At 38.3% G+C, this 144,179-nt stretch overlaps 1 long non-coding RNA gene across 1 annotated transcript; it reads right to left on the reverse strand.

The window, feature by feature from the left end:
- Positions 1–5,841: 5,841 nt before the first annotated feature.
- LOC125964436 (uncharacterized) lies at positions 5,842–85,168 on the reverse strand. The gene is made up of 2 exons (XR_007477420.1): positions 85,123–85,168; positions 5,842–6,164 (listed from the first exon to the last, which is right to left on the reverse strand). It is a non-coding gene; the product is annotated as an uncharacterized LOC125964436 (long non-coding RNA).
- Between the last annotated feature and the right edge of the window lie 59,011 nt (positions 85,169–144,179).

Consider the following 144,179-nt stretch of genomic DNA (forward strand, 5'->3'; position numbering starts at 1 on the left):
GACGCGCAGACTCAGCGGCCATGGCTCACGAGCCCAGCCACTCCGCGGCATGTGGGATCCTCCCGGACCGGGGCACGAACCCGTGTCCCCTGCATCGGCAGGCGGACTCCCAACCACTGCGCCACCAGGGAAGCCCTGGAGCCTCTTCTTGAGTCTATTTGTGTTGTATGTCCAGAGGGAACATTTTTGTGGTATAAACAAACAATGTTCTCTGCTCATTTTTATTCCATTGACAGCTATGTTTGCAACTTCATTGACTACTAGGGTAAGGAGCTGAACAAAACAAAGCAGGTTAAAAAAGTGGGATCAAAGGCAGGGGAAATGGAAGAAAAGAAGCTGGAAATAGGGTGCTAATGAAAAAGTTGTGTGCAGTCTGACATATATTTCCTCACTCTCCTCAAATCAGCTTACTTTCTTGATGAAGCCATTGGCAACACCTAGGATTATGGGGGTTTATTTGCAGAGTGATTTCCAAATAATTGGGTGGCCCTAATTAAATGTCTCTCTTGGCAACTTAAGTTAGGTGAGGGCTGGGCTATGACTTGTGGTAATTAATCTTCAGTAGAAGAGATCACTTTGTGCATTTGAGCAGTTGACTACCATCTTTGAAAGAACATGCTAAGGAATGTTTCACCTAAGCTTCCTGCACCAGGTGAAGTTTGGAGAAAAAACTACATACTGCTGGGTTTCCTTTCCTTTTTGTTTACCTGAACTTATTTTACTTTTTTTTTTTTTTTTAAAGAGAGCACATTGACTGAGACATTTGAAATACAAAATTGTAATTAAGAGTGTTTGAGGCAGCTCCAGCTGGCTTTGGAATAGCTCCCAATAGGTAGGCTGACATTTCCACCCTCTAAGAATCCCTGCTTGGAGGCAGTTTTAGAGCGGCCAACCTTGATTCCACCCACCATTTGATTAAACAACAGAGAAACTGCAAATAGTAAAAGTCACTTCTCTTGGGCCAGCTTAAACTGACAGCAAATGTAAGAAAAGAGAGTGATGGAAGAGGGCATTATGAATTAGTGTAAAAGCTACTTATCAAGTGGCATTCTTCAAAGTGAGCAGCTAGCTGGTCAATGAGCCTTCTAAATGTAGAAATGGCATTAGCGTCTCCGTAATGGAGTATCCTGAGGGCCATTTGAAACATAGCTTAATTTTCACTTAGAATCATCCCCAAGTAAAGATTGAGATAAACAGCCACCAGTCTGCAAAGCTTTAGGTGGGTAGAGTTTACATGGTGACTGCAAGCCCGAGGTGCTGATGGGACAAGATGACAAAATATTATGTAAGACATGGTTTCTGCCTCCTGGGAGTTTACAAAGTGACTGGAAGGCAAAAGTTGTTCACCTGGAACAACTAAGTAAAAATGACAGGTGGTGTATAAATGAATATGTATATATATGTGTGTGTGTATAAAATGAGTATATATATAATACATATTAAAAGAATGTGTGTGTGTGTGTGTGTATATATATATATATATATGTATATATACACACATACATATAAGCCTATCACATATCAACTTTGGGAATAAATGAGGGCAATTGGATAATGATCCAGGGGAGTAATATTGTGTTCAATTTACCCCAATCTAGTTAAGTGTAGGCAAATAGCAACTTCTGGGATCTCTGTTTTCTTTTCTGCATGATTGGTGGGGGACTTGTTCTCTGCGTCCCGTAAGGCCCTTAATACGTTACACAGGCATTTGAACCATTAAATTTGTGGTTGAGAGGATGTTATTGAATTTGAGAGCCTTCAGGAAGGTTATTGAGAATGTAGGGATATTGCATGGGGTTAAGGAGAGTGATCTCTACTGGATCTTGACTTTGGCTTAATGTCCAGATTCCTGGGGTTTAACTCCAGTTTTCCCACAATATAGCCTAATGACAATGGCAAGTCATTTTACTTTCTCTGGATTTCAGTTTTCCAGTTTGTAAAATGAGAGCTTTGGACAAGGCGATCTCTAACATGTGTTGCGTTTTCTATGATGCTTTGATGATGCATGTTAGTTCTCATTGATCTCACCTGCACCCTCCTCACAGCAGTGGAAGCCTCTAGCAGTGGCTACCCTTCTCCAGATACTATCAGGCTGAGACCAGTTTCAGGACTTTTATTGCACAGTAAGTTTTCCAGACATCAAGGGCTGGGTCTGTCTGTTTCTTATTACCTATTTACACATGTCCTCTGTTTCCCATTTCCAACAATCATCTTTCCTTCTTGTTACTTTACCTACTCTTCATTTCTCTACAATTATTCTCTTTTCTCCTTTAGATTTATCTTTCTTCCACACCACTTTATCCTCTAAAATCTTCTCAAAGGATTAAATGATACAATATTTAAAATATTTAAAAATATTAAGTAGAAAACACGATGATGTTAGTAACTCCTTTTCATCTTTTTCTATTTTGGTAAATATCTTAATGCACGTTGGTTAATACTGCACATTAGATGTGAACTGCAAGGAAGATATTCCTCCATGCCGCTGAATAGCCTTTCTAACAATACTAACCACAGGTTGGTATTTATAAATACTACAGAGTATTTGATTAACCTATTCATACTTCAAACTGGTACATTCTGTAAACAATTTGGCTGCATTAGTACAAGATGGTTAAGGAAGTTTGCACTAATTATATTGCACATCTATGAAGGGCTAAAGCAGCTGCAGTCTTTGCCTTTACATATAATATCCTTCCTTTACTGTATGATAGTTGTACCCTAATTATGTAGAAAATATAGTCTGGTCATATGGTTATCTCCATTGTGGAAGGAACTTTTTTCATCTTTTTAATATTTTAAATCATGTAGCATGTTCCTGGAGAGTCAGCACAGCATTTGCAGTTAGCATCCATAGAAAACCATGCTTTTGGATTTCCTTAAATCTGCCTTCTAGCCTTCTCATTGCCCTGATTTGCTCCCCTCACTAATGTTATCCTGGCCACACCCAGAGATTTTGTCTCTATTTCTAGACAACACAGCCTTTCCATTCATTAGATTCTTCTCCTTCTTGATTCTTTCTTTAGCCTGTAATCCCCTACTCTTTGTCATATTTTTATTAACATCTCCTTTTACTTCTTCTTTTGCCGACTTGCTTTCCTTCACCAGTAACTGGGAAATCTCCAAATCGCCTATTAATCTGTCAGTCTATCAGTCTATTAATTTATTGATCTATCTATCCAACATGCATTCACCTATCCATCAATCCATCTATCCATCTACATATCCAATGAACTTATCCATTCTAAGTTAAAACTACAATTTTTATGTTGGCAGTTCCCAAATCCTCCACTAATCCTATATCTTCCTTTCTCCATAATCACTGGGGAACTTCTCTATTTCTTAAATCTTACTGTGCCTAAAACCAAATTTCATTTTCATTTTGATAACTTAATCAGATATCAATGGCACATCATTTTTAAAAGAGGATTTGAAATTATTTTACAGAAGTACATGCAATACCATCATAGATGCTATTAGGAGCAGAAATTGGTCAATCTGAATGAGGAGCAATTTGGCAATAGTTATCAAAAGCACAAACGCATATATCTATCAGCCATAAATTCCACTTCAAAGAATCTGACCTAGGAATATACTTACATTCGTGCTCAATGATACAAATGTACTCATCGTGGTATTGTTTGTAATTGCCATTGTTTGTGATTACGTTCAAACAACTTAAGTATACAACGGTAGAAAGTTGGTTAAAAAATAATGGTCATTCATAGTGGGGTATCATTCAGGCACGGAAAATATTGAAGAGGCTGCATACTGATATGGAATGACCTTCAACATAAATTAAGTAAATAGAGAATCATGCATATAACACTTTGGGGAGAGAAGAGAATGGCTAGCTAGTTAGGTAGATATATCATAAATAATTTTATTGAGATATGTGAGTTTACATTTATTTTTCCTAAGATATTATATACCTATAGGAAGAGTCACAGGAAATTGATTATACTGTGATTATATTGGTTGATTTGACAGACTTGTATGGCTGCAGGACAGAGTTGAGAGGGAGACTTTTAACCATGTACCGTCTGAACCTCTTGGATTTGGAACCATGCAGCTATACCATCTCTTCAAAAACTAATAATGAAAGTAAATAAATAAATGATACCATGGAAATAAGAAAGGGGATTGGAACAATGGGAAATAAGTGCAGAAAAATATGATAAGGTGATAAGATAAAGACAGTGGTAAGGCCAATACACAAAATTTCTACCTTATCCTTATTTCTGCCTTATTTTCTATTAGGAAAGTTAGACATTTTGATTTTGATGCCTTAAATGATACATAATTTCCATTTTAAATACAGCACAAGTAAGGACTAGACATACAAGAGCTCTTGTAAATGAGGTGTTGTGTGAGATTTTGTACCAGACTCTCAAAAAATGCCTACAATGCATAAAATTCTAAGTTTCATGAGACTGATTCTTATTAAGCCTCTCAAAATAATCCAAAAGTATAATGCCTAAGCTCAGTTCAATAAAAGCAAATCTTTGTGATGCTACACAATGGGATATATATTCACAATTCAGTAATAATTTTGATTAACCCAAGGAGAAATTTAGAAATGTTTTTCACATTGTGGATTGACACTGTTTAGTGAGTCATAAAGTTAATTTAGTGAGTCACAACCAGTATCTTTAAAAAAAGAAAGAAATAGAAGAGAATGTAATATTAAAAAAAGAGTTTTTATAACATTCAGTGAGGGTATTTTCATGAAATGTGTGTGTGCATGCTTGCACATGTGAAGACTGTGTAAGGCTTTTTTTATTGTGAGCTACGAAAACATTTGAAAGTGACTGAATTTAGAGAGGGAAGAATGAATTGCGTATTTTCCCAGGTTTTTATATATAGAAAGGAAAAGACAATTTGAGGTGCATATGCCAATAATAGCAGCATTTATTGAACACATATTATGTTAATCGGACCTTATGTTATTCATTTTACAGGCAAGAGCTAATTTAATTTTTACAACACTACAATGGGACAGCAGATATTAATGGTAACAAGTATTTTGCTATTAGAAAACTCAGAATAAGAGAATCTTAGTAACTTGCTGTAGAGCTCAATGTTTACACTTGGAAGGGTCAACACAAGCCTAGGTAAGCTGACTTCTTAGCTGGTGATTTGAACTATTCTGCTATGAAGTTTTCAGTGTCAGCATATTCTGTATGTTAAGGGCCAGTATGATAAACTTCAGCTGTTGCTTATACTAGGGTTTAAGGCCTCTGTTGATTTTTGCCCTACAGTGTTCAGATCACCCCTTCCCAGCAACAGTTCACAATACTAACTTCATGTTTGAGCTACCAGAGGATTCTTTTCTGAAGCCCTTCTCTCTCCTCCAATCTAGCCCAAGTGTTAGCAACAGAGCATCTTTCTTTACAGTCATTATAATGTTGTCACTCTCTAGTAATAGCATTGAGTTTTTTTTTTTTTACATCTTTATTGGAGTATAATTGCTTTACAATGGTGTGTTAGTTTCTGCTTTATAACAAAGTGAATCAGTTATATATATATACATATGTTCCCATATCTCTTCCCTCTTGCGTCTCCCTCCCTCCCACCGTCCCTATCCCACCTGTCCAGGTGGTCACAAAGCATTGAGCTGATCTCCCTGTGCTATGCGGCTGCTTCCCACTAGCTATTTACCTTACGTTTGGTAGTGTATATATGTCCATGCCTCTCTCTCGCTGTGTCACAGCTTATCCTGCCCCCTACCCATATCCTCAAGTCCATTCTCTAGTAGTGTCTTTATTCCTGTCTTACCCCTAGGTTCTTCATGACATTTTTTTTTCCTTAACTTTTCTTAAATTCCATATATATGTGTTAGCATACGATATTTGTCTTTCTCTTTCTGACTTACTTCACTCTGTATGACAGACTCTAGGTCTATCCACCTCATTACAAATAGCTCAATTTCGTTTATTTTTATGGCTGAGTAATATTCCATTGTATATATGTGCCACATCTTCTTTATCCATTCATCCAATGATGGACACTTAGGTTGCTTCCATGTCCTGGCTATTGTAAATAGAGCTGCAATGAACATTTTGGTACATGACTCCTTTTGAATTATGGTTTTCTCAGGGTATATGCCCAGTAGTGGGATTGCTAGGTCGTATGGTAGTTCTATTTGTAGTTTTTTAAGGAACCTCCATACTGTTCTCCACAGTGGCTGTATCAATTTACATCCCCACCAACAGTGCAAGAGGGTTTCCTTTTCTCCACACCCTCTCCAGCATTTACTGTTTCTAGATTTTTTGATGATGGCCATTCTGACTGGTGTGAGATGATATCTCATTGTAGTTTTGATTTGCATTTCTCTAATGATTAATGATGTTGAGCATTCTTTCATCTGTTTGTTGACAGTCTGTATATCTTTGGAGAAATGTCTATTTAAGTCTTCTGCCCACTTTTGGATTGAGTTGTTTGTTTTTTTGATATTGAGCTGCATAAGCTGCTTGTATAATTTGGAGATTAATCCTTTGTCAGTTGCTTCATTTGCAATTATTTTCTCCCATTCTGAGGGTTGTCTTTCGGTCTTGTTTATGGTTTCCTTTGCTGTGCAAAAGCTTTGAAGTTTCATTAGGTCCCATTTGTTTATATTTGTTCTTCTTTCCATTGCTCTAGGAGGTGGGTCAAAAAGGATCTGGCTGTGATGTATGTCATAGAGTGTTCTGCCTATGTTTTCCTCTAAGATTTTGATAGTTTCTGGCCTTACATTTAGGTCTTTAATCCATTTTGAGCTTATTTTTGTGTATGGTGTTAGGGAGTGTTCTAATCTCATACTTTTACATGCACCTATCCAGATTTCCCAGCACCACTTATTGAAGAGGCTGTCCTTTCTCCACTGTACATTCCTCCCTCCTTTATCAAAGATAAGGTGACCATATGTGCATGGGTTCATCTCTGGGCTTTCTATCCTGTTCCATTAATCTATATTTCTGTTTTTGTGCCACTACCATACTGTCTCGATTACGGTAGCTTTGTAGTATAGTCTGAAGTCAGGGAGCCTGATTCCTCCAGCTCCATTTTTCGTTCTCAAGATTGCTTTGGCTATTCGGGATCTTTTGTGTTTCCATACAAATTGTGAAATTTTTTGTTCTAGTTCTGTGAAAAATGCCAGTGGTAGTTTCATAGGGATTGCATTAAATCTGTAGATTGCTTTGGGTAGTAGATTCATTTTCACAATGTTGATTCTTCCAACCCAAGAACATGGTATATCTCTCCATCTATATGTATCATCTTTAATTCCTTTTATCAGTGTCTTATAAGTTTCTGCATACAGGTCTTTTGTCTCCTTATGTAGGTTTATTCCTAGATATTTTATTCTTTTTGTTGCAGTGGTAAATGGGAGGGTTTTCTTGATTTCACTTTTAGATTTTTCATCATTAGTGTGTAGGAATGCCAGAGATTTCTGTGCATTAATTTTGTATCCTGCTACTTTACCAAATTCATTGATTAGCTCTAGTAGTTTTCTGGTAGAATCTTTAGGATTCTCTATGTATAGTATCATGTCATCTGCAAACAGTGACAGCCTTACTTCTTCTTTTCCAATTTGGATTCCTTTTATTTCCTTTTCTTCTCTGATTTCTGTGTCTAAAACTTCCAAAACTATGTTGAATAAGAGTGGTGCTAGTGGGCAACCTTGTCTTGTTCCTGATCTTAGTGGAAATGCTTTCAGTTTTTCACCATTGAGGATGATGTTGGCTGTGGATTTGTCATATATGGCCTTTATCATGTTGAGGAAAGTTCCCTCTATGCCTACTTTCTGCAGGGTTTTTATCATAAATGGGTGTTGAATTTTGTCAAAAGCTTTCTCTGCATCTATTGAGATGACCATATGTTTTTTCTCCTTCAATTTGTTGATATGCTGTATCACATTGCTTGATTTGCATATATTGAAGAATCCTTGCATTCCTGGAATAAACCCCACCTGATCATGGTGTATGATCCTCTTAATGTGCTGTTGGATTCTGTTTGCTAGTATTTTGTTGAGGACTTTTCATCTATGTTCATCAGTGATATTGGCCCGTAGTTTTCTTTCTTTGTGACATCCTTGTCTGGTTTTAGTATCAGGGTGATGGGGGCCTTGTAGAATGAGTTTCAGAGTGTTCTTCCCTCTGCTATATTTTGGAAGAGTTTGAGAAGGATAGGTGTTAGCTCTTCTCTAAATGTTTGATAGAATTCGCCTGTGAAGCCATCTGATCCTGGGCTCTTGTTTGTTGGAAGATTTTTAATCACAGTTTCAATTTCAGTTCTTGTGATTCGTCTGTTCATATTTTCTATTTCTTCCTGATTGACTCTTGGCAGGTTGTGCATTTCTAAGAATTTGTCCGTTTCTTCCAGGTTGTCCATTTTATTGGCATAGAGTTGCTTGTAGTAATCTCTCATGATCTTTTGTATTTCTGCAGTGTCAGTTGTTACTTCTCCTTTTTCATTTCTAATTCTATTGATTTGAGTCTTCTCCCTTTTTTTCTTGATGAGTCTGGCTAATGGTTTATCAATTTTGTTTATCTTCTCAAAGAACCAGCTTTTAGTTTTATTGATCTTTGCTATCATTTCCTTCATTTCTTTTTCATTTATTTCTGATCTGATCTTTATGATTTCTTTCCTTCTGCTAACTTTGGTTTTTTTTTCTTCTTTCTCTAATTGCATTAGGTGCAAGGTTAGGTTGTTTATTCGAGATGTTTCCTGTTTCTTAAGGTAGGATTGTATTGCTATAAACTTCCCTCTTAGAACTGCTTTTGCTGCATCCCATAGGTTTTGGGTCTTCGTGTCTCCATTGTCATTTGTTTCTAGATATTTTTTTTATTATTTGTTTTCTTCAGTGATCACTTCGTTATTAAGTAGTGTATTGTTTAGCCTCCATGTGTTTGTAATTTTTACAGATCTTTTCCTGTAATTGATATCTAGTCTCATAGCGTTGTGGTCGGAAAAGATAATTGATACAATTTCAATTTTCTTACATTTATCAAGGCTTGATTTGTGACCCAAGGTATGATCTATCCTGGAGAATGTTGCATGAGCACTTGAGAAAAATGTGTATTCTGTTGTTTTTGGATGGAATGTCCTATAAATATCAATTAAGTCTATCTAGTTTAATGTATCATTTAAAGCTTGTGTTTCCTTATTTATTTTCATTTTGGATGATCTGTCCATTGGTGAAAGTGGAGTGTTAACGTCCCCTACTATGAATGTGTTACTGTCGATTTCTCCTTTTATGGCTGTTCGTATTTGCCTTATGTACTGAGGTGCTCCTATGTTGGGTGCATAAATATTTACAATTGTTATATCTTCTTCTTGGATCGATCCCTTGATCATTATGTAGTGTCCTTCTTTGTCTCTTCTAATAGTCTTTATTTTAAAGTCTATTTTGTCTGATATGAGAATTGCTACCCCAGCTTTCTTTTGGTTTTCATTTGCATGGAATATTTTTTTCCATCCCCTTACTTTCAGTCTGTATGTGTCTCTAGGTCTGAAGTGGGTCTCTTGTAGATAGCACATATATGGGTCTTGTGTTTGTATCCATTCAGCCAGTCTGTGTCTTTTGGTGGGAGCCTTTATTCCTTTTACATTTAAGGTAATTATCGATATGTATGTTCCTATTCCCATTTTCTTAATTGTTTTGGGTTTGTTATTGTAGATCTTTCCTTCTCTTGTGTTTCTTGCCTAGAGAAGTTCCTTTAGCAGTTGTTGTAAAGCTGGTTTGGTGGTGCTGAACTGTCTCAGCTTTTGCTTGTCTGTAAAGGTTTTAATTTCTCCATCAAATCTGAATGAGATCCTTGCTGGGTAGAGTAATCTTGGTTGCAGGTTTTTCTCCTTCATCACTTTAAATATGTCCTGCCACTCCCTTCTGGCTTGCAGAGTTTCTGCTGAAAGATCAGCTGTTAACCTTATGGGGATTCCCTTGTGTGTTATTTGTTGTTTTCCCCTTGCTGCTTTTAATATGTTTTCTTTGTATTTAATTTTTGATAGTTTGATTAATATGTGACTTGGCGTGTTTCTCCTTGGACTCTCTGTATGGGACTCTCTGTGCTTCCTGGACTTGATTAACTATTTCCTTTCCCATATTAGGGAAGTTTTCAACTATAATGTCTTCAAATATTTTCTCAGTCCCTTTATTTTTCTCTTCTTCTTCTGGGATCCCTATGATTCGAATGTCAGTGCGTTAAATGTTGTCCCAGTGGTCTCTGAGACTGTCCCCAGTTCTTTTCATTCTTTTTTTCTTTATTCTGCTCTGCAGTAGTTATTTCCACTATTTTATCTTCCAGGTCACTTATCCGTTCTTCTGCCTCAGTTATTCTACTATTGATCCCTTCTAGAGTATTTTTAATTTCATTTATTGTGTTGTTCATCGTTGCTTGTTTCATCTTTAGTTCTTCTAGGTCCCTGTTAAATGTTTCTTGTATTTTATCTATTCTATTTCCAAGATTTTGGATCATCTTTACTATCATTATTCTGAATTCTTTTTCAGGTAGACTGCCTATTTCCTCTTCATTTGTTGGGTCTGGTGGGTTTTTATCTTGCTCCTTCATCTGCTGTGTGTTTTTCTGTCTTCTCATTTTGCTTATCTTACTGTGTTTGGGGTCTCCTTTTTGCAGGCTGCAAGTTTGTAGTTCCCGTTGTTTTTGGTTTCTGTCCCCAGTGGCTAAAGTTGGTTCAGTGGGCTGTGTAGGCTTCCTGGTGGAGGGGACTAGTGCCTGTGTTCTGGTGGATGAGGCTGTATCTTGTCTTTCTGCTGTGCAGGTCCACGTCTGGTGGAGTGTTTTGGGGTGTCTGTGGGCTTGTGATTTTAGGCAGCCTCTCTGTTAATGGTTGGGGTTGTGTTCCAGTCTGGCTAGTTGTTTGGCATAGGTTGTCCAGCACTGTAGCTTGCTGGTCGTTAAGTGAAGCTGGGTGTGTGGTGTTGAGATGGAGATCCCTGGGAGATTTTTGTCGTTTGATATTACGTGGAGCTGGGAGGTCTCTTGTGGACCAGTGTCCTGAAGTTGGCTCTCCCACCTCAGAGGCACAGCACTGACTCCTGGCTTTCATCCACACGGCTCAGAATAAAAAGGAGAAAAAGTAGAAAGAAAGAAAGAGGTTAAAATAAAATAAAATAAAATAAGATAAAATAAAGTTATTAAAATAAATATTAAGAAAAAAAAATTTTTAAGTAAAAAAAAAACAAAAAAATGGACGGATAGAACCCTAGGAGAAATGGTGAAAGCAAAGCTATACAGACAAAATGTCTCACGGAAGCATACACATACACACTCACAAAAAGAAGAAAAGGGGAAAAAATAATAAATCTTGCTCTCAAAGTCCACCTCCTCAATTTGGGATGATTCGTTGTCTATTCATGTATTCCACAGATGCAGGGTACATCAAGTTGATTGTGGAGATTTACTCTGCTTCTCCTGAGGCTGCTGGGAGACATTTCCCTTTCTCCTCTTTGTTTGCACAGCTCCAGGAGCTCAGCTTTGAATTTGGCCCCACCTCTGCGTGTAGGTCGCCGGAGGGCGTCTGTTCTTCGCTCAGACAGGAAGGGGTTAAAGGATCCGCTGATTCGGGGGCTCTGGCTCACTTAGGCTGGGGGTAGGGAGGGATACAGATGTGGGGCTAGCCTGTGGCGGCAGAGGCCAGCATGACGTTGCACCAGCCTGAGGCGTGCCGTGCGTTCTCCCAGGGGAGTTGTCTCTGGATCCCGGGACCCTGGCAGTGGCGGGCTGCACAGGCTCCCCGGAAGGGAGGTGGATAGTGTCCTGTGCTCACACACAGCCTTCTTGGTGGCGGCAGCAGCAGCCTTAGCGTCTCATGCCCATCTCTGGGGTCCGCACTGCTAGCCACGGCTCGTGCCTGTCTCTGGAGCTCCTTTAAGCAGCACTCTTAATCCCCTCTCCTCGCGCACCAGGAAACAAAGAGGCAAGAAAAAGTCTCTTGCATCTTCCGCAGGTCCAGACTTTTCCCCAGACTCCCTCCTGGCTAGCTGTGGTGCACTAACCCCCTGCAGGCTGTGTTCACGCCGCCAACCCCAGTCCTCTCCCTGCGCTCCTACCGAAGCCCAAGCCTCAGCTCCCAGCCTCCGCCTGCACCAGCGGGTGAGCAGACAAGCCTCTCGGGCTAGTGAGTGCAGGTTGGCACCGATCCTCTGTGCGGGAATCTCTCCGCTTTGCCCTCCGCACCCCTGTTACTGCGCTCTCCTCCTTGGCTCTGAAGCTCCCCATGTCCGCCACCTGCAGTCTCTGCCCGCGAAGGGGCTTCCTATTGTGTGGAAACGTTTCCTCCTTCACAGCTCCGTCCCACTGGTGCAGGTCCCATCCCTATCCTTTTGTCTCTGTTTATTCTTTTTTCTTTTGCCCTACGCAGGTACGTGGGGAGTTTCTTGCCTTTTGGGAGGTCTGAGGTCTTCTGCCAGCGTTCAGTAGGTGTTCTGTAGTTGTTCCACGTGTAGATGTATTTCTGATGTATCTGTGGAGAGGAAGGTGATCTCCGTGTCTTACTCTTCCGCCACCTTCCCCCTAAAACAGCATTGAGTTTCTTAATTGTCTCTTTTATCAAATCAAAATGCCATGGGAAAGTTGCTCAATTTCCTTGCCTGCAGTTTTGCTCATCTGTAAATAAGGATAATATTATTTCACAATGTTCAAAGGGTCAAAAAAGATAATGCATGTAAAACAATTAACACACTGCCTGGGAAATGGTAGGGACCCAGTAAATGGAAACCATTTTTACTAAGATAATAGAATATAATGTATAGTTAATATTAATTTATTTGACAAGTGTTTAAGTACCTATTCTTTGTGATTTGTTAGCCTAGTTGTGCTTCGAGGCAGGCCCTCTATTCATTTCTCCTTCTTCTTACCTCTTTTGGTTTTCATCTTCAAATCTATTAGCTGGCCTCCCAATCTAAATTTATCATTCTTGACTTTGACCTTTGAAATGTCTAGTCTGACATGTTTTCTTTGCTGTGGACCATGTTTCATTTCATTTAAAACTCTATCCAGAACTCAAGGCCTTCACAAAACTTCCCAGTTAATAACAATTTCTTCAGAAATTATAGCAATTTCACTGCATATGTCTGTGTGTAGTTGGGCTTAGCTCTAATTATATCTCCATATGCCAAAACCCATGAAAATATCCCATATGACATGTAGTTCACTGAAGTTTGTCCAGCTCTTACATTAGATTTAAAATTCCCAGAGAAGGGTCATGTTTATTAGTTATATATACCTTTTATGGGATTCTATCCAGTTTCTGAACAGCAGAGCCATCCTTCATAATTCTCAAGCCCTTTGGTGTTTTTGTGATGTTCCTTCTTGAGAAGGATATAAGTGGTATCATAAAAATCCCATTTCCCTTACTGACACCAACAAGGACCCTAATTTCATTTTCAGATGACATATTCTCACATCATTCCTTGAACTCTTTTACCACTTTATTCCACCCTAAGAGTTACACTTTTGTTCCCTTCTCCAGCAAGGGAATGGCATAAAAAATAATGTGATGTTTTTATTGATTGTATTGATATATAGCCTAATTTTCATTATTAGACCGTTTGTGATCACTTTAAGAAGCTGAGCCAAAAGGTTGTGTGGGCAGCAGGAATCTCAAGGGGCTTTAGTAATACTATCTTGGCTCAGAAAGAATATCATATTTATACGGGCTTCCCTGGTGGCGCAGTGGTTGAGAGTCCGCCTGCCGATGCAGGGGACACGGGTTCGTGCCCCGGTCCGGGAAGATCCCACATGCTGCGGAGCGGCTAGGCCCGTGAGCCATGCTGCTGAGCCTGGGCGTCCGGAGCCTGTGCTCCGCAATGGGAGAGGCCAAAACAGTGAGAGGCCCGCATACCGCAAAAAAATAAAAAAGAATATCATGTTTATTGACTAGTTCTCTAAGCAATAGAAAGTCTTTACTGAGTAATGACTACTTTCAGTGTTGCATTTCTTATTTGTAAGATTGAAAAGGTTATACGCAAAATAAATCTGGTGATATCAGCTTGTCCCTGTCCCATTCCATAAACCTCAGCTCATGGAAAGCTACAAAATTGATTTCTCAATATGCAGTTTCTCAGTGGAGCAAATAGTCAAGACATGCATTAGACTTTTTCTTTTTAAAAAAGGTATTAGCATTTGCCTCTTCATACATAATGATATTGGCTAGATCCTCAATTTACTTCGGATTTTCTCCATCTTTTCCATGCCCTGCATTATCTCCAAAGTCAATGACAGTTTAATGCATGGAAGAGTCACAGCAGTCTAGAATAGAACACAAATCTATTAAAAAAAAAAAAATAGTCCAAGGTACTTTATAAACGATGAGGCTTAATTTTACCACCTTCTCTCAGGCAACACTCCTGTTGAGATCAGTGGGAAGTTGGCTCAATTGGAGAGAGTAAAATCCAATCCAACCAGCATGTAGAATTAACTTTACCTGTTATCCCTGCATTAACACTGAAATCTAGATACTTCCGATCTGGATGAAGACACATACCAATACTGCACAACAGGTGAAGGAAAGAAACAATACTATTTTCAGTATTTTTTCTTACTTTGGGCTGTAAAGTGCCCAGTGAGGTTTGTTCCTTCTCAACACAATATAAAGTTGGAAGTAGATATGTTGGAATGCAATTTGTTAAAGGCAAAGTGTACTGTTAGAGCACATTATTCTAGCATTATCATTTATATGTAGTTTATATGTAATATCTTAGACCATTCTAGGTACAGTTTATTTGTACTTTTAAATTAAAAAGCAGTAATTGTTTTCTGTTAAAGACTAAGAAACTGTTTAGTAGCCACTGATGAGTTCACTATTTTTTGCATATTTGTAAATATATATATGTAAATGTTTATATGTTTAAAAGGGGCTGTAGCCTTACAGTGAGGGAACACCCCGGGCAGGAAAGAACCAGTGATCACAGCTGTCTTTTCTCTCCTCCAGGGGTTTCACCTCTCTGTCTGTTTCAGCCTCAGCCTCATTAGCTGCTAGGGAAGGAAAAGAAGGAGAGTGAATGTTCTCCAGCTGAGATGGCACCTCGCCTTCACCTCCAGCTTTCTAATCGCAAGGGGGAAAGTTTTCAAGGGGAAGTTTACTAGAAAAGTAGAAGGAAAACAAAACAAAGCCCCAAGTCAAGAAATAAATATAAAGAAACAGACACATTTCCAGAGAAGAGTTCTCTTAAGTCTTAACGTGTATCCACAGACTGGCATTTCTGGCAGAGACCTGGGCACCACAAACCATACCTCTGTCTACACTGAAGCTTCTGTGTGACTGAGCTACATAGACTTTAGCTCTAAGTTCACTTGTCTTGGTCACTGTTTGATCTGGAATGATTCTCAGGACCTTCTTGGTTCTATGCTTTTTCTCCCCCCTAATGTGGGAACCTTGAATATTCTTCATTAAATCAAAGAATCAATGCTACTTCCACTTGTTTTTACTTTCTACTTACACTTCCAGGAGCTCCTGTGGGTCTTGGCTGTGAAAGAGGAGAGAACAGCCCATTCTGGTCCACAGTGCTTGCTTTCTAGGCTTTAGACCATATGAAATTGAGTGTGGCCCCAGCCTTTATTTTTCAGATAATCTCAGAATGCTTAAAATTCCTGCTTTGTTTTTGATCCATTTAGGACTTCCTGTCCAGTTTTTCTGAAGCAAGTTGATAATGTTGCTCACCTTATTCCTTATTTTATTCTTTGTAAACTGGGTTTAATCCATAGCTTCAACTCAGTTTCCTCATCTGGACTTGTCAGTAGTCACCTGGATTTACTGTCAGGAATCACAATCCTAGCTTCTATAATAGCTGTTTCTATCAGACCTTGTACAAACTGTTGGATCATCCGTCAAGGTCTTTATTCTCTCCTGAGACTACTTCTGCATATTCTAACTGTGACCACTTCTGCAGATTCTCTCAGGTATCCCATTTAAGCCTCTCTGCGGATTTGACTCACTATAATTCAGAGCTTTAAAAAAAATAAATAATAAAGAATGTCACCCTATATTCATTTTTTTATTTTTAGATTACATTGTAACGTGGTGAAACATGAGATTTAGAAAGTGGAAAACTCAATTCAAGTATGAAATGTAAATTTTGTAAGGCAATTAATTACACTTATAGACAAATTTTGACACATGGGATAGAATCTTGCCCTAAGTACATGGGCCGTTGATGTATAAGATTGGACTCAGTGTTTTGCTTCTAGAAAGACTTCTTTTAACCTCCCTATTTTTGTCCACATATAAAGTTGGACAAATGTTAGGCCTAAGCTTGGGAATAGTATTTTAGTCAATCCAATCCTTCCTAATCTATGTCCAATCACTAAAAAAACACTATTATTATTATTAATCCTAAAGGCTTCTCTTCTTAAACTTTTTAACTTTAGTCCTTTTGCCATGACATTAGTCCCAGCTCTTCCTGAAGTCTTCTATACATTTTCCCTGGCCTCACTTTATTCCTTTTTTCATTCCTGCACTTATACTCTCCAGTTTAATCTTTAAAAATGTTGCTTTTATATGGTTCTTGTAGTTATCTCCATACCCCAAAGGATTATTTTTAAATTATTTCAACTGAAGTTCTCAATCCTTTGCCTTCATTATGTTTCTCAATATACATTATGATCTCAAGTCATAGCATTTGTGACTCTCCACAATCTGGAGCAAAATAACTTTCCAGTTTCATCTCCCAGGTTTCTTTCATTAGACACCTTTTATATTTTCATTTATATTCACTATTCCTCATCCCTACAGTGAATCTTTCTACCATTATTCTCTATCATAAATACTATCCCATTCTCAATATACAGAAGTCCCACCCCAGCTAAAAGTAAACTGTTCATCTTCACATGATAAGGATAAAGATCTTATATTCTCTGTGCTTAGCAGAGTTTAAATATGCAGTAGTTTATCAAAATGAGAATAAAATAATGCATGAACAAAAAAGTCAATATGAATGCTGTGTTGCCTCTTTAACTGCTCTCTGAAAATACTACTTTTGTTTCTCAGTCTTTTCTCAAGTTCTTATTTCACACCCTAAATATGACTTCCTTCCTCTGATAACCTTGGGCTAACTCAAGACCCAGCCCTTTATAAAGCCTTTTTTAATTGTGCTTCATCATATTCCTTCCCTGATTCCTCATAACTAGCTGAGCCATACCACACAATCTGGCCCTTGATTATGAACTGTATTTTATGGTTCTTTAATTGTTTCAAAGTATGTAAATCTCAGCTGGCCAAATTGACAGCTCTATACCTTCTCAAGGGCAAACACAACTGTATTGCAGTACTAGGTATACAGAAGGGAACAGTTGTTGAGATGGCCCTCCAGCTGAATGAAGTCAACCTTCACAACTTTTGAAAATAGAACGTTGAGCTTGCCAACTGAGAGTGTGGTAGCCAAAGCATATGGATCGTTCTTTCCTCAGCTACAGAGAACGGCGGCACTCCAGGCTCTAGGGAAAATGTGTCCTTGAACTGACTGCTATTTACATCCTTTCAAAACTCCAGTTAAGTGATAACATCTTCACAGGAAAAAGTCTAAGGAAACCGGTCCCAGTGTTCGGCTTTTCTCCAGTTACATTAGAACATTTGGAGACCATTTTAAAATGTAAAGTCCAAGTCCAATGCTAGAATAATGTGTTTTAACAGTACACTTTGCCTTTAACAAATTGCATTCCAACATATCTGGAAAGCTGGAGGTGAAGGCTCATGGGAAAGTTTCTTACCTTGACCTCGGTTTCCTCTAATCCAAACTTTTCTGAATTTCCTTATAAGGGTGCTGTCCCAGGCATAGGAGTGGTGGTGTTGTGTGCTGGTCAAGAGCATTATGTCTGGAATCTCATTGTTGGTTCAGCTTCTATCTCCTTTGTGAAATATCTGCTTACCCTTGTTCAAGTTATCCAACTTAAAAGCCTGTTTCTTCATTTCTATAAAGGGGATATTAAGTGCCTGCTTGTTGCACAGATACAATTTAGGAAAAACACTTAACACTGCCTGTCTTGTAATGGGAATTAAATAAAGGTTAGCTACTTTTTATTACTAAAATAGCCTTATGACAATTTATGCAATAAAATAGCTAATCTTTATTTAATATGAACATGCTTCTGCATATTCTATAGAAGGATTGCTGAAATTACTACATGATAATTTTTAAAAGAGAAGGAAGGATCTTCTTAATTTTTTATAAAAATAATAATGTTTCCATCTCCAGAAAATCTGGTATAGGTTATGATAATTGTAATAGAGTATTAAAAAAAAGATGGTAGGCTATGTTTTATCAGATGATAAAAATTATGTAACTTAATTAAAAAAATATTTCTTTGGTTGCCTGAAAGTTTGGAATTAAATGATGACTCACGTTATCCACATTAACTGGGGAGGTTGATATACTTAAATTCTCATTCACCTACATGGATTATGGTTTTATTATTTTTAATACAACAGTCTTTTTCTCATTTGTCTCAAAATTTTTTTTAAAGAAATAGGCTAACTTAAAAAATGTAAATAGTTGTTGAGTTGAATCTTCTCAGCTTGTCAGAAGGTGGCCATTTAGTTAATTTTTAAATTTATTTTTGAAAAGAGGATTAGAGATTAGAGGTTCATGTAACCAGAGAAAATTAAGGGTGTAACACAATAAAATAAATTCCTCTTCCTCCCTGGTCTCATCTGCCCCGTTTTCTCTACCCAGTCACAAAAAAACATTTTATTAGTATGTGTAAGTATACTTTCAAATATTCTTGATGTATATAAAAACAAATATGAATATATATCATTGGATACATTTTACATAAAAGGGCAAATATTCTGCTATTCTGTGCAGTGTTCTACATCTTACTGTTTTTTGATATGAAAAATTTTCTACAGATCTAGATCATGAAGCTCAGTGCATACAAAGTGACTGCATTCATCTTTGCAGCTACATATTCTCTCACTATATGGATTTCCATTATTTGTACAGTCAATTTATTTAGATTATTTACAATTTTTGAGTTATTATGAAAAACAGTGTAATGAATAATTTCATACATAATTTTTTTATATGCACTATATCTGCAGGGTAAATCCTCTGAATTAGGATTGATGTGTCAAAGAGTATGCTCATTTATAATTTTGATAAAAATTATCAAGTAGCCCTCAATGGAACTGCATATAAGAATATATGGCGGGGTTTCCCTGGTGGCTCAGTGGTTGAGAGTCCGCCTGCCGATGCAGGGGACACGGGTTCGTGCCCTGTTCTGGGAAGATCCCACATGCCGCGGAGTGGCTGGGCTCGTGAGCCATGGCCACTGGGCCTGCACGTCCAGAGCCTGTGCTCTGCAATGGGAGAGGCCACAGCAGTGAGAGGCCCATGTACCACAAAAAAAAAAAGAATATACGGAGGAGTTTTTCAAGATGTCAGAGGATTAGAACATGGAGTTCATCTCTCTCCACAAATGCATCAAGAATACATCTACAGATGGAACAATTCTCACAGAACAGTGGCTGAACACTAGCAGAAGACCTTGGACACCAGAAAGGGCAATAAAGACCTGTGAATAACCAGGTTTCAATGCATGCCAGTTGCACTTGCAAGAAGACCTATTCAACCTCCAGAAAAACTGAGTGGCAAAGCTATGTGGCTGACAGGGTCTTGGGGCTCTGGCCGGGTGTCAGGCCTAAGCCTCTGAGGTGGGAGAGCCGAGTTCAGGACATTAGACCACCAAAGACCTTCTGGCCCAATGTAATAGCAATTGACGAGAGCTCTCCAGACATCTCCATCTCAATGCTAAGACCCAGCTCCACTCAACAACCAGCAAGCTCCAGTGCTGGACACCCCATGCCAAACAAATAGAAAGACACGAACACAACTCTACCCATTAGCACAGAGGCTACCTAAAATCATAATAAGGTTACAGACACCCCAAAACACATCACTGGACATGGTACTGCCCATCAGAAAGAAAAGATCCAGCTTCATGCACCAGAACATAGGCACCAGTCCCCTCCACCAGGAAGCCTACACAACCCACTGAACCAAACTTACCCACTGGGGGCAGACACCAAAAACAATGAGAACTATGAACATGCAGCCTGCGAAAAGGAGACCCTAAACACAATAAGTTAAGCAAAAGGAGAAGACAGAGAAATACACAGCAGATAAAGGAGCAAGATAAAAACCCACCAGACAAAACAAATGAAGAGGAAATAGGCAGTCTACCTGAAAAAGAATTTAGAGTAATGAGAATTCAGAGTAAAGAAGATCCAAAATCTTGAAATAGAATGGAGAAAATACAAGAAACGTTTAACAAAGACCTAGAAGAACTAAAGAGCAAACAAACAATGATGAACAACACAATAAATGAAATTGGAAATTCTCTAGAAGGAACCAATAGCAGAATAACTGAGGCAGAATAATGGATAAATGACCTGGAAGATAAAATAGTGGAAATAACTACTGCAGAGCAGAATAAAGAAAAAAGAATGAAAAGAATTGAGAACAGTTTCAGAGACCTCTGGGAAAACATTAAACACACCAACATTCAAATTATAGGGATCCCAGAAGAAGAAGAGAAAAAGAAAGGAACTGAAAAATTATTTGAAGAGATTATAGTTGAAAATTTACTTAATATGGGAAAGGAAATAGTCTATCAAGTCCAGGAAGTGCAGAGAGTCCCATACAGGAAAAATCCAAGGAGAAATGTGCCAAAACACATATTAATCAAACTGTCAAAAATTAAATACAAACAAAATATATTAAAAGCAGAAAGACAAAAGCAACAAATAACATACAAGGGGATCCCCATAAGGTTAACAGCTGATCTTTCAGCAGAAACTCTGCAAGCCACAAGGGAGTGGCAGGACATATTTAAATTGATGAAAGGGAAAAAGCTACAACCAAGATGACTCTACCCAGCAGGATCTCATTCACATTCAATGAAGAAATTAAAACCTTTACAGACAAGCAAAAGCTAAGAAAATTCAGCACCACCAAACCAGCGTTACAACAAATGCTGAAGGAACTTCTCTAAGCAGAATCACAAGAGAAGGAAAAGACCTACAATAACAAACCCAAAACAATTAAGAAAATGGTAATAGGAACATACATATCAATAATTACCTTAAATGTAAATGGATTAAATGCTCCAACCAAAAGACATAGACTGGCTGAATGGATACAAAAACAAGACCCGTATATATGCTGTCTACAAGAAACACACTTCAGACCTAGGGACACATACAGATTGAAAGTGAGAGAATGGGAAAAGATATTCCATGCAAATGGAAATCAAAAGAAAGCTGGAGTAGCAATATTCATATCAGGCAAAATAGACTTTAAAATAAAGACTATTACAAGAGAAAAAGAAGGACACTACCTAATGATTAAGCGATCAATCCAAGAAGAAGATGGAACAATTGTAAATATTTATGCACCCAACATAGGAGCACCTCAGTACATAAGGCAAATGCTAACAGCCATGAAAGGGGAAATTGACAGTAACACAGTCATAGTAGGGGACTTTAACACCCCACTTTCACCGATGGACAGATCAACCAAAGTGAAAACAAATAAGGAAGTAAGCTTTAAATGACACATTGAACAAGATGGACTTAATTGATATTTTTAGGACATTTCATCCAAAAACAACAGAATACACTTTCTTCTCAAGTGCTCATGGAACATTCTCCAGGATAGATCATATCTTGGGTCACAAATCAAGCCTTGGCAAATTTAAGAAAATTGAAATCATATCAAGTGTCTTTTCCGACCTCAGCGCTATGAGACTAGATATCAATTACAGGAAAAGAACTGTGAAAAATACAAACACATGGAGGCCAAACAATACACAACTAAATAACCAAGATATCAATGAAGAAATCAAAGAGGAAATAAAAAAAATACCTAGAAACAAATGACAATCAAAACGCGACAACCCCAAACCTATGGAATGCATCAAAAGCAGTTCTAAGAGGGAAGTTTATAGCAATACAATCCTACCTCAAGAAACAAGAAACATCTCAAATAAACAACCTAACCTTTCACCTAAAGCAATTAGAGAAAAAAAAAAAAAAAACAAACCAAAGTTAGCAGAAGGAAAGAACACATAAAGATCAGATCAGAAATACATGAAAAAGAAATAAAGGAAACAATAGTAAAGATCAATAAAACTAAAACCTGGTTCTTTGAGAAGATAAACAAATTTGATAAACCATTAGCCAGACTCATTAAGAAAAAAAGGGAGAAGACTCAAATCAATAGATTTAGAAATGAAAAAGGAGAAGTAACAACTGACACTGGAGAAATACAAAGGATCATGAGAGATTACTACAAGCAACTGTATTGAAATAAAATGGACAAACTGGAAGAAATGGACAAATTCTTAGAAAAGCACAACCTTCCAAGACTGAACCAGGAAAAAATAGAAAATATAAACAGATCAATCACAGGCAATGAAATTGAGACTGTGAATAGAAATCTTCCCACAAACCAGAGCTCAGGACCAGAAGGATTCACAGGTGAATTCTATCAAACATTTAGAGAAGAGCTAACACCTATCGTTCTAAAACTCTTCCAAAATATAGCAGAGGGAGGAACACTCTGAAACTCATTCTACAAGGCCACCATCACCCTGATACCAAAACCAGACAAAGATGTTACAGAAAAAGAAAACTACAGGCCAATATCACTGATGAACATAGATGAAAAAATCCTCAACAAAATACTAGGAAACAGAATTCAGCAGCACATTAAAAGGATCATACACCATGATCAAGTGGGGTTTATCCCAGGAATGCAAGGATTCTTAAATATATGGATGTCTATCAATGTGATACACCATATTAACAAATTGAAGGATAGAAACCATATGATCATCTCAATAGATGCAGAAAAAGCTTTTTACATAATTCAACACCCATTTATGATAAAAACTCTCCAGAAAGCAGGCATAAAGAGAACTTACCTCAACATAATAAAGGCCATATATGACAAACCCACAGCCAACATCATTCTCAGTGGTGAAAAACTGAAACCATTTCCTCTAAGATCAGGAACAAGACAAGGTTGCCCACTCTCACCACTATTATTCAACGTACTTTTGGAAGTTTTATCCACAGCCATCAGAGAAGAAAAAAAAATAAAAGGAATCCAAATTGGAAAGAAGAAGTAAAGCTGTCACTCTTTGCAGATGGCATGATACTATACATAGAGAATCCTAAAGATGCCACCAGAAAACTAATAGAGCTAATCAATGAATTTGGTAAAGTAGCGGGATACAAAATTAATTCACAGAAATCTCTTTCATTTCTATACACTAATGATGAAAAATCTCAAAAAGAAATTAAGGAAACTCTCCCATTTACCATTGCAACAAAAAGAATAAAATATCTAGGAATAAACCTACCTAAGGAGACAAAAGACCTATATGCAGAAAACTATAAGACACTGAAGAAATAAATTAAAGATGATACAAATAGATGGAGAGATATACCATGTTCTTGGATTGGAAGAATCAGCATTGTGAAAATGACTATACTACCCAAAACAATCTACAGATTCAGTGCAATCCCTATCAAACTAGCAATGGCATTTTTCACAGAACTAGGACAAAATTTTCAGAATATGTATGGAAACACAAAAGGCCCCAAATAGCCAAAGCAATCTTGAGAAAGAATAACAGAGCTGGAGGAATCAGGCTCCCTGACTTCAGACTATACTACAAAGCTGCAGTAATCAAGACAGTATGGTAATGGCACAAAAACAGTAATATAGAGCAATTGAACAAGACAGAAAGCCCAGAGATAAATCCACGCATGTATGGTCACCTTATCTTTGATAAAGGAGGTAAGAATATACAATGGAGAAAAGACAGCCTCTTCAATAAGTGGTGCTGGGAAAACTGGACTACTACATGTAAAAGAATGAAATTAGAACACTCCCTAACACCATACACAAAAATAAACTCCAAATGGATTAAAGACCTATATGTAAGGCCACACACTGTTAAACTCTTAGAGGAAAACCTAGACAGAACACTCTATGACATAAATTACAGCAAGATCCTTATTGACCCACCTCCTAGAGAAATGGAAATAAAAACAAAACTAAACAAATGGGACCTAATGAAACCTCAAAGCTTTTGCACAGCAACGGAGACCATAACCAAGCTGAAAAGACAGCTCTCAGGATGCGAGAAAATATTTGCAAACAAAGCAGCTGACAAAGTGTTAATCTCCAAAATATACAAGCAGCTCATGCAGCTCAATATCAAAAAAACAAACAACCCAATCCAAAAATGGGTAGAAGACCTAAATAGATATTTCTCCAAAGAAGATATACAGATTGCCAACAAACACATGAAAGGATGCTCAACATCACTAATCATTAGAGAAATGCAAATCAAAGCTACAATGAGGTATCACCTCACACCGGTAAGAATGGCCATCATCACAAAATGTACAAACAATAAATGCTGGAGAGGGTGTGGAGAAAAGGGAACCCTCTTGCACTGTTGGTAGGACTGTAAATTGATACAGCCACTATGGAGAACAGTATGGATGTTCCTTAAAAAACTAAAAATAGAACTACCATATAACCCAGCAGTCTCTTTACTGGCCATATACCCTGAGAAATCCATAATTCAATAGAGTCATGTATCACAGTGTTCATTGCATTACCATTTACAATAGCCAGGACTTAGAAGCAACCTAAGTTTCCATCAAGAGATGAATGGGTAAAGAACATGTGGCACATATATACAACTGCATATTACTCAGCCATAAAACGAAACGAAACTGAGTTATTTGTAGTGAGGTGGATGGACCTAGAGTCTGTCATACAGAGTGAAGTAAGTCAGAAAGAGGAAAACAAATACCGTATGCTAACACATATATATGGAATCTAAAAAAAAAAAAAAAAAAAAAAAAATGGTTCTGAAGAACCTAGGGGCAAGACAGAAATAAAGCTGCAGATGTAGAGAATGGACTCTAGGACACAGGGAGGGGTAAGGGTAAGATGGAACGAAGTGAGAGAGTGTCAAGGACATGTATATACTACCAAATGTAAAATAGATAGCTAGTGGGAAGCAGCCACATAGCACAGGGAGATCAGCTTGGTGCTTTGTGACCATCTAGAGGGGTGCAATATGCAGGGTGGGAGGGAGACACAAGAAGGACGGGATATGGGGATATATGTATACGTATAGCTGATTCACTGTTATACAGCAGAAACTGACACAACATTGTAAAGTAATTATACTCCAATCAAGATGCTTAAAGAAAAAAAAAAAAAAAAAAAGAAAAAAGAAAAACTAAAATCCTCATCACCATCATAAAAAAAAAAAAAGAATATATGAAGTTGTCTATTTCATCAGACTCACCAAGGTACTACTATCAAACTTTTGGATTTTGCCAGCTAAATAGACATTTTAAAAAGTGAAGTTAGGCATCTTTTTATGTATTTAACGGTGATTTGTATTTCCTTTTTTTAAAAACTACCTATATATGTGTCCTTTGCCCATTTTTCTGTTGGATTGTGAGCCTTTTTCTTGTCAATGTCTTGGAGTCCTTTATTGTTAGAGAGATTAGCTTTTTGTGATGAGTGGTAAGTATTTTCCCCCTAGTTTGTCATTTTGAGACGTTTTTAATTTAAAAAGTTGCAGAAGTTTGTTGTTATTGGCTAACATACACTTAGACATGTTCTAATGCATTTAGCCAAAGTCAGTAATTCTGGAGCAGCAGATTTTTATCTCAGTTGTGTGAACACTCAGGGTTCCACAGGCGTGTCTATAGAATTTCTTGAAATACAGTATGATCATTGTTTAGACGTTAAAAATTCACGCAGTCCATCTTCATGAGGCCACACCAGAAGCTGTCCCAATGGCGGAATATCAAAACATGAAGAAATGTAGAAATGTACACATGTGGAATAACTACCAATCTCATAAATAAATCTCAAAACTGTGGGAAAAAGGATTTTAGATTTATTTCATTTCAAATCCTCCACTTTTGTGTCTGAATATTCTGCTAGACTAGTAGTTACCTATTTAAAAAAGCATTTGAGCTTTATTTTTAAAGGAAACTTTACGAGGAGCCCTAAAGTGGAGCTTCTGTGGTTGAGAGCAGGATGTAGGCAATGGTATGCCTCTCCTTTATCTCCGCTCTCTTCCCCTTCATCTTCCCATACCTTGCAGCAACTGACTCACTCAGGAGGACCCAAGGACCCCACTGATGCAGTTTCAAAGTCATAGCTCTCGTCTACCTCTTAACCTAAGAATAATGCAATGTCAACTCTTTTAAAAAAGTATTCAGAAACTTTCTTTGCTTGTGTATCCTCAAATCTTTCCACTCTTGCTTAATGGAAATTCTTCTTTGGGTGTAATCTAAATCACACATTCTGTATAATTGTCTTCTTAATTTATTTTTTATATTAATCAGATTCATAACATTTCTAGAGGTTTGGTGGTAGGGGGAATCTTTAAGACTACCACATAAAGCCTCCACCAATGGAGGAATTGCCTCCCCAGCATCTCTAGCTCATGGTCACACAGTCTAATCATACAGAATTAACTGCCTCACCAGCAGCTGCTTCCATTTTCCTCCAGGTCTTACTCTTGGAAAGTTTCCTTTCATATTGAACTTTCCTGTGCCTTCTATTCATTAATCTACCCTTGGCTCTCTAGAGCTACACAGAATAAGATTTGCTTTTCTTCAATAAGGACAAATATTTAAAGACCATTATCATATCCCCCTCCCACCCCATTCTCCAGTTTTCTGTTCAACAAAGTAAGTTTTGTTGCTCCTTGCACTATATTTCAAACTGGGAAGACCCCTCACATTCCTGATTACTGTCCTGTAGATTCACTTCAGTGTGTGGTTCACTCCTTTCAAAAGCCACTGGGCCACAGGGAACATAGTACTACATGTGGGGACTGGCCAGTGCACAGACCACAGGATGGGGTAATCCATGTGGTCTAGATAGTACCTTTTCTGTACTTTTCTTTTTTCACCCTTTCTGATTCTTTATATTTGCCTTGAAATTTGAATCATCCAAATTTGTCCAAGAAGAGTACATAAAGTTTAGTCCATATAGAAGGCATCCCAGCCTTTTAAACTGGAAGGATAGCTAGTCATCATTTAGTCCAACTGGTTCATTTTACAGATGGAAGAAAAGTTTAACAGAAAATACAGAGCAGGAGAGCTTTCTGGAATGTTCATGTCTTCCTTAATGGCTGTATGCAATGGACCATTCAGAAGACCTGCAGCCATATGTCTTTTAACAGTATCTATAATAGCTCACTCTCCCCATTACCATATGTGGTAGGTAGAATAATGACCCTCTAAATATGTCTGTGTCCTAAGCCCCATAATTAGTGAGTATTTTACCTTACATGGCATAAAAGACTTTGCAGATATGACTAAGGTTCAAAATCTTTAGCTGGAGTGATTAGCCTGGATCGTACAGGTGGGCCCAATCTAATCACAAGAATCCCTAAAAGAGGGAACATTTCCTGGTTGTAGTCAGAAGATGGAGAGAGACATAAGCATCAGAAATATGCAACATTGCTGGCTTTGTAGATGCAGCAAGGGAGCCAGGAGCCAAGGAATGAGGCTTACACCTAGAAGTTGGAAAACGCAAGGAAACAGGTTACCCCCTAGAGTTTCCCTAAAGGAATGCAGCCCTCCTAAGAACTTGATTTTAGCCCAGTGAGACCCATACTAGACTTGTAACTTATGGAGTTCCAGGAAAATAAATGTGTGTTGTTTTAAGGCACCAAGTTTGCGATAATTTGTTATAGCAGCAATAGAAAACTGATACACAAGAAAAGTCCCAATACTAAGCCAAATGCTTGCATTCCCAGCTCTTTAAGCCTCAAGCATTAAACATATGCAGAATGTACAAAGTATTATGGGGGCAAATTTGCTTTGTTTGATCACCATATCCTCATAACGAGCTAGGCTCTTTTAGAAATTGCATTAATAACTCAGGATACCATTTAGTTATTATTGCTTCAGTGTGTTAGCTGTTATCCTGCTGCTGCTGGCTTAAGTCTCCTAAGTCATTCCCAGGGAATTGCTCCTGTATTGAGAAAAGTATCAATTTACATTCATCTTTCATATTATCGTTTTTAGAAAGCATGTTTGTAGAGTATTTTGGAACCCTCTCTGTTTTACACCTGGGTTCACATGACGTTTGCTTCCAAAATAAAGGCCAATTTATACTGAGTAAGTATGTCTCTAAAGCAAGTTAGGGTTCTGTTAATTTAGTAAATGCTTGGAGACAGCACAATTTTCCCTGAGAAGTTGGGAGCAACAGAGACTGCTTTGGAGCTTTTTGCCAAAAACATGTTTTGCTAAGGCACTGCCACCTGGGTACTCCATCCATGAACTTACACAATCTGTGGCTTGTGGCCTTGAGCTGCCTTTCAAAGAAAAATAATTCTTCCTAGTTATTGGGTAATCATTTTGTACTACATAAGGGGCTAGTGTCTAAACATGTATTTGCACATTTAATCCGCATTGTACGAGGATGACATTAGGAAGCCTTGTTTCACAGGTGAGGAAACTGAAACTCAGTGAGAATAAGTTACTTACTCAAGTTCACACACTTTATAACTGTTGAAGTGGGACTCACACCATGGCTGGTCTGACCCCACAGCCTGTGCTCATTCTATTTCTGCGTGCTGATTCCATGTAAGTGTGAGCCCATCACACCTTTTTAGATTATCACAGGACTATTCATTTCACCATTCCACAGTCTCTGGAATATGGTTGAAATTTAGCAAGGTTTGTTGAATGGATGGATGAGTGAGTGAATGAATTCTTGAAGCATAGAGAGAGATAATGAAGAAGAACTTGTACTTGGATCTTCACAACAGCATCTGGGAAAGTTGACATTTAAAAGGAATGATAAGAAGTTTGAATTAAGCTAAAAGAAGATTAAAGCAAAAAATCCCCAGTTTCTAAAAGACATGTAATTATTTTACATGTAAGTTTTTTTTTTTTTACATCTTTATTGGAGTATAATTGCTTTACAATGCTGTGTTAGTTTCTGCTTTATAACAAAGTGAATCAGCTACACATATACATATGTTCCCATATCTCTTCCCTCTTGCGTCTCCCTCCCTATCCCACCCCTCCAGGCGGTCACAAAGCACCGAGCTGATCTCCCTGTGATATGCGGTTGCTTCCCACTAGCTATCTGCCTTACGTTTGGTAGTGTATATATATCCATGCCTCTCTCTCACTTTGTCCCAGCTCACCATTCCCCCTCCCCATATCCTCAAATCCGTTCTCTAGTAGGTCTGTGTATTTATTCCTGTCTTACCCCTAGGTTCTTCATGACATTTTTCCCCCTTAAATTCCATATATATGTGTTAGCATCGCTATTTGTCTTTCTCTTTCTGACTTACTTCACTCTGTATGACAGACTCTAGGTCCATCCACCTCATTACAAATAGCTCAATTTCGTTTCCTTTAATGGCTGAGTAATATTCCATTGTATATATGTGCCACATCTTCTTTATCCATTCATCTGTTGATGGACACTTAGGTTGCTTCCATGTCCTGGCTATTGTAAATAGAGCTGCAATGAATATTTTGGTGCATGACTCCTTTCGAATTATGGTTTTCTCAGGGTATATGCCCAGTAGTGGGATTGCTAGATCATATGGTAGTTCTATTTGTTGTTTTTTAAGGAACCTCCATACTGTTCTCCATAGTGGTTGTACCAATTCACGTTCCCACCAGCAGTGCAAGAGTGTTCCCTTTTCTCCACACCCTCTCCAGCATTCATTGTTTCTAGACTTTTTGATGATGGCCATTCTGACTGGTGTGAGATGATATCTCATTGTAGTTTTGATTTGCATTTCTCTAATGATTAATGATGTTGAGCATTCTTTCATCTGTTTCTTGGCAGTCTGTATATCTTCTTTGGAGAAATGTCTATTTAGGTCTTCTGCCCATTTTTGGATTGGGTTGTTAGTTTTTTTGTTATTGAGCTGCATGAGCTGCTTATAAATTTTGGAGATTAATCCTTTGTCAGTTGCTTCATTTGCAAATATTTTCTCCCATTCTGAGGGTTGTCTTTTGGTCTTGTATATGGTTTCCTTTGTTGTGCAAAAGCTTTGAAGTTTCATTAGGTCCCATTTGTTTATTTTTGTTTTTATTTCCATTTCTCTAGGAAGTGGGTCAAAAAGGATCTTGCTGTGATTTATGTCATAGAGTGTTCTGCCTATGTTTTCCTCTAAGAGTTTGATAGTTTCTGGCCTTACATTTAGTCATTTAAAGCATTTTGAGCTTATTTTTGTGTATGGTATTAGGGAATGACCTAATCTCATACTTTGACATGTACCTGTCCAGTTTTCTCAGCACCACTTAATGAAGAGGCTGTCCTTTCTCCACTGTACATTCCTCCCTCCTTTATCAAAGATAAGCTGACCATATGGGCGTGGGTTTATCTCTGGGGCTTCTATCCTGTTCCATGGATCTATTTTTCTGTTTTTGTGCCAGTACCATACTGTCTTGATTACTGTAGCTTTGTAGTATAATCTGAATTCAGGGAGCCTGATTCCTCCAGCTCTGTTTCTCGTTCTCAACATTGCTTTGGCTATTCGGGGTCTTTTGTGTTTCCATACAAATTGTGATTTTTTTGGTTCTAGTTCTGAGAAAAATGCCAGTGGTAGTTTGATAGGACTTGCATTGAATCTGTAGATTGCTTTGGGTAGTAGAGTCATTTTCACAATGTTGATTCTTCCAATCCAAGAACATGGTATGTCTCTCCATCTATTTGTATCATCTTTAATTTCTTTCATTAGTGTCTTATAATTTTCTGCATACAGGTCTTTTGTCTCCTTATGTAGGTTTATTCCTAGATATTTTATTCTTTTTGTTGCAATGGTAAATGGGAGTGTTTTCGTGACTTCACTTTCAGATTTTTCATCATTAGTGTATAGGAATGCAAGAGATTTCTGTGCATTCATTTTGTATCCTGCTACTTTACCAAATTCACTGATTAACTCTAGTAGATTTCTGGTAGCATCTATAGGATTCTCTACATATAGTATCATGTCATCTGCAAACAGTGACAGCTTTACTTCTTCTTTTCCAATTTGGATTCCTTTTATTTCCTTTTCTTCTCTGATTGCTGTGGCTAAAACTTCCAAAAGTACGTTGAGTAGTAGTGGTGAGAGTGGACAACCTTGTCTTCTTCCTGATCTTAGTGGAAATGCTTTCAGTTTTTCACCGTTGAGGACAATGTTGGCTGTGGATTTGTCATATATAGCCTTTATTATGTTGAGGAAAGTTCCCTCTATGCCTACTTTTTGCAGGGTTTTTTATCATAAATGGGTGTTGAATTTTGTCAAAAGCTTTCTCTGCATCTATCGAGATGATCATATGGTTTTTCACCTTCAATTTGTTAATATGGTGTATCACATTGATTGATTTCCGTATATTGAAGAATCCTTGCATTCCTGGAATAAACCCCACTTGATCATGGTGTATGATCCTTTTAATGTGCTGTTGGATTCTGTTTGCTAGTATTTTGTTGAGGATTTTTGCATCTATGTTCATCAGTGATATTGGCCTGTAGTTTTCTTTCTTTGTGACATCCTTGACTGGTTTTGGTGTCAAGGTGATGGTGGCCTCGTAGAATGAGTTTGGGAATGTTCCTCCCACTGCTATATTTTGGAAGAGTTTGAGAAGGATAGGTGTTAGCTCTTCTCTAAATGTTTGATAGAATTCGCCTGTGAAGCCATCTGGTCCTGGACTTTTGTTTGTTGGAAGATTTTTAATCACAGTTTCAATTTCAGTGCTTGTGATTGGTCTGTTCATATTTTCTATTTCTTCCTGATTCAGTCTTGGCAGGTTGTGCATTTCTAAGAAGTTGTCCATTTCTTCCAGGTTGTCCATTTTATTGGCATAGAGTTGCTTATAGTAATCTCTCATGATTTTTGTATTTCTGTAGTGTCAGTTGTTACTTCTCCTTTTTCATTTCTAATTCTATTGATTTGAGTCTTCTCCCTTTTTTCCTTGATGAGTCTGGCTAATGGTTTATCAATTTTGTTTATCTTCTCAAAGAACCAGCTTTTAGTTTTATTGATCTTTGCTATCATTTCCTTCATTTCTTTTTCATTTATTTCTGATCTGATTTTCATGATTTCTTTCCTTCTGCTAACTTTGGGTTTTTTTGTTCTTCTTTCTCTGATTGCTTTAGGTGCAAGGTTAGTTTGTTTATTCGAGATGATTCCTGTTTCTTAAGGTAGGATTGTATTGCTATAAACTTCCCTCTTAGAACTGCTTTTGCTGCATCCCATATGTTTTGGGTCATCGTGTCTCCATTGTCATTTGTTTCTATGTATTTTTTGATTTCCTCTTTGATTTCTTCAGTGATCGCTTCGTTATTAAGTAGTGTATTGTTTAGCCTCCATGTGTTTGTATTTTTTACAGATCTTTTCCTGTAATTGATATGTAGTCTCATAGCGTTGTGGTCAGACTTGATAAAATTTCAATTTTCTTAAATTTACCAGGCTTGATTTATGACCCAATATATGATCTATCCTGGAGAATGTTCCATGAACACTTGAGAAAAATGTGTATTCTGTTGTTTTTGGATGGAATGTCCTATAAATATCAATTAAGTCCATCTTGTTTAATGCATCATTTAAAGCTTGTGTTTCCTTATTTATTTTCATTTTGGATGATCTGTCCATTGGTTAAAGTGGGGTGTTAAAGTCCCCTACTATGAATGTGTTACTGTCGATTTCCCCTTTTATAGCTGTTCGTATTTGCCTTAGGTATTGAGGTGCTCCTATGTTGGGTGCCTAAATATTTACAATTGTTATATCTTCTTCTTGGATCGATCCCTTGATCATTATGTAGTGTCCTTCTTTGTCTCTTCTAATAGTCTTTATTTTAAAGTCTATTTTGTCTGATATGATAATTGCTACCCCAGCTTTCTTTTGGTTTTCATTTGCATGGAATATCTTTTTCCATCCCCTTACTTTCAGTCTGTATGTGTCTCTAGGTCTGAAGTGGGTCTCTTTTAGACAGCATATATATGGGTCTTCTTTTTGTATCCATTCAGCCAATCTGTGTCTTTTGGTGGGAGCATTTAGTCCATTTACATTTAAGGTAATTATCAATATGTATGTTCCTGTTCCCATTTTCTGAATTGTTTTGGGTTCGTTATTGTAGGTCTTTTCCTTCTCTTGTGTTCCTTGCCTAGAGAAGTTCCTTTAGCATTAGTTGTAAAGCTGGTTTGGTGGTGCTGAACTCTCCCAGCTTTTGATTGTCTGTAAATTTTTCATTTCTCCATCAAATCTGAATGAGATCCTTGCTGGGTAGAGTAATCTTGGTTGCAGGTTTTTCTCCTTCATCACTTTAAATATGTCCTGCCACTCCCTTCTGGCTTGCAGAGTTTCTGCTGCAAGTTCAGCGGTTTACCTTATGGGGATTCTCTTGTGTGTTATTTGTTGTTTTTCCCTTGCTGCTTTTAATATGTTTTCTTTGTATTTAAATTTTGACGGTTTGATTAGTATGTGTCTTGGCGTATTTCTCCTTGGATTTATCCTGTATGGGACTCTATGTGCTTCCTGGACTTGATTAACTATTTCCTTTCCCATATTAGGGAAGTTTTCAACTATAGTCTCTTCAAATATTTTCTCAGTCCCTTTCTTTTTCTCTTCTTCTTCTGGAACTCCTATAATTCGAATATTGGTGCATTTATTCTTGTCCCAGAGGTCTCTGAGACTGTCCTCAGTTCTTTTCATTCTTTTTTCTTTATTCTGCTCTGCAGTAGTTATTTCCACTATTTTTTCTTCCAGGTCCCTTATCCATTCTTCTGCCTCAGTTATTCTGCTATTGATCCCATCTAGAGTATTTTTGATTTCATTTATTGTGTTGTTCATCGTTGCTTGTTTCATCTTTAGTTCTTCTATGTCCTTGTTAAGTGTTTCTTGCATTTTGTCTATTCTATTTCCAAGATTTTGGATCATCTTTACTGTCATTATTCTGAATTCTTTTTCAGGTAGACTGCCTATTTCCTCTTCATTTGTTAGGTCCGGTGCGTTTTTATCTTGCTCCTAATACTGCTGTGTGTTTTTCTGTTTTCTCATTTTGCTTATCTTACTGTGTTTGGGGTCTCTTTTTTGCAGGCTGCAGGTTCGTAGTTCCCGTTGTTTTTGGTTTCTGTCCCCAGTGGCTAACGTTGTTTCAGTAGGTTGTGTAGGCTTCCTGGTGGAGGGGACTAATGCCTGTGTTCTGGTGGATGAGGCTGGATTTTGTCTTTCTGGTGGGCAAGTCCACGTCTGGTGGTGTGTTTTGGGGTGTCTGTGGACTTATTATGATTTTAGGCAGCCTCTCTGCTAATGGTTGGGGTTGTGTTCCTGTCTTGCCAGTTGTTTGGCATAGGGTGTCCAGCACTGTAGCTTGCTGGTCGTTGAGTGAAGCTGGCTGCTGGTGTTGAGATGGAGATCTCTGGGAGATTTTTGCCATTTGATATGTGGAGCTGGAAGGTCTCTTGTGGACCAGTGTCCTGAAGTTGGCTCTCCCACCTCAGAGGCACAGCACTGACTCCTGGATGCAGCACCAAGAGCCTTTCATCCACACAGCTCAGAATAAAAGGGAGAAAAAGTAGAAAGAAAGAATTAGTAGAAGTAGAAAGAAAGAAAGAAAGAGAAAGAAAGGAGGGAGGGAGAGAGGGAGGAAGGAAGGAAGAAAGGAGGGAAGGAAGGAATAAAGAAAGATAAAGCAAAATAAAATAAAGTAAGTTAAAACAAAATAAAGTTATTAAAATAAAAAATAATTATTACGAAAAAAATGTAAAAACAAACAAAAAACGGACGGATAGAACCCTAGGACAAATGGTGGAAGCAAAGCTATACAAACAAAATCTCACACAGAAGCATACACATACACACAAAAAGAGGAAAAGGGGATAAAAATCATAAATCTTGCTCTCAGGGTCCACCTCCTTAATTTGGGATGATTCGTTTCCTACTCATGTATTCCACAGATGCAGGGTACATCAAGTTGATTGTGGAGCTTTAATCCGCTGCTTCTGAGGCTGCTGGGAGAGATTTCCCTTTCTCTTCTTTGTTCTCACAGCTCCCGGGGCTCAGCTTTGGATTTGGCCCCGCCTCTGCATGTAGGTCGCCGGAGGGCGTCTGTTCTTCGCTCAGACAGGACGGGGTTAAAGGAGCCGCTGATTCGGGGCCGCCGGCTCACTCAGGCCGGGGGGGAGGGAGGGGCACGGAGTGCAGGGCGGGCCTGCGGCGGCAGAGGCCGGCGTGACGTTGCAGCAGCCTGAGGCGTGCTGTGCGTTCTTCCTGGGGAGTTGTCCCTGGATCCCGGGACCCTGGCAGTGGCGGGCTGCACAGGCTGCCCGGAAGGGAGGTATGCAGAGTGACCTGGGGTCCGCGCTTTTAGCCGCAGCTCGCACCCGTCTCTGGGGCTCCTTTAAGCAGCGTTTTTTTTTTTTTTTTTTGTGGTATACGAGCCTCTCACTGTTGTGGCCTCTCCCGTTGCGGAGCACAGGCTCCGGACGCGGAGGCTCAGCGGCCATGGCTTACGGGCCCAGCCGCTCCGCGGCACATGGGATCCTCCTGGACCAGAGCACGAACCCGTGTACCCTGCATCGGCAGGCGGACTCCCAACCACTGCACCACCAGGGAAGCCCTAAGCAGCGCTCTTAATCCCCTCCAGGTACGTGGGGAGTTTCTTGTCTTTTGGGAGGTCTGAGGTCTTCTGCCAGCATTCAGTAGGTGTTCTGTAGGAGTTGTTCCACGTGTAGATGTATTTCTGGTGTATCTGTGGGGAGGAAGGTGATCTCCGCGTCTTACTCTTCCGCCATCTTGCCGGAAGCCCCCTACATGTAAGTTTTTATACCTGTATTTTATCCTCTCTCCCCCAGTCCTATAAACACACACACACGCGTACACACACACACACGCGCGCGCGCAGTTAGTGATTTGATTTAAAGCACAGTGCATGTTTCTGTAAGAGATCAATTCTTTGCCCCTATTCAAAATACATAAATAAGAAGGTTCCTCGGGCAGAGAAGGTGGAGAAATCTATGCTACAGAGTGGATAGGATTTAGCATTAACTTTGGGGTAGTCCTTGACACAATGCTGAAACATTAAGCTGCTATATATAGCTATAAATTTTGTGTGACAGGTACGCTTTGGAGATGTTAAAGAAAAAAGTCACCAGACTGAACCTTCTTAATGCTGTGGTTTTCAAACTATTTATTTGTTTGATTGAGTTTTTGCAGCAGAATGCCCCCCTTTTAGACAGTTTATTCAGAATCTAGGATATAAAACAGATAAAAGAAGAGGAGCTGCTTTGAATGAAGTGGGGATGAGGGACCCAGGCCCCACCATGTTCAATTCTGACTCCCAGATTGCCTCTACTGAAATCTGAGTGCTCTTGGAAAGCCCCGTGTAAAAACTACTGCATTAATAATTTTATCCTTTTGCAAAGTTTTTCCTACTGCAGTGAACAGTTGGAAAGTATTGTGTAGGATTTGCTGCATCATGACCTTTATCATTTGAATTATATAAATGTATGTATATTTCACCAGCATAAGTTAAATATATGATATTTCTGAGGTTTATTTTATGAAAAAAACCTTTTTTTCTGGAGATATTAGGAATCAAAGTGAGATGGCTGCTCCCAGGTAGCTGCAGTCTGGGTCACATGGAGAATTTTAGGATGTAGGTCCTATTTTTCATGTAATGTTTCTGACACTTGGAATGGGCACACACACAGGAGAAGGGATCCTATCCATTTGTCTTATAAACAGGAAGTTCTCTGTACAGATTTGTTGGGTGGTTGGTGGAGGTCAGACCCCTTGTTCTATGATGAAAAACATCAAGAATCAAGTTCAATAGTGAATAAATATCTTTATAATAAAATTATAATTGACATGGTTTTCCACCCCTTCATTATTTGTTCAACGTTGAAAGAAAATAATAGGGTTTAAGGCAGATTTTAGCTATAGCTTTTAGGAATGTTGGCTGGAAAATATGAGATGTCCTCTAGCTAATTTAAACTACTATTTATTGAACAGTTCCTAAATGTCAAAGAACCATGCAGTGGCCTATTAGACATTATATCACCTAATCCTCACAATAATCTTAACAGGAATTACAATCATTATTCCCATTTACAGAAGAGAAAACAAACTAAGAAAAGTTAAGTAAAGTGTCCAAAGTCACCAAGTTTGTAAATGTCGAGGCTGGGATATGAGGTCAGCTCTTCTTGGCTCTAGAACCCTGTGCTCTACAGCCTCCCTGTTGAGTCAAAGCATGATTTGTGGAGAATTCACAGTGTTCTGTTTTGACTTGAGCCGTGCTTGGAATTATAAGTATGCCAAACAACAGTGAAAGTAAACCCCTATCAGCTCAAGAGCACATCTGATCCTTTATTACAATAAAAACGTATTCTAGGTGATCCCAACTGTGGGGGAAGATCTTGATAAGTCAGCTGCTTACCTTTTCTCTCTCTACCATTACACTCTCTTTTTCTAGAACCATTTCTACTGGATTTTAATGCAAATTCTGATACACTTTTTTGTGGACCCTCAAATTAGACTGTTTGACAAAAGACATGGTGCCCATTATTTTGAAAACCCTGCTGTACCACTGGGTTCACTTCCATTTAATCCCTTCACATGCAAGAAAATGATGGCATGTCTTTGCCAGTCTCCCCACTGTTTCCATGGATGATGAAACTGCCCCCAAATTTTACTGGAACACAGAAAACTCATTAACTACTGTTGCAGCAGGACCAGGATGGCGGTGGAGTGCACTTCTGGGAGGCTGGGGGAAGATGTGCCTGCCGGAAAGAGACGGCAGCAATGCTGAAGTGATCCCTAAAGTGGCAGCTGCCTGCTGTGCTCCTTGATGCCTGCATGGAAGGGCAGGGGACTTTATTTAAACAAGTGAACTCAGGAGACTAATACATCCCCACAGCCTTATATCATTGTGGAAGGAAAATATGCCCACTGGAGCCAAGCAATGCTAGACACGGCCTTTCAGACTCCATGTTGATACTTAATACCCTGAAATTGGGGCAAAGTTTGTCGAGCTCATCAAATAATGAGAATGGTGCCTTTCACGTGATTTAAAAGTGTCACACTCACAAAGCCATCCAAGGAAGGAAAGAAATCGTACGAGTGGACAAGATAATCCCAGTAAGCAAGGCCTTGTTATTTTTTCTTCGTCTTCCCCACTGCAAGAGACACCAAGATGTCTCTCCTCTGCCTTCACATCCTGAAGAGTACGTGGGTGGTGAGCCATCTGCTGTGGTGCCCGAGGAGTGTGAAGCTACAGCAAACAGGCCAGTGTGAGTGGTGGGAGGAGACAGAATCCGAGATGAGGCAGGAGCATCTTGCAGAGTGTTGGAAGTCTGGCATTTTTTTTTTTTTTTTGGCCTTTGCAAAAAAAATAACAGGGCTTCATCACTGCAGCTGTATTGAGCTGTCCTCATATAAAATCTAAATCCAAGTTTGAACTCAAACCTTCCTTGTCTCCCTTTTCCCCCACCCATCCCCCATTTTGTTTTGCTAAGCTTTGTAAAATCTCTTGTCTGTCTTGTTTATAGATTTCCTCCTAGCCAGGGACACCTCCTTGCCCCTTTGAACCACACAAATATTTGTAGTGCTTTATGGAATTGGCCTCCTTGCCTGGCTTTGGTTAGCAGAACACAGCCTGTAGAGATTATAGCTTCTGGTCCCTGGCTTCTCATTCCTGATAGGCTGAAGAAACAGGTTAGAAAGTGTTCCTTTAACTGAGAGACTGGCTATGCTAGAAATAAAGCAACTAAAATGTAAAGACATTCTGCATACAGGTTTACAACGGGCTAATGGACAGCCTATTTTGATCTTAAAAAAAATTATTGTTTTTTTCATGCTTTGGAATTGTTGCAACTTATGAAAATTAGTCTGTACTCTGTCCCCAGTAGGGCCTAACAAACAAGCTGCTTACGGGCCTGGAGTCATAGGGAATAAAAATGCGTTTTCAGCATATCTTAAAGAAAATAAGAAGACAGAAGACAGAGGAAAAAGAAACTCTTTTAAGAAGCAATGCATGCCTTTCTTCTTTAGAAAAATCACTTTAGCAATGAGGAGGACAGAAATTACCAGGATGAAGTGAATCTCAGGCAAGAGGCAGTTACCTATTTTAGGATACATGGAAAAACAACAGCAACATTGTGAAAACACCTGTCACGGCATATATCCTTTTTAGAAAAAGCAACCTCATTTGAAATAGAGGTTTATAAGTAACTATGAAATTCCTCACAAATCAGTTCTCTAATAATTATTTGGATGTAGACATTGGCTCAGACTTTCTATAGAAAGCAGCTCTGTTTTTGAAGTAGACTATTTTAAATCATGAAAAGAAGTGGCCAAGAATGTAGAACCTTGGCCAGAATTGACAAGAGGCCACATTCTCTTCTTTACTAAAAGAGCTAGATATTAAAAACAAAATAAAAAATAACAAAACCTCCCCAAACAAAGAAACAAGAACCACTGGGAGAGATGAGGGAGTTGATGGAGACTTTATCCCTTTTTCTGCTTTCTTTTCATTTTATTTGTTCCAACTCTAAAATAGCATCAGCAGTTGGTGGAAGGGGATGGCTCTAGTAAGACATGATGATAAAGTAAGACTAGTTTTCTTTCTTTGCTTGGATGGACGTCTCATGATGAGTTTATGGTGAAGTGTCTGTTTTAATTACTTTGTTTTAGTAAGCATTCATTTTAATTTATAATTAGTTATGATCATTCTTAAGCTCTTTCCAAGTACATACATCTTTTCATATGTGGGGACCTACTTGTTTTCGAAAGAAGAGAAAAATATGAAGAGAATAATGATGAGCCAGCCTTTCTCTCTGCAGAGAATTGAGAACCTAGGTTCCCTACAACATAAAGACATGAAGGGAACAGTTTTTTGACAAAAAGGGAAATAAGGCCATGGCACTGATGACTAATGAATAAGTGGCATTGTGAGACCTTTCTCCGTGGAGTTCTCTACCAATAATCATGAGGGGCACATTGATGGGATACCTGGTGATGTCAGCCCTCTGCTGACTAGAGGACCATTGACTCTCATGCACCTGTTGGTGAAGCATTGTCTCAGGTGGGATTTGCCAACGCCCTTTCCCCTTGGGTGCTGATTGAAGATCTTCAAAGTGAAAATATTTCTGGAACCATCCTGTGCCCTTTATAGTTTTTTTTTTTTTTTTTTTTTCCAAGGAAGGAGGGAGAGTGAATTTCTCGGCCACCATTATTTAGCTGTTAATGTTGCACTTCCTTGCTATGGGAGGGCTGGGAAAGGCTGGTTTTCTGAAGGGCTTTCAGTAAATATTGGATGGATGTATTCTGCTACTGTGTACCCCCTCTAGCACTCGGCTTTTAATTTTTACATCTGAATTATGAAATGCCACCTCTACCAGCTACTGCCAGGAGCTGGGAACATTAATATTGATGTCCAGAAAGGCTGGAAGTGCAGCTACAAGATGATTTAAAGATGAGAATTATCAAGCATAGCATCTGAGTAAATAAATCCAGTCTGCAGTGTGCTTACCTTTCACCCCAAATTTTAAAGGGAATTTTTTTTTAAGAAAGAGAAAAATCAACATATGCTCTGAGCCAACTGAGTCTAGCATAGAAATGTTTCCCTCCTCCCACCCACACTCACCACTCGTCATAAACATGTCTGATTGGCATGGGCTGCATGCAGCAAGGTATGTGTTGCAGCGCCAGATGATATAAACAGAAAAAAAGGGAGGAACAGGAGAGAGAGGAGAAGGGCAGATGTGGACAGGATATGAGTTCCCTTGCAATTGTATACAATGTTATAACCACATCAGTGTACAGAAGGCAAACTGATACTTTCGATGTTTGGGAACAGTCTGCTGGCCTAAGGCAAATTTCACATTAAAACCCTATTTCAGTTGTGCCCTAAAAGTGAGGAGAAATGCTGTGCTTCTGAGTGAAGTACACTTTGAACGTCTTATCCCTCCCCTCAGCCTTGCAAAGTGAAGCTCCTGGGGCAGGGGACCTAAATGAAACAAAAGCCACGGGAGACAAGCACAGAGCTCTCTGTCCCCTGGTCGCCACTCCACAATTTGCACAGCTGTGGCCGTGTCCACAAACCAGTCTCAAGCCCTGATATGAGGAATGATTGCAGATCTGCTGAACCAGCTCGCGCTCAGTGGAGTAGAGCGGTGCTTCTTTTCCATTTTTAAACATGACTCTCCTTCATACAGTTTGATTTTCCATCAGGAACAAAGGTTAAGAATCCTCATGTAATTATGGGAAAGCCAAGAATAGTTTTTCTTTAGGAAATCTAAAACCAAAACCCAAGAAATGAAGGCCAAAGTAGATTTGGTTCTAAATTCCCTTTCAATACCTACTTTCCTTCAGATCCCCTCCCTTCCCTTTTGGGATTAAATAAGGGTAGGTGACAATGTTCTGGACTTTGAAAGGCGCTAATCATGAGGAGATTAAGTACAAAGCAATAGAAACTCTGTAAACATACTGTGGTACTATAGCTTGAATAAATTAGTACATAGATACACACATGCAAAATGTCTTTAGAATGGGAGGGTGGATCAGAAATGCTTTCACAGAAAAGGTGACCATCTTAAAGAATGCAATGGATGTGTTTTAATGATGCAAAATGGAGGACTTGCCCATCAAAAGTGACCCCTTCATCATTGCCTGGGGGTACTTTCCTTGGCCCTTGCATTGCCACAGTGCATGGAAGAAGGTTGCAGGCCTTGGTTCAGTCTCAGATTCAACTGGACTGCTGCAGAGTACCAGCAAAATCAAGTGGTTGAAATGATTGTCTATGTGTATGACTGGGGGATTGTGCTAAAATGCAGATTCTGATTCATTCGATTTGGGATAAGGCCTGAGCATCTGCATTTCTCATAAAGAGCCGGTGATGCTGATACTGCTGGTCTGTGGGTCACACTTTGAAAAGCACAAGTATAGGACCAACAATGAATTCCTTTATATAACTGAAAATTTCCATATCAAAATGGTGTGTATGTGTGCATGTCCATGTTAAGCTAGTGATGGTGATGGGGGTACTAAAACTGTTGAGCCAGATGTCCTCTGAAAGCATGAGCTGGCTTGGGAGAACTATACATGGAGTCTAATAGCATTTGGTATCCTAGTTCCCCTTATTAAACAATGGCATTTCATTTGGGTCCAAGCCTGGAAGTTTTGTACAGGGGTTATCTGTGATACTTTTAAAATTTTTTTTCCCCTGAAATCTCAGTAGAGCAAAACTTGGCTTGCATTATTAGATGAATTATGACTAAAAATTCTATTTTCTTTTCTGTAGCAATAAAAATGTGCTCATAACCCCTTCAGAATTCACTGCTGCACGTTTGGGCGGTTTCTGCAAAGCTGCTTCAGGGTGTTTCACAAATCTATATGGACCTGATCGCAAGGGATTCTGTTTCAAAGTCTGGTTGCTAAGCTTTTCTAGTTTATTTCACAGTAGAGCATTTTTGTTGCTTTTCTACTGTTTCAGCATTCAGTGCTTCAGTAAGGACTTACTGAAGACCTACTTTGTGCAAAAAAGGTCCTGGGGACTAGAAAGATGCATATATCCTGGTCAGACTGACCTGGGTGTAAATTCCAGTTCTACCGTGTAGAAACCACATAGCTTTGGGAAGGTTTATATGGCCTCGGCCTCAATTGTCTCATCTGTAAAATTGGGATAATAATGCATTTTAATGTGTAAGAATCACACAGGATAATGTATGTAAGGTTCTTAGCATGGGATCTGTAAAGACTAAATAAAATTAGTGATAGTGACTATTATATTATTATGGTACCTACATTGAAGAACATCAAAGACCTAGCACTAGATCCTAAATTCTACAAATGTTGCAATAGCTCATTGTTGAAAACATATTCTGAGATATAAATAATCTGCTTTATATAGAGAGAGCATTGTGTGTGTGTGTGTGTGTTTTCTATAGCCTCTAGAAACTGACACATAGTCTTACAATCTTGGTTAATATTCAAAACAAAGGTTTTATTTGAGAAGAAAAACGACTGGGAAGGGAGCTTAAGTTTATGAAATAAATAATGTGCCAAAAGGAGCTCCTAGAAACATGGAACTCTTAAATTCCTGAAGTCTTTTCTCATTCTTTATTTCTCCCTACAATTAGACAAAAGAATATGCTGATATTCAAGCAGTAAATGTTTGTTTTGGTCTTATTAAGGTAACCTAACTAAAGAAAAGAGAATTCCCCAGGTGAGATATAAAACCTGATGAACTGGCTTAAGAGAGCCGGGACCCTGATGTTCATTCCACTTTATTATCCCCAACATCTAGCATACGGTGCCAGGACCATATTTATCGAAATGAGGTAAACTAGGTTTTCCACTCATGGTTAAAACATTTATTTCATTAAAATAATTTGAAATAATTTAAAGCCAGTATAAATCGTAAGACCCAGTTCAGAAAGCTCAGTTGGGCTTTATAAGGTACCAGCATTTTTGCCAATGGAGAGATGGCTAAAAATGGGGCAAAGGAGTGGGCCAGGGCTGTTTGGGGCCTGATCTTTGTGATGGGAGTGTGGAACAACATCTATGGACTAAATGAGTTAAAGTCTCAGAAACTGCTCATGAGAGATCCTCCACCAGATATGTGAATTTGGACAGTTTGTTGTTATTTTTTTAAGTTATTTTTTGGGCTTCAGTTTCCCCATGTGTTAAATGAAAGGATTGTACTAAAATACACACAAGTTTAATTCTATCTCTATCATTAAATAATTATCATTATTTTATCTTCTATCGGGCAAGGTAATTTGGCATTTAAAATTTTTATCCTCAAACCATGTTTTTGAGTCTTCAATGCTATAACTGCCTAAGACTTATACATCTAGATGGCTATTCCTAAATCACTAATGTAAATAAAATACAGTAACCAGCATGTTATCAAAGATAAAGTTAAGGACACTAGTGGATACTATTATTATTGTTCCATTTTACAAATAAGGAAACACAAATAGGTAAAGTAATTTGTCCAAGGTCATACACCTATCGAAGGGTGATGTCAGAATTTGAATATGGGACAGTTTGCTTTCAGGTATTACACTTTGAACCTATTTGCTGTGCTGACTCCTTCTAAGTTTTTCACGGCGATGGGTGGGCAAGACAACACACGAAAACACAGTTTAGCAAAATTTGTTCCAAAGGTGCCAAGTAGATCAACTTGGTCTCAGTAGAACAGAGATATTAGGACATAACAAGAAATGATAGAGTGACGCTAAAGGAAGTAGATGACAACTGATGGAGAAAGAGCATGGTGGAAAGAATAGAAGTTTATAATTAGGCAGAACTGAACTCTAAGTTCAGTTTTGCCACTTCCTAGATGTAGCGTCTTGCAACAGTCATTTAACCAAATCTCAGGTCTTTTATCTGTAAAATGGTCATAATATTATAAACTGCTCAGGGTTGTTATGAGGATTAAATGAGATTAGACATATAACTGTATATAATATTCTATATTCTATAATTAGATATCCTCAATATATATAATATATCTACATACATATAAAAAATGAGAGTGTCTACACTGGGGTGGAAGGAGGTCATGAGAGGATCATGGGAGATTTGCAAAGGTAGAAATTACATGTTCAAAATAGTTTTCACCATACTATCTTAGAATACGCTTGATATTCTTTGGATGCCTGATCTAAGAGGATGCTTCCTCTCCCCATCTGGACTGTAAATCCCTTGAAGACAAAGAAAGGCCCTTCTGTGGTCTGTGTCCCCACGATAGCCAGGTGGTACTAGATACATGATGGCAAAAAGTTAGTAAACGCTTCACGAGTGATATTTTGAGGGTATCCCTGCATATCTGTATATGGAATAAAGTAGAAACAGACTGGGAAAAAGGAGATTAGCTAGGAGGCTGCTGGGGACAAGAGAAACATTTCCACTTTACATCTACCCAGTCAGCAGTTCAGAATCTGTATTGATTTGCCTTTTAAAAGGAATATTAATATTCCTTTAAAAATATGGGTGAGAGACTAAACAAACTGGACCTTGGATTTATTTACTAAGACTCAGTCCCTGATTATTCTCTTCTTTAAATCATCCTGCTGCCATACTGCAGGCCCTTCCAAGCATTAATATTAATGTTGCCTTGCTTCTGGTCGAGGCTGGTGGATGTGGCATTTTGTAATTCAGATGTAAAAGTGAAGAGGCTCTCACAATTTCAACTCCAGTGCCTTTACTGTGCCATGTGAGGAAAAAGCGAAATTGGAGTACCCCAAAACGATTCAAAAATTAATAACATTTTTCTTAAGATATTTAATCCCTTGTGAGAATGTTCCGGATTTCCGTTTGATCAAAAGGATGTGTAATGTCCAGTTTTGGTTCTAATCACACTTGTGTGGACATAGTTTGAATACAGTTTTTTTTTGTAGTTGAATTTATCCTTTCATTCATTCATCCAACAGATATTTATTCTGTGCCTGGCATTCACCAAGCTGGAGACAGTCATGAACCAAAGTCCCTGCACTCGGCACAGTTTGAATCTATTCCTCTCAGTCTAGTAGAAACACAAAGTCAAACTGTAATTAGTTCACTGGACGGATGATAATTGAGCACCCATGTAAATCATTCGCTGAGTACTGGAGTTATCTACCAGTGAATAACACGGGATCTCTCTCAGGGAGCTATCGGTCTAGTGGAGGGAGCCGACACACAAACAGAAGACAGAGGGTGATAAAGGGTATCCTGGAAGGAAGTAGCAGCTAGCCAGGGGAATGTCCGGGAAGATGGGAGGGGAAAGGCATTTCAACACAAAAAACACCATGTGAAAAAGACGGAAGGCAAAAGAGAGTATGGAGAATGCTAACAGAGAACCAAAAGTAAGTAAGAATGCAGGAGTCTAAGAATGGAGTACAGAAACCAAAGGGAAGTAGTCCAGGAGGTTGGAGAGATAAGAAAGTTCTGAAATGTGAGAGCCTAGTGTGCCACATCAAGGCATTTGGACGTGATCCCTAATTACGGGAAAAGTTTCTCCTCTAGTGCAGGGATCAAGCCTGTCCTGCTTTATTTCTGTGCCTTTAGTGCCTAGTAAAGGCGGAATAAGTACTGCGCGAGTGAGGGGATGAGCTGAATGCAGAGGGACTGGGGCAAGGTATAGGGATGGTGATGCCGCGAGCTGCTTTTCGTCAGAAAGCGTGCTCTGTGTGGATATGCTCATTGGGCACAAGGCTGAGGCCAGCGAGCTTGTTAGTAGACCGTTGCATTGATCCCAGCAAGCCAATACGGTGTGTAAACTAGGATGGTGGCAGTGGCAATGAGGTTTTCTGCCAGTTGGGAGGAGGGACACTTCTTTGCTGCCTTCTGTGTAATCTTCATGTGGTTAAATGATTTGTTTTTGATTTTAGTTTGTTTACGTGTTGGTTGTTTTTTTGCAGAGTTCTTGAATTTTTATTCCTTCCTTTTTGTTTTTCCTCCTTGACCCCTTTGGAGTCCCCCACCTTCAAAATGTGCTTGCTTGGTCGCAATATCAGCGTCAGGCACCTAGCAGACACTCTAAAGACAAGTTGTGTTTTAGTAACTGACGTCATCTGGAAGTATTTAGTCTTTGATTCCACAAACATTCTCCTTTTAATGTGTCTCATTTAGATAATCAGTGTTAGCTTGGTATTGAGCTGTGGTTCAGAGGTCCTTGCTTACACTACGATCTTTAGGTCCCAAATCTGTATTAACAAAACCCTTCTTCAGGCCTTGCTTTCCTCCAATATTATCTGCTTACTGGTTGCAGAAGTGATTGAGTGCAACAGCGTCTCTCTACACTCCTGATGCCCTGCATCCCTCTACCCTTTGCTGGCTTATTTCCCATTGATAAAATCCACATTCTCTGTACTCCCTGACAAGGGAATTGTAAACTCCTTGCGGTGGGGAGTTACTCCCTGTTTGAAATCCAAACTGACAAAGATTTCCACATTTCAGATTGCCGTGAAGTTCTCTATGTAAACCTATTACAAAATGTCCCTTGAGGCAGTCAAAGCAAACTATTAGGGCCGAGAGAGGAAAAAAAAAAAAGTTCTAAGGGGGCTTTTCAGAGAGTCTTGAAAGTATCTCCCCTCAAGTAATTTTTAATCTCTCCCCAAAATTAAATATCTGTGCAGGTGATACAAATGATATAGAGTTTAACAGAGAGAGATCATATCCTGTAGCATTTTTAAGAAGGAGCTTGTTTTCGTGCTGGCCTCTGATGGATGGGATGCTGGGTTACTGAACACTAGAGGAGAGGGATTCCTGATAGAAGGAAATGCAAAGACAAGGTGCAGAGGGGAGGAAAGCATGAGGTTCAGTAGAATGTGGTCGTAGGATCAGTGTGGACGGATGGTAGGAGGTGGAATAGAAAAGTACGTTTTAGGTTATAGTGTGGAGAGTCTTGTGTGAAGGACTGAAGGGTCTGCTTTTACTTAGCGAAGAATAGGTGCAAAGTGGAAGAGCACTGCTATGGGAGGAGCAGTCTCAGCGTGCTCTGGTTAGGAACAGAAAGCTCCACGTGGGAGGTGGAGTCTTTGTAGCAATCCTTGATCATTCACATGAAGTGTGAAGGGCAGTTCACTCAGATGGCAGAACAGCGTGCTGAGAGACGTAGCTGTGTCAGGGCACCAGGTACACGGGGAAATTTTTAAACCTCCATGTATATATCTCTGCTTGATTCTTTGTAGGCCTTTTATTTAGTGAGACAGAAAGATGAAAGCAAAGCAAGAAGCCAAAAAACACTGGCATACCCAAAAGCAAGACGGGGGAGTTATGGGTAACGCGTGGGGTGGTGACTGCCAACATCTATTTACACCTCAGTCATCAAGTGTAATTGTGTCCTGGGTTCCCTGATATGTCGAATCATAAGCTCGAACATTTGCATGTCAATGTTCTCTTCCACTGATGTGTTTTCATCATATTTACTTCCCATCCCCCCTCACCTTCTGTCACCCTGGTACAACTTCCCCTGCTCATGGGACTTTGATTTCTTTTTTCAAACCACCTTGTTCCCATTTGGGCCTTTTATGACCCTCACTCTCTGTCTATAATGAGGCCATGCTAATTCGTGCTGTGAGCTGATGAGTTTTCTTTCAGCGGGGAGAGAGGTCATGAGACACGGCAAGGGGATGTTTCTTTCTTCCTGCGGCTGCTGCTCTAGAGGTCTGACCGATTTACTCTCTCATTGTCATTGGATGGGTTCCCGGAGAAACGAGTGGCTGAATCTGTCTGGGTTACAGGCAGGGAGGAGGGCGTGCAGGGATGGAAAAGGCTGAGGATGGGAGTAGAGCAGGAGGGAGGACGGACGGGGGGGGGGGGTGGGCAGTGCCATTTGGCCTATTGAAATACCATCCGCTCTGTCAGTGAGGGACAGAGGCCAACAATTTGTGTGACATGATTAGTACAGGAAAGCAAATTAAACAGTTATTAGAGGGAGGCAATCAATTGGCACCTGGCAGTAGGCTGTGAGAAGATCTGTCGGTCTCCTTTATTAATTGAAGAAATGCCTTCAGGGGAGCCCTAAATATGCTTAGCTAGTTACACTGAAGGCCCAGTCTCTTAGCATGTAACCTATCATTATTATTAGCAGTAATACAATAATAACAATAACAATAATATTAATAGCAAATATTTTCTCTGGAATGGTAGGTCATAGAGAGTGTTTTATTACTATTGTTATTACTGTTATTATTAGTGTGAGAAATGTATCTCTCTCACGCTGGGCTCTAACTGTCATCTTTATGAGTACTATATATTCTTTTATTTAGGCAAAAGGATTTGTTTGTGAGGGGAATTTTCCCTTTCCTGCCTCACTACTCTGAAGCTTAACTGTTCGTAAGAGAAGCACCCCAGACTAAGAAGAGGGTGTTAAATGTCATCAGTAGAAAGTTGCATTCTCAAATAATGCAGCGAGGCAGCTGCAATGTCACTGAATACACAATGGCATAAAAGCATGAATTTTGAGTTTTCTTTCATTTATTTCATCCAAGCGTAAGCTGGGCAATGACTAGCTGTCTTGTGGCAGGAATTTCAGCATCAGATAAGAAAATGGACGGGTCCTTCTAACCCTGAAAATCAGCAATCCTCTGTTTGATGGAGCCATATGAAGAATGACCAGATGATTAAGAGAAAGCTGTACCACTTCTGGAAAAATAGCACTGCTGGATTCTTGCTTCAAATAATCAAAAAGAGATCTTCTTTCAGTGAGCTTCCTAACCCTTGCCCAGTGAAGGCAATGTTAGGAAGTCGACCTCTATCAAAACTAATGCTTGGGCTAAGGAAGAAAGTTAAGGATTATTCTCCTGCTGCTTAGGACATTATGTGAACATCTCAGGTAGGATGCAGACGTTATATATACCTAGCAATCAATTGAGAGTAACTCCTAGCAGCTGAGATCCAGAGTGGGCTGGAAAATTTTAGGTAGGGGTGTGTGTGTGTGTGTGTGTGTGTGTGTGTGTGTGTGTGTGTGGTGATATGAGATGGAAACACACACAAAAAAACTCCCCTCTTTTCAAACCTCCATCATTTTCTCCCTATTTGTCTCCAAGGGAAAGTTTCTTTACCCCAATTTGTGAGCACTTTCTTTCTTTGTCCTTTGTCATAGAAAGAGTCGCCTTCTAGGCCAGTGCGTCTTAACTTTATCTCAATTTTAGTGTGTATATCAATCACTGGGGACTTTATTAAATGGAGGTTCTCATTCAGTGCATCTTAGGTGGGGCTTGACATTGTGCATCCCTAACAAACTCTTAGGTGATGGAGATGATGTTAGTCAGTGGACCACACTTGAAGTAGGAAGGCTTTAAACTGGCCCACATGTCTCTTTTATTTTTGCCTTTTCTAAAGAGTGACTAAAGAATAACTTGACCTTCTTCCTTTTTCTCCTGGTCTCCACCAGAAGTGGAGTAAGAGGGGTAGCTACATGGCTAAGCATAAATGATTCACACAGGAGGAAACAACAGTGAACTAGGGTACCAGCCCTATTCTCTTGCCTCACAGGTTTGACTTATGGAGGCCAGAGGCAGAGAATGATTCAGAATTTTATCAGTGCAGTAACCAAAAGAGTTGGTGAAAGTAGATTGAAGCTCTAAAGACTTGAGATCCTATAAACCTGCATATATGAAAATCCATGTAGGTCAAAGATCCTAAGGTATGTTTTCTTATGTTATTAAGAAGCAATGCTCTGCAAAACCCTTACTACCAGCTTACAGGACATTTGACAGTAGGTGGTATGTTATACCCCATAATTTTATATCATCTTAAACTTCTCCTTTACAAGGCACACAAAAGAATTGTGCAGAAATGGAGAAACAGAGATAGAAAGGGGGTAGAAAAGTTGTGCCAGTTAGACTTAAATTGCTACGTTGGGTGATGAGAAGGAAGGATAAAGGATCTAGTATTAGATTCCAGAAATTCAGGGAAGGTAATTTTCATTGCCTATAGTGAAAATCTGTGAAGGAGTAACTCAGAGGAAAAAGAAGATGGAAACAAGGACTATGGAAGGTTGGAGTAAATTCATGTAGAGGAAGAATCAAGGGCAGATTCTTAAGGGGATGGTGGAGAAGAGACTAATTCAAAGAGAGTACCACAAACTTGGCTTGATAGTGGCCAACTGATAACTTGCTTGGTGAAAGAGAGTGACCAGGCTAAGATATGAGTTCCTATTTTAAAAGATGTTTCTACAGATAACATTTTGTTTCAGTCAAATACATTAAGAAAAAGAGCTTCCTTTCTCTTATACTTATCTTTGGGTCCCCAGAAACTAGTCCCCAGGTACTTGGCACATAATAGATGTCAAATAAATGATAAGTGTAAGGGTGGATAAATGAATAGTAATGAGCAATCAAAATTCTTAGTGGTGATCGAATCTCAATGTATTGAGTATTATTTAAAAGAGGCAGATATTTGAGCATATACTTACTTTCATAGATAGATGGATAGGTAGGTAGGTAGGTAGATAGATTGATAGGTAGATGGATGGATAGATGGATAGATAGATAATTACCCTATGTAGTATAATGGAATTTAATGTCTTTTTTTAACATCTTTATTGGAGTATAATTGCTCTACAATGGTGTGTTAGTGTTAGTTTCTGCTTTATAACAAAGTGAATCAGCCATACATATACATATATCGCCATATCCCCTCCCTCTTGGGTCTCCCTCCCACCCTCCCTATCCCACCCCTCTAGGTGGTCACAAAGCTCGGAGCTGATCTCTCTGCTATGTGGCTGCTTCCCACTAGCTATTGATTTTACATTTGGTAGTATATATATATCCATGCCACTCTCTCACATCGTCCCAGCTTACCCTTCCCCCTCCCTGTCTCCTCAAGTCCATTCTCTACATCTGCGTCTTTATTCCTGTCCTGCCCCTAGGTTCTTCAAAACCATTTTTTTCTTTTAGATTCCATATATATATGTTAGCATACAATATTTGTTTTTCCCTTTCTGACTTAATTCACTCTGTATGACAGACTCTAGGTCCATCCGCCTCGCTACAAATAACTCAATTTTGTTTCTTTTTATAGCTGAGTACCATTCCATGGTATATATGTGCCACGTCTTCTTTAACCATTCATCTGTCAATGGACACTAGGTTGCTTCAATGTCCTGGCTATTGTAAATAGAGCTGCAATGAACATTGTGGTACATGACTCTTTTTGAATTATGGTTTTCTCAGGGCATATGGCCAGTAGTGGGATTGTTGGGTCATATGGTAGTTCTATTATTAGTTTTTTAAGGAACCTCCATACTGTTCTCCATAGTGGATGTCTCAATTTACATTCCCACCAACAGTGCAAGAGGGTTCCCTTTTCTCCACACCCTCTCCAGCACTTATTGCTTGTAGAATTTTTTTTTTTTTTTTTTTTTTTTGCGGTACGCGGGCCTCTCACTGTTGTGGCCTCTCCCATTGCGGAGCACAGGCTCCGGACGTGCAGGCTCAGCGGCCATGGCTCACGGGCCCAGCCGCTCCGCAGCATGTGGGATCTTCCCGGACTGGGGCACGAACCCGTGTCCCCTGCATCGGCAGGCGGACTCTCAACCACTGCGCCACCAGGGAAGTCCTGCTTGTAGATTTTTTGATGATGGCAATTCTGACTGGTGTGAGGTGATACCTCATTGTAGTTTTGATTTGCATTTCTCTAATGATTAGTGATGTTGAGCATCCTTTCATGTGTTTGTTGGCAATCTGTATATCTTCTTTGGAGAAATGTCTATTTAGGTCTTCTGCCCATTTTTGGATTGGGTTGTGTGTTTTCTGGATATTGAGCTGCATGAGCTGCATGTAAATTTTGGAGGTTGATCCTTTGTCAGTTGCTTCATTTGCAAATATTTTCTCCCATTCGGAGGGTAGTCTTGTCGTCTTCGTTATGCTTTCCTTTGATGTGCAAAAGCTTTTAAGTTTCATTAGGTCTCATTTGTTTATTTTTGGTTTTGTTTCCATTTCTCTAGGAGGTGGGTCAAAAAGCATCTTGCTATGATTTATGTCATAGGGTGTTCTGCCTATGTTTTCCTCTAAGAGTTTTACAGTGTCTGACCTTACATTTAGGTCTTTAATCCTTGTTGAGTTTATTTTTATGTATGGTGTTAGGAAGTGTTCTAATGTCATTCTTTTACATGTAGGTGTCCAGTTTTCCCAGCACCACTTATTGAAGAGGCTGTCTTTTCTCCACTGTATATTCTCACCTCCTTAATCAAAGATAAGGTGAACATATGTGCATGGATTTATCTCTGGGCTTTCTATCCTGTTCCATTGATCTATATTTCTGTTTTTGTGCCAGTACCATACTGTCTTGATTACAGTAGCTTTGTAGTATAGTCTGAAGTCCAGGAACCCAACTCCTCCAGCTCCATTTTTCTTTCTCAAGATTGCTTTGGATATTCAGGGTCTTCTGTGTTTCCATACAAATTGTGAAATTCTTTGCTCTAGTTCTGTAAAAAATGCCATTGGTAGTTTGATAGGGATTGCATTGAATCTGTATATTGCTTTTGGTAGTACAGTCATTTCCACAGTGTTGATTTTTCCAATCCAAGTACATGGTGTATCTCTCCATCTGTTTGTATCATCTTTAATTTCTTTCATCAGTGTCTTATAGTTTTCTGCATTCAAGTCTTTTATCTCCTTAGGTAGGTTTATTCCTAGGTATTTTATTCATTTTGTTGCAATGGTAAATGGGAGTGTTTCCTTAATTTCCCTTTCAGATTTTTCATCATTAGTGTATAGGGATGCAAGAGATTTCTGTGCATTAATTTTGTATCCTGCTACTTTACCAAATTCATTGATTAGCTCTAGTAGTTTTCTGGTAGCATCTTTAGGATTCTCTATGTATGGTATCATGTCATCTGCAAACAGTGACAGCTTCACTTCTTCTTTTCCAATTTGGATTCCTTTTATTTCCTTTTCTTCTCTGATTGCTGTGGCTAAAACTTCCAAAACTATGTTGAATAATAATGGTGAGAGGGGCAACCTTGTCTTGTTCCTGATCTTAGAGGAAATGGTTTCAGTTTTTCACCATTGAGAACAATGTTGTCTGTGGGTTTGTCATATATAGCCTTTATTATGTTGAGGTACATTCCCTCTATGCCTACTTTCTGGAGGGTTTTTTTATCATAAATCGGTGTTGAATTTTGTCGAAAACTTTCTCTGCATCTATTGAGATGATCATATGGTTTTTCTCCTTCAATTTGTTAATATGGTGTATCACATTGATTGATATGCATATATTGAAGAATTCTTGCATTCCTGGGATAAACCCCACTTGATCATGGTGCATTTTCCTTTTAATGTGCTGCTGGAATATGTTTGCTAGTATTTTGTTGAGGATTTTTGCATCTATGTTCATCAGTGATATTGGCCTGTAGTTTTCTTTCTTTGTGACATCTTTGTCTGGTTTTGGTTTCCGGGTGATGGTGGCCTTGTAGAATGAGTTTGGAAGTGTTCCTCCCTCTGCTATATTTTGGAAGAGTTTGAGAAGGATAGGTGTTAGCTCTTCTCTAAATGTTTAATAGAAATCGCCTGTGAAACCATCTGGTCCTGGGCTTTTGTTTGTTGGAACATTTTTAATCACAGTCTCAATTTCAGTGCTTGTAGTTTATCTGTTTATATTTTCTATTTCTTCGTGGTTCAGTCTCAGAAGGTCGTGCTTTTCTAAGAATTTGTTCATTTCTTCCAGGTTGTCCATTTTATTGGCATAGAGTTGCTTGTAGTAATCTCTCATGATCCTTTGTATTTCTGCAGTGTCAGTTGTTACTTCCCCTTTTTCATTTCTATCTATTGATTTGAGTCTTCTCCCTTTTTTTCTTGATGAGTCTAGCTAATGGTTTATCAATTTTGTTTATCTTCTCAAAGAACCAGCTTTTAGTTTTATTGATCTTTACTATTGTTTCCTTCATTTCTTTTTCATTTATTTCTGATCTGATCTTTATGATTTCTTTCCTTCTGCTAACCTTGGGGTTTTTTTTTTGTTCTTCTTTCTCTAATTGCTTTAGGTGTAATATTAGGTTGTTTATTTGAGATGTTTTTTGTTTCTTGAGGTAGGATTGTATTGTTTTAACCTTCCCTCTTAGAACTGCTTTTGTTGCATCCCATAGGTTTTGGGTTGTCGTGTTTTCATTGTCATTTGTTTCTATGTATTTTTTGATTTCCTCTTTGATTTCTTCAGTGATCTCTTGGTTATTTAGTAGTTTATTGTTTAGCCTCCATGTGTTTGTATTTTTTACAGATTTTTTCCTGTAATTGATATCTAGTGTCATAGCATTGTGGTCAGAAAAGATACTTGATATGATTTCAATTTTCTTAAATTTATGAAGGCTTGATTTGTGACCCAAGATATGATCTATCCTGGAGAATGTTCCATGAGCACTTGAGAAGTAAGTGTATTCTCTTGTTTTTTGATGGAAAGTCCTATAAATATCAATTAAGTCCATCTTGTTTAAATTGTCATTTAAAACTTGTATTTCCTTATTTATTTTCATTTTGGATGATCTGTCCATTGATGAAAGTGAGGTGTTAACGTCCCCTACTATGATTATGTTACTGTCGATTTCCCCCTTTATGGCTGTTAGCATTTGCCTTATGTATTGAGGTGCTCCTATGTTGGGTGCATAATTATTTATAATTGTTATATCTTCTTCTTTGACTGATCCCTTGATCATTATGTTGTGTCCTTATTTGTCTCTTGTAATAGTCTTTATTTTAAAGTGCATTCTGTCTGATATGAGCATTGCTACTCCAGCTTTCTTTTGATTTTCATTTGCATGGAATATCTTTTTCTAACCCCTCACTTTCAGTCTGTATGTTTCCCGAGGTCTGAAGTGGTTCTCTTGTAGACAGCATATATGCAGGTCTTGTTTTTGTATCCTTTCAGCCATTTTGTGTCTTTTGGCTGGAGCATTTAATCCACTTACATTTAAGGTAGTTATCAATATGTATGTTCCTATTACCATTTCCTTAGTTGTTTTGGGTTTGTTATTGTAGGTCTTTTCCTTCTCTTGTGTTTCCTGCCTAGACAAGTTCCTTTAGCATTTGTTGTAAAGCTGGTTTGGTGGTGCTGAATTCTCTTAGCTTTTGCTTGTCTGTAAAGGTTTTAATTTCTTCATCGAATGTGAATGAGATCCTGCTGGGTAGAGTAATCTTGGTTGTAGAGTTTTCCCCTTCATCACTTTAAATATGTCCTGCCACTCCCTTCTGGCTTGGAGAGTTTCTGCTGAAAGATCAGCGGTTAACCTTATGGGGATTCCCTTGTATGTTATTTGTTGTTTTTCTCTTGCTGCTTTTAATATTTTTTTCTTTTTATTTAATTTTTGATAGTTTGATTAATGTGAGTCTTTGCGTGTTTCTCCTTTGATTTATCTTGTATGTGACTCTCTGTACTTCTTGGAGTTGATTGACTATATCCTTTCCCATATCTGGGGAGTTTTCAACTATAATCTCTTCAAATGTTTTCTCAGTCACTTTCTTTTTCTCTTCTTCTTCTGGGACCCTTATAATTCAAATGTTGTGTTTAATGTTGTCCGAGAAGTCTCTGAGGCTGTCCTCAATTCTTTTCATTCTTTTTTTCTTTATTCTGCTCTGTGGTAGTTATTTCTACTCTGTTATCTTCCAGGTCACTGATCTGTTCTTCTGCCTCATTTATTCTGCTATGGATTCCTTCTAGAGAATTTTTAATTTCATTTATTGTGTTGCTCATCGTTTTGTTTGCTCTTTAGTTCTTCTAGGTTTTGTTAAATGTTTCTTGTATTTTCTCCATCCTATTTCCAAGGTTTTGGATCATCTTTACTATCATTACTCTGAATTCTTTTTCAGGTAGACTACTTATTTCCTTTTCAATTTTTTGGTCTGGTGGGGTTTTGCCTTCTTCCTTCATCTGCTGTGTGTTTCTGTGTCTTCTCATTTTGCTTAACTTACTGTGTTTGGGGTGTCCTTTTCGCAGGCTGCAGGTTTGTAGTTCCCATTGTTTTTGGTGTCTACCCCTGGAGGCTAAGGTTCGTTCAGTAGGTTTTGTAGGCTTCCTGGTGGAGGGGACTGGTGCCTGTGTTCTGGTGGATGAGGCTAGATCTTTTCTTTTTTGTAGGCAGGAGCACATCCGGTAGTGTGTTTTAGGGTGTCTGTGACCTTGTGGTTTTAGGCAGCCTGTCTGCTAATGGCTGGGCTGTGTTCCTGTCTTGCTAGTTGTTTGGCTAGCAAACACTGTAGCTTGCTGGTCGTTGAGTGGATGTTGGTCTTAAGAGTTGAGATGGAGATCTCTGGGAGAGCTTTCACCATTTGATATTACATGGAGCCGGGAGATCTCTGGTGGACGCTTGTCCTGAACTTGGCTTTCCCACCTCAGAGGCACAAGCCTGACACCTGGCCGGAGCACGAAGACTCTGTCAGTCATACGGCTTTTGGGAAGTCTGAGGTCTTCTGCCAGCATTCAGGAGGTGTTCTGTTTGAGTTGTTCCACATGTGGATGTATTCCTGATGTATTTTTGGGGAGGAGTATGATCTCCACATCTTACTCCTCCACCATCTTGAAGGTCTCTCAGTGTGTTGTTTTGGTAAGTATAGGGGTGTGCAGAAAAGTTAGGATAACTTGGAGAAGGTGTGGGTTAAAGAAAAACAGATATTCATGTTAAATGTCCTTACAACATAAACGAACAAAAAACAAAGGGGTGGAAGGAAACTTTTAGGGGTGATGGGTATTTTATTACCTTGATTGTAGTGACAGTTTTATGAATGTATGCAAATCTCCAAACTCATTAAATTATATACATTAAATATGTGCAGTTGTTTTATATATTAACTATCCCTCAATAATGCTGTTTCAAAAAGTCAATGATAATATACAGGAGAAATGTATAGAGAATTCCAACCGGGAAAATAAAAAGTACTTATCTCCCTCCTCCAAAAAAAAAGAAAAAAACTACCCAGATACTTATTCCTTTAATATTGGTGCTAATATCACATGCATCAAGGAAATAGAAGAGGAAAAGCTTCTTATTTTCCTGTGGAAATAACAAGGAAGGCAGCAATCTTTGGCCCGCTACTTCTTCATTTTTCTAAGGAGAAGAAAAACCTCAAGTTGTCTATTCTGTATCCCTTCAAAAACTCTGTTATGCTGGAATGCTAAGACTGTGGGAGTTGTCAGTCAAGTCAGTCCAGATGGCAAAGATTCTTGCTCTGTCTCTCCCACCCATCTTCCCATCCTAAATAAGCATAAGGGTGCAGCAAGGGCATCACTCAGTGGGGACGACCAGCAGGAACCTGACAGAGCACAGCATATCTGTATTCACTGGGACCCTCAGAGCCCCATTTGATTTCAGCCGCAACAATATAATGCATTTCAGCAGCATAAATATGTGATAGAAATATTATCAATTGAACGACAGCTGTGAGAGGGACTGAGGGAGGGGCCTCTGTGGAGATATTCCAGATCTCCCCTGAGACATCAAATTTGGGTTTAAATCTGAAGAAGATGCAGGTGCTTTTCTTTATAACCAAAATAATCTTTGTGATATTCTACATGTTGTTTATTATCTTTTTCTAAGTTTTTGGTTTTCCACATCTCTTTGTGTCTCACACCAAGAAAACTTCTTGAGAACCATTTTGATCATCTCTCCAACAACTTTGTTTTCCTAATCTGTTCAATTAGTTGTATTCATAAAGATATTTCTAGACAGAAAGGCCGCATCTTTCTGCCACCCTTCCTCCTTCAACGTGAGTCATGCCCAGCACAGGTCATTAGCATAGTGCTAATGCTTTCAGTGAGGTCCCAGAAAACACCTTAAGGGAACATGGGTAATTGCCAGCCTCAGTGTTTAAACAAACAGAGAGGCAAGCATGCCTCCCCAGCTCACAAATACATGAAAATCAAATTACCCAGCTAATGGGCTAGATGTAGTTTGGGGTTTTAGCCTTCTTTTTCTAACATATACCAACAGATGGAAAGGTTAAAAATGTGACAGCTGGCTCACACTGAACATATCCTTTTGATTCTGGAGAGTTTTTCACTTTATCTTTAAAATTTGTTGTTTATTTAATTTTCTTTGTCTGCAGGCTTGAGAAATTAGTCATTTTCCCTGAGAAAATCAGATAGTGGACATGACTCATTCAATCTCTAGGTCATTCATTTTAAACCATCTCAAAGTTCTTCTCACTTCCCAAAATTCTTATCATCTCCCGACTGAGGAAAGAATGGATTGCTACCCTTTTCTTGCAGATAGACAGTTATTCATGTAATTAAAATCCCTACCAGACAGGTAATAATACATCATTTCTCCCTTAGTGCTTTCTACCAAGAAGGCAGAGAAAGAGGCTGTTACAGATGAGGTGGTGAAGGGGGCGAGAGCTATATTAGGAGAGCTATACCCTGCTACTATACTTACGAAGGGAAAAAGTGCTTTCATCAGGCAAGTAGACACTATATATGAAATAAAGTAATAAATAACGTATTCATTTTTCCTAAAGAAGACAGTTTTAAAACAACATGGCATAAAGCATAAAATAGTAGGGATACATGTCAACTATGTGAAAAGTTACAATGCTTTAGATTAGCATGACATCTACAAAAACCACATAACCTCCTCAGGCCAAATATTAAGCTTTTTTCATCTGTAGTGTGAAGAGAATCATAATCCTGTCCTCTGAGTTTTTTTGTTTGTTTGTTTTGTTTTTTGTTTGTTTAATGCAAGGTGAAACTAAATGATATTATCTCTGTGACTAGAATATAGTGAGCACTTATACATTAATCATCATTGTTAGTATTTCATTTTTATAAAGTTTTGAACTAAATTATAGCCTCCTAACATTTTTATTACCAAGTATCCATTTTTCATTCTTCATCGCGACCCTATGTTTGGAAATATTTTCATACCAAACATACTACATTAATCAAGTAATAATTAAATTGTTCTCCCATTTTTAACTGTTCAAAGACATAGAACTTTCCATTAGAGATTCAGACGTGTGTGATAATAATGAGTGTTGCCACACTGAGTTCATATTCCAATTCCAAGTAAAAAAGGGTGATATTTTAACTAAACCATGTTAAACTATGTAGTCTCATCTTGGATGAACCTGAGCTGAGTATTAAAAATATCTCAAGGACCTATGTGTTCAAAGACCCTGGGTAAGGACAAAAGTCCTTTTTATAACTAAAGCTCTGTGATCCTATGGTAGAATATTCTTGAATGCTAGATAGAGCCAGTGAAAGATACATGGTATAATTTCAAGAACAGTTGAAAGATATCTATCTGTATATCCTCCCTTCCCAAATCCCATCACTTGATGACACTTGGAAGTTAGCTTATAACTTCAGAAACTAGACCACAGTTAATGCAAGAATAATAGGAGAGACAATATTTTTAACCTGCTGTTCAGTCAACTATGTGCAGTCACTTACATATATTATGAATGAAATACTTGAATTAGGGCAGAAAGAAGTGAGGGAAAAGATCATTGAGCAGAGTAGTCTACCTGAGTGACAGAGGACAAACAGGACAAGCACAAAATAAGGAGCCAGGGATGGCAAACTGAGCCAATTTCCCTAGAACTGACCGAGGTTCAAGACCCATGGATTAAGTAATCAGGAATTTGTTTTAAGAGTAGAAATTGTGGACTTGCCTGGTGGCACAGTGGTTAAGAATCTGCTTGCCAATGCAGGGGACACGGGTTCGATCCCTGGTCTGGGAAGATCCCACATGCTGTGGAGCAACTAAGCCCATGTGCCACAACTACCAAGCCTGCACTCTAGAGCCTGCGAGCCACAACTACTGAGCCCGCGTGCCACAACTACGGAAGCTTACGCACCTAGAGCCCATGCTCCTCAACAAGAGAAGCCACAGCAATGTGAAGCCTGCACATTGCAACGAAAAGCAGCCCACGCTGGACACAAGCAGAGAAAGCCCGTGCACAGCAACAAAGACCCAATGCCACCAAAAATATAAATAAATAAATAAGAGTAGAAATTGTTACTTTGGGATGATTATGTCAATGACCTTTTCCTAATCTATGGAAATAGAACATTTTAAGAAGGACCCTCATTTGCTTTTCAAAACACCACTTGCTGTTCAGTATCCCAGGCCATATAGGGTACAGCAGAGTTCCTCCAATCCAGTGGATAGGGCAAGACAGTGCAACTGGATGCAGCCATCTTCTCTGATTCAAAAGCCCCTAAGATCCTAGAGATAACGCAGCTCTGAAGCATTGGGAGTATAGCTGACAGAGAGGAGGTTACCCCTAACTTTTAACTTCTGACCACACAAGGAGCTGTGGATAGAATAGTGAAGCAAGTGTTCACTCCTTGACTATCACTGGTGTTAGGGACAGTTCTTGTGAGATGCACTCCTAGGCACCTGTCACTGGAGGAAGAGTCAAACTTCAAACCTCAACTCATACACAGTGGAGCCATCAGCAGGCCTAGTGCGTAAGAAGACTGACCATGAGTTGTGAGACCAACTCAAAATATGTTCTTGGAAGAGCCTAGACATATGAGAAAATTAGAACATTTTCTTACACCATATACAAAAATAAATGCAAAATGGATTAAAGACCTAAATGTAAGACCAGAAGGTACAAAACTCCTGGTGGAAAACATAAGCAGAACACTCTTTGACATCGATTATAGCAATATTTTTTTTGGATCTGTCCTAGGGCAAAGGAAACACAAGAAAAAATAAACAAATGGGACCTAACTAAACTTAAAAGCTTTTTCACAGCAAAGGAAACCATTGACAAAACAAAAAGATAACCTACTGAATGGGAGAAAATATTTGCAAATGATATGACTGATAAGGGGTTAATATCCAATATATATAAACAGCTCATGCAACCCAATATCAAAAAAATAAAAAACCTGGTTAAAAAATGGGCAGAAGACCCGAACAGACATTTTCCAAAGAAGACATACAGGTGGCCAACAGGCACATGAAAACATACTTAACATCACTAATCATCTGAGAAATGCAAATCAAAACCACAATGAGATATTACCTCACACCTGTCAGAATGGCTCTCATCTAAAAGACTATAGGGCTTCCCTGGTGGCACAGTGGTTGAGAGTCCACCTGCTGATGCAGGGGACATGGGTTCGTGCTCCGGTCCGGGAATATCCCACGTGCTGCGGAGCAGCTAGGCCCGTGAGCCATGGCCGCTGAGCCTGCGCGTCTGGAGCCTGTGCTCCACAACAAGAGAGGCCACAACAGTGAGAGGCCCACGTACTGCAAAAAAAAAAAAAAAAAAAAAGACTATAAATAATAAATGTTCATGAGGATGTGAAGAAAAGGGAACCCTTGTACACTGTTAGTGGGAATGTAAATTAGTACAGTATGGAGGTTTCTCAAAAAACCTAAAAACAGAGCTACAATAGGATCTAGCAATTCCACTCCTGGGTACGTATCCAAAGGAAATGAACACTAATTTGAAAAGATACATGCACCCTAATGTTCATAGAAGCATTATTTACTATAACCAGGATATGGAAGCAACATAAGTATGCAATAATAGATGGATGGATAAAGAAGATGTGATACACACACACACACACACACACACACACAAAATGGAATACTACTCAGCCATGAGAAAGAATGAAATTTTGCTATTTACAACAATACTGATGGACCTGGAGGGTATTAGGCTTAGTGAAATAAGTCAGACAGAGAAAGACAGATAATCTATGTTATCATATATGGGATCTAAAAAATTAAACAAACAAATTAGTATAACAAAACAGAAACGGACTCCCAGATATAGAGAAAACAAAATAGTGAGTACCAGTGGGGAGAGGGAATTGGAAAGGGGCAATTTAGGCGTAGGGGATTAAGAGGTACAAACTATTATGTATAAAATTAGAAAGCAACAAGGATATATTGTATAGCACAGGGAATATAGCCAATATTTTACAATAACTTTAAATGGAGTATAATCTATAAAAATTGTGAATCACTATGTCTTACACCTGAGACTAACGTAATGTTGTAAATCAACTACACCTCAATTTAAAAAACTCTTTTAAAAAAATCAGCCCAACCCACACACAGTGGAGCCATCAGCAGAGCTAGTGCGCAAGAGGACTGACCATGAGTTGTGAACCGAACTTAAAATATGTTCTTGGAAGAGCCCAGACATATGAATGACCTGCATTTGGGAGAAAAGCTTTCACACACATATCTGTCTACCCACGCATTTGGTAGGTTCTAAAGGATGGTATTTAAAAAAAATATACACCTTCTTTTCTTATTTTTTTTTCCTTACAGTATTCAACTGCTTTGTCCCCAGGCATACAGAAGACATTTCAAAGTTCTGTGTATTGAGGAAAATATGGGTGATAGAAGCATTAATGAGAATGTGAGTTTGATCACTCAGCTCTCACCATTTCCTAGGAGAAACAGACTTGCATCAACATACAGTTAGACCAATGAGAAGCACTTCAATAAGTTATGTGCAAAGGAGGAAAGGATTATTAACCCTACCAGGGGTGGCCAGTAGTCAGGGAAGCCATCGAAGAAATGTTATCTGAAAAGAGGCCGAACGAAAGTTTCCAAGGAAGGTGAAGGGAGATGGCAAAGGCAGGGCACTTAGGTGCATGGGGGTATTTGCAGAACTTCTAGTAATCTGGGGTGCTTTCTACTCTATGCTGCTTGTGGTGATATTCCTGGAGGTAAATGCTGTAAAAGAGGTGGAGATCTGGTTAGGAAAGATGTTCTATACAGTGCTAGGTAATTTACATGTATCCAAATGATAAAGTAAGACCTATATGGGCTGAATTGTATCCCCCTCAAATTCATATGTTAAAGCCCTAACCCGCAGCCCCTCAGAATGTGACAGTATTTCGAGATAGGACCTTTAAAGAGGTAAGTTAAAATGAGGCCAGTAAGGTGGGCCCTAATCCAATCTGATCTTATAAGAAAAGGAAATGTGGACAGAGGAGGAAACATCAGGGATGTGTGTGCACAGAGGAAATACTGTGTAAGTTTCCAACGAGAAGCTACCATCTGTAAGCCGAGGAGAGAGGCCTCGAAGAAACCAGACCTTGATCTTGGACTTCTATCCTCCAGAACTGTGAAAAAGTAACTTTCTCTTGCTTAAGTCACCCAGTCTGTGGTATTTTGTTACCCCAGTCCTAAAATTAATACAAGGGTTTTTATCATCGAAGGACACATTTTCAAATGGAGGCTTTGTATGTTCAAATCGGGCCTTTAGAAATTGACATAAGTTGACACTGTGATCCTTTAATCATCTCAGTAATCTGAGGTAGTTTTGTTTTGTTTTGTTTTACAGTCTCTTTTTTTGGACCTTAAAAAAGTACAGTGGCTAAAGATAACTATCTTTGCTACTTTAACCAAGAAATCAATGGGTCTGGAAAGTGAACCCCAGCATACTCGAACCAGTTAGTGCCACATTTATTCAGTGTACCATGCAACATTCCCCAGGGCAGGAGGGATGTGATTTTCCTCTGGCAGTAGAGGAATAGAACTATCAAATCTGTAATAAATAGAAACTCTTTTACCTTTCACACATTTTCATAATTTCCCCCGCTGCTTCAGCTAATTAATTATCAATGCTATTTGTGTTTAGACAAGGGGTTTGTCTCCTTCATAGCCCATCTGCTTCTTGGTAACCTTGCTGTGAAGTCATTGCAAAGCAGAGTTGCTGATAAAGCTATCATCTCGGTGGCAACCACTGCTATGTCACAAACCCAGGAGGTGACCTCACTGCAGTTAAAAGGAGAAATCAAAGTGGTATCTGTTGTGTGAGGTGATAAGATGCACCGTAATCAGATGCACAGTTTATTTATTTTTAGAAATCCAGGAGAGAAGGATCCTTCTAGAGGAAAGTTACTACAATAACCTTGCTGCTAATTACTAAATAGTAAATGAGCATCTTAATATTAGGAGTGCAATATAAACGTGCAGCTGGTTATACTTGAGGAGGAAATGTCCTCTGTAAATATGATACTGATTCAGAAAGGTCTTTTGGTCCATAAAATGTGAATTTCACCCTTCTTCAATTGCCTTTGCATGTATTTCTGTTGGCTCCTTACTAATGATAGCAAACAGCACTGAGTACTTACAACCTACCAGATCAACAACCCATGAGGTAGTGACCATTGCCCCCATTTTACAGTAACAGAACTGAGGCTTAGTGAGGTGGAGGGACTTGCCCGAGGGCACACAGCTGGAGTGGTGGCACTGTGTGGAAGCCTGGACTATGGCTACTAAGCCAGGCTCTTCCCCACTGTGTTCTCCTGCCTACCTAGGAACCGTCTAACCCCTCAGCATAAGCTTTGCTGTAGACTTTGTGTGTGTGTGTGCTGGAAATAGAGTTTCCAGAATGAGAATTTAGTGTCATAAAATCTTACCAGTTTTTAGACATCAATGACATTTTAGTAATAAATGAATTGCAGGATACCAGAATTGGTTTCGTCCAACTCCTTTATTGATGAGAAAACTTAGTTATATAGTAAAGGACTCTACCCAAAGCAGTTCAGGGATTATCTGCTGCTACTCTGATGGTTCAGAAAAACAGTTACAAGTTTTTCTTATGAAAGTCTGTGTCCATCCCCCATCCCCTAGCATGGGAATATGATGTGCTGGTGTCACAGCGTGGCTAAGCGGTCTCTCTGTCAGAACACCCCCTGACACGTCACCCCAGATGCACAAGAAGGGTGCTCGCTCTGCTCAGACAACTGCAAGGCAGGTCCTCATCCTTCTCTTCTAACCAGGTGGCCTTGAAATCCCTTCCTGCTTAGACACTCTGGGGCCACCAATGGGAAAAGCAAAACAAAACAAAACAGCCACAGGATACTGTAGCCGTGGTTTCTAATACCAGTTTTGTGATTTCAGTTACTTCCTTGACATGGTCATTTAGGAAGTGTCACAATTCCTTAAAAAATTGGCTTTAACTTCTTCCATAAGGAAAAGTAGGACCTCATCTATTTTATTAGCTGGGATTAACTGATGATAAGTGACATTAAATGTGGGCCTAATTCAGTGGTTTTTCTTTTGTTGCCCTATTGGCTCTCTACAGGTTAATTGCTTTAGTATCCAACTAACGAGACCTTTATTTATCCTGCAAACATTCCATGATTGTTACACATCTCTTAGTAAAGATGACACTCCTGGTATGATGTTTACCAAGCTTGAGGAAGTAAGCAGTGTCTTCCTTCCTTACTGCATCCATTTGTACAACAGCCCATATACTGATGGGGAATTATGACATGTAACCACAGTGTCTCTCTTAGAGAAAGAGCTAAACGCTGAGTGAGACAGTGAATTCTGAAATCGACCCACAGGAACTGTTACCATAATTTCTGATCAACCTGTGATTTTCTTCCTTGGATAGCTGGTTAACTAGTTACTCAGTTGTATGACACAGGCAGTAAATATTGTAACCTAGACATGCTGCATCTCTCCAGCTGTTAGAGAGCTAAGGCAACCACATCATTGGGAATTAGCTGTGTGTGTGCATGTACGCACTGGTAAGAGAAAATCAAGAGAACAGTGTGTGCAGCCCGTGCACTACAATCGCTTACAATGCTGTGGGAGATACGTAGGACCAACAGCACAAAGAAACAGACATAGAATCAAAGGTCATGCCCATTATCATGTTTCACAGTTTCTATGAGTGGTAGGTGTAGGAATAAAAGAAAGACATCAGACAAACCCTGCATTAGATGACGATTTTTTCAAACAGATGACTAGAAAGAATATATAAAAATAGCATTTTGGGAGCATTTAATATGTGCTGGGCACCCTGCCAAGCACTTTATATTTTTCTTATCATTTAATCTTTTTCAAAAATCTAGGCCATAGGCTTTATAGCTTGCCAATGAGAGGATTGAAGTTCGAGGGTTTAAGTGACTTGTCCAAATCAGCAGGCAATAAGTCAGCAAATTTCAGGACCTGTGTATCTGGAACCTAGAAGTTTATGCCAAATTTCCACTGCCTATAAAAATCAGGTAGGAACATGGCATAGATAGAGCACAGAGAAGAGAATAAGTAACATCCTTCAGAGGACAGTTCAGATCCCTTTATTCCACTCCCTCATTTCAATTGACTAAGGGCATAGCAGCATGGACTGGCTTCCCTACTGCTTTACCCAGGATTCCTTCAGGTTCAAACAAAATGTTTTTTGGTTCTTGTAGCATTGGAGAAAGATATGCCAGCTCAGGTTGCTTGAAAGTATGCACTGCCTTGCAATCATCCACCTTTGAACAGGTTGGTGTTTTAGGAATTAACTGAGTTACATAGACTTAGCAGGATCTATGTATTGATTATATTAATAGATCTTATTTTTTACCCATATAACTGGGTACTTAAAACTGCAGTTGTTTATAGACTGCTGTTCAGACATCTTTGCCATATAACATCCATAGATCTGTAACACATGTTTTCCGATATAAATAATTAATTCTGTCTCCTTGCTTGTTTTGTGTTCTCATTTGTCCCTGGGAATCTAAAGAAGGCAACTACTTGGAGAGTTAAGAGACTTCAGCTGGATGTCCTTGTGGCTGAACAAATTAGATTTGGATAGATGGGAGCAGGAATTACTGGTTGGCCTTAAAGTTTAGATTTTAAATTGGAGGCAACTTGAGGCTCCCGAACATTACTTATCGGGGATGTTGTATGAGCTAAAAGAAGTATTGTTTAGCTTTTCTTTAACTCTAGAAGCTCACATATAATTTATATTTTTCAGAGAAAAAAGCAGAAATGGGATTGAACTATACATACTGTTACATAATTTTTTTTTTCACACAATACTGCAGCTAGGACATTAAGTATACATTATGAATAGATTTACTTCATTCATTTTAGTCACTGCATGGTGATTTAGTCGGTTTCTTTTGACGGATTTAGGTTGTTTCTAAGCTTTTTATTTTATCATATGGTTTGTTCTATTTTGTTTTGTTTTGCTATTACAAAGAATGTTGCACTGAACCTCTTTATACATGTGTTTTGCAAACTTGGTGAGTATCTCTGTAGGATACATTTCTAGAAGTCTGTTGGGTCAGAATATAGGTGGATTTTACATTTTTATAGATACTGCCAAAGGCTGCACAAAATGCATCAATATAAACCTCCACCAAGATATATCTAGTGTTTCAATACATCCCTTTAGCATTAGGTAATATCAAAGTTTAAAATTTTTACCATTTTGATTTGTAAAAGATGGTCAAACATTTAGGCTAAATCTCTTTAATTATGAGTGAGTTTGAACATTTTATGTTAATTGAGCACTGGTGTTTCATGTTACTATGAATTGTTTGCTCACGTCATTTTCTCATTTTCCTATCAAATACATAGTTTAAAAATTTTATGTAGGGCTTCCCTGGTGGCGCAGTGGTTGGGAGTGCGCCTGCCAATGCAGGGGACACGGGTTCATGCCCTGGTCCGGGAAGATCCCACATGCTGCAGAGCGGCTGGGCCCGTGAGCCATGGCCGCTGAGCCTGCGCGTCCGGAGCCTGTGCTCCGCAACGGGAGAGGCCACGGCAGTGGGAGGCCCGCGTACCACAAAAAAAAAAAAAAAATTATGTCTAAAATTGCTTTAAGATTAAAAGTATTAGTTCTTAGAATATCATATGGGCTGGCAATAGTTTTCCTCGTTATCATTTCTCTTTTGACTTGGTTTGTGATTATTTTGGGAGCGATAGAAGTTTTAAATTTTTGTACAAATTTATCAATATTTTATGATATTTTTTGGTTTTAATTCTCTACCTCAGATATTTAAGAAAAAAATCATATGTTTTCCTTTTGTTCTTATATAACCTTGTTTTTTTCTCTTTTTATTTACTTACTAATTCTTTGATCTATTTGGGATTTATTTTCATGTAAGAGATAAGAAAGTGATCCAACAATTTTTTTTTTTTAGCCACCAGTAGGTTGTCTCAACAACATTTGCTACATAATTTACTTTACATTCACCTTTATCATATACTAAATCCCTTTAGGTATTTATCTCTATATATGATTTTGCTTTTCCATTGTTCTCTGATAATCTGGGCCAGTGTAAACTATTTTAAATATTGTAACTTAATATGTTTTAATATTTAGTAGTGCCAGTTTCTGTTTATTATTATTTTTCAGTTATCCTGACTTTTCTACCTGCTTTTGTCTTCCATAAAAAAAAACTTGAGATCATCTTGGTACTTTGGTTGAGACTGTGCTGATTTTATAGATTAATTTAGAGGAGAATGCTATCATTACTCAACATTATCATTATTACTGAAATGTTACCCAGAGATAAAGTATGTATTTCCACTTATTCATTTTTAATTCCATGGTGTAACTAAATAGAACATCTTTTTAATATATTTCTTTCTTAGTTTTCTTTATAACCTCTATGAATTTTTAGACAAAACTACGTTTTTCATCTAACATCTACAGTGTTTTGCTTTTCATTACTCATTCCATTTTCCTGATATCATTGTTTTCTCTTCTCTTCTCATTTAACCTCAGACATTTTGAAAGTCCACAGCAGTGAATTAATTCTTCCAAATTCTGGAGACTAGCCTTTTAGCCGTGAAGGGTGAATGACATAGTATTTGAATAATAGCTAGTATTATAAACAGCCTAGAACATCTACATCTCACTGCTTTTTCCTGGTGTACAATTATTACTAGTGCAGGATTGAGCGATTTGGGTGAAGTATACTTAAGGATCACTGTCATTATATGTTTATGAATAGCAGCAAACACTACTTAGGCTAAGCTGTTCCCTGAGAATTGCCATGCTACATCAGGGACTGGGTGATAGAGTTCCTCGGCGTGTGTTTACAGCACTAACAATCTGTTTCATAAGCCAGCTTCTGCAAGCTAATGATCACAGCCACTCACCATTCTATTTTCATTTTAATAAAAACTGCAAAGACAGGAAAGAATAAGAGAAAAAAGGTGATGGATGAACTGTTGAGGCCATCTGTAAACAAATAAAATCCATTTAACCTCATTTGGAGGAACAATAGAAGAAAACGTGCAAAGCTCTCGTAGCAGTAGCAAGACATTTCCATTTGTACTCATATGCTCCCTTGTATTCTAATCCCCTTTTCCCAAAAGTGGGGAAAAAAAGGGTATTCCTGCACAGCATAATCAAGTTTTTGTGCATTTTCTCTATTTTTGTTGTTATTGGTGGTATGTTTTAATGGAGGTTACCACCACTACAGCCTTCTGAAGCTATGCAAATAGACTGATGTTCTTTTCCAGTACCAGACAGTTAATTTTGTCAGGGAACAATTCTTTGTAGAGTGGTAGTGCTCTGATCTCGTGGGGCACACAAAGGAACAAAGGACTAACTTAAACTCTTGTCATTGACCAGGCTATACAGCTTTATAAGGATCAGGAGCCAACATTCTACCTGCTCCCCCTACCCTATCTTCCTCAATCTTATCTCTTGTCCCTGCGCCTGTTCCCTGATGTCAAGTCCAGCATTCCCAACCTTGTCAGGTCAGTAAGTGGGCTTAGGCATAGAACAAAGGGAATGGAATCCCTTTTGGATATTCACTGGGAGTCTGAGGTGTCTTAAACCTCTATTTTGTCCACTAACCAGAGCCATCACTGGCTCGAAGTCTGATTACTTTTATTATCTGAAACACTATAATGTTGAATGTTGCCTGCTAAAATGTTCTGTTGGTGTGGCCTTAGGAAACAGGGACTGAGAAGGCTGAAGAGCTAGGTATCAAGCTGTGTCCCATCGTCCAGGCTTTCCTCCTTTCACTGATCTAGAATCACCACAGAGGCAGGGTTGGAGGAAGGTGGGGGTAGGGCTACTGATTAAGATACCCTAACACTACACAAGAACAATGGAAGTTCTAAGCCAGAAGGCTGTAGGCTTCCTGGTGCGTAATGAGCTGAGGCATCAGTTTTTGAATGATGTCTGTGTGATGGCGAGATGCTAGTTAGCAGGAATGGGAACCTCTTATGGAATTGATATAGTTTCTAGGAATAAAGATGATATTGTACATTTAATTGAGAAATGGAAGAAAATGTAGAACTATCACAAGGGCTGAGGATGAATTACTGGAATAACTTGGGAGTTTCCAGCCCTCTCTGTTGGGTGTATTGGCAAGCACTTGCAGTCTCATCAAAGAACGCTCCTGGGGGACACACAGCTGTATTTCCTCTCACCTGGCAGAGCTGTGAGTCTGCTTTTTGGGAATCCTGTGGGTCCTATGACTGTCCTTCAGATGTCAAAATCCATTTCAATAACATAAATAACACAGGAGTAAACCAGAGAATAAGAGCTTCTGATTGTCCCCCTGGCGCTGTCCTGTCTAGACCCATGATATATTATACAGAAATGAGACATTCAAGAAAAGTTGGGTTTATCAGTCCAGAGCAGAATTTAGAATAACAGTAAAGCTATTACATGACTGTTTGTCAAGTGAAAGGGGATTGGTAAGTAAATCTAATTATGCTCCTGAAGTCCCACCCCTGATTTCCTTTGCTCTTAGGATGGAGATGAAACTTCTTAACTGGGTCAAAAGAGTCCTGTGTAGTTGGCCTCTACCAAGGCCTCCAACCTCATCTCCCACAGGCTCTTCTTTTACTTTCCAACCACAGTCTTCTTTAGCCCCATGTGCCCATGTTACCTTCTGCCTTCACAGGACATTTTTGTGCGACATGACCTCTACCTAGATTCCTTTCCTTCTCCTTTTTGTTCTTTAATCTAAGTCACCCTTTACATCTTGGGTTAATCATTAATTTCTTGGGAAGGCTCTTAGACATCCCTGAACAGATCAAATAACATTATAGATTTTCAAGCAGCATGTACTTATCCATGGTGGCACTTGTCACTGTTGTATTTTCACATTTATTTATATGATTTGATCCATGATCCATGTCTACATTCCCCCACTAGACTTTAAGAAATTATGAGAAGAGAAAACCTACATGTGTTGTTCATTATTCTATCCTTAGTGCCTACAATGCTTCCTGTCACAGAGTGGGTGCCCCCAAAAATAGTGTTGAATGACTATTGACTTTAACTCATGTCTGTATCTCCATCAAAAATGCTTAGGGTCTTTGGAGAGCAGGAAGAACTCCTGTAGAAATGTTTCACTGGCCTGGCTGCAGAGAGAATGTAGGATATGGGTATACTCTGCTGCCCTGAAAGTATACCATCAGCTGAGCTGAATGAGAGATGCTGAATCCAGCAGTTGTGACACTGAACAAAGAGAAGCAATATAATCTAACGGTTGCCAAGATAATACTTCAAAATCATCAAGAAAAGAGTGACAATATAAACCTATCAAAGAATCATAGAATGTTAAATCTGGAAGGAATGTTCAGTGTTGTTTAAGAGTAATCTGCCTCTTTTAAAAATGAGAAAGCAGAGCCTAGCAATGGAGTATTAGGACAAACATCCAAGGTTCCTTACATGTAATGCATACTCTCTTGACCACACCATTCTGCTTCTACAAAATAGTCGCTCTCCGAGATACTTGGACGTTCAAAAAGAAATTGGGGGAAAAAGTCAATGGAATTCATGTACTGTACAAAGTTAATCTGTAGCCTGTTTTTTTTTTTTTTCTTGCCATAAAAATGCAAAAAAAAAAGTAATGACAATATTATCTCTGAAACATATTGTGTGGAGAATGGCAGTATGGCAGTCACCCAAAAAAGCTTTTACTGTTTCTGGAGTATTTGTTTGATACATTAAACTATTTTTTTAATGTAAAAGGCAGTCCCTCTCCCTGCTTCCTCTAAATGAGAGATGAAAAATGACAGATCAGGACCCCATTCCAGAAGCCAGCCAATCATCTAGTCAGGGATTCCCTGGACCTTAAGGAAAGTTTTGCCTCTGTAGCTGTTCAGTTTCAGGGAGTTAATTTCTGCCAAGGTTTTCAGCATACATATCTAAATATAGTTTTTCAAGCTACGGTGATTTGATGTCCAAAATTCTGAAGCTGTTTTATTTCTGTGTTAAAAACAAAAAACTTCGGGCTTCCCTGGTGGTGCAGTGGTTGAGAATCTGCCTGCCAGTGCAGGGGACACGGGTTCGAGCCCTGGTCTGGGAAGATCCCATATGCCACGGAGCAACTGGGCCCGTGAGCCACAACTACTGAGCCTGCGCATCTGGAGCCTGTGCTCCGCAATGGGAGAGGCCCGTGCACCGCGATGAAGAGTGGCCCCCGCTTGCCGCAACTAGAGAAAGCCCTCGCACAGAAACGAAGACCCAACACAGCCAAAAATAAATAAAAATAAATTTATTAAAAAAAAAAAACAAAAAAACAAAAACTTCAACATTGAGCTTGATTATAAATTCAAGTGCCTCCCAGGCCACCAAAAATAAATAAAAGCATATGTAAACAATAGAGAAGGAGAGAAAGAGAAGGAAAAGTCAATTACCCAATCTTCTATAAGAATAAGGCAGCATCAATAGATATATATGGAATCTAAAAAAAAAGAAAAAAAATGGTTCTGATGAACCTAGGGGCAGGACAGGAATAAAGACGCAGATGTAGAGAACGGACTTGAGGACACAGGGAGGGGGAAGGGTAAGCTGGGACAAAGTGAGAGAGTGGCATGCACTTATATACACTACCAAATGTAAACTAGATAGCTAGTGGGAAGCATCCACATAGCACAGGGAGATCAGCTTGGTGCTTTGTGACCACCTAGAGGGGTGAGATAGGGAGGGTGGGAGGGAGACTCAAGAGGGAGAGCATGTGGGGATATATGTATGCATATAGCTGATTCACCTTTTTATACAGCAGAAACTAACACAACATTGCAAAGCAATTTTACTCCAATAAAGACGTTAAAAAAAAAATAGACTAAGGCAGCATCTGATAGAGTGACTGTGCTGTGAATATAATTTGGGTGATTTGGGTTAATCCCCCACCCCGCCACACGCCTTTGAGAAAGACTAGAAGGAAATACAATAGCGTGATTCTTGTGATTTTTCTTTGTATCTCTTCATTTCTCCAAACTTACTTTTTTATTATGTTATTTTTATAATTAAAAATTACATCTTTGAATGTCATTTAATATGGCAAAATAAGATAGAATGAAACCTCCCTCCCATATCAAACTTGCCATTGCAAATTTACTAATCCAGACTTGACAGTTCTGTTCTTTGCCAACCCCCAATTCAACCAGAGAAGTTACAGCAAGATATGGCAGGGATGGTGCCCAGAGAAAGCATTCAAAAGGCAAAGCATGTTCATCATAAGTAACTCTTAAGCAGAGGTGGATTTATTGTCGGACTAATGATTCACAAGCTTCTCATTTTCATAAGCCCCTTCCTAGCCCCTGGGAGGTATGCTGGTAATATTGTATTCCTACTGTTGACTTTATTTTCTTAAGGAGCCCCTTCCCCCAATGTATAAGTTTTATGTTCCACAAAATTTAATTTGGACCCTGCTTTCACAAGAAAAAAAGTGCAGGAAACTCCATCTGGTCATTAATTTTGGCCATTAACTTGAATCCCAGTGAATGAATGTCCTCTGTCTGATACTTTTGACACTTTCAGTCTTGTGTATCCCTAGCAAGTCCAGGTCTGAGTGTTCTCTTGTGTTATCTGTTAGGCACCATCCACACAGGGCCTAGTCAGTGATGGATTGCTCTTCAATTAGCTGATTTAGCCCTAGAAATATTTGTTTCTTAGCCTTCCTCTTATTTCCCCCCAATAGTTGATTTTTCTATGTCCATTTTTTTTTTCCCAGCAAAATGTTGAATCCATGCATATGTTTACCTATAAAAGTATGTCCCCCTTCCGTATCCATGACTTTGGCTTTAGGCAATAATCTGCTGAATTTACCAATGCTTCCCTCAGTGATATAGTTCTGAGGGCAATATCTCAGTATGAAAGGCTGTTGGTAAACTCTCTACCCTCACATTTCATAGTGGATTTCCAGGAAACAACAAAACATCAATCCCTGACCCCTAATGGGAGGTCCTTTTGTCTTTCTCATGTCCTCATTCTCTGTTTCTTTTGTCAAAGCTCAAGAGGGGTAGCAGCCAACGAGAAGTTCTGTATCACATTGAATCTCTGGCTCTGTCCTGGGTCAGCCTCCAAGGTGCCATATCTCTAGGGAAACATGAAAAGAATTCTCATAAGAAGTAAGAAAAGTTATTTTTAAAAAATGCTTTACAAAGGCAGGCTTTAGTGGAAATGGCGAGTGGCCCCCAGAAGAGTCTCCAAAGGTTTCTTCTTAAAATGAATTTGATATTGACTTGACACTGAATGATGAAAACGGAGCTAGTGAGACACTCTCTTGCCAGGGAGATGTCACTGGCTTGGCACAGCTTCTGATGAGAGACCACATTTAAAGGGGAAATTTCTGTCCATATTAACTGGCAAGACAAGATGGTTCACACAGCAATGTGGCCAGTGGGAGCCATTCTCCTGAGGGAGCCGCACCTTTCTGTCCAAGGAGCTAAAAAGGAGGAGGATGAATCTTTGGATATATTACTTTTTTTGTCGCCTAAATTGAAGGAGAAAGGACTTGACGTTCTTTATTACTTTGAAAACTTTCTGTCAGGCATAGTTATTCTGCAATAATAGCTCAACATAAATGCATCTAACAGCAAAGCTATTTTCTGGTGAAAGTACATATTAAATCTTGAGCACCTACTGTGTGTCTGTGGACCAGTTTCTTTGGAGACTGTATATATAAAATTCTCCAGAATCTCCATGTGGTTTCCATGTGATCTCCATTTAGTCTTCACATTAAGTCCATGAGATAAATGTTGTCCTTTCCCATTTTTCCACTTGAAGAAACTGAAATTTGGGGAAGTTATACGACTTGTTTGAGATTTATCTGATAGGTGGTAGATCTGGGATCTAAAGGTGACCCCAAGCACATGTCTCACAAGGCCACATGCTGTCCGTCCTCTTTACCACCAGATTAACACTTACTTTCAGGACATGACTATTGGAAAAGAAAGTGTTGGCCATATTATGCCCATAGCACACTTGCAGAAATCAGTTAACAGAGGAGACTGTGAGGACCATGCCAGACCCCTGAGAGAATCATGATGGAAAACTGAACACACTAAGTGTTAGTACCAGTGTTGGAACACAGAGAGACTGGGTTTCTTAATCACAGCATTCATACACAAAGATTCAATCTGCTTCTCATTGCAACCCAAATCTACCTTTGCTCTTGAGAATTTCTGTTATTTTGAATGCCAGTAATTTATAGGGCTTCTCAAAGAAAAGGAGAGGGAGGGAGAGATGGGATGTTCTTTCTAGATTCCAAATCAGAGTGGACTGTTGCAGGTATTGACCGAAGTTATTGTACCAGTGAGTGACAATAAATAGAAGTGTCTGAGGACAAAGTTAAAGCCCATTAGATTACATTTTTACATGCTGTAATGAACCTAGGAAAGAGGTGTGAACAAATTGTGGCTGGCTCAGCAGGTTTCTAGAAGATGGTAGATTCAGAACACTTGCAGATTCTCAGTTGTGCCCCGAGCTGTATTAATGAACTGTATTCTGAAATCTTTGAGCTGAGCAGATAAAAAACTGTAGGCGTTAGAAATGGGTTCAGTATTTGCTTTCATGCCTCATTGTACAGCTCTTACTTGGCCTGTTGCAGACTGTGTTTGAGAAGCCTAACAGTAACTTCCTAACATATGAGAATGTTTGTTTCTGTATACATTTCTTCTCCGACTTCATTTCTATTGACAAATTCCCTAAAATGCAGTAAGTAATTTGCAGTGTTAGTATCACAGCAACAGCAGGTCTGTGTGGACTGGTTGTTGATTTATATCTAAAATAAATGACATCTTTCAGAAGGAAGGAAGGATGGATGCGGCAGGATGTGTGGTTCTATGTTCTCGCTGTTGTTAGCCTGTGCTTTTGTGCCAGCATGTCTGTGCAAGAAAACTTGATTGTACCTGCAGCTGTTACATGTGTCCATGCCTGGTATCTTCATGAAATTATTTACAAAGAGCACACAGTATAATCTAACACGCACACCTACTCACATTTCACAGAAAGGTAGGAAGGACTTATGCAGTGCAGGGTTCCCCAATGTAGACCCTCTGTTTTATCCTTTCCAGAGAATAAACCACTCTTTTTTTTGGTGTTGGGAGGGGTGTGCGTAAGGGAGTGTCAGGCATTTCCTAAACATAATCAGGATGGAAATTGGAAGGTCCAGCTACTTATTTAGCAGAATTTCAAAAACATCCTGCTGTTTCACTTCTGCCTTTACCTCACTCCCAGTGGTTCCAGACACTACAAATACCTGAGTCCTTAAAGGTGGGGAGTTGTTTGTACAAGGCAAATTTAGTGTCTCTTAGATTTCTGCTCTTTTAGTTAGAGTTGAACTTTCTCATCTCAGTTTACATCAATTACCATTAGCTGTTTTGTTTTACCTTTTCCAGAGTTTTGTTAAACGAATTGTTTCTTTTTTTTTGTCCTTTATGCCTTTTATTCCCTTTGTCAGGTTAGTGAAGTTTTGGAAAGAAGCAGAGGTATATCTGTGTGAAACTTGCCATCTTTAATTAGGAGTGTGTTCTTTAGCTTGTATCTCTTAAATCTCCACCTTTATTTGGGGACCCTGGTATTATACTATAGTATGAATCTCCCTGAATTTTGATGCCAAGGGAGAGATGGTCTAAATGAGTTTTTGAAAATGCAGTCAATTCCTCACTGGCCAGTTGTGAACAGCTGCTGAGAAGCTGCAGATGAATTAAAAACTGCTGATTAACTTACCCTTCGAAAGAGCAGAATTTCTGGGGCTAAGCCTGGGACTAGGAATTGTCTTTATTCTCAAAAATATATGCATCCCTTATTACTAGGCTGGGGCGTAAAATAGATCATTTTTTAAAATGATTGTTCTAATCCAATTTACTACCTGTGTCCTCAACTGAGAAGAAAGTGTTGATGTCATTGCTTTGATCCTGAGGATAATTTAATTCTGCAGTGTACCTAGATCCTTTGCTTGTTATATAAGAAACCCTTGTTGGTAAATTTAAGAAGCATAAGAACTGATGCAAGAAAAATTAGACTTGTAGAAATAATGTAAACTAAAATCACATGTAGTAAAATTTGTGATGGTTGAAAACTGATTCAGGGATAATATCTAATGGGAACACTGAGAATTGCAAAAATCAACTCAAGAAAAATTAGATATAGGAAAAACAAATGGAGCAAAATATAACTGAGAGCAGCTAAAACTGCATGTAATAACATTTGTTATGGACTAAAAATTAATAGAAAAATAAAATATTCCTGACGAAATTTCGATCTGTAAAAATTACTGAAAAAATGGATTTGGTAGCATTAATAAACACATACATACAAACACAAAAGCCCTACATGCAAAATGCAGACACTATAATTGATGTAATTCAATATGTACAAAAGACCTTGATCTTTCAATTATTCATTGTACAGTTTACACAGAGAAAGCATTGATCATAATAAAGGCAATTTTAACAAAGTGAAAGTGAAAAAAGAGATGGAAAAAGTTTAAAAGCATCATATAGAAATATTGACCAAAGAATGAAATTGGTAAATGGAGTTTTGTTCAGAAAATGCTATCTCTAAGTCAACAGTGTTCATAGAATCTTGATTAAAATATTTGTATGTGTATCAAGAATTTAAACATTTTTTTTCTGTCAGAATCTCACTTGTCCTTAACACATTCTCAAGCTGGTGTTCATGGCTAGAACAATTGTTTTCTATGAATAATGCCATATGAAGACATAGGTAGGAAAGTACAAGAGTGTGTGGTCTGTGGACAAAGAACGTTGCCTGCCATTCTGGTAAACAAATGTTGCCTGCCATCAAGCCATAAGCCACTACAGTTGCCTGCTGGGGTGTCCTGAGGGGAATTCAGGATGGAAAAAAATAGTAGGATACTGTTCCTAGATAAGATGCATATCAAAGGAATAATTTCAGTGAGTCCAGACTCTTGCATCTTCCCATACATAGAAAATCATGAAGATCATTAACTTGAGATGTCTGTTTTTGTGATTAGCAGTAATCTTTTGATGTTCGACTACAGTTTTTTCTTTCTTTCTTTCTTTTTTTAATCAGTAAGCCTCCTACATACCCTGGCTCCTCTCTTACCTCTTTGGAAGAGTTAGTTCCTCAGAGCTATCTGAGAGGCTGTTTACCAGGCTGTAGTCCTCAGTAAGGTCCCTGAATAAAGCATAACACTCAACTTGTAGGTTGTGTGTGTGTGTGTGTGTGTGTGTGAGAGAGAGTGTTTTCCAGTTCAGAGGTCTGACTCAATACATGACATTAAAGCACATTATAAGCTAGAAATTCTGCCAAATTGAGCCAAGATCCTGGCTCTCTCAGCTCTGTGATCTGAGTTTGAGAGAGACATAGCTGGGAGAGTATTTTGCAGACAATAGTATATCACTAGGTTTTGTGGAATTATGTTTTACTGAACTACCTCAAAGGGATATGCTCAATCCTTGATCACAATTTGTTTATGGCCCAGATCATTATTCTATTTCTTGACATGTTTGTGTGTTCCCCAGTTCTATGTACTTTCTACTTTCAGCCTATGCTGAGGCTCCTTCCGCAACAATCTGACTTGCAGATACCTCCTGACTCTCGGCAGATCCTCAGGCCACATGAAGTGTGTTCCCTTTTAATTCCAGTTTAACTTCTTTGTTCACCTTCTCTAATAAATCTGCCTTGAGTCTTGTTTTACCTTTTATCTCTTTTCTGTTGATCAGCCCTTGGGTAGTATCCAACTTTGTGCTAGATACAAGGTAAGTTAAGAATTGTAGGGCTTCCCTGGTGGCGCAGTGGTTGAGAGTCCGCCTGCCGATGCAGGGGACGCGGGTTCGTGCCCCGGTCCGGGAAGATCCCACATGCCGCGGAGCGGCTGGGCCCGTGAGCCACGGCCGCTGAGCCTGCGCGTCCAGAGCCTGTGCTCCACAACGGGAGAGGCCACAACAGTGAGAGGCCTGTGTACGGCAAAAAAAAAAAAAAAAAAAAAAAAAGCATGCAAATGTACGATAAAAAATAAATCCTAAATATGTACATAAAAGCAATACCACAATCCTAAGGGGAAATTAACAGGTGGAATTTGTCAGAGCAAATCATGGTAAGATGTATAGTCTTTGCTCAAGAGTGAGATGGCCTATAAGAAGTCTGTGTTCAGCAGCAAAACCATCCTGTTTCTTAGGCCAGCTTTCAGTGTGGCTTCACTTTTTGCTTAAAATGCAATCCCAGGACACAAAGCAAACTGTATACAAAAGCAAATATATAAACAAATCCTATGCTAAATATCAGTTGTTTGAATTGTTATTTGAATTGTGTCACTTTGGATTATACTCATTGCTTTGTTTTTCCATTCATGTGAATCTTTTTTCTTAATTTAATTTTATTTATTTTTGGCTGCATTGGGTCTTTGTTGCTGCATGTGTGTTTTCTCTAGTTGTGGCGAGTGGGGGCTACTCTTCGTTGTGGTGCGTGGGCTTCTCATTGTGGTGGCTTCTCTAATTGTGGAGCATGGGCTCTAGGTGCATGGGCTTCAGTAGTTGTGGCACGAGGGCTCAGTAGCTGTGGCTTGTGGGCTCAGTAGTTGTGGCTCGTGGGCTCAGTAGTTGTGGCACACACGGGCTTAGTTGCTCCACAGCATGTGGGATCTTCCTGGACCAGGGCTCAAACCTGTGTCCCCTGCATTGGCAGGCGGATTCTTAACCACTGCTCCACCAGGGAAGCCCCATTCATGTGAATCTTTGAAGGTTGGTTCTTTTGTAAAACCACTTCAATTTTGCAATAAATATGGGCATATTAAGGAAACCTTATGGAAAGGAGGAAAGGCATTCCTAATAGGTATATGTGTTAGTGCTTGTAAACAAGTGCGGGGAGAAGAAAAAATTGTTTGATTGTGAGAATGTTTGTACTGTGTTATTGGCAGAAGAAAAAAATTTTTTAAACTTCAATATTTTTAAACAGTCAATTCACAGTTCAAGGAAAATACAAAACATAAAATAAACTAAATTAAAAGCATTACTCTCTACCTGATAGAAATATGTAAAACAGAAATAAGAAAATGGAACTTAGAATTTAAAAGAGCAATTAGAGATCATTTAGAATAATTTTCATACGTTAAAATGAAGAAATTGAGTCCCAAATAGGTCAGATGGTTTTCCCAACCCCAGAAAGCTAATGAATAATTGTCTATATTCTAGGACAAACACCTTGCACATGTGAATTATTTTTCACTTAAAAGAGGTCTTATTGGTAATTCACCCTCTGTTACCTAAAGCAATACAGAGTGTATAGTTGATGAGTCATCTCAGAAGCTGAATGAATTTGGGAGACAGAGGAAGGCAGGTAATCAAACTTAATGAGCATTTAATATATGCTAGGTATTGCGCTGAGTTTTTTATTGCTGCGTTTGTAGAGTCGTTGTATGCCAATGAAACGATCCATGCCTTTGCTAGTGAGGGACTTTAGTGTAGAGAGAGTGTATGTAAATGTGCCAAATGTCCCGGACTGAATACTGGAGTTAGAACTCGAACCCGATCTCTGCCTCCGAAGTGCATTCCACTAAGCCAAAGCACTGAGAGCGAATTCTCCACAATTCTGGCATTTCTGCATGTCTTCTGAGCCACTGGAAGGTTATTTGCTTTACAAACAACCTTGGAAGCTAGCGCTCCTGTCTTTCTAAAGATGGAGATCCAGCTAGACCATCAAAAATAGTAAAGTCTCCCACCCACCTCTACCTAGAGAGAAGGTTTGCACTTACTTTCTAAGGTAAAAAACAAAACCCCCCAAACTAATTTATCTCCAGAGGTGAGGATGAGCAGGTTTGCCAGCAGCCCCTTCTGACATTAGGAGTTTCTTTAAACTCAGTGTTTCCAGGCTTTGGCACAGCCCCGAGTGACCCGCACCTGCCTGGGATGGTTCCACATTGTCCCCATGGAACTTGAGGGGCAAGAGAAACTGATGTGAACCTACCCTTCCATGAGTAAGAGATTGTCTGAATCAATGTGGGCTTATTGTTTCCTTACCAAACAAATTTATGGAAGTGTGGTGAGCAAATTTTAGGGGCTTCTGAACCATTTGATACACACTACTTCTGCAAACCGAAAATCTGCCTGCCAGCTCAGCTTTTAGAAAGAGGTCTCATTCATTCCCCGACAGAGCCTGTGCTCAGTCATCTTATTTAACTGTGAAAAAATATGTGACATTTCTCAGGCCCGTTGGTGATAGCTTAGATTCTATGCAACTCATTAAAAGCCAAAGGAGAAAAAATGACAGGCATTCATGAGATACAGTAACAAAGAGAACAGCAGTTATGTGCTAATTTAATTTAGTTAATTTACAATTTAGTTAATTTCTAAAAAAACCCTCTAATTTTCTTTCTGATTCAGTGCTGTTTGTTATCATTTAAGAAATCATTCCATGAGCATTTCTCTGATACTCCCAGTCAGGAAGGTGGTTACCATTTATAACCAAATGCCCACCTTTTTGCCAACTTTGCTTTGTTTATGCTCCTCCCCTCCTAGCATTCTTGACAAAAAATATGCATTCACTTTTATTTATGCTTTCAATTATTGGTAAAGTGTAATCATCTCCACCTCATGACCAACACTTGGCTAAGATGCACATATTAAAAATTCTTTAACCTCTTCTCATTAACAAAATACTCCATTCTTAACATTGTTACAGTTTTCCTTTTGTGAGCTCCTTTGCATTGAATAGAATCTTCCAGCATTGTAGTGCCTGAATCTGAAAAGGTACACGCTAGAAGCATTGTCACTGGCATGGCCACCAACTAACCTGTAAAACGGTACAGCTATCTGCTGCTCAAAGTAAGCCTTGGCCCTTTTGGCTGCCAGCTCGCATATTTCTTTTGTGTGCTCTCTGTCCTTCTGTATGAATATGTGCCTGATCTGACCAGCTGTCACTCCCCTCTGACTGCTACCTGGATCTGATCCACACACACACACACACACACACACACACACACACACACACACACTTGCCTGACCTGCCCTGGCTGTGCCCGCTGGAGCAATGGGTTTTGAGAACAGAGGAAAAAGACATATGTTTAGACAGCTGAGCAAGCTGCAATCTTCCAGTCTTTCCAATAACAACCATGATAAAAGGAAGCTGAATATGAGAGGCAGGGAGATTTTGTGGTTAATTTCTTCTTACTGAGAAAGTCTCTGGCGGGAATCAGACCATGGCAGACAGAAGTACTGTATTTCTTGTCAGGAGAATTAACTAGTTTTTCATTGTGGGGAGATTAAAAAACAAAAAAAAGGCATCAGAAGCAAAATGGTCACAGGTATTCTTTGTACCCTGTTCATACCTTTGTGCCAGGGGTGAGGCCAACTGAAGATATTAGGTCATTAATTTCCATAGTATCCTTGTGAGGGAGGACAATGGAAACTAATTATCCTTATTTTATAGATACTGAGAGAAGTAGAGACCTCTCTGCAGCCTGTGTAATTCATTGGTAGTGGAACCTCAAACCTCAATTTAATTTCACAGTAGTTCATGGGTTTGATCAAGTCCTAAGGGAGCACAGATCCGTTCTGGGGAGGAAGCATGTCATTGGGTGCACTTCCCTACATGGAAGGCCTGTGATCCTTTCTCATATTCCCCAATTGTTCTCAGTTTCCAAAGAGACAGGGCAGGATCCAAGTAGAAAAAGAGGGATTAGGAAGTTCATTGTTTGTTCAGAAACAAAACCAAGGAGAGCATTTAACTAAGTGCTTGATTCACTGGAATAAAGCCATGTGGTCAGTGCCTGATACTTTCCAGTTTTTAGAAATATCACAGAAAAGACTGTTCCCAAACCCATCAGCTTCTTGGTTGATAAAGTGGGAAGGTTCTCCCGCAGGGTCCATTAGAACTAGCGATGGCTGTCATCGCCTCACCGAATTCTCTCCATCCTCCATGAAATAGAGCTTCCTTGGGGTGCAGAGGTTTTCTGCAGGGTCAGGGGAGAGAGAAGAGGAGGAAAGTGGTTATAAGGCTGTAAATAAGACTAAGAATCCTGTTAGGTGATTTTAAAATCATGGAAATGAATTTTCCTTCATAGCACCCCAGGAAGGGGGAGGAGGTACATATCGTAGCTGGCAGCTCAAAGAAATCCTGAAGAACACATAAGTGGTTACAAAGAACTGATGATAAGCAATATGGCAAAAATAAGCAAATAATAACTTCTCTTTCTACCAAAGGTGAAATGGTCAGAAGTTTGGCATATAGAATTAAAATGGGAAAAAAAAAAAAACCTGAAGAAAAATAACTAAAGGAAATTGTAGCTCTGGTGTTGCTGTCTACTGTGCTCTGCTGTAGTCTGGATATGTGTACTAGAACTTCTGAGGTCATGTGTGTGTATATATACATATATATCTCCACACATACACACACATATATTTTTATACACACACACACACACACACACACACACACACACACACATATGAGGAAATGTGTACAAAATCCTGTCCCTGCCATGTTCACCCAAAGAGCCCACATGGAAAAACAGCTGGTTCTGACCTGGCTCAATACGGAACATTGTCCAGCCCCCATCAGGGCCAGTGGAGCAGGTAGGCTACAAGACCTCAGTGATGAGAAGTGGAGAGTGGAACACCATTTGCAGTGAGGGCTCAATAATTAATCAAAGTAAACAATTCTAATGAAGGCAGCAGCCACAGCAGAACACAAATGAGGCATTTATGGAGCTAGGGATAAATGTAAGAGAAAAAAGGAAGAGGAAAGAAGCACAGAAGTCATGTTGTCCATGAATGAGAATGTCAGACGTCTGAATACTTGACTTTTCAAGGCTCCTGAGGGCCAGTTGGGGCAGAAGGTCATGCTACATTTGAATTATCATCTCTTCTCTTCAATACACATGTATTCAGAGCTTGGGAGTTTGATGTGGCCAAGATTTGATCTATGCCCCCAGGGTCTGGATGCTTTACTGGGAGCTGGTCGTGATGACCCAGCCAAGAGCCAGCCTGAGGTGGGCTTTTTTTTTTTTTATTTAACATCTTTATTGGAGTATAATTGCTTTACAATGGCATGTTAGTTTCTGCTTTATAACAAAGTGAATCAGTTATACATATACATATGTTCCCATATCTCTTCCCTCTTGCATCTCCCTCCCTCTCACCCTCCCTATCCCACCCTTCTAGGTGGTCACAAACCACTGAGCTGATCTTCCTGTGCTATGCGGCTGCTTCCCACTAGCTATCTATTTTACGTTTGGTAGTGTATATATGTCCATGCCACTCTCTCACTTTGTCCCAGCTTACCCTTTCCCCTCCCCATGTCCTCAAGTCCATTCTCTACGTCTGTGTCTTTATTCCTGTCCTGCCTCTAGGTTCTTCAGAACCATTTTTTTTTTTTAGATTCCGTATATATGTGTTAGCATACGGTATTTGTTTTTCTCTTTCTGACTTACTTCACTCTGTATGACATACTCTACGTCCATCCACCTCATTACAAATAGCTCAATTTCGTCTCTTTTTATGGCTGAGTAATATTCCATTGTATATATGTGCCACATCTTCTTTATCCATTCATCCGATGATGGACACTTAGGTTGCTTCCATGTCCGGGCTATTGTAAATAGAGCTGCAATGAACATTTTGGTGCATGACTCCTTTTGAATTATGGTTTTCTCAGGGTATATGCCCAGTAGTGGGATTGCTGGGTCGTATGGTAGTTCTATTTGTAGTTTTTTAAGGAACCTCCATACTGTTCTCCATAGTGGCTGTATCAATTTACATTCCCACCAACAGTGCAAGAGTGTTGCCTTTTCTTCACACCCTCTCCAGCATTTATTGTTTCTAGATTTTTTGATGATGGTCATTCTGACTGGTGTGAGATGATATCTCATTGTAGTTTTGATTTGCATTTCTCTAATGATTAATGATGTTGAGCATTCTTTCATGTGTTTGTTGGCAATCTGTGTATCTTCTTTGGAGAAATGTCTATTTAGGTCTTCTGCCCATTTTTGGGTAAGTGGTGCTGGGAAAACTGGACAGGTACATGTAAAAGTATGAAATTAGAACACTCCCTGACACCGTACACAAAAATAAATGGATTAAAGACCTAAATGTATGGCCAGAAACTATCAAACTCTTAGAGGAAAACATAGGCAGAACACTCTATGACATAAATCACAGCAAGATCCTTTTTGACCCACCTCCTAGAGAAATGGAAATAAAAACAAAAATAAACAAATGGGACCTAATGAAACTTCAAAGCTTTTGCACAGCAAAGGAAACCATAAACAAGACCAAAAGACAACCCTTAGAATGGGAGAAAATATTTGCAAATGAAGCAACGGACAAAGGATTAATCTCCAGAATTTACAAGCAGCTCATGTAGCTCAATAACAAAAAAAAGCAAACCACCCTATCTGAGGTGGGCTTTTTATCACTTCCTTATATCCTGACACCTAGTAATTCTGAGTTTTCTGTGTAACAGTACAAGCAAAGCAAACACACATTTATATTTTCTTCACATAATCACTCATTTATTAATCAATAATTATTGAGCAGCTACTATGTGTGAAACCAAGGGCAGCATAGTGCAGGCAAGAGACAGAAGTGTTTATCAGAGTCTCAGCTCTTAAAGAAAATATAAAATATTCGATTGAATTTAGTGCCACGAGAGAATTGGAGACAAGGTAACATGGAAATTCAGAGGAAGGCAAGATCAATTCTTCTTTGGGAGAAACCAGAAAAGGCTCAAGAGAGGAGGGGGCATTGAAGTTGAGACTCACAGAATGGTTGGAATTCTCTAAGGAAGCTATGACAGCCTCAACACAACAGGAAAAAAGGAGAAGTTAAGCATGATTGTGTTGTCTTTAATCATGTGAGGTTATGCTCCTCTAATTTACCTGTTCTTTATAGCCACATTTATTCCCCCACTGCATTGTAAAATAATTTGAAACCACTGAACAACTAACAATGCATGGATTGTGTGATTCGACAGAGAACAGCCTCAGGGAAAAGCAAATGGGAACACTGGGGAGCACTTGCCTTTATTTTGAGTAAGTGTTTTGTGACAAACGCTGGGTTTGTCACTGAGGATGCAAAGAAGTAGAAGACCTCTTTCAGTGGCCACATAGTTACTCAAATGGCCACAAAACCACTTGATACCTTCTCTTTGGGCAGCTTTCCTGAATTGTCGTTCTTCACAGATGACCTAAAATGGCAAATCTCTCCTCTAAGAAATTGCGTTTTGAGGGGAGATAAATATGCATATATTCACATGTAGATGAACACCAACTATATTCACTAACTGGTGGATGCCACTTCACAGTTTGTAAAGGCTTTTTAGAATGTCTTGTCCAACTTGTGGACTCCATGAAATAAGCTAGGCAAATATTATCATTATCCTATCTTACATAACATCCAGGAGAGTGAGTCTCAGTGGGAAGAGAGACCTGTCTAAAGTCAGGTAGCTAGAGATGAGGCCACTCCATCTTGGTCTGGTGTTTTTAGCAATAACCAGTAGGAGTCAGCCATCTTTCAAGTTACTTGAACAAATATTTCCAACCATGTTACTTAGCCATCTCAAAGTCTCTGTTTTTGACCAGATCTTAGCATGGCTGATGTGTATAACAAAATCTTTCTGATTAGGGCAGTGGTTGCTTTTCATGTTTTTTGTTTTTTAAATCTTAATACTTCAAACCCACATATGCTCTTCAGAGGTGGCATATTGGGAATTATCCAATGGTAATGTGATCTAAACAGCCCAAAGGTTTCCTTCTAATTCCTCTTTGTTTGTTTTTCAGTAGCCAGGGACGTAGTGGAAGCAATTTGAGATGTCTAGAAGAGGGCTGGAGAAGATGTTGCATGCATACATTAAAGCATTGGCTCTTTTCTGTTATGGTTTCTTTTATGGTTTGTGTGTCCAAATCATATTTCAGCCTGCTAGTATGTATTGCTATTACCTTTAGCACAGAGCCTGAAAAAGAAATCAAACCTAGAATGTCTTCGCCCTCAATTCCATCAAAGTTCCCATGAAGTTATTGGTGACAGTGCTGCATCCTCGATCTTGGATTCTCAAAATCCACGCAGAGTGCATTACCGCATACACATGCAGGGTGTGCTGACTTGCAGTATCCAAAGAGATCTTTAGCAGAGCCTCTGGTTCTATATGGTGAAAACCTATCCGTTGGGGTCATCTAAGTTGCTACAGGCAGGTCGTGATTCTCTCTGATCTGGGTTAGGAGATTTTTCTCTAGCTGTAAAGAAACAGCTAGCTGTATGTACTGGTTGTTTTTCTTTGTTGGTATTGTCTTGTTTTGTTTTTAGTTGCCTCCAGTTCCTCTAGAAGCTCAGGGAAGTTCCAAAGGCCTCTGAAGCTCTGCAGAGACTCTGGGGTGAGAGCTTTTCCCTTAATGAACTAATCAGAGGGCAGAGGGCTGGCACGGGTCTCTCTCCCCACTGGGTGCTACGGCGCTTTACTTTGGGAATAGGACCACCTACTGGGGCTGTCTGGCCAGCCTTTCCTCCTGGACTGAGTGGTTTGGTAGCTGAAAGGGAGTAACAGTTTCTGAGAGGTGAAAAATGTGTCTCTCCGGAATCTTGAGAAAGATTCTGAATCCTGTTCCCAATTCCAGAGTACCAGTCCTCTTTCAACACTGCAATATCAATCAACACATGCTATGAAAACTTACCAAAAGTTAGGGTCAGGGGAATTATTTGGAGGATTATGTAATCCTATTTCTATTAAAAAAAAAACAACAAAAAACTTTAAAAGGCAGCAGAGGGGCTTCCCTGGTGGCGCAGTGGTTGAGAGTCCGCCTGCCAATTCAGGGGACATGGGTTCGTGCCCCGGTCCAGGAAGATCCTACATGCCGTGGAGTGGCTGAGCCTGTGAGCCATGGCCACTGGGCCTGCGTGTCCAGAGCCTCTGCTCCGCAACGGGAGAGGCCACAACAGTGAGAGGCCCGCATACCGCAAAAAATAAATAAAATAAATAAATAAATAAATAAATAAATAAAAGGCAGCAGAGAGGGGCTTCCTGCTGCTAAGAAAGATAAAGCTGCTCTTCAGTTATGAAAATTACACACAGCTGTCCACCCCGCACAAGGGATTAACATCAAACTGGAGAAAGATTAAAAACAAGATAAAACAAAAAAACAAAAACCTTCTCCCCATCAGTGGGCCTCTTCCACATATTTACTTCGTTTTGTTTTGTTTGTTTGTTTGTTTCACGCTGTGCTTCATGTTTTGAACCTCATGTACGGCTTGTGAGATAGCAGAGCCTCCCTGCCAGGTGCCTTCAGGACAGTCCTCATCGCCCTGACATCTTTCATTTTCCCCTTCCCGGTAATCTCTAGACTCTCCGGTTACACATCACAGATCCTTGTCCCCAGTAAAGCTTTCTCTAAGACAGTTTATCTTTTACCCCTTTCCCTTAAAGTTCTATGGTTGATTGTGGTTCTGATTAAAACTATTCCAGCCGTTAGCATTTCAAAAGAAGAATTTAAGAGATTAAATTAGACAGAGGAGGAAGGAAGATATATTGTAATTGATAATTAGGTGAACTTCACTGTAGCCTCCTCAGGATAACTCTCTAGTCTTTGAGCTAGGTTTTGGAGAGTAATGAGTTTTTATCCGAAACCCACTTTGTAGCCAGTGGGAGTCTTGTTCTCTCCCCTCAGTGCGAGCTGTCTTTGGTAAAAGGCTTATCAGTGGTAATGGGCCAGCCGCTCACCCCTACTCCACACAACTGCTGCTGACTGCTGACCCATACTGCACTGCCATTGAATAAAGAAGTGAAGATCAAATAGAATCTGGTCGCATCCCACAGAAAGCCAAGAATGGGCACATTTTCACAAATTATTCAGAGACAACACCTGAATTGCTGTCCGCTAACTGGATAAATTGGGGGAAAGAGAAGAATAGCACCCCGCCTTTCCACTGCCCACTTATTCAGGTGATATTTTCTGGTCTTAACTCCTTTCATGGAAATATAGTCTAAAATCCAGTATTCCCTTAATTCAATGTAAGATAATACTTTGGCTTATGTTGGATACTGGGCAGGGATTCTCTTGATTATTTCATTACAAAAATCAGACCACATCTCCCATAAATAAAATGTGTGAGGAGAAAACCTTAAGGTAGTTGGGGCTATATGAGACATAGCTGAAGTATTTTTTTCTCATTTTGACCATAATTTTTGTTGAATTACAAAGAAATCCATAACTAACTAGTTTTAAACAGTAACATGGACTGCAGTTTAGCTAGTGGTTGAATATCGTAGGCTCTGATGCTAGACCATGTAGATTAAAGACTTGCCCCCATCATTTTTGGTTAGGTAATCTCAAGAAAGCTACTTTACCTCTTGGAGCTTCAGTTCCCTCATTTGCAAAATGAGTGCAATAATAATACCTCCTTAGGTTGGTTGCTATGAGCATGGAATATGATAGTTAGGACTAAAGTAGCCAAGCCTGGCTCATTCACTGGATTTTTCTGTTGATATGATCTCTAACCACAGAGTTACGCATGGTCTTATGTTCTGTTCCCACATGCTTGATTGGAAATTTCACAGCACAAACTTGCAGATACTGAAAGTATCAATAGCATACCTATTTAAGGCAGAGTGATCTGTGAGCCCAGGGGTACGTTGCGATTGAGGATACAGATGTGTCGCTAGGTACCCATCTGAGGACACTTTTAGTTAAGTAAGCTCTAGGCCTGCAGAGCTCTTGAGGTATAGAAGATAGAGAGCACTGCTCACAACAGTACAAATTGTTTAGAAGATTTCCTGTACTGCACTAATAGCACCTCCTAGGTTCTAATACTCTTAAAATTTAGAACTATTAGACTGAACCCCTTACTCTCAGCTAATTGAAATATAATTCTCTCCATGTATTTGGTCACCCTTACCTCTTGGTTAAATGTTCATTCTCCTGTTACCTCTCCCCACCCTTCAGTCTTCCGCACTGCTTCCTTAGATCTGAACTTCTTTTCCTCCCTAAATGCTGTCTATAATCTCCTTGTAGAGCCACCGTCTTAAACACAGCTCAGAGACTAATTATTTGAGTCTGGCCCAGCCCCTGGAACTCTTTGCCTCAGTTTTTCCACATGAGCATCATTTCCCTTTTTTTTAATTAAAAAAATATATATACAATTTTTAGGGTTTCCCTGGTGGCGCAGTGGTTGAGAGACTGCCTGCCGATGCAGGGGACACGGGTTCGTGCCCCGGTCCGGGAAGATCCCACATGCCACGGAGCGGCTGGGCTCGTGAGCCATGGCCGCTGAGCCTGCGCGTCTGGAGCCTGTGCTCCACAACGGGAGAGGCCACAACAGTGAGACGCCCGCGTACCGCAAAAAAAAAAAAAAAAAAAAATTATACAATTTTTAAAGGTTACACTCCATTTACAGTTATTACAAAACATTGACTATATTCCCCGTGTTGTACAGTCTGTCCTTGTAGCCTATCCTACACCCCATAGTTTGTACCTCCCACTCCCCCAGCCCTATATTGCTCCTCTTCCCCCAACTGGTAGCCACTAGTTTGTTCTCTATCTGTGAGTCAAGCATCAATTCCTTTGAGTCTGCTTTGATGCCTTAGCAAGATGTAAACACTATAATGTTGATATAGGTCTATATAGGTCTTCAGGTAAGTCCCTTAGTTCCATACCTAACCTAGGTCAACTGAATTGAGGTGCTTACTTCTTGTGCATGTTCTATAGTGCACTTACTCTTTGTTTGTTTGTTTGCTGGGGAATGGCTCCTCTTTTAACCTGGTTTCTCTAAGGATCCCAGCATTAAGACTTGGATCACTTATGACAAACTAGGTTATGCTGCAGTAACAAATGACCCCCAAGTCCTAATTTGTCATAGTAATAACGTATTTCAACTCGCTCACCGTGTTATCATGGGTTTGCTATGATTCGGTTCCATGTTGTCTTCATCTCAGGATACTCTAACTGATGGAGTAGCCTCTATCTGTTAGAACCTATATCTTTAATGTTGCCATCAGTTGGGAGAAGCAAATCATGTGCCCAGTTCTTACTCTAACAAGATGGGAATGTATAATTTTCCTGCAAAAGGGGAGCATTGGAGGGTAGGTTACCAAATATTAATGAGCAGTAATTTGATCTGTACTAAAGCCAGTTGCTGTAACTAGAGGAAAGACTCTAATGCAAACTTAGAAATTCTTCCGATTCCTAACACAGTAAGCTGAACTTCTGGCTTTCCATATCTCCAAATTACACAAAAAGTGATAAAATCCAGTGATTCACAAATTGTAGTTTTTTGTTTTTTGGTTTTTTTGCGGTACGCGGGCCTTTCACTGTTGTGGCCTCTCCCGCTGCGGAGCACGGGCTCCGGACGTACAGGCTCAGCGGCCATGGCTCACAGGCCTAGCTGCTCCGTGACATGTGGGATCTTCCCAGATTGGGGCATGAACCCATGTCCCCTGCATCGGCAGGAGGACTCTCAGCCACTGCGCCACCAGGGAAGCCCCACAAATTGTAGTTTTTAAGTTAATAATGAAGTACGCTTAAGTTCTAAGAGGGAATTTTATAGCAATACAAGCCTACCTCAAGAAACAAGAAAAATCTCAAATAAACAATCTAACCTTACACCTAAAGTAACTAGAGAAAGAAGAACAAACAAAGTTAGCAGAAGGAAAGAAATCATAAAGATCAGAGCAGAAATAAATGAAAGAGAAATAAAGAAAACAATAGCAAATATCAATAAAATGAAAAGCTAGTTCTTTGAGGAGATAAACAAAATTGATAAACCATTAGCCAAACTCATCAAGAAAAGGAGAGAAAGGACTCAAATCAATAAAATTAGAAACGAGAAAGGAGAAGTTACAGCAGACACCGCAGAAATACAAAGCATCCTAAGAGACTACTACAAGTGACTCTATTTCAATAAAATGGACAACCTGGAAGAAATGGACAAATTTTTAGAAAGGTATAACTTCCAATACTGAACCAGGAAGAAACAGAAAATATGAACACACCAATCACAAGTAATGAAATTGAAACTGTGATTAAACATCTTCCAACAAACAAAATTCCAGGACCAGATGGCCTCACAGGTGAATTCTATCAAACAGTTAAACAAGAGCTAACACCCATCCTTCTCAAACTCTTCCAAAAAATTGCAGAAGAAGGAAAACTCCCAAACTCATTCTATGAGGCCAGCATCACCCTGATACCAAAACAAGACAAAGATAATACAAAAAATGAAAATTACAGACCAATATCACTGATGAATATAGATGCAAAAATCCTCAACAAAATACTAGCAAACAGAATCCAACAACACATTAAAAGGATCACAAACCATGATCAAGTGGGATTTATCCCAGCAATGCCAGGATTCTTCAATATATGCAAATCAATCAATGTGATAAACCATATTAACAAACTGAAGAATAAAAACCATATGATGATGTCAATAGATGCAAAAAAATCTTTTGACAAAATTCAACACCCATTTATGATAAAGACTCTCCAGAAGGTGGGCATAGAGGGAACGTACCTCAACATAATAAAGGCCATATATGACAAACCCACAGCAAACATCATTCTCAATGGTGAGAAACTGAAAGCATTTCCTCTAAGATCAGGAACAAGACAAGGATGTCCACTCTCACCACTATTATTCAACATAGTTTTGGAAGTCCTAGTCATGACAATCAGAGAAGAAACAGAAATAAAAGGAATCCAAATTGGAAAAGAAGAAGTAAAACTGTCACTGTTTGCAGATGATATGATACTATACATAGAGAATCCTAAAGATGCCACCAGAAAACTACTAGAGCTAATCAATGAATTTGGTAAAGTAGCAGGATACAAAATTAATGCACAGAAATCTCTTGCATTCCTGTACACTAATGATGAAAAATCTGAAAGAGAAATTAAGGAAGCACTCTCATTTACCACTGCAACAAAATGAATAAAATACCTAGGAGGCAAAAGACCTGTATGCAGAAAACCATAAGACACTGATGAAAGAAATTAAAGACGATACAAACAGATGGAGAGATATACCATGTTCTCAGATTGAAAGAATCAATATTGTGAAAATGACTATACTACCCAAAGCAATCCACAGATTCAATGCAATCCCTATCAAATTACCAATGGCACTTTTCCCAGAACTAGAACAAAAAATCTTAAATATGTATGGAGACACAAAAGACTCCAAACAGCCAAAGCAGTCTTGAGGGAAAGAAACAGAGCTGGAGGAATCAGACTCCCTGACTTCAGACTATACTACAAAGCTACAGTCATCAAGATAATATGGTACTGGCCCCAAAACAGAAATATAGATCAATGGAACAGGATAGAAAGCCCAGAGATAAACCCACGCACCTATTGTCAACTAATCTATGACAAAGGAGGCAAGGATACACAATGGAGAAAAGACAGTCTCTTCAATAAGTGGTGCTGGGAAAACTGGAGAGCTACATGTAAAAGAATGAAATTAGAATACTCCCTAACACCATACACAAAAATAAACTCAAAATGGATTAGAAACCTTAATGTAAGACCGGATGCTATAAAACTCTTAGATGAAAACATAGGAGGAACACTCTTTGACGTAAATAACAGCAAGATCTTTTTTGATCCACCTCCTAGAGTAATGGAAATAAAACAAAATAAATAAAACACAAAACAAACAAACAAAAAAATAATGAAGTACGCTTACACCTTATTTTTTAAAGAATCCTTATTCCAGAATTCCTTTAAAGAAGGCTAGTAACTGTTAGAGAAAAATTATACACAATTGTCCTTCTTTTTAACTTTCACTTTAGCTATAAAAGATCAAAAAAAAGCAAATCAAGATCATTCTCTAAATTATGGATCTTTTCAATATTATATAAAAATATGACGTAAATATACCATCAAAAGCTGAGCTTTGTTATAGAGAGAAAGCACATATCCAAATGAATTTATTCAGATCAAATCAGTATAGTGAAAGCTTTAAATAAATAACTGATAAGAAGCAATACCTAGCGATACAGTAGCTAAAAAATGAGAGTAAAATGTCATCTGAACCCATGGGAAATATGTTACAGTAGGAGAGCTGACAACAAAATTAAAGTAATAAATGAGAAATGCATAGCATATCAATTCAATAAATCTGCAGTGAATGCACTATTTTACTTTCCCAATAAAGTGGCTTATATATTACTCTGTTTTTTAGGAATGGGAATAAATATTGAGATCTTTAAAAGCCAGAGCTCTTTCAAATTTGTTTGAAGGAATAAAATAAGAGCAATGTAACTTACTTTCTAGGGACCGTAGAAAACTTGTTTATTTTAAGTTTTATAGGAACGAAGGTGTTCCCAATTCAGGCATTGGCTTAGTTTCAGTGAAACTGCAAGAACACTGAATAATTTGTGCCTTGGTGAGACAAGGCCATATTCCAGTGAGAAAGAAAAATAATCAATTTCTATCTCTAAAGTTCTTTGGGCATACAAAGGCTTTGTTACTATGTCATATTTTTTAGTTAAGTGTGCATGAGAGATTAGTATTTAGTGTATAATTTGCCATTGCAAATAAAATAAAATACAATAAATAGTTCACAAATTGTGGCCGTCAATGGCAAATGATTTGTATCAGTAATCACCAATATCTGAGTTTAAATAGTAGACAAAGGATGTAGGGAAATAATCAGAATAGATGATGGGATGTGTAAATTCACCTGCATTTGTGTTTTGCCCTTGCCCAGCAAGGTAGAACGCCCTCCTTAACAAATTATCTATCAAATATTCCTAGGAGCAAGTGCCTAGGACAGATGTTTCTAGCATTGTCTTGCATCTGGAGAAAGTGAAGAAGTGATATAGGGAGGAGTAAATACAACAAAGTTGACTAACAAAATCTAAAAAGCCAACTCTTTAACTCTGGCATCATCCACCAAATAGTCCAAATTCGTCTCCACTCAACAACCCAAAGAGGGACTTGTAAAGTCTACCTTACTTATCTACAGTCTGCAAACTCAATCATCTTCATAATGTAATTGCTGATGGAGGGTTAACAACCCTAAATCTCTTCAAGTCGGTGAGATGTCATGTGTCAAAAGGCTAATTAGAAGAGACTTGATAGACTTCAGAGGGAAGTGTGGCCACACTTGTAATACCTCCGTGGCTGATCTTGAGTTCCAAGCGCCTTGGAGATATTCTGAAATGTTTTGCCATTTGGGAAATTAAAATTTACTGTGACAGAATTGCATATGTTAAAAAAAGAAAGCAAAACCAAACCAAAAGAATGACTTCAATTAATGGGTCAGCCTAGGGAAATGGATTTTTTATTTGTTAAGAACCAAGGGACTGAATAAAGATCCATCAACATACGATACCAGGTAATTCTAATTAACTACAGTAAGCAAAGAGTTTGTCTCACTTAGTTTAGGAGTCACAGGGGAAAACAGCGCTTCCTTCTTAAGGCACCGGCGTTATCTAACATTCCACGAAGGAGAGAATCTTGCTTCTCCCTGGAAATCTTTGCTTGTTCTTCTCCCACTAATATTTTTATTAATCAGTATTTGATTATATTTTCATTTTCAAAATACTTTAAAATCTCAAATTTTATAATAAAAACTTTCTTGGTCATTATCACTTTATTCTTAAAAAAAAACAGAAGGAAGCTAGAACTTGGCAGGGTAAAGGGATTGGTGTGAACTTATGGATATCAAGGCTTTAAGAATTTGGAGCTTCCCATTGTATGGGGATGTAGACAAATCTCGCCTGATTACCAACTTTATTTACCTAATTTATATCTTCTGCCAATTTGGGGTCTTTTATTATTTTTTGTTGAGATGGCAATTAGTTAAAATTAAGTTTTAAAAATTTATTAAACCAATAATTTAGTTAACTTTAAAAAGACTGCCCTCTATATTTCATACATAGATGTATTTCATATGTACAAAAAGATAACTATTACTATCTATTCTGTAAGTTTCACTTAACATACCAAGTATTTTGTCATTTACCTAAATATTGATCGGTTTATTAGCTATAAAACATTTTGTTGTAGTAACATCCTATGATTTGTTAAACTCTTTATTAGTGTGAAATACTCAGATTGTTTCCAGTTTTTTCATTATTATTGATAACACTACAATGATCATCTTTATATGCATACTGAATTATTACCTTAATATAAATTCTAGGAATGAAATTATTGAATCAAAAGATATACCAGTCCTTATGGCTTTTTTGCTGCGTAGTTTTCCTTTTCTTTATGTATGAATTGACCAATATATAATGCCAATAGCAATGAATTAGTGTGTCATTTTCACTATAACCTTGTCAACAGCGTGAGTTGACAGAAAAATTGATACTTCATTAAATGCAATACAGTGTTTCAAATTCATTTAAATTTCCATTTTTTTGACAGTTAAAAGAGTTATGTTTAAGCTAATTAAAGCCACTGGAATCATTAAAGCTATATGGGTTAGTATTGCATTTCGATTCATTGAGTTTAAGATTTAGTTATATGCGGATGAGTATAAAATTTAGTTTCAGGAAATCCATGAGTGAAACTTGTTATACAGTGGCATATCACTAAATAAAATTATTTATAAGGTTGAACGGACTCAATCTCATATAAAAAGTACCAAAAGAACCTTGTTAAAAGAATGATCTCATTTGAAAAAGGCTTGAAATGAATTCATTATAACAAGGCATGGACCCCGAGGGCATGGTTGCAGTATTTTAGATTTTATTTGTCTTTGACTGAAAACTTGATTTATTAATAGCATTTCACTGATTCTTTTATCCATGTGCATGGTATAATTCATCTTCATCTTCCTTTCAGAAACGCCACTGGAATAAAAGCTTGTTTGTTTGTTTGATCTTTCCCTGATTTTGGAGTTTATTATTGAGCCCTATAGGGGAAATAAAATAATTTTTTAAAATACTTATTAAGAAGTAGACTCTGTAATAGGCACTTTAGGCAGAGCTGAAAAGTGAGAGTTGGGTCACTTATTTTGTAAGAGTGATACCTTATAGTTCTGAGGGGAACATTACATCACTGATTGGGCCAAATCCCCTCAGCAGTATTTGTGTTCAGTGCTCACCGAGCCCATGTAGGAACATCTCCATGGAGTGGGTGTCCTTTGGTAGTTTTCACTCATTGGTTCTTTACACATTCAATTTCATTTCATCCGTACAGTAACCCTCATTTTAAAAATAAGTGAAAGTCAGAGATGTTACGTAACTACACGACAGGTATGTATTCATTTTATAGATGAAGACACGGAGGCATAGGGATTATAAAATATTCCAGAACCAGGAATTGGCAGGACTGGAATTCTGACACAGGACTATAGGGCTCAAAGTGCAAGTTTTTAACCACTGTGCATTCTGAAAACACTGGGTCTGTGTTATCAGTGCAGAGTAAAGTGAGGTGATCAACCCCCTCATTCTAGATACTACCACTACTATTGTGGCATCTAAAATTTCCTTCAGAATTTTTTCACCGTTCCATTATGGATGGGCACATGTTAGGCTTACTATTATCTAAATCTACCAAATCCTGTTTGTTTAGCTTTATTTTCCACATTTTCTCCCTTAAATTAAGTTGTCTACAGTTGGTGTCTGAACCCATGTGGGAGAGTTCCTTTCCCTCACTTTATATAAGAAGGCATCTGGAGGTAATACAATTACAGACACCCAGAGCCTTTCACTAAGCTTGAAATCAGATGCAAAATTTTCAGGACATCCCTGTCATGGAGAAGATGAACAGTTTTAAACATATTCTCCAATAAATTGAAATTCTTGGTTAAAATCCGAGTGAGGATAAATACGTGTTTTCCTTTGTCAGCAATTGAAACTGATCAGTTTACTCATTTCTTTGATAATGTGATGATGAGTATTGCAAGATATAGTATTAAACAGATAGAGGATTTTGTAGTGGAAAAGTAAAAATCAAAATTTTAATATAATGCTTTACATATATTGGGGAAGATCTGGCATTTACAAATGGCCTAGGTTCTATTATGTTTGAAATTTTGCTTTGTGCTCTTTCCTTGATGTTGCATTTTTCTAAGTCTTTTGATAACAGTGCTAATGAAATGTTCTTCATATGCAATTCCTTCACAAGTTGGAAGAGCAGATATGAAAGCAGTTTGTGACACAGCAGCATAAGCACCAGTGGCAATACTAGTCATAGTAATATTAGATGAAGGAGTGAGAGTGTTGTCCTGTGACTCCATTGGTAATTCACAGCAGCTTCAATTCATACCTTAAAGAGCCCAGAAACAGAAGATGTAGTCACTGCATAGACCATCTCATCTCTCCCCTACCTCTGGGCCAAATCATTTCCCTCAAAACCGCAGCACCTTAATTCTACATGAAAATGAGATGAGTTGATATTGCCTCATTTTTCTTTGTATTGCAGATTATTTTCTGGGAGTGAGAAAAATAGGAGTTGGATTTGGGCTAAATAAAAACTATGAAAAAAAATTAGTAAATGAACTAAGGTTTCAACCAGGGTTATATTTTCAGAACTGACAATGAATTACAGCTTATACTAAAAACCAAAACACATGGTGGCACACATCTATATGGCTCTATGAGTTTCTTTAGCAGGACTTAGCAGCCCTGGTGTAGAAATAGAAAATGTTTCTGTAGAATTGGCATATAGGTGGGAGTTTACACGGAGATAAAATCTGAGGGGCAAGTAAAGTGGGGGCAAGTGATATAAAGTGCTCAAAGTAATGGATCCAGGCTGGTGGTAGAAGGAATTGAAATTAGTAGAAAACTGATGGAAGAAAAATTGAGGTACCTAAGGACTAGAAGTCTCAGTGAGCTCAAATAGCAGATCTAATGAGCCTAAGGAACAGCAGAGGGGATGGGTAAAAAGTAGGAGCTTGTAATTGGAGGAAGACAGTGAAATGCGTGACTTTGAAGTAGAGTGGTAAAATCCAGTGTGAGTAGATAGAGATGGTGTGGAAGCCCAGGGTGAAGGGGTGGAAGCTATTTGCTAAGGTAGAGGGGACTGGAGGAGACTCAGGTCTCTGGTAGGCTAGATTATTTGACAGGTACAGATGGAAAATGGAGTTACCTGAGTAGACAATGACACAATCCCAGGCAAGAAGGCAGGGAAGTGCAAGGTGGCATGGTGGGAGAGTAGAAGACACATGTGTTAATTTAGTGGGAGTAGACAATTTTTAGAAATAAGTTTTGTGTAATCCTCCCATCATTCTCCTCCTCCTCCACCTCCTTCTCCTCTTCTTCCTCCTCTCCTTCTTTTGACTCTCAGTTGTATGAGAAAATAGTGATTGGAATTTTAAGACTAGGTAGAGTTCATGAATTTGCAGCCCACCTCCCTAAACAAAAGAAAAGGCAGGTTAAATTACAGGGCTGAGTACTGCTATTATTGTTTAAAAAATGGTGTTATGTGACTGGCTGGTCAGTTGTATACATTCCTCAAAGTCACTTGTACAGAGAATGCTTAATGGAAAAATGATCTCCACCCTCAAAGAATAACTTATCCATTACCTTTCTTTCCATTTGGGCAATATGCCAGAACTCAAGATTCATAAATGTAGTTTAGTATATTACAAAGGAAAATTATTATAGTTTCTAATACACTGATCTGATGCTTCCTCCCATTATGTCCCTAAACAAACATAAATATTCCAAGTGACAACTGATGTTTGATCTCCATGGCCAAGGAAAAGAGGAAAATTTAGATAATTCATCAGGTAGTACTTTTTGTTTTACTCTCATATCAATACATCTATATATCCATATCTATATAACTATCTAAAATGTATAAAATATATTTATATTTAATAATATATAATTAAATATAATATAAATATTATTAATTATATGGGGTATATATTTTACTATATAATATATAAAATAATATACAATATATGATGTATACATAATATATAAATTTTTAATAAATAAAATTCAGTTTTATATATTAGACATTTATACATATTTTACACATATTATAAATAAATTATGTAGTAGATATCGATATATAGATACCCACACACAAACTGATAGGATTTCAACTGGACTTAGTCTACTTAGCACTATCATATCTTCCCAGAATCACCAAATCAGCCAGATGTAACAAGTTAGATTTTATTTTACATCCTATTTTCCTAAAGTTTCATATTATTAATTTTGTTTTGTCTTTTAGATTTCTTCAGGAATAGCATAACTCATTTCTTCCCTTAGGAACAGAGTATGCTATAGAAATGTAAAAATTTGCCCCCCTCCCATCCATAAGAGTAATATATACATACATACGTATAAGCTTTGGGGCTCTGGTCTATCACTGGAGGCCCATAACAATAATGGCTCTCTGAAATATGAGTTGGCATTTCAGTTTGGCCCAATTTCACCCTCAAGTTAACAATTCTGTGCTCACAATTCAAAAAGGTTTAAAGCACTGCCGAAGATGGAGTCTGATAAGCAAATTTTTTGTATAGTTCTGCTTGCTCTCTCATTTTTCTTTTTCTCTTTTCATTTTAAATAATGAAAGCAGTAAGCCTGGAAAGGTCAAATGCTTTAGGTTTTGTCAGGCAGTTTGGGATTTCTCCAGTGAAGAATACATCCCAATTCTCTGGAATGTCAAATCAGCAGCTTAGTCGGTCACTAGAACCAGGACAGACAGGATTCCCCAGGAGGGTTGGCCCATTTTCCTTCTTAGCTCACAGAATTAAAACTTGAAACTGTAGCTTTCTTTGACCTCACATTTGTTTAAAAAAATAAAAAAAAACTATTCTTTTTCATCTCTGAGAGAGTTTAAGCCAACAATTTGAAAACTGTTCTTCTAGAGAGAGATCAAGAAGGGCAGCAGATGAGGCAGAAGTGGAATATATTTTTATATAGGTTATTTAATTCAGAAGTTGTAAATAAATATCCATTGTGTAGAAAATTGCATGTGCTTGATCAATAATACCATTGCTAATATCAGGGTCTAATGGTTGGCTTGAAAAAAATGTGGCTTGGATGCCTTAAGCAATTATCTTGACTAGCTATAGGAATTTTTTTTTTTTTTTTTTGCATTGAAAAGCTTCATGAGCCTTGTTTTTGTTTTTGTTTTCTCTTCCATAAAATATAGCAGTAGATAGGAGCATAATATGACTTTGGAAATAACTCGTAAACATAAGGTTCTTGTTTGATTTGCTCATGACAATGTCCAGCATTGTACCTGATGCATTATAGGTTCCCAATAAGTGCTTATTGAACAAATGAATGGATGAATAATTGACTTTTGATAAGAAGGATTGAGTTTTGTCATAAACATGCTTAGTGGTTTTGTCCAAATTATTTAATTGCTTTGTGTAGCTTCTTCCTCTTAGAGTTTCTATGGCTATTATAAAGATTAATAATATTGATTATTATTGATCCAACTTGGATTATTAATATACTTAGGAACATAGTTCATTAATAGTGTCAATAATGTTTATGTGTATATTACTGTTACCACTCATTTTTGGAGTCCTGACTGTTTCTATCACACTGTCATCTTCAATTTCAATCAAGACACCTCAACATAGAATTTTTTGGAAAATGGTCTAATAATATTGATAGTATCATTTGTATTGCTATTACTGTTGTATTATGGCATAAAGTCATGATATAGTACATATTTTTATCAATTTAAAAAATTATTCAAACCACAGTAAAATTTTGAATATCTGCTGTGTGTTGATTACTGTTTGTCACTGTGGATATAGCAATAAACCAGACAGTCAAGATCCCTGAACTTATATTCTAGTTGGGGATGATGATGCACATAAAGACAGATAAAAAGGAAGTGAAAAAAAAAAGATAATGATAAATGCTTAGAAGAAGATAAATAGGGTAGATGTGAAAGAAGGTGATGGAGAAATGAGGTATTTTAGATTGGATGCTCAGAAAGCTCTTTCAGAAGAGATGGCTTTCGAGCTGAGCCTGGAGGTATCTACAGAACCAGCACAAATGTCCTAAAAGAGAATGAGTTTGGAAGGTTCTAGAAACAGCAACAAATTCATTGTGGCTGAAACACAGACAGCAAGTGGATAATAATATATTTGTACCAGGATTTGATGCACAAAGAAAAAAGTAATGAATTTTTTCCCATTGTCCCTCTATAAAGATGTTATTTCTTTTTTTACTGTAAGAGGAAGAAGAGCTAAAAGAAAATGTGAGTTTTAGAATGTATTTCCAATACAATTGTTCCAGTCTACTTCTTGGGTATGCTGGGTAGTGGTCAGCAGTCTGACAGCATGTAAACATGTGGACATTCTCTGGCTTTGCAAGCAGGAAGTGTTCTGAGAAAGGAATGAGTTTTCGTGTCTTTTTGTGCTTTTTCTTTCATAGTAAAAGGAAGAGGAGCCTGAAAAAAGAGGGTGTTAAGAATGGGAAAATGGATTAGGAGTACATTGGTATGTCTCTGAAGATAAAAACACGTTCTTACACATGCTTGGCTGTCATAAAACGTTGTAAGAGGTAGAAATAAGTGCATTTCACATCAGAAAAGCACATGGAGTTAGGGTTCATAAACATCATTAAATGGTAACTCAAATATTAGGAAGAAAAGAAAATATGAAATGTGGATTTTTAGTAGGTATTTATGTCTTTCATTATGAATATTCTAAAACATACACAATACCAGAAAGAAAAAAATAGTGTAGTGAACCCTATGTACCCATCATCAACTTCAACATTTATCAGTGTTTCACCTATGTTGTTTTACCTAACTCACTCCTTTAATTTTTTCAGAGTACTGCAAAGCAAATATTGGTTTGACAGTTTTTCACTCATAAATAATTTAGTATGCTTCAGCATGCTTTAACAGATGAGGGCATACTTTAAAAAATACTACCACAGTAACATTATCATGCTTAACAGCATTAAAGACATTTGTTCATATTATTTAATAACTAGGCCATATTCAAATTCCCTAATTGTCTTAGAAATGTCTTTCTGTAGTTGGTTTGTTCTAACCAGGATCCAAAAAAAGGTCCACACGTTGAATCTGGTTGTGATCTCTTTTAAATATCTAGTGTATAATGGCCTTCCTCCTCCAAAGTTTTTATTTGTTTGGGAAATTGGACTGTCTTGTGAAATATCCCATATCTAGATTTGTTTGATTGTTTCTTTTTGTTGCTGTTTAAATGGTTCCTCTATTCTACATATGTTCCTAGTTAGAGCTTGATTAGATTCAGAATTAATGATCTTTTTCAGGAATATTTTACAGGCATGCTTGGTGCATCCATATCACATATGCAGGCCAGCACCAAATAGCTATGGTCACACTTTTAGTGATGCGAAGATTAATCAGTGGGTTCATGTGCTGTCAGTTTGGCCCCATCGATTTATAAAGGTTCCCATTAATATTTTACCTAATAGTTTTAGTTTCCATTGATGAGCATTGCCTAGGCCACAATTTCATTAATGGGTTATGAGATGGTGATTTCAAATTATATTATTCTGTTTTCCACCTAAAATTCTTCTATAATGAAGAAATTTTCCTCATCAATGATTTGGTTACCATGAATTGTGCTATAATGTTCTCCTGTCTTTCATGGAGTAAAACAAATCAGCTGAGTGGTGTACTAGACACAGAATAGTGGTCTATGTATCAATCTGTTTTAAGATACTACCTCTGGCCAAGAACTTAGGGAGGCTTTACAGAGAAGCTGATGTTTGAGTTGACTTCCTTCCCTTCTTATTCCTTCTTTCCTTCCTTCCTTCCTTCCTTCCTTCCCCTCCTCCTCCCCCCTCTCTCCCTCCCTCCCTCTCTCTCTCTCTTTCTTTCACCTTCCTTCCTCTCTCCCTTCCTTCCATCCTTCTTCCCTTCTTCTCTCCCTCTCACTCTTCTTCTCCTTTTCTTTCACTCCATGCAATAAAGTTCACAGTTCTAAAGTGTGCACTTTGGCAAATTTTAGTAGTTGTGTGTACATATGTAACTTTCTTCTAAAACAAGATATAGAACATTTACATAATCACAGAAAGTTTTCTGGTGCTTTCCAGTCAATTCTAACTCTCCCTCAAGGAATGACTTTCTGATTTCTATCTCCATGGATCAGTTTTGCCTCTTCTTGGAATTTATATGAATGAATCATATAGTATGGGACTTTGAAATTTTTCTTTTGCAGGTGGAGATATATCTGGCTACTTTTGCTTAACATAATGTGTTGGAGAGTCATTCGTGTCGTCATGTGTATCAGTAGCTCATTCTTTTCTAGTACTGGACAGACCACATTCTCCAGTTGGTGGACACTTGGCTTCTTTCTAGCTTTTGACTATAATGAATAAGGTTTCTATGAACAGTTGTTTTTGCAAATCTATTATGTGGACATATGTTTCATTTCTCTTGGATAAAACCTTAGGAGTGACACTTCTAGACCCACACATATACAATGAATTGATAATTCACCCTTATTATGGTATAATTGAAGCATGCCAAACTGCACATATTTAAAACAAATAAGTTGATCAGTTTGAGCATATGTATATACTCTTGATCAAGATAAATATTCCCATCATTTCCCAAAAGTATCCTGTGTCAATCTGTAATCCATTTATATCTAAACACCCCATCACAGGAACCCATGATTTGCTTTCTGACACTATAAATTCGTTTACATTTTCTGGTATTTCATATAAATGAAATTATACAGTATGTGCTGTATTTTTCCTGGCATAATTCTTTCACTCAGCATAATGATTTTGAGGAATAGTCCATGTTACTGTGTATTTCGGTAATTCTTTCCTTTTTATTTCTGAGTGGTATTCCATTGTGTGGATATACCACATTTGCTTGTCTATTCAACTGTTGATGAATATTTGGATTTTCCTAAATGGTTTTTGGCTATTACAAATAAAACTGCAATGAATATTTGTATACAAGTCTTTGTCTGGACATTTGCTTTCTTTTCTGTTAGGGAGATAACTAGTTGTAAAATGACTGGACTAAAATGGTAGGAATATATGGAAGTTTTTAAGAATCTACCAAACTTTATCCAAACATTTCCATAACTTTTCCCAAGGTGATTATAGCATTTCTACCCAAAGTATATGAGTTGCAGTTGCTTCACATCCTCACTAGGACTTAAAATGGCCAGATTTTTTTTTTTTGTAGTAGGGGTGGTTTTTAAATTTTAGCTTATCTAATGGGTATATAGGGTGTATCTCCTTGTGTTTTTGGTTTTGTTTCTCCAGTGGCTAATGATGCTCAGCATCATTACATGTGCTATTGGCCATTCATGTCTTCTCACATCTTGTATCTATTTTCTTATTGAGTCGTTAGCCTTCTTATAATTAAGTTCAAAAAGTTCTTCATATATTCCAGATTCAAGCTTTTGTCTGATCAGTGTGTGTATAGTCTACCAGTCTGTGGCTTGTCTTTTTGTTTAATTAATGGTATCTTTGAAGATCAGAAATTTTTAATGTTGATGAAATTCAATTTATCTTTTTTTTTTTCTTGTATGACTCGTCCTATCATGTTCTAAGAAATCTTACCCCACAATCACAAAGATTTTCTGCTAGTAGTTTTATAGTTTTAGGTTTTACATTTAGAACTGTAGTCCACTTTGAGGTAATTTTTGTGCATGGTATGAGGTAAGGGTAGATGTTTTCATTTTTCCATACAGGTATTCATTTATTGAAAAGTCTTTTCATTTCTCATTGAATTTCCTTGGCACCTTTGTCAAAAATCAATTCAAATATGTATTTGTCTATTTCTTGACTCTCTTTTCTGTTCCATTGATCTATGCCTATCTTTTTGAAAATACCCAAACTATCTTTTCTTGTTTTTATTTATTTTATTTTATTTATTTATTTTTGGCTGCATTGGGTCTTCGTTGCTGCGTGCGGGCTTTCTCTAGCTGTGGTGAGTGGGGGCTACTCTTCTTTCTGGTGCACGGGCTTCTCATTGCGGTGGCTTCTCTTGTTGTGGAGCATGGGCTCTAGGCATGCGGGCTTCAGTAGTTGTGGCACGTGAGCTCAGTAGTTGTGGCTGTGGGCTCTAGAGTGCAGGCTCAGTAGTTGTGGTGCACGGGCTTAGTTGCTCCGCGGCATGTGGGATCTTCCCAGACCAGGGCTCGAACCTGTGTCCCCTGCATTGGCAGGCGGATTCTTAACCACTGCACCATCAGGGAAGCCCCCAAACTATCTTGATTGCTATAGTTTTAATGGTAAGCCTTGAAATCAGGTCGAGTAAATCTTCTAACTTTGTTCTTCTTTCTTTTAATTCCTTTGCCTATTCTAGATCCTTTGCATTTCTGTACAGCGTTTTAAATCAAATTGTCAGTTTCTACTAAAAAAGCCTGCTACAAAATGGTTCCATAAGGACATTATTACTTAGTGATAATGGGTAACCATGCATTAATTTATTCTTTTTTTCATTCAGCATTAATTGTGGGTATGACATATGCAGAGACTTATGCTGGAAATAAAAAGATACATAACCGTACGTTATATATATACCGTCTTTTAAAGATGGCCCTTCAAACACAGGAGAATAGTATAAAACATTACACTGTGTCATATGTGCTGTGATGAACATATGAAAAATTGTTGTAGGACCTGAGACTAGATTCTCTGTCTGGGAATGAGGGAAAGTATTTGACAGAGTGAGTAATACATTGTTGTGTTCTATGTGTTTAACTTAGGATTTTTGCAGTTTAGATCATTCAATTTCATTATTATATGTCATACATGTTGTTTGTATGACTGATATAATGATTTTAACTGTCCTTACATTAAAAAATTGCTTTTTAAATTTTATTCTCTTTATTACAGATTTTACATACAATAATTAAATATTTTAAGACAAAACATAAATTTAATTTAATTTTAAAAATAAAATAAATCCTGCTAGAATTTTGATTGGGATTATGTTGAATCCATACATCAGTTGGGAATCAATTTGGGAAGAATTTCCATATAAATATTAATATTGAGTCTGGTCAATTGATTTTTGACAAGGGCACTATATTAATTAAATGAGAGAAAGTATTTTAACCAATGATTCTGGAATAACTGGATGCTCACAATGGGGGAAAAATGACTTCTACATCTACCTCATTCCATGCCCCAAAATTAATCTGAAATGATCATACATTTAAACATGAAGCCTATAACCATAAAGATCTTGAAGAAAGTATGAGAATTTTGTTTTTACCTTATAGAAGTCAAAGATTTCTTAAAACCCAAAATGTATAAGCCATAATGGGGAATAAAAATCCTGTTAATTTTGAGATATCAAAATTAAAAACATCTGCTCATCAAAAGACATCATTAAGAAAATGAATAGGCAAGCCACAGCCTGGAAGAAAATATTCAAAATGCATTTCTCACAAATAAATTGTATCAAGAATATAGAAAGCACTCCTAAAAATCAATAATAAAAAGACAATCTAATTATAAACGAGCAAAAGTATTGAACAGACAATTTACAAAGGAAGATATATGAATGACCGGTAAGCACGTTAATAGGTGCTTAACATCATTAGTCATCTTGGAAATGCAAATTGAAAACTCAATGAAGAATGAAAATTGAAACTCCAATGAGATACCATTTCACACCCGCTGCAATAGCTAAAATTAAAGAAAAATAAGACAATATAAGATGATCTTGAGTATGTGGAGTAACTTTAATTTCATACGTGCTGGAAATATGTAAAATGGCACAAGCATTTTTGGAAAACTACTTGGCTGTTTCTTAGAAAGTAAAATATACCTCTATCTTAGAGTGTAACTATGATTCTTATTTCTGTCTCCTATTGGTAAGAGAGGCAGCCCAGGGCCTTGACGTTGTTTAGAGCCACAGATAAACCTGGTTATATCTTTTGTCACCAGGAGCTGATTAATGTACCTCTTCACACAATTCAGGTGCCTTTGTTAAGACTGGGGAATGGGGGATATTAGTATCTACCTGGGAGAACTATGCCAAAAAATGCTCAGTTTCTACCTCATTGAGCCTCTGGGAGCGTAGAAGTTTCTTAACCCGTGATATAGACTGACTCCCAGGTCATTTTTAGCTGTAGTTTGGGATGACTCTTGTTCTTTCTTTATTTACCACTTCTGCTATTAGTGTTTAGACTAACCAGGTGACCGATGTAGGCAGCATAAAGCCTGAAGAAAGTTGAAGAAGGCGAGGATGACCAAAGTAAGGAATATAAGGAATAAAAGAGGGAGCAGACGAAGTTAGCCTGGTAGGCAAGGATTCATGCATTCTAGTACTGTATTTAAGGAAGAAAACAAAAGAAAAAAAGGGGGGAAAAAAACTAGGCTTAATTAGTTCTTGGCCTAATTTATTCTAAGATTGTGATCTGTGGAGTTGAGTACAGGGCATTTTCCTGTAGAATTTCCATATCTCCAATGTGCCACATACTCTTTTTTTTTTTTCATCATGATTTCCACTGGTCCCTGTTAAGCTTCATTTTGTTGATTTCTGATTACTTCTCCGATTTAACAATGTTATTTTGAATTCAAATACCATCCTCCAGAGTACTGCCCTCCCTGAACTATCCCGGGTTTCATTTGCAAGTTTGGGAATAAACTCTATTACCATTTCATAGTTGGAAATATTAAATATGCAGTTTGAAATGCATAATAAAATTCCCTAAACTATTTCAAGGCTTCACACACATTAAGAATGATCAAACCCATAGTGTCCTCATGATTTAAGGTTTAGAATTTTCATTTTGTGCTAAAACATCAGACTCTGATATGGTATAAATTGTTATTTACACACAGCTAGAAGGAGTTCTGATGACCAGACCAAAAGTAAAAACTCAGTGTCATTCCAGTGTGAAGCCAGCAGTTGGGAGCCAGAACCACATATTTAGGGAATATATGTAGCGCTGTACCTCCAAACCTAACTGATGCAGAGATGTTTGTTAAATAACAGATCAAAACTGCCAAGCTCATATTTTTTACTTTATTGCAACATGTAAACAGTTTTTATGAATTACACTCTATTTGAAATATGTGAAACATTTTAATTTACATCTGATGTTTAAAATATTTTCTCAATGAGGAACAGGTGTCCATCGTACTTAAGCTAACAGCTTCGTTTGTTGAATCTGACAACAGTTTTAAATGAAAGGGGAGATTGTCTCATTCACCTCAGATTTTATAATAACATGTTGAGAGTCTTCTCCCAGTCTCGCTTGCTTCATCTGCTATTAAGACACATGATGCTTTCCCACTCTCCCTTCCAGTGTAATTTGCAGCTTTTCCCAGGGCTGCACATGTCATCACGAGGCTCCAGTGTCTCCTGGTGGAAGAGCGAGTCATGATACCAGGATTCCTGGTTGTTATTTCCAGTTGGCCGAAAAATGAATGTATAACTTGCTGTAGTTGAAATCTCTGAACGCCTTTTAAAAAATCGTTGTGCTGAACATTTTCTAAATTCTCTTTTACTCATGAAATATGTTCCTTGATTCATAATCATTATTGTCCTGCTTTTGAAAAATGCAATGATTATTCCTCAGTATACAAAATAATACCAGAATATTACTCAGTGACAATAAAGAAGGCACATAGAGGGTCTGACACTCCTCCTTATAATAATAATAATGATAGCAGCTAACATTTATTGAATGTTATGTGCCAGGCAGTGCTTTGAGTGATGAGCATATTCATGTAACCTTCAGAGTAAACCTTGTTGACAGAAGAGTAAACTGAGCAGAGAGAGGTTAAATATCTTTCTGAGCAAGTAGGTTACAGAACTGAGGTGACAGTAGCTGAACCTCACTGTCTAAATCTGGAGTTCATGGACTTGACCATTTCATACCCTGCTTCCATTGTTATGGGCTAAGTTGGAGAAGGCATTTCCTGATATCTTAAAATTGAGAGAACAAGGAGCTTAAATTAAGCAAAAATCTTTAACATCACCTCAGTCTAAAAGTGTAGGCATCACATCAGCCTTTGTGAAGAAAGGTGGGTGGATTAGAGGACAGACAGACTGGAATCACCCAGGGAGGGCTATTCATACCCATTTTCTTATGAGACATACAATTATCATGTGGCAAATGGGATTTCATATTTTAGGGATATTATTATTATTCAGTACATTTGTAAATCATGAAATTTGGATTTCATGATTCCAGTAACTTAACTCTGGATTTTGTAAACATCTGTATAATCTTTTAGCTATAGTTGAAAAGTGAATAAAATTAGAGAAAGTGAAAGAAAAGTACATGCTCCTTACCAAAAGATAACATTTGTTCTTCTATTATTTTTGCTAAATATCATTTGAATTACCTTACGATATTCCATTAAACAAATATACCAAAATTAAGCAATTCTTTTTCAAGAGGACATTTAAGTTCTTCTAATTTTTCACCACTAAAAGTCATGGGGATAATGAACATCTTTATATATGGATCTTAATCAGTGGATACTTTGGTTGGATTCCTAGAAATGGATTTACCTCATCAAAGTTGGTAACACTTTCTCCGGCTCTTAATACATTTTGTAGGATGCACTTTATGAGCACATTTTTTGTTTTTTTGTTTTTTTTTCCTGCTGGAAATGGGATAGTGGCAATGAGTCTAGTAAAAACAGCAGGCTTGGGCTTCCCTGGAGGCGCAGAGGTTAAGAGTCCGCCTGCCGATGCAGGGGACACGGGTTCGTGCCCCGGTCCGGGAAGATCCCACATGCCGCGGAGCGGCTGGGCCCGTGAGAGATGGCCGCTGAGACTGCACGTCCGGAGCCTGTGCTCCGAAACGGGAGAGACCGCAACAGTGAGAGGCCCGTATACCGCAAAAACAAACAAACAAACAAACAAAAAAACAGCAGGCTACGTTCAGGGGTCCTGTGATGCCTTTTAGATGTTACTTAGCATAAGAAAGTTATCTCCCACTGTCTCTCTGGAGTGAGATTCAATGACCAGGCTCCTCTTGCTCTTGCCAGGAAGGATTACCTGGGGAAATCCAATACAAAACTTTAAACAAACATCTGAGAAACCTATTATTCCTGACTAACCACTGACATTGTAATTTCTCATAGGTTGTTGGATACAGTAATTACTTATACTCTTTCTTCAGGCATCCACTTGAAATTTGACCAAGAATTTCACAGCTTCTGGGTAAATATAGAGAGTAATTTGTATCGATGCTGCTCAAAATTCTTTTTGACCATTATAAGGAGCTTCAGCTATGGAAAATATCATATATGATGTTAGCATTTACAATGAGATAAAGTTATACTGACTATATTTTATAGGTTAGAAATGAAATAATGAATTAGGTTCATGCTAATGTCATTTAAAAATATTTTATTATAAAGACACTAGATTTTCAAAGTGTTTTACAAATTTAATAATAATACAGTGTCCGTTAAAAGCTTGATTGCTTTGTATCCCTCCTTTTGCAAGTATGTGGAACTGAGCTTTCCATGATGAAGCCCTTGCCCTAAGTGCACCAAGTTCTGTCACACCTCAGCATTCGGTTTCTGTGGCTGATTTTCAAACCTGCTTATTTGCCTCAGAATCTTCTCCATTTCATTACTATATATGTGACTAACTAAATTATGTGTTATGTCCAAAGGGAAATGCAATGTTCTGTGAACCTAAGAAACTCTTTTAAATGGGAAGATAGCTTAGTTTCTTTAAGTCGTCTTTATGTTATTGCAAAGCAGGATGTTAATCTTGCCCCAAAAGTCAAAACAACTCTTCCTTTTTCAAATTTAAATGCAGCACTAATATAAAAACGAGTTTAGAGACTAGAGAGAAGGTACATTATTAGATATAGACTTGAACTTTCAGATTTATAAAATCACCTAGGTTCTATGGAACTTGAAAATAAAAATATATGAAAAATTTAGATTGAAGAATATTGGCAAAATTATATTTGCAAATGAGACCTATTGGTTGTTTTAAATAGGGAAGGATGCCTCAATTACTAACACCTTAAAAGTGTATATAGGAAGTGTTATGGACTGAATGTTGGTGTCATACCAGAATTCACATGCTGAAGCCCTAACCCCAGTGTGGCTGTATTTGGAGATGGTGCCTCTAAGGAATTTATTAAGGATAAATGAGGTCATAAGCTTGGGACCCTGATCCGATAGGATTAGTGTCCTTATAAGAAGAGACATCAGAGCTTGTTCTCTCTCTCCCCTTCTCTGCACACACACACCTGGAAAAGGCCATATGAGGACAAAGCAAGAAGATGGCCATCTACAAGCAAAGAAGAGAGTTCTTATGAGAAACTGAATTGGCTGGCACCTTGATCATGAACTTCTAGCCTCCAGAACTGTGAGGAAATAAATTTCTTGGTTTAAGCCACCAAGTCTGTGGCATTTTATTATGGCAACACAAACAGACTAATACAGGGGGTTCCGAAACAGAGGGAAGAGTCTGTGGGTTGGGTTAGAATTGTGGGGTACTTAAAGTAGGCGAGTTATGTTCTATTAGCACTTCCTGGTATCCTTGTATATGGTTTATAGTTTTGTGTTATTTTATAATTATCTTAAGAGCACCTTATTTTTTTTCTTCCTGAGTAGTCCATGGGAATAAAAGGAAAGAAATTAACATTTATTAGACACTTAACTTGTGCCAGGCACCATTTCACATGTATTTTCTCATTTAATCCTTAGAAACATCTTGTAACAAGTATTATTATGCCAATAATTATAGTTAAAGAGATGAAATAAGTTTCCTCCGCTATCACTTAACTAGTTAATAGGCAGATTTGGGATTCAAACCCATAATTTTTTTTCTACAAAGCCATAATTTTTTTTTACTATTCTTTTCCATTATATTTTATTATAAGATACTGAATATAGTTTCCTGTGCTTTACGGTTTGACCTTGTTTATCTATTTTACATATAATAGTGTGTATATGTTAAGCCTAAACTCCTAATTTATCCCTCCTCCTTTCCCCTTTGGTAACTATAAGTTTGTTTTCTATGTCTGCGATTCTGTTTCTGTTTTGTGAATAAGTTCATTTTAGTCTTATTTTAGATTCCACATGTAAGTGATACCATATTGTGTATGTCTTTCTGACTTACTTCACTTAGTATGATAATCACTAGGTCCATCCATGTTACTGTAAATGGCATTATTTCATTCTTTTTTATGGCTGAGTAGTATTCCATTCTGTGTGTGTGTGTGTGTGTGTGTGTGTGTGTGTGTGTGTGTGTGTGTGTGGTGTGTCGTGTGTGTGTATACCACATCTGTAGTCGTTCCATTACATAATATTCAGGATCCAATCAGAAAATGGAAACCATTCTGGTATTTCAAATGGAAGGGAATTGATTGTACTGGGAGTAAAAGAACTGAAAGGCCAAGAAGAAGATGATGAAGCAGCCCAGAGAGTACCACAAGCAAGACATGGCTACTACTACCCTTGAGCTGGAGAATCTAAGAGAGTAGGTAGTACTAATCTAAGAGAGTAGGTAGTGCCAGAGCCCAGAAGTAGCCTGGTGAACACTCCTTGCCTTCTCTATGGCAGACGGTACCATGGAGGAGAAGTTGTCTAACAAGAGCCAGAGCTGCTGCCCTGGGCTCTATCCAAGCAGAGAGAGGAAAAAAAATCTTTCTGGGTTTTCTCCTCTTCCCATTCTTCAGTCTTACACCAGTGCCTGTCATTTGCCAAAGCTCCAGGAAACCAGAAAGCAAAGGCTCAAGAAATGTGGAACAAGACAGAGAAGCAACAAGTAATAAGTCTGAGAGCAAATAAGCAAATAACTTAGGTCTGGCTGTCCACGTTGCCATCGAAGTGACAGAGAGTTTCAGATCATGTAACTATTTTGCATTCCTCTCAAATCCCAGGAAAGTGTTAAGTTCACATCCATGTCTTTACACCTGAAAGGGCCCCATTACTTGTGTAGACTTTCATTTTACACATTGCAAAACCGTGGCTTAAAGAGATAAATTTATTTAGTAAAAGTCAATAGCAGGTAAATAGCAGAGCCAGAACCAAATCCAGGAATTCTGAAACCAAGTCCAGTTTCTTTCCATTTCACCTTGAAGTGCTCAATAAGCACTTGTCAGATTGCATTGAACTGAACTGATTCAGCCGAGGTGATTATGGTGAAAGGGAAATTGCAAGCTTCCCAAAGCACAGCAGTATGTTGTCATATTAGTACCACAAAGATACTGTACAGATAAAGAAAATTCCTGATCAAACCATCATCGTAAACCTTTCTTGTGAATTACTGCTCATCTTTTTGTTATTTTTTTCTATATATACTTTTAATTTTGCCTTGCAGTCAGTGGAAACACAGAACAATTTTAAAATTTATTTTGATGCCTGGTTTGCTTAAACATATCTACACGAAAGCTGATGGCCATCAAAAATCTTAATATAAAATGGAGGCCACTCCATAAGCCAACCACATGTTGGCAACATTTAGTTTTTGTTCTTGTTTTTTTCTTAAATGAATATGATTTGAACATTTTCCTTGTCTGATCACATCTGAGACTAATCTCTCCTTCTCCCCAGTTTCCCATAACTTAGGGGTAGTAACTGAAGAAAATTCCTTTAACTCCCCCAAAATATATGCTTATTTCACTTCATAAAAATTAATAGTAATTTCTTCTCAGCATTCTTTTTGTATTTCTCAGTAAATTCACAAGAGAGAGGAGGTTATATTTCTGTTTTCACAAAACTTGCCCTGGCCAAGGAAAAGAAAGATGAAAATTTATTTTGTACCCTTTATGTTCTCCTAGCCCACCAGACAGACCACAATTTCCCAAATCATAACACATTAGTTATCTTAGCTATGGAACTCAAAGTAGTTTTTCTGTGGACTAAAACGGGTATATTAAAATAAGCCCTGATCTAAAACTGACTTTCACCCTCCTCCTCCTTCTCTTTCTTCTCTCTCCCTCTCTCCCTTTCCCTCCCTCCCTCTCTCCCTGACCCTCTCCCTCTCTCTCTCTGCCCCCTTCTCTTCCCCCTGAGAGAGCACCCATATGTTACTATGAATTCTGTCCCCAAATTACAGTTCGGAGTGTAGATAATCCTGAAAAACAGTCATGCCAGGTTCATTACATGACTCTACTGTAGGTTGCCAGTGTCTTCTACCTCCTCCAAACTTTCCTCTACGCCATGAGCTGTGTTTTTCATTACTTTGTGGAGATACAGCCTCATCCCAGTTGTCATTCACAGAGAGCTAGTAGCTCTTTCTATTGTTCATGGATTTAGGAATAACTCTCTCCCCACTCACTCTCCACCATCATATATATATATATATATATGTATATATATATATATATATGTATATACACCCAATTCTCCAACCCTTTCTCATAGTAAATAGGGACTTCCGTCCATTTATGTGCAGAGGCAGAAATATTCGACTGGAGAGAGTGAGTCTGTTGTTCTCCGTACTGCACATGCCAGGAATCACCCGTCACAGCATGGTCTGTGTGAACTGCACCCCCTTGGAGTTGTGCAGTACACAGCCATTTACATAGACTCCCAGAAGTTGTGCAAAAGGACATCTCTGCAACGGTATAAACAATATGGCCTCAGGCAATTAAATGGGATGTAGACAAAAATCAGTAAAGCTTTGTTAAGATTGTAAGACAGTTCTGACCGTGATCCCTCAGTCTATGTACCTATGTCTAACTTCCAAGTCCCTCTTGCCAAGCGTCTGGAAAGTCTACATTTTCTCATGGCATCCAGCTTCTCTGTCTTGTTTCATTCAAGGGCTATACCCCCTTGCAGCTAGTCCTAAGCTGCTTCTAGATTCCTCCTCATTCTCTAACAGTCCTCTACCTCGTACTGGGCAATCTGCATTCACCTACCATCCATTATTCCCACCACAGAGACCTATATGTTATGTCCAGAAAGAGACAAAGGTCTCTTTTGTTTATTAATAGTTAATAACTATTAATAGTTTAGCTAACTATTAACCTTTGCTTATATAAATAATTACATGACAGCAAACTGATTACCCCCAATATATATATACATAAGAAAATCAGACACTAGCATTCACCAAAGCTTATTTTTCATGAGAGTCTGCGGGAACAATTTTCATTAATCAGACTTACAAGGTGTCTATCCTTTAAATTATTAATAGAGACCTTAGAATGCATTAGTAAGGTCCCACAAGCACCTGCTTGTGCTGAAAACAATTATAATTATTCTCTTTGTAGAAAAAAAAAAAGAAAGAACTAGCATTCATCTTTGCTGTGGTTCATTCAGAACTATTCACAGTGTTAGGCAATATCCTGCCCTGTCACTATGCCTTTTCCAAAAGATCCTATATTCAGACTAAAGGAACTACCCTAGCCTACAGCAATTTAAAAAAGGTTCTAGGTCCAGAGTGGTAAACCATAATTCATACTCACCTGGCTAGTTAATCACAGAATGAGGTCTTGAGCTAAGAGATTCTGAATACCCGTAACATTGTATTATTTAACTTCACAAAATAGAGGTAAACTAAGAAATGTCCCTTTTATTTTCTCAACCTGAAAAAAGTCTAAACAGAGACCTATGTTAAAATAATAGCACACTTTCTCTTCTGTTTTGGAGGCGTCATCAACTGGCCCTTTTTATGTGGGCCATGGATCAACCTGTAGAATCAGACACAGGTCTGCTTAGTAAGCCTTCTCACCATTGCTGCAATCTCCCTGATAATAATAATTTATTAAAGCGTCCTACCAGCAATATAACTTCTTCAGTTTTGCAGAAACTGTGATAACTCTGATAGACCTTTGAAAGTTATGAGCAACACCTGGAGAATTCTGTATGAATCCCCGTATGTGTCAGGGTTTATCCTACAAAATGTTTATTTTCTGGTTGGACACTAATGCTAGCTTGGATATGCTCTCCTTTTCTTCCATCATCTTCATGAGAAATTTTTGTTGTTGTTATTGTCATTGTTTTAAAGGGAATGGGGAGTGGTAGACATCTGTAATGAAGTGGTTTCTTTTTTTAATACTTCAGCATAGAGCAACTAACATAGACTGCAGTCAAGAGGCTGGGTGTTCAGCTAGGTTCACTTGCTGACCATGCAACTTGCTTGTTAAGGAGTTTATGTCACAAATTTGTACCTCAGTAATATTAAAACATTTTATACATTAGAGAATTTTTAAAATTTTTTTATTGTTTATTGAAGTATAGTTGATTTACAGAGTTGTATTAGTTTCTAGTATACAGCAAAGTGATTCAGTTATATATGTATATGTAATATATATTTTTTATGTATATATACACATTCTTTTTCATATTTTTTTCCCATTATCATTTATTATAGGCTATTTTTTCTTTTTTTTTTTTTTGCGGTACACGGGCCTCTCATTGTTGTGGCCTCTCCCGTTGCGGAGCACAGGCTCCGGACACGCAGGCTCAGCGGCCATGGCTCACGGGCCAAGCCGCTCCGCGGCATGTGGGATCTTCCCGGACCGGGGCACGAACCCGTGTCTCCTGCATCGGCAGGCGGACTCTCAACCACTGCGCCACCAGGGAAGCCCTATTATAGGCTATTGAATATAGTTCCCTGTGCTATACAGTAGGACCTTGTTGTTCATCTATTTTATATATAGTAGTTTATATCTGCTAATCTCAAACTCCTAGTTTATTCCCTCCCCTACCTCCTTTCCCCTTTGGTAACTGCGAGTTTGTTTTCTATATACATCAGAGAATTTTATGTTGATTTGTGAATTGCCAAAACTGCAGATGTTGAATTCATAAATATTGAGGTAGCAAACATATCTGGCACTCACCTGAAATGACCATATCTAGTCTTTTTTCCCATTACCTTCCTTAGTGTCTCCGGGAAGTAATTCTTAACTCCAGGCCCATGTTTCCATCATGCCATTTATGACCTAAAGCAGCAGGAGGGAAATTCTCCCTTCCTAGCCTTAGCTTTTCTGCCTGGTTCTGGGGTCCTTTAAAAGAAAAAAAACAACAGGAAGGAAAAAAGAAAAAAGAAACCTATCGTGGGGAAGCCTGAAGCTGCAACACAAATAATGATTATTCCTGTCAAGGTTTAGCTGTGGTTGCTAAGTTACTGGCCTGTTCTGAAAAACCTTGAACTATGGGACACATTAGGAGCTCATTAAGTCCCGGTGACTTGCGGTAAATGTACAATTTGTCTCTGCGCTAAACACACTTCAAACGTAAATCCCATATGGCTTAAAAAAATGTGTGACCTTTCTCTTTCTTGTTTCATTTCTCCTCCCTCACCCCCAACATTTCATAGTCTGGTGTTATTACAAAAGCAGCATTATTGGAAAAATAAACAGAAACATTTTGCAATGGATGGAAACAAGATATATTAGCTTAAAGCCTTTGGCATTTAATGAAGGTATTCACAGAGAGAACCTCATGAATGGTGGAGGAAATCTAAAAGAAGATTCCGTAATAGTTTTTTACAGTGCAAGCTGCAGGGCCATCAGCCTACTTTTGGAGTGTACCTACAGTGTGTGTAAAGCTGTAAACCTTTTGGGATCGTGAAGCCCTTGACTGTTTTATCTTATACTTGTATCCATTTTCTTTTTATCCCACTAACATTGTTTGTCCAATTCATAGATCTTGGAGTTAACCTAGAGACTTGTATTTGCAATTCAAAATTATGATACATGAGGAATATCACATTCTTTGCAGCCCAAATTCGATTATAGTTTCAGTTTACTAATCCATTTCCATTGGCGGTTGGGCTTCTATTATTTCCCTTCAGTTACTGCAGCCGTATTTCCACTCACACTATTAGTGTCCTTTGCTGCAGGTTTCAACTTTCTAAAGTTTTGACATGATAGTGTTAGAACAAACTAATGGAGGGAGTGCAGTTGGGGGAAAGGGGTGAGGGAGAACAGGGTGAGCAGCGGTGGGTGCCAGGAGAGAGGGCGGAAGGAGGAAGAAAAGAGGAGGTGCTAGAAGATATCCTGGGGTAGGTCTCTAGCTATTGCAAAGCTGGCAAATGGCAAAGACGGGAAGTAGCTATTGTGGATTTTCCTGTGAATATGCAACCAATTCAAATAAGGTTTTACTAGCATTTGGGAAGTAGACACTAGAGAATCAGTCGCATTTCCTTGTCAAGTTCATAAATTTACCTTAATTTTTAGCTGTGTTGGTCTGAGATAAAGGATACTACTTGGCTCTGAGAGAACTTCCGAAGATGCTTAGATCTGAACTGCTTCAAAAAGAAAATCTTTTCTGTTCTTGTGCCAGTAATCAGTGGGAATCAAATGACATTAAAAAGAAGCTAGGGTTTCCCTGGTGGCGCAGTGGTTGAGAGTCCGCCTGCCGATGCAGGGGACACGGGTTCGTGCCCCGGTCTGGGAAGATCCCACATGCCGCGGAGCGGCTGGGCCCGTGAGCCATAGCCAATGAGCCTGCGCGTCCGGAGCCTGTGCTCCACAAAGGGAGAGGCCACAACAGAGAGAGGCCCGCGTACCGCAAAAAAAAAAAAAAAAGCTAAATCAAAAATAATGCTCCAGATGAAACTTTTTCCTCATTTCTTATATGTGTGTGTGTGTGTGTGTGTGTGTTTGTGTGTGTATGTATGTATGTGTATATATATATATATATACATCTTTTCCTTTCTTTATAAAGGTATCTTTCTAAGATACTGCCACACGTAACCGTTGAAATCACATTGCCCTTCTCTTCTTGGTTCCAATACAACAGTCTGGATTTTCTCAAAGACTCTGTGCTATTCTCTTCAGATAGTCACATTCCAAAATAACTCTCCCATTGCCCTACAGTTCTATGAAAAGCATACCTTCATCTGTGACATATTCTTATATTAAACAGAGTTGCCAATGAAACAAGAATCTCCACGTCAACCCCATTGCTCTTAGTGAGGAAAACAAAACAAAACAAAAAAGAACACCTACTTTGGAAGGTAAAAGATACCTGTACCATCAAGAACAGACCCTAATTCCTTTCTCAGTTTTCCCAGCTACGTCTGTTATTACAACATAATATTTTCATAAGTTGTGTTTTTTTGTTTGTTTTAGAAATTATGCAATGATGTAGCAGACTGGGATAATTTATGGTATTTGTCTGCCCAGCACACAGTATATTCCGTTAATAGATACCATTGCGTAGCAACAGGTGTAGACATGCAACTTAGGTTTAGCCATCAATGACTACTATTCAAGTAGGAAGAGTCAGATTTCTTTCCGGACTTGATGTACGAAAGTTAAGAGAAGAAATTTCTCTTTCTACTAGGTGTGCTAAATTGGGAAGATGTGAAGCTGTTGCCGTTAGTTACCATCTTGGAGAAAGCCTTTTACTATAGCATAAAGCCCAACAGAAACAAGCAGTAGTAAAAGACAGGCAGTGTGACTCTTGACAGCGCAGGATCAGGATTCTGGTACTTGAAGCCCTGATTCCACCAGTTTTCTCTGTCTTGCTTCATCAGTTTCCCCCTATATTCCCAGCAGTATAGGCATAGTTTAATAAAGTTCTTCTTAAAACCAAGGCAAAAAGACTTTCATTTTATAGCACCTTCCACCACTAGCCCATTTCCGTATAAACTTTTTGGAAGACTAGCCTATGGCCACTGATTCCAATTCTACCCATCCCCTTTCTTCATATTAAGTTTCAGTAGTGTTATGTTAGGTTCATTCTGAAGACTGTATATAACACATTTTATATTATGAAGCCGAATAACCCAATTTAAGAATTATAACACTACCAATTCTGTTTTATATGTCCCTGTGTTCCTTTAGTTCCCTTTTCATTATTTTCCCTAGGGAAAAGTTTACCACTGTCTTAAATTTTGTGTATATCTTTCCTTACCTTTTTAATTATTTCCAGCTTTATCCATATAGTTTTCATAAACAACATAGTATCTCCCTTGAACGATCCCAGTCAGGTTTTTTTGTCTACTTCTTCAAGGACACTGCCTTTGGGCTGGTCACCAGTTATCTCCACATTGTCAAGTCCAAGAAAAAACCCTCTGTCACCATTATTTTGACCTATCAAGAGCACTCGACATGCTCCATTATTGCCTCTCTTTTGATGATCTTTCTTGGTCTTTGGGAACCACTCTGTGTTGGTTTCCTACTTACCTCATTGAGTAATCCTTCTCCATCTCTTTCCTGCTTGCTCCCCATTTTTTAACCTTACTGATTAACTACTGTGTAGTCTAGGACGCAGACATTTTTCTCTTATTTGTCTATTCTCATTTCCTGGGTCATCTCATCTAGGCCATAGCTATAAAGTCTATGACTTCAAAATATTGATCTTCAGTTGTAAACTCTTCCCTGAATTCTAGGTTTGTGTATCAAACTGACAACTCAGTCTCACTTGGACGTTCAGTAGTAGCATATCAAGCTTAGTATGTGTAAAACCAAGATCTTTATCCCCTCATTCTCTCTCAGTCTTTCCATTTCAATAAATGGTAACTTTATTCTTTCAGTTGCTCCATCCAAAACTTCTGAATCAAACTTGACTCCTCTCTTTCATTCACATTCATACCAACATTCTAACCATTAAAAAATATTTTTTTCCTGCCTCAAAATATATCTAGAATCCAACCTCTTTTGTTACCATTCTGGCGCACATAACCATCTTATCTTCTGTATTAGTCAGAGTTCTCCACAGAAACAGAACCAATGGAAAGAAGATATAGGTATAGATATAAGAGGTGTCAAAAATTCAAATGAGTAAAATTGAAGATCTAATTGGCTTTACTAGGCAATTCATGAAACAGGCGGCATCCCATCTAGTTACTAGAAGGGCATTCTGAGTGGTTGTACAAAATGAAAGGTTTTTATAGGAAGAAGGATGGGGCAAGGGAGCTATTTGCAAAAGAAAAGAAAGAATTATTTGGGGCCGGGCTTCTTTTGAGGGTGAAGGGAATGGCAATGGTTTTATAATGCAGATTGCCTCTTCTTCCTCTGGGAGATGGGGAGGACCCATGTGACAGATTACTTCATTGGTACTGACCAGAAATATTCTAAACTAGTTGATTAAGATTACATTTCTGGGGAAGGTTGAAACTGCAGTTAAGTTAGGTATTAATTCTAGGTTTGGTATAATGGGCTTTAGCACAAGTGGTTTTCCTGGGCCTGTGGTTTTTCTCTTTAACAATTTTCCCCTTTTGATCAGACTGTCAGCCTAACTGAGGGATGTGATAACATTTTAAGGCATTAACATCACTCTCAGCTACTGCCCTGCAGCTTTGTTGATCTTTGGTGTGGTAAAACCCATGTGACATTCACAGGCCATCACTTCAGGTTCACAATTTTTAAGTTGGTCATTCTCCATTCTTTTCATGACACTTCAGTCTGAGGGACATCATCTGCTTGGAAGTTATTAGCTGGAAACTTGGATTTAAAGCTTTTGAGAGAATGTAGGAGATATTATACTAATCTCTAGGATTATAAATCTAAGGAGATTATTATGATAGCTACAAGCAGAGTAATTCCCAATGTTTGGAGCGCACTTTGGAGTCATGGTCCCCGAGACCCAAATCAAAGAAAGACCGCCTTAAAGAAGTCACCTTTTTAAGCCAAGTGACTTGCTCGATGATCTTATATAACTGAGTTTCAACTTTCCCAGAAGTGTCGATCTAAGTGTAGCAGGTGTTGGTGGCCACAACACAGACATTTCCTTGCTCAGCTCGAAGATGATCAAGAGCTATTCTGTTGTCAAAAATGACTTTGGCCAGAGAGTCTAAGGCTTTTTTTCTTGGGAAGCTAATGTCTTAGCGATGGAATCTGTAGTGTTTCCAAGAGTTAAGGAAAGCTTCCTGATCATAGCCTCATTTACATTTACCCCTAACCAGGGTAATAGGACTCTGCCAAAGGAAGTGAACCCTGAATTATGAAAAGCCTTCTGGCAGGTTCTTTCTAGAACAGCTAGGTGCACAGTTAGATAACCTAAGAGGCTTTGTCCAGTTATGTGCCAGTCACCTAGGCATTTATAGTCCCAATGAGAAAGATAATCACCACAGACAAGGATAAATTTCATCACGGCACAACCTACTCCCACTAAGGTGGTGCTGTGAATAGATTCTTTCTCAAGAGTTACTGAATTTGCCTATTCAATCCAGGGGTCAGTCTGGTTTTTAGCACATGTGAGAAGAGAATCTCCTGTCCTGAAATAAAGAGTCATCCTCAGTGCCTTGGAAAAATGAGTGCTGCTGGTGAGAATGCAGTGAGGGCAAATCTGATCTAGATAATTATGCATCGATTGAAATCTTTGATAACAAATCCAGCATTCTAAAAGGTTTACCCCTCTTAGAAGTGACTTAGGAAATACAGATGATGGCATTAGCTTTCTAGGCCAGTGTCAGAGTAAAAGAAAGAATGAAAAGAAGAAAGGATTTCGTGTTTAACTAAAGTAGGAGATAAGTGTCTTGGGTGGAGATAGTCTACATCAATGTCAGCTACTTCTTTTCCTCATCAGTTTGATTTGGAGGTTTCCAGTGTTTGTGCAAGACCAGGTACCAGGTGGAGCCTTTTTCAGCTGTGAGATATACACCAAGTCCCTGAAGTTTCACTGCCATCCGGGTACTGAGAAGGACCTGGGACAGCTCCTTTTAAGGAGATTTAATCAGTTTCTGTTCTTAGTGATTCCACATCAGAAGGGTAGGAAAAAATTGGAAATGTTAGTTTCGTGAATTATAGCCAGATATTTGAGGAAACTGGAAGAATTCAGGATCCAGTTCAATTTGCAGGTATATAACAGAACCACAGAGACAAAAGGACTAGAATCTAACATCTACAAAGGTGTAAACATAATTTTATCCTCTACAATTATCTCCATTTTTTAATCGAAGATAATTATAGTAAAAATAATTTGTTTGTATAAAAACTTGCCCCTATCATTTATATAAATACAGCAAGAAAAGTGATTGACCGTTAAAGTTCTTTTTAAGACTGCTTTGTGGGCACATTTTATAAAGAGTTTCAGACTTTACCTGGAATATCATTTCAGTCAAAGTCTTAGTAATAGAGCCAATGTTTCCAATTGTGTCCTGTTATAAGCAGCATGAAAATAAGAATACTCACTGACAGTTTCTGAATTCTAGAGGGACCAGGTACGGAGAAAAAGCAAATGTTTTATGCTTGTTCACTAACGTATATCTTACCAAGTTGTAGGTAGCTTAAGAGCAAAGGTTGTTTCAAATCTGGGGAAAAAATTAAAGAACCAACAATATTTTAAACACAAATTCATAAAAATTATAATCATTCTCACCAGTTCATTCATTCCCATGTTATTGTTTTGTTCTGCTCGAATCCAGATTTTCCTTTAGTTCTCTTCACTAATTGAGGGTGATAGAGACAGTTATAATTCCAAGAAGTTTGCAAGGTTTTTGTTAAGGCTTATGTGATTTGCCCAGTGAAGTGGGTGCTTCAGTCACTAGAGATTATGAAAGATATACCCCAGGTGGGAAAGACATTTTCTAACGGCTTCTTTGTCACTGTGAGGTCATTGCTCTTGTGGCAGGGAAAGGCTTCAAGCCATTTGGAAAGCATACATATAATAACAGGAATATATTGATAACTCATACTAAGTGACAGTTGACAGAAGTCCAGCTGCAGGTGTTCAAAGGGTCCAGAGTCAGGAGTTCTGGGGCCTCTAGGAACAAAAATAATTTTCCTTAAATGTACTATGGTAAGTGATGGAATGCAAAAAAACAAAAATGGCGTTTGTCAGGGAGCCAGGAAGAAACAAGTTGCTTTGGTTTCTCATAGCCTCAACTATTTGTTTAATTTACAGCCATTGTTTACCCATCTTAATTTGTCTTATTCAGAAACAGAATGTTGCCATGTTACAGGGACATCAAGATGGCACAAATCTGGCAATGAGGGGCCATTTTTAAGGATGCCAGATGGACTTCATCCATTCGTGCCACAATCTTTGTACATTCTGTTGCTGCTACCTTTGCATGAAAGTCAACTAGAGCATTTCTCTGAAATTCAGGTTCAGTTCTTTCAGTGTAAGCCTCAATTTTGATGACAGAAATTTTAGGAGGTAAGAGAAGAGCAGTAGAATATTGTTTACTTGTTGCCTTTTATTGGGGTCCCAGAGGATGTCATACAGCATTGTAAGATAACAACTACAATTACAAGTGGTAACCTTATACCAGGATACACCAGATTTCTAGGAATTTAACACAATTTCTACAAGATTGTATTAATAGCATATATCTACACGAATATAATCAAAGGAAGTTTAGCATCACTTATTGACAACACTTCCCATGTAATTTAACATATCAAATAAGCCTAATTAGTTTAATATTTCTTTTTTTATAAAGAGAGAGAACAAATCTTTTCAAATATTCCAGGGATCCTCTGGAAAATTTCAAAGTTAGCTTCCAGTCAAAAAGATTTCATTTAGAATTTGATTTTTTTATATATATATATATATATATACACACACACACACACACACACATATGATATACATATATATACACATATATGTGTATATATATATATATACATAGAAAACCTTTATATACATATATATGTGTATACATATATATACATGTGTGTGTGTATATATATATATATACATATATATATAAAGGTTTTCAAACACTTGTCAAAATAGGATTACAAATCATTATGAACGTTACTACTCAATTATCTGTTAACAAAACTTAGCCCTATTAATATTAAGAAAATTCAGTTTTCCTAAGTAATCAAAGAACTGATTAAGGCAGCAAACACAGCAAACACAGGAAATTATTTTGATAAAACACAAATATTTTTTTTCTAGGCAGATCGCTTAAAAGGTAAAGAAAAGCTTTGTTTATAATTTCTTATTAAGAGCAGACCAACAATCGAAAATACTTTGTCCCTTTAGCAGATGAAATAAAACCAAGTTTTAGTTTTACATAAGCATATTACTAATATTAAAGCTTACTTTTAACACCCTTGTAATATCTATTCAGTTTTAGCCAGCTTGATTACACAAGGTAAACTTCTTTCCTTTCCTCTCTCTCTTCAACATTTTGTATACATTTAGTTTGTCCTTCAAAACCAGAAGTTCTATTTCAAACAAAAATAATCTCATTTCCCTTAACAAAAATGCATCTACATTAGCCATACCTTTTCTTAACCAAAAACACATTCTAAATTCTTTGTATTCAGAGTTGTTTTCTTTATTACTTCTAGTAGCTTTAATTACACATATTAAAAATTTTAACCTCAATTTCTAGTGAAAAGTAAAGAAGTAAACAATTATGAACTGTCTTTTATATTAACATTCTGTGGATTGGCGGACCCATAAATACTTTTTATAATTTCTAGAAACATGCTTTTTCATAGAAAATTTCTCAGTGTGACACAAAACAAGTTTACTAAGAAACCCAATTTTATCTTTAGTTTCTCTGAAATAGGAAGCCAGAAGTAGATAAACATATATTCAGTAATTGTTCCACTATCTTATCTTATTTGGAAATAACTTAGCAAAACTCTTAAGTTTCAAGTTACCAGAAAGATTTTGGAGGCGATTTTTAAGTCTACATAACATAAAACATAATTTGCTAAAGAGTTCACCTGAAAACTCTTATCCTGTTTGCAACTATCACTTACTCTTAACAATGTTTATATTTATGAAAAATTTTATGAGATGTCAGACAAAATTAGCCCTCATTCTAAGTTATTTTTCTGACAGACTTTGTAAGAGAGATGATGTGAATTTGACTAGTAAATCCAGGTAGAATAAAAGTTGGTTATCTGCAATATTATTCAATGTTAATAGCTTTAAAGGCCTGTTTTAATTAAACCAGTGAACATAAACTAGCTTTCATTTGCCAAACACTATTCCAAATCACATGAATTTGAAAAGCATTTGGGTTAGTTCTGTTAATGCCCAATCCTTACAAGTGCTTATCTTCAAACCAACTAAATACATCTCTTCTATAAATTAATTTTGGCAATACTATATGGACATAGAAAAACCTCACACATCTACAACAGAGATAGAAAATAGATAGATAGATACATAGATAGATAGACAGACATGAGTATATAGACAGACACAGGGACATCATTGCTTTCATTTATAAATTTTACACCATGAAATAAGTTTGACAATGTAAAACTCATTAGTTTATAAGAGGTAAATTGGATCCAATCTGCTTCTCTGGCAGATGGAATAAGTTTACCTGCTCATATAGCTAAAGTGTTTTTTTTTTTTTTTTTTTGCAAAGGTGATTTTTAATTTTACCTTAATTTTTTTAATTTTTAAAAAATTTTAAATTTTTTTTTTATACAGCAGGTTCTTATTAGTTATCCATTTTATACATATTAGTGTATATATGTCAATCCCAATCTCCCAATTCATTCCACCACCACCGCCCCTGCCACGTTCCCCACTTCGTGTCCATACATTTGTTCTCTACATCTGTGTCTCTATTTCTGCCCTGCAAACTGGTTCATCTGTACCATTTTTCTAGGTTCCACATATATGTGTTAAAATACAATATTTGTTTTTCTCTTTCTGACTTACTTCACTCTGTACAACAGTCTCTAGATCCATCTCTACAAATGACCCAATATCATTCCACTTTATGGCTGAGTAATATTCCATTGTATTTATATACCACATCTTATTTATCAGTTCATCTGTCGATGGGCATTTAGGTTGCTTCCATGACCTGGCTATGGTATATAGTGCTGCAGTGAACATTGGGGTACATGTGTCCTTTTGAATTATGGTTTTCTCTGGGTATATGCCCAGTAGTGGGATTGCTGGGTCAGATGGTAATTCTATTTTTAGTTCTTTAAGGAACCTCCATACTGTTATCCATAGTGGCTGTATCAATTTACATTCCCACCAACAGTGCAAGAGGGTTCCCTTTTCTCCAAATCCTTTCCAGCATTTGCTGTTTGTAGATTTTCTGATGATGCCCATTCTAACTGGTGGGAGGTGATACCTCATTGTAGTTTTGATTTGCATTTCTCTAATAATTAGTGATGTTGAGAAGCTTTTCATGTGCTTCTTGGCCATCTGTATATCTTCTTTGGAGAAATGTATATCTTCTTTGGAATATTTCAGTCTTCTGCCCAATTTTTGATTGGGTTGTCTGTTTTTTTAATATTGAGCTGCATGAGCTGTCTATGTATTTTGGAGATTAATCCTTTTTCTAATGATTCATTAGCAAATATTTTTTTCCTATTATGAGGGTTGTCTTATCGTCTTGTTTGTAGTTTCCTTTGCTTTGCAAAAGCTTTTAAGGTTCATTAGGTCCCATTTGTTTATTTTTGTTTTTATTTCCATTTCTCTAGGAGGTGGATCAAAAAGGCTCTTGCTGTGATTTATGTCATAGAGTGTTCTGCCTATGTTTTCCTCTAAGGGTTTTATAGTGTCTGGTCTTACATTTGGTCTTTAATCCATTTTGAGTTTATTTTTGTGTATGGTGTTAGGGAGTGTTCTAATTTCATTCTTTTACATGTAGCTGTCCAGTTTTCCCAGCACCAATTATTGAAGAGACTGTCTTTTCTCCATTGTATATCCTTGCCTCCTTTGTCATAGATTAGTTGACCATAAGTGTGTGGGTTTATCTCTGGGCTTTCTATCCTTATCCATTGATCTATATTTCTGTTTTTGTGCCAGTACCATATTGTCTTGATGACTGTAGCTTTGTAGTATAGTCTGAAGTCAGGGAGTCTGATTCCTCCAGTTCCTTTTCTTTCCCTCAAGACTGCTTTGGCTATTCGGAGTCTTTTGTGTCCCCATTCAAATTTTAAGATATTTCGTTCTAGTTCTGTAAAAAATGCCATTGGTAATTTGATAGGGATTGCATTGAATCTGTAGATTGCTTTGGGTAGTATAGTCATTTTCACAATATTGATTCTTCCAATCCAAGAACATGGTATATCTCTTCATCTGTTGGTAGAATCTTTAATTTCTTTCATTAGTGTCACCATTTTCTGCATACTAGTCTTTTGTCTCCTTAGGTAGGTTTATTCCTAGGTATTTTATTCTTTTTGTTGCAATGGTAAATGGGAGCTTTTCCTTAACTTCTCTTTCAGATTTTTCATCATTAGTTTATAGGAATGCAACAGATTTCTGTGCATTAATTTTGTATCCTACAACTTTACCAAATACATTGATTAGCTCTAGAAGTTTTCTGGTGGCATCTTTAGGATTCTCTATGTATAGTATCATGTCATCTGCAAACAGTGACAGTTTTACTTCTTCTTTTCCAATTTGGATTCCTCTTATTTCCTTTTCTTCTCTGATTGCCATGGCTAGGAATTCCAAAACTATGTTGAATAATAGTGCTGAGAGTGGACATCCTTGTTCCTGATCTTAGAGGAAATGTTTTCAGTTTTTCACCTTTGAGAATGATGTTTGCTGTGGGTTTGTCATATATGGCCTTTATTATGTTGAGGTGGGTTCCCTCTATGCCCACTTTCTGGAGAGTTTTTATCATAAATGGATGTTGAATTTTGTGAAAAGCTTTTTCTGCATCTATTGAGATCATCATATGGTTTTTATTCTTCTAATTTTTAATATGGTGCATCACATTGATTGATTTGCATATATTGAAGAATCCTGGCATCGCTGGGATAAATCCTACTTGATCATGGTATGTGATTCTTTTAATGTGTTCTTGGATTCTGTTTGCTGGTATTTTCTTGAGGATTTTTGCATCTATATTCATCAGTGATATTGGTCTGTAATTTTCTTTTTTTGTAGTATCTTTGTCTGGTTTTGGTATCAGGGTGGTGGTGGCCTCATAGAATGAGTTTGGGAGTGTTCCTTCTTCTGCAATTTTTTGGAAGAGTTTGAGAAGGATGGGTGTTAGCTCTTGTCTAAATATTTGATAGAATTCACCGGTGAAGCCTTCTGGTCCAGGACTCTTGTTTGTTGGAAGACTTTTAATCACAGTTTCACTTTCAGTACTTGTGATTGGTCTGTTAATATTTTCTGTTTCTTCCTGGTTCAGTATTGGAAGGTTATACCTTTCTAAAAATTTGTCCATTTCTTCCAGGTTGTCCATATTTTTGGCATAGAGTTGCTTGTGGTAGTCTCTTAGGATGCTTTGTATTTCTCAGGTGTCTATTGTAACTTCTTCTTTTTCATTTCTAATTTTATTGATTTGAGTTCTCTCCCTCTTTTTTCGATGAGTCTGGCTAATGGTTTATCAATTTTGTTTATCTTCTCAAAGAACTAGCTTTTAGTTTTATTGATCTTTGCTATTGTTTTCTTTGTTTCTATTTCATTTATTTCTGCTCTGATCTTTATGATTTCTTTCCTTCTACTAACTTTGGGTTTTGTTTGTTCTTCTTTCTCTAGTTCCTTTAGATGTAAGGTTAGCTTGTTTATTTGAGATTTTTCTTGTTTCTTGAGGTAGGCTTGTATAGCTATAAACTTCCCTCTTAGAACTGCTTTTGCTGCATCCCATAGGTTTAGGATCATCGTGTTTCTGTTATCATTTGTCTCTACGTATTTTTTGATTCCCCCTTTGATTTCTTCAGTGATCTCTTAGGTTTTTAGTAACCTATTGTTTAGCCTCCATTTGTTTGTGTTTTTTATGTTTTTTTCCCTGTAATTGGTTTCTAATCTCATAACGTTGTGGTTAGAAAAGATGCTTGGTATGATTTCAATTTCTTAAATTTACTGAGACTTGATTTGTGACCCAAGATATGATCTATCCTTGAGAATGTTCTGTGCGCACTTGAGAAGAAAGTGTAATCTGCTGGTTTTGGATGTAATGTCCTATAAATATCAATTAAATCTGTCTCGTCTATTGTGTCATTTAAAGCTTGTGTTTCCTTATTAATTTTCTGTTTGGATGATCTGTCCATTGTTGTAAGTGAGGTGTTAAAGTCCCACACTATTATTGTGTTACTGTTGATTTCCTCTTTTATAGCTGTTAGCAGTTGCCTTATGTATTGAGATGCTCCTATGTTGGGTGCATATATATTTATAATTGTTATATTTTCTTCTTGGATTGATCCCTTGATCATTGCGTAGTGTCCTTCCTTGTCTCTTATAACATTCTTTATTTTATTTTTTTAATTTTATTTATTTTTTTTAAAGTGAGTGAGTTTTTTTTTTTTTAATTAATTAATTAATTTATTTTTGGCTGTGTTGGGTCTTTGGTTCTGTGCGAGGGCTTTCTCTAGTTGTGGCGAGAGGGGGGCCACTCTTCATCGCGGTGCGCGGGACTCTCAGTGTTGAGGCCACTCTTGTTGCGGAGCACAGGCTCCAGATGCACAGGGTCAGTAGTTGTGGCTCACGGGCCACAGTTTTCTGCGGCATGTGCTCTGCGGCAGTTGAGTTGCTCTGCGGCATGTGGGATCTTCCCAGACCAGGGCTCGAACCTGTGTCCCCTGCATTGGCAGGCAGATTCTCAACCACTGAGCCACCAGGGAAGCCCCTTATATTTATATTAAAGTCTATTTTATCTGATATGAGTATTGCTACTCCACGCTTTCTTTTGATTTCCATTTGCATGGAATATCTTTTTCCATCCCTTCACTTTCAGTCTGTATGTGTCCCTAGGTCTGAGGTGGGTCTCTTGTAGACAGCATATATATGGGTCTTGTTTTTGTATCCATTCAGCAAGTCTGTGTCTTTTGGCTGGAGCATTTAATCCATCCACATTTAATTTAATTATATGTATAGTCCTATTACCATTTTCTTAATTGTTATGGGTTTGTTTTTGTAGGTCTTTTCTTCTCTTGTGTTTCCCACTTAGAGAAGTCCCTTTAGCATTTGTGGTAGAGCTGGTTTGGTGGTGCTGAAGTCTCTTAGCCTTTGCTTGTCTGTAAAGCATTTAATTTCTCTATCGAACCTGAATGAGATCCTTGCCAAGTAGAGTAATCTTGGTTGTAGAGTCTTCCCTTTCATCACTTTAAATATATCATGCCACTCCCTTCTGGCTTGTAGAGTTTCTTCTGAAAAATCAGCTGTTAACTTTATGGGAGTTCCCTTGTATGTTGTCATTTTTCCCTTGTTGCTTTCAATAATTTTTCTTTGTCTTAATTTTTGTCAGTCTGATTACTGTGTGTCTCAGCATGTTTCTCCTTGGGTTTATCCTGCCTGGGACTCTCTGCTCTTCCTGGACTTTGGTGACTATTTTCTTTCCCATGTGAGGGAAATTTTCGACTATAATCTCTTCAAATATTTTCTCGGGTCCTTTCCCTCTCTCTTCTCCTTCTCGGACCCCTATAATGCAAATGTTTTTGTGTTTATTGTTGTCCCAGAGGTCTCTTAGGCTGTCTTCATCATCTTTTCCTTTTTTTTTTCTTTATTCTGTTCTGCAGCAGTGAATTCCACCATTATGTCTTCCAGGTCACTTATCCGTTCTTCTGCCTTAGTTATTCTGCTATTGATTCCTTCTAGTGTATTTTTCATTTCAGTTATTGTATTGTTCATCTCTGTTTGTTTGTTCTTTAATTCTTCTAGGTATTTGTTCTTTAATTCTTCCAGGGCTTTGTTCAACATTTCTTGCATCCTCTATCTTTGCCTCCATTCTTTTTCTACGTCCTGGATCATCTTCACTATCATTATTCTCAATTCTTTTTCTGGGAGGTTGCCTATCTCCACTTCATTTAGTTGTTTTTCTGGGGTTTTATCTTGATCCTTCATCTGGTACATAGTCCTCTGCCTTTTCATCTTGTCTATCTGTGAATGTGTTTTTTGTTGCACAGGCTGCAGGATTGTAGTTCTTCTTGCTTCTGCTGTCTGCCCTCTGGTGGATGAAGCTGTCCACTAAAGTGTTTTTTTTGTTTTTTAGTATTTTGGGATATCACACACAATTTTTCATAAGTTTCAAATGACTTAAGTTTTGAATGAACTTTCCCCCTTCTGATATGAATTACCTCCTTGAAGTTTGCATGTCAATGAATGGCTCTAAATCTTAGAGAAGATGGGGGTAGGAAATCTTTATCACCAAGGCACATACTAAGTGCAGGACAATTCTATTTCCAATGTCCTGATCTTTTCAAGTATTTTGAGAGGAATAGGTGAGATGTGGGCGTTTGGAAAAAAAAAAAAAAGAGCAGGTGAACTTTGAACTTCTAGAGCCATACGTTTGTCCCTGCAGAGATTTGCCAGACAAAGACAGTTATTCCCACCTCCCCAATTTTGGGCTGTAGTTTTTTGCCTTAGGTACCTTTTCTCTCTTTAATTTTTTACTAGCCTTTAGCAACAGATCTTTCGATGATGCTATCTTGGAATTTCAAAAACTTATGAAGGCTTCTGCATTCTAATTAGAATAGGTATTCCATTCTTTTTGTTTGATTTGGGATCCCTTGCTTTTAAGTGCACTTTTAAAATGGTCTTATCCATTTGGAAAGTTCCTCATAATGGCCATTGTAATTCTAGACTGTTTTTAGTAAAATTTTCCTCTCTTGTTAGATGTCTGCAGCTTTTGGGATTTTAGTTGTCGAACATAAAATAAGCAGGTGTGCTGGAAGATGGCATGCTGAACTCTTGGGATATAAAGGATCCCATTTCTTGAATCAAGGTTTTTGATTCTCTCAGAGTCAAACTGTTAGGGAACTATTGACCAAAACCACCCGCCTTGGCCAGGCCCACTTGTCTGAGTTGTCTCACAACAGCAAATCCCAATAAGGAACATGGTTGATGCTGCTAGTAACCAGGAGAATTAGGGAGGGGCCAAAAGTGGGAGGAGCTGACCAACCTCCCAGAATCCTTCTCACTGAGATCCATCTTTACTGAGAGATGCACGTGCCACCAGGAAGAACCCTGAGTCAGACCATGGGCCAAGCAAGACGATTGGCCAGAAACAACCTGGAAATTAACCCCATTACCATAAAACCTGATACTGTGAGCCACATGGCAGAGCAGTCCTCCTGGGTTCCTTTACCCTCCTGCTCTCCGCCTGGGCACCCCTTCCCAATAAGGTCTCTTACTTTATCAGCCTGTGTGTCGCCTCAGGCAGTTCATTTTTGAGTGTTAGACAAGAGCCCACTCTCTGGCCCTGGAAGAGGTCCCCCTTCCTGCAATAACTGGTGACTCTGGTGGGACCCCTTTTTCACTATGACTGACATCCTGACCACTCGGGGTACTCAGGGACTAGCTTGCCACTGACAGACCAGACCTAGCGGCTCCTACCAGGACCATTTTGTCCCTGTTCTCCCTCCTGATATGGATGACTGTCCAGAATGCCCCGACTGGGTAAGGAAAAAGCGACTTTGTTGACATCTTTTCACTTCCCTCTTTTCAACCCTTTCTATCCTACCCTCCTTTCTTCTATCCTGGTCCTGGATGCAGGAGTCTGGTTGAACAGCCTTGGTTATCTGAGGGCTGGAGCCTGATCAGCTCCAGTGGGTGGAGAACTCAAATTACCTGGTATCTGGTTTCTGGTTTCTGATAGGGCAAGCTCCCTTCCTACCTTCCTGGAAGCCTAGGGAAAAGTCTCATAATGCCTAGGCATCTGGTCTGCAGGTGGCAGGAGATGTCTGTAAAGCCACCACTTTTGTCCCTCCTCTTTAGCGTCTTCTTTCAACCTGGCCTCGTTTCCTCCCTTTGAAATCTTTGAAGACCTGAAATATTTCTGTTTACTCTGTCAGTACTCAGATCTGAAGTTCTGTGTCTCTGAAGGAAGTTTTCTGAGAGACTGCAATCTTGTATTTAAAGGAGTGTCTGACTAGGACAGCCTTGCCTGTGTGTGTTTTATACTTTGTGTTCTGTGTTGTGATTTGTGATGACCATTCTGCCTTATGAAGTGGAAATTCTGGTTCTGTTCCACTGTGGAGCCCTCTTGGGAGAATTTTGTCTGACTGGAAAGATTTTACCTATGAGCCTATGACTAAGGAAAAGATGATATTTTATCATAACACTGTGTGGCCACAATATTCTTTATACTGCAGAGAAAATTGGTTTAGGTGAAACTCTTGAAAATTCCACAACTGGCTCTTTTTTGCGTATACAGTTAGAAAAGGCAAGCTTGATGAAACGTCTTTTCAGAATTCTGACGTTGAGGGACAAGTGTTTCTAGAAGAACTTGCTTCTCTCTCCCTGTGCCTTGAGACCAGGGCTCTCAGGAGCACTTATTTTATCTAGACCATCTCTAATTCCTGAGACCGAGGAGGAAAAAAAATAAAGAAACGAAACAAACAAGCAAAACTGGGTAAGAAGCCTTTTTAAATTTTACTTATTCCAACTGTTCTTTATAAGCTAGTCAGTTTTATATTGTAATACCTGATTCATGACTAAGTTTAGAAAATGAAGCTATGAGATCTCTGGTCGTGTTTGTCTATATATCTGTGTGCATTATAGATATGTCCTTACCTTTGGATGGTATTATCAAAATTAATTTGTCAATGAGTTCTAATTAATTGCTTAAAGGAAGTGAAGTGCTTATATAAATTCTCAAAAATGCAGAAGGTAACTGATCAGAATTAATTTCAGGTCACGTGAACTGGGAAATATTCAGTATTAAATTAATATCTGATATTAAAATTTGTTAATTTAATTAATATAGACATGTCTTTAGAGTCATCAACATTAAGTATAATACCTTTATTGTACCTAGGTTTAACAGAAGTCAAATAAAGCCTTATTATATCTGCTACAAATCTGTCAACAAGGAAAATAACTCAAAATTAAAAAAAAAAAAACTTTAAGAAAGAGTAAATGTAAATGAGATAAGGGCTTTTAGGTAAACTCTATAGGAATAGTTCTGTTTTAGAAATGTCTACTTGAGGATCCTCTCTCCAGATATTTGGTAACATGAAATTTTAGAGTTGTGCTAAGTTAAATGATGGAAGTTTGTTGAATAGCTATGTCATTTCCAAATAAGATACTGAGACATCAATTACTAAACAGAAAAAGAAGGTATTTAGGACTATTAATGAATATGTTTGGTGCCACCCAGAGATGTTCTCTATAAGAAAGCAAATGTTTTTAGAAATTATCACTGGTATTTATGTTCACCAATCTACAGAATGCTAATGTAAAATATGTTTCATAATTGCTTACTTCTTAGTTTTCACTAGAAATCAAGGTTTTTAAGAGTTGAGGACTCTAATTTAAACAGGTAATTAAAGCTAATAAAAATAATAAAGGAAACATTTCAGTATTCAGTAGGAAAGTAGGATGTGTGCTTTCAGTAAAGAAGGCATGAGGAGTGGAATTACATTTTTTTTTTTTTTTTTTTTTTTTGCGGTACGCGGGCCTCTCCCGTTGCAGAGCACAGGCTCCGGACACGCAGGCTCAGCGGCCATGGCTCACGGGCCCAGCCTCTCCACGGCATGTGGGATCTTCCCGGACCGGGGCACGAACCCACGTCCCCTGCATTGGCAGGCGAACTCTCAACCACTGTGCCACCAGGGAAGCCCTGGAATTACATTTTATTAAGGGAAAAGAAAGTCAGTCTGTCTTAGAGCTGGTTGTCTCTGGATGGGAGAAAATAAGGAATGAACTGATATCAACACAGAAGGCGATGTAGCGTTTGTGGATGGTCAAGATTGGCTGGGTTTAGATTGAAGTTAATTAAATAAGTGAATTTTGTTAAAAGCAAGCTGGTGCAAGACTAGATTTGGTTTTCTCTCTCTTTTAAGAGGACAAAGTGTCCTTAGAATGCTGCTTTTGATAACAGATTACGTGAATTTCTGCACCTTTAAGTGATCTGTATTTGCTTTTGAGATCTCTTGTAACTTTGGTTAGGTTAGTATATGGTGGGGAAGACCCAAAAGGAAGGATGTCCAATCAAAAGTCTACCACAATCTTCTAAGGAAGGAAAAATTTAAAAAATCTAAATAAACCAGGATCAATGGGGATTGAGAGGTGAGTATGGACTTGAGTAATATTTATATGAGTGAATCCACTGGTCTAGATGACTGATTCGGAAGTGAGAGAAAGAAAAAGATGTCCTTGAGGAGTCTATCTTGCGTGATTTGGGACTGAAGGTATTGTGGCAGTGATCACATGGAGAAAGAAAAAGACAACCTGCTCATGAAATCCCTTCCTGATCAGAGCCATGTTTGGTGTTCAGATATTTTCTTGTTGATATGAATATTGATCACTGTTATTCAGATAGGAAATTCAGATGGAATTGGAAAAAATATTAAACATCTGGTGTATCTCTGTACCAGTGTCATATTTTTAAAAGACAGTATGGCTTTGAAATCTTGATGCTGAGATGACAAGGCAGGCTCTTAAAATAACAACTGTCTTTGACTGAGCCTTTTTAAAGAAATGACTCCCAGCTTTCCATGTTTATGAACTCCTTCATGGACCGTCACGGCAACTTATTTTTCTGGCTTCAGCCCGTCTCTACGAGTTCTCCACTTTTATGTGTGTCTTACTCAAGCTAAATTACATGTGTGACTTGGCAAGTCTTAGGTATGTGCCTGTTAGTGAGGTAACACTGCCACCTAGCATTTGAAGGGGAACTTCGTTGTCTTCTAACAATAGAATCCCAGTGTCTCCTACACCAGGCATCATTGCCAGAACTCCTACCTTGAAAAGAGCTCGTTTATGAATAATTAGCATTGCAACTGAAGAGCTTCTCATTTTTACTTCAATATTTTGGCGTGCTGTGCTAAATGTTTGGAGTGTCTGTCACTGGAACGTGCCAGAGAGAAGTCAGGACAGTTGTGTATTTGTGTGTATGCTGTGTATGCACAGATATGCTACTTCAGGATGGAGAGAAGGAAAGGGAGGGTGGGAGGGAGCCTGCAGAACGTGGGAAAAAAAAAAACCAAAAAACAAAACGCAGGTGGACTTGTGCAGGAGGTAGCAACACATCACCAAAGAATTGAATCGTTTATGAGGAGTGGAGGGTGGTGGGGGCAGAGAGGATGTAGGGAAATGAACGAAAAGGGCAGGAGAGGAAATGGCATAGGCGGGAACAAGGAAGGAAAATGTAAATATTTGAGACGTCAAGGAGGAAGAACGTTTCAAGATCTTTCTCTCCTCCTCTCTCCCTCCTCCTCCTCCCCCCCCCCTCCTTCTCACACTCTCTCTTCCTCCTCCCTCTCTTACCACTCTCTCTCATCTCTCACCTATCTTCACTCTTTTGGCTGAATGCAGAAGACTCTTGCAACTTCCTAGGCATACTGCCTAGAACCAGCATTTCTTGGTCAAGATCTGATTTTTTTTTTCTTCTGATGTGTATTTCTTGGGTTTGAAATGTGTTTTTGTGCTTCATTAGTTTTTATGTGTGTGATGCATGAGTGGAAGATAGACAGGTGTTCAGGTTCAGTTATTATCGAGCTTGTCTAAAGGGACCTAGAGGTTCTGAACTCTTGGAAAATACCTGTTCTCAAGATTTTGCAGAGATCACAGAAGTATGTGCTTTGTGCATCTAGGTTTCTGGCAAAGACTTTTCAAAAAGCTGATCTTACATGGTGCTTTGAGCTGTGTTTGAGAACACTGTTTCTCCCTGCTGCCCTCTGCTGTGACAGATTGATGTTTCAAGTCTTTAAAAAGGTTTGCTTTAGGGAAATGTTTATACATCTGAAAGAAATTGTCCAGGTCCTGATTCCTATGGTGTTTTCTTAACAGTAACAACCCCACACCGAACCGCCAATTTGTCACTGTCTGACTTCCTTCCTGGCTGGCTGCCTTTTTTTTCTTGCTTTTCTCCTTTCTACACTTTCTTCAGGATAAACATCCTCTTACTTTAATTACTAACATTCCTATCTCCTGCTTCTCATAATATGTGTTTGCGAGTATGTCTGTTTCTTGGGCAGCCATGAAGGAAGAACTGCTTCTACTCCCAAGACCTGGCAAATTCCCATAGTAAGAGTCCAGTCAGGGACAGAATTCAGGTAAATAGAGTCACCGGGCTGTTGCTGTTCCCTACAGTGACTTTTTCTTCTCCTTTTCCTCCTATAACTGTCCTTGGATTCTGTACTTGCAGTTTCCTACCAAAATAGCTCAGCATTTGACTCTCCTAATGTTTGAGAAAGCCATTAACAAGATCAAGTCCAGAACAATCCTTTTCATCAAGCCATGCCACATTATTCTACATACTGTTTTTTTGTTTGTTTGTTTTTGGGTTTTTTTTGCGGTACGCGGGCCTCTCACTGTTGTGGCCTCTCCCGTTGCGGAGCACAGGCTCTGGACACGCAGACTCAGCGGCCATGGCTCACGGGCCCAGCCACTCCGTGCCATGTGGGATCTTCCCGGGCCGGGGCACGAACCCGTGTCCCCTGCATCAGCAGGCGGACTCTCAACCACTGCGCCACCAGGGAGGCCCTGTTTCATTTTTAAATAGGCTAATGTATGTATGTTACCTTTTATACATTGCATTTCATTAGGCCTTTGTCTTGGGCTAGCATCACCCCCTTATCACCTTGTGGCTATGGAACGCTCAGAAGTAGAACCGTATGTGCCATGCTTGCTGCCCTACTGTGCTACCTTAATCTTACTCCATGAGCAGCAAGACTTTCTCCATGCTGGGCTTCCCTCCTTCACCCCTGTCATCTCTGTGTAAAAATTTCACATGAACCCAAGCTCCTATAAGCAGGGCTGCAGCAGGACCAGCTGGCAGCAGAGTTGCATCAGACAGCACAGTAGTAAGAATTAAAATCATTCGTCTTCTTTCTTTCCATTGGCAGCCAGGGGAGAGCTGGGGGTGGGGAAAGGTCATGAATCACAGCATTTCCAAGGCAACGACAGAGAAAAGGGAGAAGGTTGGGGATTTGGGAAGATAGTGATACAGGTTAAGATATGGGTCAGGGGTCTCTACCTTTTTTGCATGGCAGTTCTGCACTTGTATAATTTATACTCCTTTCAGATAAATGTATTCCATGCTTTCAGTCTGGTAATACAGCAACATAGATTGCTTTCTGAACAGTGCTGCATAGATTTAACCCTTTACAAAACCACTTGGACTCCTCTTTGTGTTGACTGAATCTGGTGATATATTGATTAATTTAAGAAGCAGATCTTTTTTTTTATGATTTTGGGAAAAATCCATTGATTTAAATTACGGTTTCAGATTTTCAAAGACTTTTTTAGCATTGTGCTAAATTGGGGTGGGGGGAAACATGACAACAACTAGTCCTCTCTTTTTCTTTCCTTTCCCTCATCCCCAATACTCAGGATTCTAAACACTGTATGTCTCAGTGCCTATGAATCGCTCAGACAATAAAATGTTTATAGCTGAGCTCCACTCAGTGAAGTGTGTATCTGTTATGAAAAAAGATTGCTAGTTGGAGCTGGAAATTTACAACAGACACCCACAGGAAGGCATCCTGGTACAAATCACCCTAGGACATAGAGCTCTTCATATTGAATTACTTCAAGGAGCCATTTAGAATGATCAGGTCTTAAAGACAACACAGAATTCACAGAGAAATCCTACGAAGATTATTTCGTACATGATATTAAAACCAAGTGTTAATTTTTCTCTTCAATCTCATGCAGATGTCAGGGTCTATCCTGAAATACAGAAGTGGAGAGGCCTTATAGTGTTCATTTTGTAATGTCTTTTTTTTCTTATTTATTTGTTAGACACCCTTAAAAAGGAGAGCTGTAAGCACAGAACATAAAATTGGGTGTAATTTAAACCTCAGGGGTTAATAGTGGGTTCCTTCTTTATTTACGCTTCTTAATGTTCCTGAGCTTCCTTTTCCTAATCTATGAAATGGAATAAGGGTGCTTTCAGATCCTTAGTTACAAATGAAATTATAGATATTTATGCTCTTTTCTGCAGTTTAGTTATGTTTCTCACATCACCCTTCTCCACCATAACATATGCATATATAGCACTTTTTAAACGCAGATGGTACAGTTTTTAGAGCCATAGAATGAAGGTAATATTTATCTCAGAATTTCTATAGCTCTGATTACCTAAATATGCTAATAGAAAAATTAGGCTAAGAAAAAGACTGTAACTAAGCAAGATATTCTCATAGTCACACGGGGTATCAAAACTTCAGAAAATGTTTTAACCAACCTACAATTACTTGGGAGACAGGCAAAAGGAAACAGGGTATAAAAGATTATTTTTACATATTTTAGTCCTTTGCCATAACATTTGCAAAAGGTAAATATCTGAAAATAGGAAGATGTACTAGACGTAGTTTATAAGCTACCCCAGATACACATTTCCCTTGTTTTCTGGTTGAACAGTATTAGAAGACTATTATCTGTGGATCTCTCACAATTCATCAAGTCTTGTGAGCAGAGACACTGACTGCCTTTGTTCCAGAGATGGAGACAGTGTCTCCCTGCAGAGCAAAAGGCCGGTTTGCTTAGTGTCCATTATAAGTAAGGATATGTCTCTCTCCAGGGCAAAGGTCAGGCAAGCTTATTGCCCATTACAAAAGACGTGCGTTCCCTAACCTTTGAGTTATTCTCCTAAAGTGCAACCTACCGTGTGTCAAGTGTAACCTGACCCTGTTCAAGTCATCCTGTGGGAATTGAGGCTCGGGAAAATGCACAAATGCTGGCATTCTGGTTAATGTTATCACTGCCAGTAATAAAGTCCCAGCAGTCTCATGTTTTCTGCCAACATCCATGAGGCAGCTAACTGGTTAACTAAGTAAAATCTCAGACCCTTCACTGTTCTTGATAAGCAGCAACTTGTCCTTTTCCCTTGGTTCTAAGTCCAGCTAACCTCACCATTATAGACTATTGAGCTCTAGGTGGTACTGGCTAAGACCTCAAACTTTGTCAACTCAAACTTTGTCAGCTCCAGCTAGACTAGGGCTCTAGAGGCAGCTACTTGGAGAGACCAGGTGACTCAATGCAGACGTGCAGGGAAGTTAATGATCCATGGGATGAACTTGGCTGGAAGGGAGAGGAGGGTCAGGGAGGGAGCCTACAAAAAATTGCATCTCACACCCTCCTCTTGGAGTGCCTTCTCTGAGATGAAGTCTTCTCTTATCCCCTCTCTAAAGATAGTCCGGATGGCAAGCCCACTAGTGTCCCTCTTCTTATTTGTTTCTCCTCCTTCCTTCTCTTGCTCCTTTCCCCCTCATTTCTGCTTCTCTGAGATTTGATTCTTCAACTGATAGTGGCATACAAGCTACAGGATTTGTTTTCTAGAAAACCTGGGTTAAGAGAGAAGTTCAGACTACTTGCGCGTCAACCCTGAATTTTTGCAATTAAAGTAACTGTGAAGCAAAATTGTATTAACAGAAGGCAAATACATTTGAAAATTGGTTAGCTGTCCACGTGAGCTCTTTAAGCGTGAGAAATCTGGCAGAGATCAATCTACACAGTAGCCTCCTCTCAGGCACAGCAGCAGGGCCAGCTGTCTTAAAGCCGTTATGTTCATCTTCCTATAATTGAAAACACTGTCAAATAATATTCATAATCGCTAACTCTCTGCAGCTTTAGAAATCAAGACTTGACATAATACATTACTATCATTTTCATTGTTTCTTACAATGACTGTGACCAATACAATACATAAAGAGTATGAGCTACTGACTTACTTAGAGGAAATCTTTGATTCTGGGTTCCAGGCAGATCTAGATATCATGGTTTTAGTACTGTGTTCAGATTCTGTTTGACATGGATGAGATTTGAGAATTAAGGCCCAAGATGCAGATCATCAGAGGAGGGAAAAGAGGACCTGTAGAGATCAGGGGTTAGAAGATGGACTTAATGTTTCATAGATAGACATGGGTTCAAATGCTACTTTTATTACTTCCTAGCTTTCAGTATTTATCAAACACCTTCATATGCTGTTATGTGTTGACCTGTATCCCCCCTCCCCCCTCAAGAAAATGTATATGTTGATATTCTAACTCCTAGTACCTCAGAGTGTGACCTCATTTGGAAATAGGGTCATCGCACATGTAATTAGTTAAATTAAGATGAGGTCATTAGGATGGACCCTAATCAATTTTGACTGGTGTCTTTATAAAAAGAAGACATTGGAAACACAGATATATACATAGGGAGAATGCCATGTGAAGATGGAGGCAGGGATCAGGGTGATTCTTCTGCAAGCCAAAGAATGCCAGATTGCTAAAGAACCTCTTAGGGGAGAGGCATAGAATACATTGTTCCTCACAGCCCTCAGAAGGAACCAACCCTTCCAAGACCTTGATCTCAGACTTTCAGCCTCCAGAACTGTGAGACAATACATTTCTGGTGTTTAAGCCACCCAGTGTTTGGTACTTTGTTACTGCATCCCTAAACAACTCATGTGTGTGCTCTGCGTCATGCTAAAAGCTAGACATAGAGAAGTGAACAAAATACAGACATAGTACCTGCTCTCACAGTACTTACAATCTAGTATGAAATAATAAAAATATAACTATAAACTTTCTTAGGAAAGAAACAAAGAGGATGCTATGAGAGAAAATTGGTGATGGGGACCAGTGGTTACCTTAGAGAGTAACATTAAGAAAGTTTTCTCAATCAGGATCTAAACATCTAATCTGAGACCTTCCATTCAAAGAGTTTTGGGGTTGGGAGGTCGAAGTAGGAGAGGTAGCACCTGTGTACACCCAGAGACCAGGGAGAATTTAGAATACACCAAGAACTAAAAAAGGGAAACATCTCTATCCTGGTGAGTCAGGGACGAAGGGTAAAAGATAAATTAGAAGTATATCGAGGCCACATCATGCACTTATCCAGATGGAAACCATTTAGGGACTTTAAACAAAGAAGTTATAGGATCCATTGTACTTGTAAAAGCCTCATTCTGGCTTTTGTATAGAGAGCAGATGGGGCAATACAAGAAAGAAAGTGGGTAGATCAGTTGCAAATCTATCCTAGCTAAGGTGAAAGCATTAGAGACGGAGCAAAATGGACAGTTGACAGATTTCATTTGAAGAAAGAATTAATAAAACTTGATAACTATTGGAGATAGAGGAGTGAAGGAAAAGAGAAAATCAAGATGACTTCTAGGTTGCTGGCTTGAGCAGACAAATGGGCAAGTAGTGGTGACATTTGCTGAGAGAGAAAATGGAGGAAGAAACAAGTTTGCATTCTTGTGTGTGAAAAAAGTTAAGAGGAGACAAAGGAGAAGAATCAAGAATTTAGTATATTATAAAGT

The sequence above is a fragment of the Orcinus orca genome, chromosome 5 (genome assembly GCF_937001465.1).
Source record: "Orcinus orca chromosome 5, mOrcOrc1.1, whole genome shotgun sequence".
In the NCBI taxonomy this organism is placed as follows: Eukaryota; Metazoa; Chordata; class Mammalia; order Artiodactyla; family Delphinidae; genus Orcinus; species Orcinus orca.